Source organism: Apodemus sylvaticus, chromosome 6, assembly GCF_947179515.1.
Source record: "Apodemus sylvaticus chromosome 6, mApoSyl1.1, whole genome shotgun sequence".
Lineage (NCBI taxonomy): Eukaryota > Metazoa > Chordata > Mammalia > Rodentia > Muridae > Apodemus > Apodemus sylvaticus.
The window spans coordinates 131367823-131503912 of record NC_067477.1 but is presented as its reverse complement, the minus strand read 5'-3'; the positions used below and the strand labels follow the sequence as shown (position 1 = coordinate 131503912).

Below are 136090 nucleotides of genomic sequence, written 5' to 3'. Positions count from 1 at the left end.
TGAGCATTTCCATCTCAGAAAAGATGGGACCCAAGGGGTTTTCCAGTCCCACACCCTCCTTCCAGCTTCCCTCTCCTGCCTGGAGTCAAGGCTAGACCAAGTTCATTCTCCATCCACAGGAACATTCACGAGTAAAAAATTCTCAGAATGAACTAATAGTCACCTGACTGTTGAGCCTCGGTGAGCTTAGTTCAACTTCCCCAGCTGAGCTGTTTTGCACAGAAAACATTCTGCAGAACATCCTGTGGCTTAATTTGATTCCTGTTTTCCCGCCCAGTGTGGTAGGGACCTCCCTGGTGCCTAAACTATGGCTATGATTGTTTTTTCCTGTTGTGTTTCCTGGCCTCTGGTATATATATATTGCTGTTCCCTCAGTAAAAGCTTTGGCATTCTCCTTACAGAATGACCCGAGTCTGTGCCTTCTGTCAATCCCCCAGGCCTACGCCCAACACTCGGTACCGTGGCAGCGAGGGCGCTGTCACCTGACCCTCTGGAAATCCCCAGGAAGAGTCCAAATGTGTGTCATGCTTGCTAGCCAGTAGATTTAAAGGTCAATATGCTTAGCCAATAAGTTAAAAGTGTAACCTTGCTGATGTAACTTGTGCCCCTAAAAAGATAAAAACTGCTTGTCATAGCCAGTCGTGGTTGCCTTCTCGTCACTCGCCTCGAGGGACTGATTGAGGGTTGACCCTGACCGTGCCCATAAAATAAACCTCTTGCTTTTGCATCGATCTGCATCTCAGTGTCTCACTCGGGGGCATCTTGAAGTAAGTACCATTGACTGAGGGTCGGGGTCTTACAACCCAACAGTAAAACAAAATCTGGGGAGCATCACAAGAAGACATACATGGAAGTTACCCAGAGACAAAATGTCCTTGGCTTGGTGACCCCAAAAATTATTGAGCATTCAATAAGTAAATGCAAGTCAACCCCCTCCAGTGGAGTGACAGTCACACAGCAGATAGAGCCAGCTTCAGCCGAAGGACTTGTTCCAGTTAAAAGTGTCCCAGTCCGGGTGTTCAGAGATTACCCGAAGACAAAAAGGGTGTGTCTGGGTGTGTGGCCTCCAGAAAGTATTAGGCTGTACCTGCATGCACAGCAGAGTTGCTAGGCGGTAGCGGTAACCTGGCAAGTGCTGGTGCAAATTTTATCTGTATCATTTGTATTTCTCAAACCTTTGCCCAGCCTGGACAGCCTCCCAGGGGCTCATAAACACTGAATTTGGCTTCTGCTGGTTTTTCTCCATAGAGACCCATGCCCTCTATTCTTAACACATTGCTTTCAGGTGACTCAGACAGCCCTCACCCCACCGTCTGCCTTTCTTGTTTCTCATGCTCTCCTGATTGTTTTCATACTTCATGAACCTGATACACAGACTACACCATTCTAATTCGAACCTAATGTTACACCTCCCAGTCAGTTATACCTTGTAAGGACTATGGCCCACCATGGAGCTCAGCAAAGCCACTGAAGTCCTATACCAGTGCCCAAGTCCCTGCTGAATCCACTTATTTTGGGGGCACGTGAGTATGTGTGTGCGTGTGTGAGTGTGCATGTGTGTGTGTCAAGTGTGCACGTGCCTGTGGAGGCCAGGTGTCATTTGCTCAGGCATTACCCCCTCTTTTTTAAAGCTAGTCTATCACAGCCCCCGCACCTGCTGGATAGGCTGGTTGGCCAGAGAGCCACAGAACCCCACCTGTCGCTACCTCCCCAGTGCTAGAGTTATAAGCACATGCCCTCACGCCTGGTTTTCTGGCCATTAAACTCGAGCCTTTTTCAGTGTTTCACTTTTCAGTGTATTACTGATCGAGCTATGCCTGCAGTCAAAAGCCCAGCTCTGTCTTGACTCCTGTGAACACAGCACTTTTTTGGTCCAAAGATCTTGGCATCAAAACCACCTCTCTCATGTACAGTTCTAGTAATTCTAGTTCTTATGTGTCTTCTAGGGCATGAAATTCATGGGGCCCTATGCCAAGTGTGCCTAATGACCTACATGAGCCAGTCTGTCTGCGACTGAATTCCCTTGCATTTCCTTACATCAAACTGCCAACATATCCCCAGGGAGGGGCCTCAAGTTCTTCCCTTCTGGCCACTGTTGGCTGTTCATAAATCACAAGGAGGGGGCAGAGCATTATGAGTACCCTGTTTCTGAATGATGGAACATTAATGAATGTCCCGACCCGCGGGACCTAGTTACTCGGGGAGCCGAGGGGAACCCAAGCCTGAAAGAGAAATGGGCGGGAAAAGGGAGCAAGGCCAAGCAAAAGGGGGGGTCTTATCAAAGCCTCTTTAATGAAAAGCAAAACGTCTGGTTTTGAACACTCTGTAAGAGGAAGTAGGGAGGGGCTGGGGGAATGCTAAAAACAGGGAGGAAAGGTCATCCGGGCCGGATGCTGGCTGTGGCATCCAGCAGCTTTTCTGGAATGCTGGTTCTGCCTAGACAACCCCAGGTGTTCGGCCAGGATAAGAACCAGTTGATCAGCCTCGTGTGAAGAAGGGGGTGGTTCAGCTATGAACTGCAAGGTCAGTGAACTCTCAAGGTGAGAGCTGTTGAGGGTCTGGTTTCCCAGAGTTTGGTCTCCAACAAATGAATATGTTTAATTAAGTGGGTTCAAGAGGCTGTGTTGGTTACAGCTACCTTCTGAACCAAGTGACCACCATCTTGGGGTGTTCAGCTGCTTCCACTTACAAAAGTAGAATTCCAGCTGGGCTTGTTGCCTGTTTACATCTGTGGAAAGGTTGGGAAGGTCGCAAGACTATGACCTGAGTACCCAGCTGCTCCCTACACCTGGTGTATGCAAAACTGCTGTAATTGCTCACAGCCTAGGGGAAGAACTAGAAAATTTAGGTCCAGGAAGGTTGGGGAGACGTCCCATCTGTGTAGCCATGGGAGAGCTCTCATCCCTCCTAACTAAAGGCTTTCCAAACGCAGCATTTTTGAGAAAGGAGTAGCCACAACTCAAAAGCCCTTACCTATGCTCTGTAAGGAAGCCCAATAAACTCATTGGGAAGAGGAGGAGATATTAGCTCTCTCTCCCGTTGGGAAGGAATTTTAGCAACAGGGCAAGAGCCCTGTCATGTCTAGAAGACAGCATTGAGCAGCACCCGTGTTCCTAGTTGGTGAGAATTTTTGTTTTACAATCCAGTTAAAAAGTGTAATAATGTGTAATGTTCATAGGCCCACTGTCTTTGTCAGGGTTTCTATTCCTGCACAAACATCATGACCAAGAAGCAAGTTGAGGAGGAAAGGGTTTATTGAGCTTACACTTCCACATTGCAGTTCATCACTAAAGGAAGTCAGGACTGGAACTCAAGCAGGTCAGGAAGCAGGAGCTGATGCAGAGGCCATGGAGGGATGTTTCTTACTGGCTTGCTTCCCCTGACTTGTTCAGCCTGCTCTCTTATAGAACCCAAGAGCACCAGCCCAAAGGTGGAAACACCCACAAGGGGCCCTCCCCACTTGATCACTAATTGAGAAAATGCCCCACAGCTGGATCTCATGGAGGCACTTCCCCAACTGAAGCTCCTTTCTCTGTGATAACTCCAACCTGTGTCAAGTTGACACACAAAACTAGCCAGTACACCCACTAAGTCTCCTTTAATTTAAACCTGCTCTCTAGTGTCCTTCCTGACAACTACCCAAGAGCCCAGGGAAGTTGTTTGTGGAACCCCTGTCCACTTGAATTTGTTTGCGGAGAATGGTCTCTCTTCATAAATGATGCATTTCTTATTTATTAGGTGGTTCTTGTTATAGTTTTGGTGATTCAAAGCTGACACTTCCTTAAAATGTTATTGGATAGATTTCTTCTGTCCCCAAAAGATAACTTTTTCCCTTTGTGATTATAAGTTGTCTGTGGGGTATTTGAGATGGTACAACCCTCAAGCAACCAGGTTGTTAGTGCTCACTAGTGAATTTTGACTGAATTGTTATTAAAACAATTGTAAAAAGTGGATTTTTTTTCTGAGCCAGGAGAGATGGCTTAGTGTTAAAAATGCGTACTGCTTTCAGGAGGACTCAGGTTTGGTTCCTAAGCCCTGTAGGAATGATCGAGTGTGCATTGTGTGGAAGCTTCACCTGTCAGCAAAGCCTGAGCGCAGGAAGTAGACGTGGAGTTCCGGGAGAGAGAGGGGAACTCTGGGAGATAGATAGTCAGAGGTGGGAGATTTGCCCTGATTCTGAGGAAGCTGTGTGGAAGACAATGTTTACGTGGGTTATATAAGTCACAAGCTAGTTGGGGAATGAGTCAAAGCTATGGTTTAGGTGTTTATTCATAAATAGCCCCCAAGGAACTTGATCTGGGGTGGAAAAACCCACAGTTAACAATGCCCCATGTGGCAACTCATAAATAATCTTAATTCCGCTTCCAAGGGATCTCATTCCCTCTTCTGACTTCCACAGACATCAGGCAAACCATTCATACACATAAAATACAAATAAATCACCTTTTAAGAAGTGTTTTTTCTTCTGAGAGACAGTTCAGTAATTGTTTACTACTCATGCAGAGGACCAACGTTGATTCCCAGCATCCAATCAGGTGCCTCACGAAGCACCTATAATTTCAGTTCCAGTTGATCAGACACCCTCTTCTGGCCTCTGCAGGCACTGTGCTCACGTGCACACACACACACAGGCATACTTAAAAACAATTAAACAGAGTTCCTATGCTCTTGGTCCTGCTACACTGTTGACAATGTACATCCTCTGTGACAGTGAACATGTAGAGATTTTATTGTGATTTTCTTTTTCATCTAAGAGCCATCTGTTCGTTATTCATTCTGATACTCAGTTGTAGCCCAGTTTGGCACTCTTCCCACTGGCCAACAGAGGATGGTCTCCATGCTGACCTTGTGTTTTCTCCACCCTTATTTCTTTGACTTCCCGCTAGGTGTTTGCTGTGCACATGTGTGAATACATTTGCCTTGTCTCTTTAGTTTTTGCCTTAGTGCTACTGTACCTTTCATGTCTGACTTCAAGAGTGGTCTCGACTGTACCCAGTTTTATGAATGTGTCGAAGTTTTCTTTACTCTCCTCATTGTGTATTGGTTATTTTTTCATTTCATTTATTTATTTACATATTTATTTAAACTAATTAGGGTCATCTGGAAAGAAAGACCTTCCCTCAATTGAAAAAAAAAATGCCTTCATCAGACTGGCCTGTGGGACATTTGCTTGATTAATGATTGATGTGAGAGGGTCCCGCCTACTGTGGGTGGTGCCATCCCTTAGCCGGTGGTCCAGATTGGGCACAAGCAGACTAAACAATCCAGGAGGAGCAAGGCAGTAAGTAGTGTTGTTCCTCTACAGCGTCTGTATCAGCTCCTGCCCTGGCTTCCCTTGATAATGGACTCCTACCAGTTAGATGTAATAAACCACTGTCCCCTGAGTTGCTTTTGGTCATGAGAGAGAAGTAATGAAAAGTGCAGGCAGTAGGTCTTTGCTTTAGCCCTGTGATACCTCTCTGCCTCATGTCTGCTACCCTGTTGAACACACATCAGTGGCATGATTTCTGGAAGCAAGGTCTCAGGTGGAGAGATGGGCTGGTGCCAGTGGATGCTTACCAATCCTGAGATGTAGTAAAATGTCTTTGTGGTGTAAATCGCCCTCTTATTGTTGTTATCGACACTGACTATCTTAAATGTTTTGAATTCATTTTCTCATGGAGAGGTACGTTGTGTTTCTACTTTTATGAACTATTTTCATGCTTTGTCTACTCGGCTCTGGAGCACTTTCTGATGTCGCTGGACGTGTCACTGGCTCCTTGGGCTAACTTCTTCATGGACAATCTCTAGTGTCACCTGTGTCAGTAAATCCATCATACCCAACCCCAGGGAGGCTGGGCCTCCCAAGGGCTGCATTCAGGGTGAGGCAGCTGTCCCTTGTGGTGTGGCTTGGCTGTGCAGCCGGGTGATGCTCTGTCTGCAGGGCGAGCTCTCTTTCTCATCTCACACATGTGCAAATGGCCGTCTAGCTGGCAGGACCCTGCTCTAAATCCCGGTCTAGGACACCTGATTGGCCTGTTGGGGTCTTTCACGGAGCGTTCAGCAGTCTGAGGCTATGCAGGACAATGCAGGGTCGTTACCCAGGCCTTCTTGCTCAGAGTCATTCTACAGGGTTTAGCTTCTTGCCAGGGGTCTCTCATCGCTGTCGGGTGAGCTGCCCCGAAACAGAGGCTTGGACCTTCAGTCTCTCTACTTTCCCCAGGTCATGTGGTTAAGCTAGATGCTAACCAACTCTTCAATGTAGCCTTCACCTTTCAAATGGCATCTTTCCCACTTCAGTTCTGGGATGTATTAAGACCCCATGGGTGTCCGAGCAAGGGTACCCTTAAAAGATAGCAAGTTTTAAAATTAAACTTTTAGGTGAACATACTGAGTGCTGGGTTTCATTATGGCACTGGCTTAGGGTTTCCGTTGCTGTGAAGAGACACCATGACCAAGGCAACTCTAATAAAGGAAAACATTTCATTGGGACTGGCTTACTGTTCAGATTTGTTTGTTGTTTTTTCATCCATTATCATCATGGTGGGAAGCTTGGTGACATGCAGGCGTACACGGTGCTGGAGGAGTCCTACAATTGGATGACACGCAGCAGGAAGTGTTTGCATGCTTATGTTGTGTGTATGTGCACTATATACAAGCCCGGTGCAGGAAGAGGCCAGAAGAGGGAGTTGGATGCCCTAGAACTGGAGTGGCAGATGGTTGGGGGCCTCCATGTGGGTGCGGGAAACTGAGTCTTGCTCCGATGAAGAGCAGCCAGTCTCATCCCCTTCCATTACATATCCTGCATCCCATCACGGATCCCTCATTACCCTATTTCTTCCCTCCCTTAAGCTCTCTCATGCCTTCTCATGATTCCATCTGGTTTTCATAACCTACAAATACATACATACATACACACACACACACACATATAAACACCCACATATACATAACCTACACACATATAAATATCCACATGTATAGAGAATACATACATATGAATATCTACATACACATAACCTACAAATACACACATGTAAAAACCCACATGTATAGAATTTTACATTTGTCTCCTGGTTCATTTTGCTTGGCACAGGAAGGCAATAATTTTGAGTCCTCAGCTTCTGTTACCCTTCCTACAGTTGAGCTGCTTGGGAACCTGGCTTACGGGCTTCCTGCTGCTGTTCTATTCAGCCGACCACAGTGTAGTCCTTTCTTCCTTGGTGCACTTCCCACCAGGCTCACTGGTCTATTCTTGTTCCTCTTCTGCTTCCCTGACTAGCAAATGCTTGAGCCTCAGAAGTGAGCCAGATGGCAGCCTCAGATAAGCAATCCCAGAGACTGAAGGAAGGAAGCGTCCTTAAAAATCATTTCTGGGCCTGTTTTCAGCTGCGGGCTTCTGGGAACACATGGGCAGAACCCATCCTGTATGGGGTCCTGTATGGCAGTGCTCCTTTGGTGGTGTGTGAGGCCTTGCTCACAGAAGGCTACAGTCTCGGGGGGAACCTAGCAGATGGGAGGAAGCCTTGGGCTTGCTTCTGGGAACTCAGGTTGCATTAGACTCCTCTGTGTTAGGAAGGAACTGGGTGGAATGCAGTCTCCTCTGCCACTGGCTGATGTTATCCTGGCCTGTGTGTGGCTCAGAAGGTGGTGTTGCCTCCGGCTGTGTTCTGCTTGTTCTGTTCTGAAGACTATTACAGGATTTCCAAGGGAACTGTTGCAAAATACTAATGGGCCACAAGGGCGATGCGGGGCGTCTAGGAGCAGCATTCCCCAGATAACAGCTTTTCCCTCGTGTTCTCAACAGCCCACCCAGAACACCATGCCTTCCCTTGCCCCGACCTTCTGTGGTCACTGATATTTGTCATGATCCTGGGCCAAAGGACAGGCCTTCCACGCAGCCCAACATGTACTTGCCAGACTGGAATCTCTGGTCACCGCACACGTCACCCTCTGATGGAATGCAGCTGAAGCTGTTGCAGGTCATGGGAAATGGTGGCCTTGCTTCCCATCAGTGGGGAAAAAACTATGAAAATGCAGAGCTCAGCTAGCCAGGCTCTGAGATGAAGAGAGGGAGGGCGGAGATGGGGGTGGTGGGGGTGGAGGAGGGCAGAAGAAATAAGGAGAGAAAGAAAGGAGGGAAAGAGGGGGGATACGGACTGAGTTGGGGGAGGCAGTAGATGTTGAATGAGAGGGAGTGTGGGGACTGTGGGTCCAGGGGCCACAAACCTGATGGCATAGGTTAGCTCAGCTCTCTTTGGGATGGTACAAGTGATGGTTACAGAAGGGTTTTGTCCCTGGAGGCTGAAGCCAAGCCTACCTTAGTGGTTCAAAACTCCTCCTTCCCTTCCCCTCCCCCACACAGGCCACCAAACCCTCCAGGTTACACAGCAGATTAATTTGAAAATTAAGTTGCAGCTGAATGAGTTGATGTTGATTTCAAAGTTCACTGGTGTTTAATTAGAACCATCTTGAGACTAAACCAGCTCCAAGGAAATTATTCTGACCGAATAATTAAAAGAGAATAAAGGTTAGATTTGTGTTTCTGGTTAAGTCTGTGTTGTATTCAACACTTCCAAAGCAGGAATCTCATTAACCTTTCATGAACCAACACTAAATCCTCTCAATGGCTTGTCATTCTAATTAAGGCGGCACCATACAGAGGCGCCTTTGTGTATACTTGGTGGCTGTGTCATATCTTCCTTGAAGTAGTCCTTGGGAAACAGTTGTCTAACTTTGTACACGCCCAGCTGCCTGCAGCTGCCATCCTTGGGGCTTGCTCATGGTCACTCGGGGAGAACTGGGCCTCAGACTGAGGCCACAGGGGTGAGAGGAGAGGCTAAGATGAAGTTAAGGGGGAGCTGAGGTGGCCTCTGCAAGCTTAGTGGTATTCCAGGAAGCCCTGTGAGGACTCTCAGCTGGAGAGTATGCTGTGCTTTTTGAGGTAGGCCCTGCTCACTTTGAGCCTTTATGAGTGCTATTCCTGAGTGCTGGCGACCTTGTTTGCAGTTGGTGGGTGGGGTGGGTGTAGTGTCCGTGGCAGAAGATGGGAGCTTCAGGGTACCTGCTGCCAAACTACTGGTTACCTACTACGCATAGTTTATTTCTGTCTCTTTCCCGGTGATTATAGATCCGATGAGTTATAACTTATGCCAATGTCTATGCCAACACAGGGATCCTCAAGGTGAACTCCAGGCCCCCAGAACTCACGGGGCCCATGCAACATTGGCCCTTCTTGGCTGCTGAGATCCCAAGTCCTGGTACCAGTGGCTTAGGAAGGCAGCTATATAGTAGGCCTTTAAAATGAATTATTGTGTGTGTATGTGGGTGGCACACAGGGTGAAGAACAAATGACAACTTGTCGGAGTGTTCTGCCCTCCCCCAGAACCCCCTCTTCTGGTGCTTTAGGTCCAGAGGAAGCTCAGTGTGGTCTGAATGCGTAGCTGGTGACCAGACTGGAACAGGCAGCCTGACTCCATCGGAGAATTCAGTCCTGCCTCTGTCTCCACGCTCAGAAGCTTGAAGGCACAACAGTGCTCGCTACCAGCTGACCCGGATGTTGGGTTGTGAAGCCTTGGCCTGACTTTTCTCGTTGATTCTCTGGCTGCCTGGGATGGCTCTCATTCTCCACAAACCTCTGCTTCTTCATGGGCCCCCATCTGTCCTTTTCTGTAGGTCTTCTGTAAGCAATTCTGGGCTTACCTGGAGATAGGTACCCCAACTCTTTGCTGAGGAACCTGTTCCATCTCTGTGTCCTTCAAGGCACACACTACACTGCCATCGTTGATTCTGTTGTGGGGTACTGGAGAAAAAAATGGGGACTCTTTCTCTGCCTCCAGAGCTCATGGAGTGATGATCCAGCCTGGTGCGACCCCCAGCTCTCCAGAGATAGGTGGAGACAAGGCCCCAGAATGGAAGGTGTCACTGTTTAAATTGTATATGTCCGAGGGAAGAGTGTGCGCCAACTCAGGAGAGCATCAGTACTTTGGGCAAGCAGTGAAGGAGAGATCTGCACCAGAGAGCACGAGTGAGGCCTGTTCTTGGGGGGAGCTCCTGTTCTGGCTGGCAGTCAGCAAATGTGTGCTTGGAGACAGTCACCAATTCCAGTGCTGAGCCAACGGTACTAGGGGTAGAAGGCAGACAAAAGGCCTGAGGTGACGGGGCTGGTACTGAGGTGAGGCCTGGGGATCACTGGAGCACTAGAGGCCACCCTGCTCATCTGACCTCCCTTGTGAATCTGTGGCAGTGAAGAGCAGTTGCTGAGATCCTCAGGGAGAAGGTGTATCCATAAAGTCTCTCTTGTTTTGTATCTGGCCTCCTCAGTGTCTCCTTAGACAGATCTCAGTGTTTAACTTTGTTAATGTTTAATGAAAAAAAGGAATCGGCTACTATGGTTTAATAAAGGAAACTCTTCTATCTTAACGTGTTTCCCAGGGAAATGACTTCAGTTTTGTTGACTGTGAATGGCAGCTTCATTATTGGAGCCAGCTGTGGCCTCTCCCGGAGTTCCTAACAACATGTCCTGTTGCTTGTCCAGGACAGACACTGCTGTGCTCCCACGGGGACAGGTTTTCATGTAGCATGAATCAGATGGCTAATGCCTTTCACTGATGCCCACAGAGGCCTGGCCTTGCCTGAGCAGGTGGAGGCGAGCCCCAAACTCTCTTCATTGCTCCTTTCTCGTGGGGCCAGAGGCTGAGGCCGCACCTTCACCTACCACAGGCAACACTTCAAGTCATTACTGCAGTTAAAACTGGATCTTTTTCACTAGGGCCAGAAGGCATGGAGAGCTAGTGATTTCTAGACAGCAATGTCACTAGATGAGATGACATTATGGTGGGACTGGTTAGGTTTTTCTGTTAGGTTTCCTCATCCACCCCTGGCAGAGGGCTGATCTACTAGCTGGGGGTGGAGGATTCTGGGATTGTGTCTCTTCCCACCAAGGGGATTCTACGCTCTGTGTAGAATTAAGTCATCTTCTAAATGGAAAATGTCAGGGCCCAGCAAACATTTTGCTAATGATTCTGGTGATGAAATACATACACAGGGGCAGCAAACAGCAGGCCACATGACAATAGATTTTTTTTTCCCCTGCAAAGCAGTCATGTGGGAGCAAGCTGTCGGTCTCTTCCACAGTACAGCAGCCTCATGAGGCTGCTCCTCCTTCATCCCTTCATTTGATTAGTTCTGAAAAAAAGAAGATGGCTCAGCCCAGGCACTTAGGAAAGCAGGGCCAGGGGTGGCTTTAGGAGAGGGTTCCAGGAACAGGAAGCAGACAGTGCCTCTTGGAGCAAAACAGGTGTGGGGAAGAGAAAGGATGTCCCACCTCAGCAGTGGCCTCGCACAGCGAGGGCTAGCGCGCCCCCCCCCCCCCGCCACATTTGCTGCAGGAAGCGGGAACTGCTACAGACTGGGCAGATTTGAAATGTTCCAGAAACTTCTAACTTCTTGAGTACTACGATGATATCACCAGTGGGAGGAAGGCTCCATCCATGCCTGACCTCACGTGACAGGCTATACTCAGGGTGCAGACATTTTCTTTTTTCGAGACAGGGTTTCTCTGCACAGCCCTGGCTATCCTAGAATTCACTCTGTAGACCAGGCTGGCCTCTAACTTAGAAACCTGCCTGCCTCTTCCTCCCAAGTGCTGGGATTAAAGGCATTAGTTACTACTGCCCAGCAGGATGCAGAAATTGAGTGTGTAAAATTACTTTACAGCTGTGTATATGGGTGCATATTGATTGTTTAGTCTTGAATCTCATCCAATGATATTTCATTATGTATATGAATGTGTATGCAAACAAAACCCAAGAGAACCTGAACCTTTAAATACTCTGGCTCCAAGAATTTTGGATGAGAACTTGTATCACTGGAATGGACCAGATAAAGTTTGAGGGTTTGGGTTGCCACCAGTGACCAGTGTCATACCTCAAAAGTTCATCCCTAGATCCCTTTGTGATGCCACTGCAGCAAGAAATTCTCTCAGACACCTGTAATGGCAAAGCCAGGCAGGAAAGCAATAGATGCTAACCAGTTTCACTAAGTCATCTGACCCAGGGTAGGGTACTTCAGTGCGCGGGGTCAGAGACACGGAAAGGCTTTGGAAGCCAGTGCAGTTCAGTCACTTGGCAGAAAAGTTTGCCAGGCATGAGAAGGCCTATAGTTGGTGGCACATGCCTGTGAGCTCAGCATCTACTGAGCAGGTGGGGACACAAGGTTCCTTCATGTTGTTTTCAGCTATAGAACAAGCTTGAAGTCAACCTGTCTACACAAGATAGTCACTAGGGTTTTGTGGTAAAATGGTCCCACTAATGTGTTGCAGGATATTTGGTCACACTGTGAACTCCAAGATGATGTTATTTACCGAAAGAAAAACCAAACTTACCAACCAACCAACCCCCCAAAAAAAAAACCAAAAAAAAAAAAAAACAAAAAACCCTTGTTCTTGTTGTGGTGTGGCTCAGCCCTTGGCACACACCTTTAATCCCAAACAATGAAGGTAAAGTTAATTTGTACAAGGAAGCACCCATTTTTAAAAGTTATGTCTAATTGTCAGAAAAGTGACAAATCAGAGAAAGATTTGACAGAATAGGATTTGCCCAAAGTTGGAATGAGGCCAAGCAGAGCAGTTCAGTCAGAGGCCCAGAGAGAAGCCGGATAGAATCAGTGAGCTTGGAGAGTTTGAGACTGAACATCTGATTTGAACCAGCCAGCCAGAGGTCAGAAAGAACTGAAAAAGGGTGAGCATATTCAGTAAGTAGTAGTAAGCCTCAGAGGCTGATGACATTCTAGGCCTAGATAAAGGTTGTATGGAGGCTAGAAGCTTCCAGGACTAGGCCTAGGTTAGCAGACGGAGGCAGTGAGCCTCAGAGGAGACAATTACTGTGAGTGAATAAAACTTTTACACTAATGATACATGTTATCTTCAAAAAATACAAAAGGGAGAATTTATTATGTTTTATATTTTAGATTCATTTTGAAATGATAGATTCAAGCTTAAGACTTGGATTCCCGTGACTTCTTTGCTCATTTCTTCCAGTGGCGGAAAAACTTTATATAACTGTACATTAACAGGAAATTGATAAGTCACAATAGCCCACAGATGTTACACAGTTTATTGTTAACAGTTCTGTCTTTAATGTCATGTAATCTACATTCAGGTTCAAGCAGCCACCCTGGTGCCACTTTTTTTTTTGATGTATGTATGTATATATGTATGTATGTATGTATGTATACATATACACACACATAAATACATTATATATATATATAATTTTTTTTTTGGCAGGGTTGTTCTGGAACTCACTCTGTAGACCAGGTTGGCCTTGAACTCAAAGGCCTGCCTGCCTCTGCCTTCCAAGTGCTGGGATTAAAGGCGTGTGCCACCATCACCTGACTGGTCCCACTCTCTTGTAATCCCAGTGTAAAGCCCAACTAACTCCGTTTTTGAAGAAAACCCATTTTGTGTAAGACCAGGGGCTAAACTCCAATTCCAGGAAGAAAATCACAAAGTCCACTTGAGCAAATATCCTAACAGCAGGGTCAAAGTACATATAGATAAGATCCTGTAGAGAATAGATAACTTAAGCATCCTGTTTGTCAGGTGGTTCTGCCCCTATGCTCAGTTTCTACAGATTATGCCAGAAATACAGTTTTTTAAATATTAACTTGCTGACCCATATAGGATTTCCCCAAGCTTGTTACCAATAAATACCTGCACTCCTAGACTCAGGGCTCTGACTCTGACCTGCTTAGACAGAGATGGTGAAAGACCTTGCTCGTGAGAGCGTAATAAAGACCCTTATGTGTCATTGGCTCCTTGGTGGTCTTTGGGGTGGGTCCCTGTGACCTGGGCATAATGCCAGTTCTCCTTCACTGCCTGTGGCCATCACTAGTCTGCTCTCTCCTTTTTAGGTCACTTCGTGATGCTATTGAGCCTGAAGCCGTCTCCAGCTGGCTAACCTCTCTAGTGTCTCTTAGGAGCGACCTCCCGTCAGCCTAGTGTAATCTGGAGGTGGGAGCAAAGCAGCTGGCAGCATGGACAGAGCCTTCAAATTGTGGTCACTGGTCATCTAAGTTACTGGGCTCTTTTGTTCCTTGTCTATCGAATGGTAACACTGGGACTTGGGACTGTTGCAAGGGCTGATGAAGAATTCATGATGCACTCTGTGGCCAGCCATGGCCATTGAAGTGTCTATGGCACCTCCAAGATGGGACTGTTGTTTGGGGGCAATCCTGGACACAGACTTTTAACATGTCTGTGGGGAATGCATCCTCTTGGGCAGGGAGACTGAAGGAGGCGCCCTTCTTGGCTTCTCTCATTTTCTTAGCTTGACCCTGTTAGAGCCTTCTTCTTCCTGTGTAGGCTCTCTGATGTCTCGGGCCTGTAAGCACGCAGTCGAGCCTGGGCTGGTTACCTTGCCTGGATTTTTCAGCTAAGGCTCCACGCACAGGAGCCGACGGCTGAGGAGGGCATGGCACACTCGGCCTGCAGCAGATCTTCCTCCACAGCCTTCCCTCACTCATGTGCTGGTGTATGCCTGTGATCCAAGCACCCAGGAGGCCGAGACAATGTGTCAGCCTCCTGTGACACTGTCCAAAAGCTAAACAAAACACATACATATCTCATTCAAAACTACCCCTCGCCATAAAAACCCCATACGTGACACTGCTCTTAAGCAGGGGCAGCTTCTGTAAACTATGCTGCCACAGCAACCTCAATGCCCTGAACACAAGGTTGCCCTACCGTTTGTCTACATTTTTAAAACATAATTATTTCACTTATCCAATTTTGATTCTTTAGGCATTTTGTCCAGCTGAAATGTCCCCCCCCTTTCCTTTTCTGAGGCAGGGTTTCACTAATGTAGCCCCTGCTGGCCTTGACCTTACAGGGAGTGACTGGGATGGCCTCTGCTTCCCCAGCCCTGGGACTAAAGGTGTCTGTCACCACGTCTGATCCTTTCATGGCTGAGTCTGTGTGAACGGTTGTGAATGTTAGTCATCAGTGCTGAGTAAGATAACCATGAGGTCCCTCCCCCCCTTATTTCCATGATTATAAATGTTGTAGTCAATTTGTATGGAAGGCTGTGTATTGCTGAGCTACAAGGGAGACAACAGGCATGCCAGCCTGTTGAGTACAAGGCCTTCAAAAACCAACAACAGGAGGTAGCCAGGTGAGGTAGGTAAGTAGGATCACCAGGACCAGCCAGTGTTAGACATGAGCAACATCACAGAGGAGACAAGGGGAAGCTGCACTGTTCCCTGCTGACTAGGGGGCATATTTCAGAAGCAATTTCCTCTGCTGGCATGAGGTTTCCTGCTACTAGGAGTTTGTCTATAGCAGCAGTCAACTGGTGTCTCCTTCTTATATCTGGATAGTCATTGAAAGTACCAGAATAAACCAACTTAGGACACATGCAAAAACAAAAGAACCGTATATGGGGTATGCCTAATAATCTTCCAGGCTGAGGCAGGAGGATTGCTACAAGTTTAAGGCCAGCCTAAAATGCCCAACAAGATTGTCCGACAACAAAGACACAGGAAACACTTTGATTATCTTATTTTTTATCTTCAAAATTTTCTGCCATGACATCGGAATGCATGATAGAAATGGCTCATCTTCACATGGAACACTTGGGTTCATTGTCATTCACAAGTTTTCTAAAAACAAAACAAAACAAAACAAAAAACAAAAACAATTTCATAATCCCACATCCTTCCAACCATCATCACAGACTGACTGACATGAAACAGTAGTTGCCAGCACTCGAGGCTGGAACGCTCTCTGCACATTAGTAGTGTCTTTGGAAACTACCACCCAAGAGTATCATGATTATAAATCTCACTGTACATGGCAACCCCAAAGGTGACAGATGTCCCTAAATAAAGTCCCTGCTTGTGGAGAGCTGCGTCCTCCAGGCACTGAGAGAAGCACATTCTCTTCTCGAATTGCTTGTTCATTTCCTAGTATCCATTTTGCAAGGACTTGATTTCATCTCCACTGCTAGCTGGTGGACAGAGACGCCTGAAGCTGTGCTCTCTGACAGCTGGGTAAAGACTGCACTGAAGAAGTCAGGTGGCTTGAAATCTCCTCTTTGGAAGAGAGCTATTTGAGGTGAGTTTTTTTTGTTTTTGTTTTACTTAATTAAAAAAAAAGTTGTAAACAAAAGGAGAGAGATACAATGGACATACACCTAGACACAGACTTTCACTGAAAAGGTGGATGTGTACATCTCATTCAGATACGCTGCTCTCTCTTGTTCCTCCACACACCCTCTGCATAGCATGTGAATCGTGTCGAGTGTCCTTGGCGTTCATGGGAGCATTCACGGTTCCAAGCGATGATGACATACCTGATATGTTACTCCTGAGAAGGTACTGGAAGGGAATGACAGTTCTGATGCACTCTGGAATGGCACAATCACGTAAACGCTTGCACACTTAAGACTTCCGAACTTAGGAAAAGTTACATAATCCAACAACAAAAAAGTATGAAAACAATATAGCAAGTTAAAAAAAAATATGGTTTTGTAATCAAAGTATAAACAAACATAGGAAATGCACACTTGTCAGTAATTTAAGTAGGAAACACATACTTAGGAAAAATAGTTATCTGACAAAACTTAGAAAAGCCCAACTTGCTCAGGTACACTAACACTGCCCAAATCAAGGCCAGCGACACAAGGGCTGCAGGGCTCCCAGGAGGAGGAGACGCCCACAGACAGCACGACTGCAAAGGGTGCCGCCTGGAGGCAGCACTGTGACTATCACACTTCTATAAAAAAGGCTTATCTCTTGGTGTAATTTGTATAAAAATTACAACTAGACCAATGAATTTCAAGCACCAATTTGACTATTTAACAACGGTGTGAGGGGACAGATAGCGCTGAAGGCTAGCGACAGTTAGCAGGTCACCATTACAATTCATCTGTTAAAGGCATGCGGTTGTTTTTCCTTCCATTCCCTTGAATGCCAAACATTAGAGAATGTTTAGGCCAGTGAAAGACTCCTTGGAGAATCGACTCTCTCAGAATCATGGTTTACTAGACATTAAAAGCTCTTCAATGCCGGGCAGTGGTGGCACACGCCTGTAATCTCTGCACTCTGGGAGGCAGAGGCAGGCGGATTTCTGAGTTTGAGGCCAGACTGGTCTACAGTGTGAGTTCCAGGACAGCCAGGGCTACACAGAGAAACCCTGTCTCGAAAAACCAAATCAAAAAAACCAAAAAAGCTCTTCAACAAACCAAGGCTTGCTTCTGGGATAAAGCAATTTGTACACAAGCCACTGAGGACGGCTCCTCGTTATAACTTAGAAGGCAGCACCTAGCGAGCAGCCTACTCCCAAGCACGTCTGGACATCTCGGGTGCTGTAAGAAAATGCAGGATCACATGGAAAGGCAGCACTGTCGCACTAGGCAATACTTAAATTCTCCTTAGTTAAAAAGTTCCCGTTAGACATCGGAGTGGTCTCACAATAAGAGCACTTTTTCCTGCTTGCTTTTTTTTTGCATCAGGAAAAAATGGCAGCCTGAGCCAGCAGCCGAGCGAGCGATTGAGTGAGCGATGGTGCCTGCAAGGCCTCCAGCTGTTACGAGGAAATCTCGGTCAGATAACAGGTTTCTTCCAATGGGTACAGCTGCAGTTTTGTTTCCAGTGTCTGCACCCCACACATGGATTTCTTAGATACACTCCCCTGCTAGTCTCCTGCTGCTTTTAAGTTTGGTTAAGTTGTGAACATCTACCAAACAGTCTCCTGGTTTGCTCTAGCTCACTGACGGCACACCGGACTGCCATCGGTCTGGTCTCATGGGAAACAAACCTCCACCCACAGTGATGGCTGTCACTGCCCGTCCTGTTACCCGGCCCGGGCTTTAGCACAGGGGTGCCGTGCCTTGCTCTTCCTCAGGCAGCTCAGCTGCCCCCTGCTTCTCACCTAATTCACTAGCAGGCTCTTCACCAATCACCACACCAAGGTCTTCGCTGCCCCACTCACTCTGCTCCTCGCTGGGCTCTGCCATCTGCTCCAGGCTGTTGTCCACAAGCGTGGGGGAGCTGCTCATTCTGCTATCTTCTTCAACTGTCCCAGGTAACGGTTGGGAAGGAGGCAGCGGGGGAGGGTTAGACGGCCTGGCATTTTCAGTGGAAGAGGCAGAGGTTTTGGTTAAGCCGGTGTCTGTTATGACCTCATTTTGAGGCAAAGGTAACTTTTCCACTAGCTTCCACTGAATGATGCTCATATCCTTCCCGCCAGTTGAAATTAGGTGACTGTCATTATGAGTAAAACTGACGTTGGTCACATGGCTGCTGTGGGCACTGTACTTGTGACTGGGAGCCTATAAAATAAATCAAATGGGAAAATTAAACTCATTTTTACATGCCTGTTTACAGCAATAGAAATGACCAGGGAGATTAAGTCAGATTATGAAAACAGGTTCAATTACATCAATGCTATAAGACATCGATGCTGAAGAATTAAACAGGGAAGATTTTCCTTTTATTATTCCTTTAAAAGGAATGAGAGTGTGGTAGTGTAATGGCTCTCAGTACCTGTGAGTTAAAGGCAGAAGGAATGCTGTGAATTCAAGGCCCAAAGACCCTGACTCAGAAAGAAAACAAGACACTAAGAATCACCCATTCTCTAGTGTAACAAAGGGGAAACTGGACAAGACTGCGCAGCACATCAGCAAGAAACCTGAGAGCCACAGATACCCCAAGCAGAAGGTATGGCAACAGCAGACTTTGCGGAGCTGAGCTGACCTTTGCTTTGGAGCAGGGATACTGAAACAGATGAACTTTACAGAAATCATCGGCTACGGCGATCACTCTTCTATTGTGGGATCGAACCAGTGCATTGATGTCTGTTCCATCGGATCCTTCCGGCCAGACCCCTGGAGAAACATGAGTAGATAGCATTGGCCTGAAAACATAACTGATGTTGTTACACACACCCAAACACTTCAAGCCAAGAAGCAGAGCCAATCCTAGTCAGCAAGAAGCAGCAGGTGGTGCCGAGAAGCTAGCCTCACCTGACCTGCTGACACAATGAGCTCCTTAGGAAAAGTTACCAGTTACTTGTAGAGAAGAAAGCAGAGCCACCCTGTCACCAAAGGGGACTGAATGCTTCCTTTTTCAGGGAGGTGGGTGCCTTCAGAAAAAATGTTCTCATGGAAGTGCCCAGGCCAAACATTGGTTTAGTGAGCTTTATCCCACAGAACTGTGTTCAAAGAGAAGACATACTAAATACGCCACCAAATTACTCTGAGGCGGGGTCATCATGGTCTAAGTGGACAAGCTTCTTTTAGGCCAGACAGAAACTGTGGAAATTTAGAGCTGAGGTAATGACTTCCAATGGCTGAATGCTACTCAAGAGAACTTCCATTTTTTGTGTGTATGAGTGTTTGCTTACATGTGGATAAGCACAGCACATGTGTGCCTGGAGATCACACAAGAGGGTATCTGATCCCGGAACAGAATAACCACTGTGAGCCATAGTGCTTTTAACTCAGTAGTCTACCTTTCTAGCCCTGGGAACAAATTCATTTTGGGGGGAAGGTGATATGTTTGTGTGTGTATTACACACATGTGAGTGTGCAGGGACAGGGACATGAGAAGTCAGAGGAAGAGGCTGGGAGTCTTCCTGTGTTGCTGTGCTGGGGAGGGTTGCTAAGCACTGACTGCTGCTCCAGAGGCACTGGGCTTGGCCCTATTCTTGCATGGGGGCTCCCCATCTTGACTCCAGCTTCAGAGGATTCAATCAATATCTTCTGGTCCCCTCAGACACGCACATGGCACATTTACATACATGCAAGGAAAATATTCTTTATACAAAAAATAAATCTTAAAAGGGGGAAAGAGGGCAGAGTCAGTCTTTCCTGGAACTGGAAGGCTCACTGTTTTTGCTAGAACGGCTTCCCACCAAGCTCTCCGGAGGTGCCTGCATTGGCCCCACGAGGCTGGGGTTATAGGCATGTTCAGGACCGTACCCAGCTTTCTGTGTGTGCACTGGAAACTCAGACTCAGGTCTTCACGCTTGCACATAAAGTGTTTGTACCCGCAAAGCATCTGCTCAGCTTCAGGGTCCTGGGGGCTGACAATAACATTTAGGAACTCCTCTCTACCTCTCCAGTGATGGGATTACAGTTCATACTACTATCTATATCTGGTTTTTACATATTAGCTGGAAGTCTGAACTTGGGTCTTTATACTTACATTGCAAGTACTTTGCCAAATAAGCCATCTCCTCAGCCCTATAATCCCAACTTTTATCTTTAAATAATAATCTGCTAAAATCACCTTAATATTTTAAAAAAATAGCACTAGGACAACTGAATACCCATAAGCAAGCAAGCAAGCAAACAAACAAAAAACCAAGCCAAACCAAAACTTCAGGCACACTAGATATGACAGTTGTGAGCCACCATGTGGTTGCTAGGATTTGAACTCAGGTCCTCTGAAAGAGCAGCCAGTGCTCTAACCGCTGAGCTATCTCTCCAGCTCTCCAGGTAATTGATTTATGTATTTAATTTTATTTATTTATGTGCACCCGAGTTTTGCCTGTGTGTGTCAGATGCCCTGGAACTGGAGTTGTAGACAACTGTGGGCCGCCGTGTGGGTACTGGGAATCAAACCTGGGTTCTCTGGAAAAGCAGCCAGCAGCCAGAGCTCTTAACCACTGAGCCATCTCTCCAGCTGCCAGACCATTCTTAAACATCATGGCACTGAGCGCAGCCACTGTGAGCAGACCGACCACAGCTGTATGTGTCCATTTAGATCAACTATCCAGATAGGGAACTGACAGAGAGAGCAGGTATGTCCTGGCTGCTGGGCTGGGGTAGAGCAGTGGGTCTCAACCTTCCCCATGCTGTGGCTCTCCCTAATGGCAGGGTGACCGCCAACCGTAAAACTATTTCATTGATACTTTATAGCTAATTTTGCTACTGTTATGAATCGTAATGTAAACATCTAATATTGTATTTATGAAAGGGTTGTTGATGTTCAAGGGTTGACACATAGGTTGAGAACACTGGAATAGAGGGCGTCCCCTTCACTCAGGTTCCTTGGAGGTGAGGAAAATGCTGCAAGATCAAAGCATGACAAGCCCATGAATGTGTTTGGGAAAACCACTGGTTTGTGCGCTTTAGGTTAACTGTTCAATATATGATGAGATCTCAATCACTGCTATTTTTTTTAGAATGTCTTTACTAATTTGAAAGCTTCAAACCCACTTTTGGGAAATACCGGAACGTATTTTACCCCTTTGTGTCAACTCCCTTCTGTTGAGATTGAAAGTTTAGGGCTCTGCAGAAACTAATCTCATACTGGTTCAGTCAGTGTCTTAGGGTTTACTGCTGTGAACTGACACCATGACCAAGACAACTCTTACAAGGACATTTCACTAGGGCTGCTTACAGGTTCAGAGGTTCAGTCTGTTATCATGGTGGGAAGCATGGCAGTGTCCAGGCAGGCATGGTGCTAGAGGAACTGAGAGTTCTACATCTTCATCTGAAGGTGCTACAGAAGACTGACTTCCAGGCAGCTAAGAGGAGAGGGTCTATAAGCCCACCCCCACAGTGACACACTTCCTCCAATAAGGCCACACCTCCTAATAGTGCTACTCTCTGGGACAAGCATACTATCGCAGTCAGTACATTTAATTTCTCTGAATCTGAAAATAAGGGTCTTACTATAGTCTTGCCTGGCCTCAAACTCTCAGGGATAAACCTACCTATCTGCCTTCTAAATGCTGAGGTTAAAGGAGTGTGCCATCATGCTTGGCTTAATAGCTTTCTTTTATCAATTTACCCAGTAAACATGATGAATTAAGCGCGCTCTCTCTCTCTCTCTCTCATATCACACACACACACACACACACACACACACACACACACACACACACACACACACACACAGCTGCAATGTTCTTACCAAAGACTTGGAAGCCTAACACACAGGTATATGTTGTCCAATCGATGTCCTTACAATCTGATCGGTTCCTGATTAGTTTGCAGCCATTTTCAATGTCCCCTTTAGAAATTTAGAAACAGGAAGTATAATAATAGTGCTGTGTACAAATGTATTTGAAAGTGCATCTTGATTCAAACTAGTCACGTTGTATTTATAATCCATACAATGAAAGACATTTAAGGTTCATTTAAAAAGGAAAAGAACGTGTTTAGCAGGACCTCTCAGAATTACAAAGTGTTTCCCATAGAAGTTTTAATCTTTTCTATGGAAGCATAAAGGTCACCTCTAATGTCTGCCCTGCCTCCAAGAAAAGTTGTTAGATGAAACCATGTAGAGCTGTATCAGGTTCACAGAAAGATCTCTCATGGCAACATCTGCTCAGTTCTACACCATTAAATTAATGCATTGCTTTCTTGGAGAAGAGGTTTGCACTCGAGACTCATTACTTAGCCCAGAGTAACAGATGCTGTAAATTAGAGGCCAGCATGCCCTCCTCAGAGTTTGTATTTCATGTAGCCTGTGTAGCAGTGCCTGACAAACACATCTGAGTCCATATATGACTGTTCATACTTACAGTACAGTATCTCGTAGTCACCCGAGTTAGACATTATATGCTTATTGTCTGGGGACCAGTCAAGGTGTGTGATGTAGCTAGAATGCCCCTAAAAAAAGATTAATAAAGAAAGCATTTAGAGTTCTGAATGACAATTTCATACTTTTCTAACAGTGCTTAGTACTCATGTGGCAGGAATTCTAAGGAATGAGAGCATCATAGCCCCAGGGACCAAAGGGCACATAGCTGGTTCTTTAGTTCTTTTTACCCTGTCCTGTTAGAAGCTGGGGATGCAGTAGACACAGGTGTGGGAAGAGAACCAGTGACAGAAGAATTCGGCAGGAGTGTGGTGTTCAAAAGGCTGCATCCAACAGGAACATTATCAAATTCCTGGACCTGGGTGAAACCCGCTGGCGTCTACATCTACACATCAGAAACACGTCCCCACCACCTCTGCAAGGGAATCCCAAGGAAGACTCTTAAGCTTCCATCTCAGATGATGCTGTGCATTCCCAGGCCTGCCGTTAATTCATTCATCCCACATCCCCATTAGAGTGATGCTGGTCTTGAGAAAGATGCGGCTATCACAGAAGTCTCCCTGGGCTGTAGGTGCTCCCTATAAATAGTCAGAATCAAACTCTCCTAGGAAAATTCCGGTCTCCAGAGAATGTTCTGGGTAGGGGCCAGTGACCCAACATTGCATTCCTCCAGAACAGCTGGACCCAAGCTAATCAATTGACTCTTCAAAACTTTCCTTAAATAGGAAAATGTTAATATTTTGCTGCTTGGCTTTTAGTAACACTGGAAATTAAAACAACAAAAACTACTAAATACTTAACTGTTAGCTTTACACGTAAGCATTTGATGAATCCTGATAATCAGGTAAGTCACAGAGATCTTCTGGTTTGTCAAAGCTGACAGACACGAGCGCACTTGTTTCATCTAGCCAAATTTTGTACTTTTGGAATTAAAAGCTTCCTGAGTACAGTGTTTTAAGTTAATGAGTTCAATGTGTCTCAGACAGGTTTTAATTATCCATAAGCTTCTAAACTATTCTACTCTCCTCCCGAAGGCTGTTAAATGTGTCCTAAACTCCTGGACCCACAGCTTTCAGAGCATTGCATATACATATGCTTATGTCTATATGAATTGGATTGTGGAAATTTGGCAATTATGAAGCTTTCTGGATAACAGCCTGTAGGTATGCTGGCAAACAGGCTGGGGAACAAATCCCCTGCAGTGGAGGACATTAGCAACAAGAGCAGTGTTAAAGCCAGAATGCTGTCCTGAGTGAGCATGAGGGCGCGCTCACATATCATTTATACACAAGTCTCAGGTCTAGCTCTGCTGTCTAGGGTTTAAGCAGATTAATCATGGCAATGCACACTCCTCTAAGTATTTGTCCTGACATAGATGGTCTCTGTATGTTATCTGCACCTTAGTGAAAAGTCTCTGATGCCCTACTTAGAAGAGAATGAAAAGCACCAAATGTCTACATAACATTTAATTCCTGTGATAGTGGACACAGTTCGTGCAGGCCAGTCAATGCATATTGCTTTCAAAGACTTATTTGGGGGTAAGGTTTGAGTCTTGGAAAACAGAATGATTATTTCCCTGATAGCAATGTCAACAATAAGCACAGAGATACAATGCAATTATTGGGAAGGGACGGTCTGTAATGTCTCACACACCCAGATGCAATCATAGTGTCCTCTCCTGACTTACAGGCTCAGGGACAGAATGGGCTAAGCATCCACATTCTAAGCCTGGAACCTGAATGCTGACAAGATTTAAAGTCCTTGGATTTTAGAGCATTTTATATTTTGGATTTGATGGTCAACTGGGTAATATTTATGCAGATATCCCTAAATCTAAAACCCTTCTGAGACAAAGCCCTTCATGTAAGATATTCAACCTGAGTACATGCAGAATAGGAAATAGTGCCATACTTCTCCTCAAAGGACAAGCATAATGGCCCAGAGGTGCTTTAGCACCTTGAAAATTTTAAAACAGTATTCAAAGCTAACACTGCTATTACTGCTATTTGGTAACCAGATGGTACAACCACATTTTAATCACAAGTAAATATGAAGAAGATAGCACCCAGAGAACAGCCATGAACACTCAGGTGTGGCATTGCATGGAATACTGACTCCCAACTGAGTAGCCATCTCTAGTTGAGTCATCCTATAGAACTTTCTATATTAATGAAAATGTTCTGTATTTTGGTGGTCCATGGTCGCCTGTAGTTTCTAAGTAGCCAATTGGTAGCTAGTATTCCCAGAACATTGATCTGCATTTAACATTATGAGCAGAAAGTTGTGGCCAATAAGTACCATATTGGATTATCATAAGGGTAAGAACTGTTGATCCATTTTTTAGTATTTGAGAAGTCCCTCTTACTCCTTAGTGCACTTAGTAAGATGTAGTTGTGTTTTTAGACTCTAGTTTGTCTATTCCCAAACAACTGTGATAATTCTGTAGCACATGGGCAGTTTCAGATGAACATCAGATCTTTTCTTAAGCCCATAAACATGATGATGAATGTTTATAGCCACATCACATCTAGAGAAGAGTTTGTAAGGACCAGGCTCTGCCCTGTCTGCTGCTGTATAGACACAGACCATATCCACCCAGGCTCAGCCTGTCTCCTGGGATTTCACTTGGCTTCTTGGGCTTGTTCTGTTTATTCTCAACACAAGGTTTTGTTCCAGTAGTAGGAATTAAAGATAGGGTCTCCCAAACTTTTCACTTCTTGACGAATATTCTTACTACGGTACTAAGGTTGGGCTTCAATTAAGCATCCTCCTGCATCAGCCTCTAAAGTAGCTGGGATGACAGGCATGTGCCACCATGCCTGTACTGGCTAGTTTTGTGTGTCAACTTGACACAGGCTGGAGTTATTACAGAGAAAGGAGCTTCAGTTGGGGAAGTGCCTCCATGAGATCTAGCTGTGGGGCATTTTCTCAATTAGTGATCAAGTGGTGAGGGCCCCTTGTGGGTGGTTCCACCTTTGGGCTGGTGTTCTTGGGTTTTATAAGAGAGCAGGCTGAGCAAGCCAGGGGAAGCAAGCCAGTAAGAAACATCTCTTCATGGCCTCTGCATCAGCTCCTGCTTCCTGACCTGCTTGAGTTCCAGTCCTGACTTCCTTTAGTGAATTTAGTGCAATGTGGCAGTGTAAGCTCAATAAACCCTTTCCTCCCCAACTTGCTTCTTGGTCATGATGTTTGTGCAGGAATAGAAACCCTGACTAAGACAATGCCTCATTGATAATTTTGTTACTATCCCCTCCAACTCTATTTAAAAAACAGTTCTCGCCTCATCCCCCAAAAGAGGCAGGTGGTGGTGGTGGTGCACACCTTTAATTTCAGCACTTGGGAGGCAGAGGCAGGCAGATCTGAGTTTGAGATCAGCATGTCTACACAGTAGAGTTCTAGGACAGATAGGACTGTACAGAAAAACCCCATCTTGAAAAATCAAAGCTCCCAAACAAACAGATAACAGTTGCTTTTCTAGTTTAATCAAATCTAGTCGACTGAAGTACACTGGCAGAGTCCTATTCCATAGCACTTGGTCAGGAACCCAGATAAAACTCCACCCCCCAACCCCCCCAATTACTACTTGGCTCTGGGGGACAGGAGAACTGACTCAGTGAGTCAGTGAGAGGGGTCTCTTTGTTTCTTCTTTTCCCCTTTCTGCTTAGAAATGAGGTAATGGCTGGAGTTTCTTGGGCCACATAAAATGACGCTGGGCACTGAGATGCAGTGGAAGGAAAGGAGACTATTTTTGTGTGAGTGAGATGCCGGGTCAAACACAGGGCCTGCTCCACTCTGCCACTAAGGCAAACACTCTGCCACTAAGCTCTTATTTCCAGTCCCTGATGATCTCCTTTAGATGAGTCTATTGTTGTGGTTTTGGTCTAATGTTTGTTATTATGCTAATTGGGTCCCCAAAATTGGAGAATCCACATTTAAGATGCTGAGGGTTCCTGTCCCCAGGTGGCTTTGTTTTGGTTTTTTCTTTTTTCTTTTTCTTTTTGGTTTTTCAAGACAGAGTTTCTCTGTGTAGCCCTGGCTGTCCTGGAACTCAGTCAGTAGACCAGGCTGGCCTCGGAACTCAGAAATCCTGCCTCTGCCTCCCAAGTGCTGGTATTAAAGGTGTGAACCACCACTGCCTGGCCCCCAGGTGATTTTAATTGGTAAATAAAGTTGCTGGTGGCCAATGGTTGGGCAGGGAGACAGAGGGGGGGACTTTAGGATTGTCAGGCAGGGGAGATAGAGAGAGGCTGGGGGATTGAGAACAGCCACTCCAGGAAATGAGAAAGACCAGGCCTTGGAAGTACATGACAGAGAAGTCAATATGTAAGAGCCCCTCAGTGGCCCCCAACTGGGTCTGGGACAACAAGATGGAATACATATTTTAGTAAGTAATAACCCGTGAGTATAGGTGTCAGCTACATGGAGGTTTGGGAGTGGTCCAGCCATTGAGCTGTTTTTTTTTTTTTTTTTGGTTTCTTGAGACAGGGTTTCTCTGTATAGCCCTGGCTATCCTCGAACTCAGCCACTGAGATGTTTAAGGTATAGTAAAATAGAAGTGTGTGTGTGTGTGTGTCCTCGAGCCTGGCTTACATTCAAGAACTCAGAACATTGGGGCAGGACAATTTGAGCAGGATTAATTGACTACTGCAACAGATGGTTCTGGGCCAGAAGGCTGAAGACAGATGCTCCAACATTTTGAGAAAAAGGGACTGTCCAGGAAGTCAGCTGTCTCTACAAATAGTTTAAGTTTTGGAAGCTATGTTTGTGTCTTTCCTATATATTCAGGTAATACTTATATATTCAATCTTGGATATCTCAGACAGGGTTAAAGACTAGTTATAGTCTCATAATCAAACTTAAGTTGTTTAGCACTAAGGGAGATGATCTAGATTTGAAAGGATGGTTTTCAGATGGTAATATAAGTTAAAATCAAAACAATTCAGATATAAAATTGTAAACTCTTTAAGTTAGGATAGATATTAGAGTGATGAATGTACCTAAAATTGCCAAAATTGATTGCTTGGACATTATTAGTGTATATTATACCTTATAGTATACATAACTGTTATTACTATGTTCAAGAGAAAGGCCTTTTAATAGATGAAAAGGAGGGACAGTGGATTTGGTCTAATACTTGTATTATGTTAACTGGGTTCCCAAAATTGCACAAGAATCTGCATGTAAGATGTTGAAGATCCCTGCCCCAGTTGTTTTTAAATTGGTAAATAAAATCGCCAGCAGCCAATGAATGCCAGGGCACGGAGACAGGTGGGACTTCAGGATTTATAGGACTTTAAGACTTCCAGTCATTTTCCTGATTGTATGCAAGGGGTTTAGTAAAGAAACCACTGCATAGCATGCTTAAGGAACAGAGGAAGGAGGACTGTGAACCACTATGTTGGGAAAGGAGAAAGACCAGGCCTGAGGGGTGCGGAAGAGAGAGCACAGCAACCATGCACGAGCCGGGGAAGAGCAGCCCCTCCCCCCATTGGTCTAGGACAGCAAAGATGGAATGTAGACTTTAGTAAATAATAACTCAGGAGTATTGGAGGGGAGATGCTAACCACGTGGAAGTTTGGGAGTGGCCCAGCCCATTGAGCTCTTTAAGGCATAGTAATATATATAAAAGCGTGTGAGTGTGTGTGTCTCACACCCGTCCTGCGGGTGATTTGAGCAGGACAGATTGGTTACAGCAACAGTCTATATCACTAATTTTGTTTGATTTTTCAAGATAGGGTTTCTCTGTGTAGCTCATTCTATAGACCAGGTTTGCCTCAAACTCAGAGATCTGCCTATCCCTGCCTTCCAAGTGCTTGAACTAAAGGCATGTACCACCACGTCTGGCAATATCACAATTTTAAAGCTAGTAGAGTACTTTGTATAATCTACTATAGTAATACCAAAGTATTATAACTCTATTGAAATCTGAGCTGGTTTTATGGTTTATTTTCCTTGAGATTTCTAGGAAGTGTAGATGACTCAGGACACAAAATTCAAGAAAAACATTTAATGGTCCACAAAATAAACAATTAAAAATAATTGTAAAGTATTGTTTGTGGAAAGAGAAAAGGTAGGTGTCTTGTTGAATGGTGCCCAGTGTAACTATCTATCACTCATGTTTTGTTTCTGGAAGGACAATGTGGAGGGACTCTTAAAGCAGCCTGCTGCTTGTACTAGAGAGCCCAGATCTGCATCCTTGTGTTGCCCCATCTTCTGAAATAACATTTGCACACACAGTAACACCACAGAGAGAAGATGGCAACTGCTCAGAATGGTTCTACTCTTACTACAGGGCATTTCCTCAAGCTCTAGTCTGTATCTTTCTTCTGCTACACTGTTCACTTAAAAGTTGACCAGTATCAATGTTAGGCTCAGGCAGTACAACAACCAGTTCATATACCCAGAGCTCAAGGTGGCTACAGAAAGATCTCTAACAGCTGTGGCTCTTGTCTGCCAGAAGGTGTCACTTCCCTTACCTGGCCTGGCCCAGCCTGGCCTCCAGACTCCCTCAGTTCCTGCTCTATACCCCCTGGCTGTTCACCCACGAGTCCCTCTCTTGCTCTCTTGCTTCCCTAGCTCTGGCCATATTCAGTCTGCTCCCCTCACAATAAAAACCTTTCCCTTAACCATACTATGGAGTGGTGTTTTTTATTTATTTTTTTATTTTACTAAACCCTTGGCATACAAACAGGAAAATGACAGGAAGTAGGGGCCAGCACCTGCATTTGAATTATGAGCTCTACTTGTACCATTTTAAGAAAGACCTCAGTTCTAGCAGTTCTATGAAGTAGGAACTACTAAAATCCAATTTGATGAAAATAAGATTCAGAGAAGTTAACCAATTTGCCTGAAGTCACAAGTTAGTAGGTGCCAGAGCCAGCCTTGTCCAGTTTGTCCTCATTAATAGCAGACAACAGACAAAAGCCACAGTAGCCTCTGAGCGGGTGGTAGAGCTGGAAAGCTCAGGGACAGAAGCAAGCGCAGCCTGCAGACAGCTGAGCCAGAGCAACGCCCTCTGTCACAGCCCTAAAGGCACTGTGCGGGCACACAGGTCCTGAGACATCATGCGATTAATCAACTGTCATTTCCCAACATTTTCAAGGTCTTTCTGTTCATCAGCTGTTAAAGGGCCACTGTTTCCCTGCTGGGTAAGATGCATGGTAATACAACACATGGTATAATAAAACACACAGTGACAATCTGAGGATTGTAAGGATTGCACAGTCTGTCCGTGATGACAAATGAAGGAAAATTTAAGTTCTAGATCTGCCATGATCTCAAGACAACTGCAAAAGGAGGACTGAGTTAATAAGTAAGTACCCCACACCGCAGTCAACTATAAAGCCAGATTCCCATTCCATCCCTGTAAGGTGATGCACATCCACAATCCTAGCATGCCAGAGGCTGAGGCCAGCCTGGGCACATAATAAGATCCTGTCTCAAAACAAAACAAAACAAAACAAAATATACAACACAAACAAACAAAATCTAGGTTCTGTAAGGTTAAACCATATTTCCCATGCCCCAGCTCGAGCCTGTTTATTTAAAGTGAGGCAGCGAGGATGCTCAGTGGTTGTGAAGCTGCTGGCTGTGAACCTGCGCTCCAGCACTGGAGGCCAGCAGCTGTCCTCTCACCTCCAATGTGCACTACGCATATGCACTCTCACACACAAATCCTCTACGTAATAAGCAAACAACTTACAGCCTACTACGGTCAATTAAAAAAAATGGTGAAACATTGTTTTTCTTTTTTTATTTGTATGTGTGCGTGCATATGTTCCATGAGTGTACGTGTACACAGACCCAGATGACAACCTCACATTTCTTCACTAGTCTGGAACTCATCAAAAGCAGCAGTCCATCGGCAGTGCATCCCAGTAATCTGCCAGTCTCTGCATCCCCAGTGCAGGCATTACAGTCCAACCCCACCAAGCCCAGCTTCTTATTTTTAAACAAAGGTCCTCAAGCTGGCAAGGCAAGCATTTTTCCAGTTGAGTTGAAATATCTTTTTTAAATCTTTTTTTATATACTACAGGCATTACATTGATAAACTAATTAAAAGTAAACAAATTTGTAATTTGTTTTCAAAAGAAACAAAATATTTTTTTTAAGTTCTGCAAGTAACTCAGATTTCTTGTAGACTAATTTATAAATGGGCTTTAGAGTACGGTACAAAATATAAAGAGCAGCAATAAACAAATCTGTCTTCTCAAACGCTAAGTCTTTGCTTATAGAAGTTCAACATTCTTGCTTTCTTTTCTGATACAATCTCATTACGTAGACCTGCCTGGTCTCAAACTTGTGACCAACGTTCTTGCCTCTGCCCCCAGAATGCTAAAAGCACAGGTCTGTGCTGCCAGGCTTAGCCAAAATGAAAACTCCTAATGTGAATATCCAAAATGCTATAAAATCTAGAACTTTTTAAGCTTGTGGTGGGTCCAGACCCAAGTGTACTGAACACACTGTACAAAATTACCTCTGTGCTGTAAGTATAAGAAACAAATGAATCAGTGTTTTTACTTCCATCTTGGCCCCAAGATCTCTTATAATGAATATACAAATATTCAAAAAGCTAGAAACCTGAAATCTGAAACACTTTTAGTCCTGAGCATTTTGAGTAAAGAATATCCAATCTGTGTAAAGTAAGTAAAATAATTTTCAGCCCCACAGTACGTGTATTTAGAATAACTAATTCTTTTATTTATGCACCTGAGTGAATTGTTTTATCAAGACTATCAAAGGATTTGTGTCACCATGCCAATTCATCACATCATTTGCTAATTCTAATTTCCTAACACATGTGCTAAGTTACTTCATTTTGCACATTTACTGAGTATTTATATGCCAAACACCAGCCTCAGTTCTTTTCGCACATTCGCTTGCCTGCCTGCTTTCCTTCCTCTCAGGTGTGAAATATGTATATGTCGGCCAGAGGAGGACAGCTAGTGTCTGCCTTGTCCCTTGAAAAGGGTCTGTCCTATAAGCTGGAGCTAGGCTGTAAGCCAGTGAATCCCAGTGATCTTCCAGTCTACTCCACAGCGCTGGGTTACAGGCATGCATGTCCATGCCCAGCTGTTTATGGGATGCTGGTAATTCAAACTCAGTCTTCATGCTCGCACATAAACACTCTTACTTACTGAGCCATGTCCTCAGCCCTGCATTAGCTTCTTTTAACCCTGTGAAGTAGAAACTGCTATTACCCTTACTTTACAGGTGAGAAGACTGAAACAGAAGGTTAGAGTAACCTGTTCAAGGCCACACTCACGGACAAGTGAATAAGTAAAGCTCAGGTGAGGAGTCTGATGCAGTCTGTCTGGCACCACAAGGCTCTATTACCTACTCTTCATATCCCATGTGGGAGTGAACCTAGGGCATCGGATACGCTTGCAAGTACCCTCCCCCTGAGCTGCAGCTGCTCTTTCAGCTACACTTCTTGCTGGTGGTGTGCTTGTTTTGTTTTCTTTTTCTTCTTGGCTCTTGTCTGTTGAGTGCCCCAGCTGGCCTGGAACTTGGAATGATCCTTGTACCTCCGTCTTGAGTGCTAGGATTACAGATCTGTGCTACCATGTCTGGCAACTGTACCTCTTGAGGACAAAGGAACACGTCTTCTAGATAGTCTTGGTACCTAGGCTATTTCTTTAGTTTAAGCAGAGTTCCTATCTCACAGTAAGCATGCAGATTATAGAATTTAATATATTCATCTTATAAAGATGACCTATTACCTTCAGAATATGGAAATACATTTCTGCTGTCTTAAATGCAGACTGGTCTACATAGTAAGCTCAAGGACAGCCAAGGGCTACACAGAGAAACCTATGTCGAATGTTAAAGAAACTCTTAATACTAGAGGGAGACAAATGCTGAACTCAAATGTAAGGTAACTGTGTTTTCCAGTTAGGTAATCACAAGTTTATTTTTAAAAAAGATTGATTTACTTATGTGTGTGTGTGTGCCCAGAGAGGTCAGAAGCAATAGATTCCCTGGACCTGGAGTTACAAGTGGTTGAAAACAGCTCAATGTCAGACTGGCAATGACAATCAGGGCCCTGAAGGAGCAGCACTCGTTACCGCTGAGCTATCTCTCCAGGTCTCCCACTCCTCTTCACTGAGACAGGGTCTCAGGTAGCTCACGGTGGTCTCAAACTTATTACATAGCTGGGGATGACCTTGAATACCAATTCTTCTGCTCCCATATGCCAAGACATGGGATCACAGGTGTATGCCACCTGTGTGTATACCTGGCTTAAGATGTACCAGGGACTGAGGCAAGGGACTCACGTGTCCCAGTACATTCTCAGTTTTCACAGAAATAGAGTTTAAAGCAGCTAGTAGGAGAGCAACAGCTATGTCAATGTAAACATTTAATTCTCCTCATAACAGAATGTAGTCTCTCAATCACTGAGTCACTTAGGTCATTCTTCTTTGCTACTTACAGTGCACTTTCCATATCTGCTGTATTTTCTTCCATTTTCTGAGACGGCGTAGAGGTAAATAAAGTTGTCATGAGATCCCACAGCCAAAAGAGTACCATCTAGAATTAAACAGGAAAAAGTGCTAGTTGAAATATATGTACTACTACTACCTTATTGGTTCTATATTAAATTTATTAAATCACATCAATATAACTATTTGGCATTTTATGAACAAACCTGATCACTTAGCATCTCCTAAAATCAAATGGTAACCTAGTCCAATGTAGCCCTCCTTCTTGGAGATATGTCTAGTCTTAACCCCTTGTTTTCAGCTAAAAGCTGATTTTAGAGAAATTTCCCTTTGTGTATTGGAAGTGCACAATGTTTATGTAGTACAGTAAGCAGGTACCACTCCATACTTGGGCAAGCACATCTGATCTCACAATTACAGAGTAGGCTCCCTTGTTGATTGTACCTGCAACTATGCTAAGCACGTAACAAATGGTTAAAGTCCTCCAGTCTTTTGATTTTTAAATGCTATTATTTTGTAGGGGTTGTTATGCCAGAATTAAAAACAAATTAAATCAAATGAAACAGAAAATATTGCTGTTTCAAAATGACTCAGGGCAGGCAAGAAGGGAAAGGTACAGGCTGTGGAATCTGCTGGCTGGCACTCTATCCTAGGGACCATGTGGGAGGAGGACAGAACCCCCTAACTATGTGTCCTCTGACACATGTGCTCACACAATACATGTTTAAAAAACACAAATTAAATGGACTCAAACTTTTGTATCTTGGTATACATACATTTTCCCCCCTCATTCAAAACAATATTCTGTGCTTCTTTCTTTTTAAATAATGAAGAAACAATCATGTTTTTACTTTTAGTCTTAATTCAAAAGCATTTAAGCACACTTACAGAGCTCAGTGATTATGTGTTTGCCTGCTATGTGCACAGACGTCTGGTTTCAACCAGTAGCATTACACAGACAAAACCAACCCACAGCAAATGCTCAACTACAACGAAGTCCAGGTGCTCCTGCATGCCTATAATTCCAGTTCTTCCAAGGGTGAGGAAGAAGAATTATAAATTTCAGGCCAGTCTGGGAAAGACTATGCCTCAAAAAAGCCAAACTAATACTAGAAAAGAATGATATACATCAAACCATATACTTCACAAAAACAAAGGTAGCTGAGGTATTATGGAAATTTAACACTTTGGATAAAGTATACAAATAATTACTCAATGTTGAATGAAGTTATATAAAATTGTTACAATGAATTACTAAGTATTTTATTTAATAACTAACAATTATGATTATGTAACTCAAAACAATGCTAACTAGAGTATAAACTAGGATTGTGAGTTTGGATGCTAATATGTACTCCGGCTGTTTCTTTCACACTGTTTGGGGAAGTCAAAGACTGAACTGAAGGAGAATGTGGTAGGCAAGTGTTCTACCACAGAACGTTCTCCACTGCTTGTATCCTTAAATATAAAGAGAAGTTTGCTCGTTAGATGGAACACGTAGTTTAACAGGTACGAATCCTCCTGTATGCAGTGTGATCTGACTGCTTTCTACTGTTCTGAACGGCAGCTGCAGCTGTCACAGTCACTCGCTGCAGCTTGATTTTGCAGATTTCGTAGCTGCTGCAGTGGAACTTACCCTGACACCCAGGGACACTCCACCCTTGACAACTCTTGAGCACACATGTTTCAGTGCACATGAAGTGGGGTAGCCTGCTCACCTACTGAGTAGCGCATCACAGAGAGCTGCTCGTTCCCATCCGTGTGGATCGACACCAGATCTCTTGTTTCTGCATCCAGAACAAACCACCTGTTCAGGAAAGAAAGGAAAAAGAAAACAAACCGCCTTCAGATATTTACACTTACAGGAAACAGTAGGTGCCTTTTTCTACATTTTTAATTTTAAAAACATCAATATTAACCTTACGATAATGCTTCTACTTAATGCTAAATTTATTTATCAAAAAATGCTGCTAGACAGACATGGGTCTAGTTTTCATTTCTACTTAGGAATTCAAAGATTGTCACCTGTACCTCTGCTACGTATTGTTTACAGACAGAAAGGTAAGCAGACACTAGAGCTGACCCCGCACACACGACAAGGACCACCTAACCAGTAACCGCAAGCATGGTCAGGGTGCTCACAGCACAGCTCACAGGGAAATAAAGGACAGCAGCCCCGTGGGAGCCTTCCTCTGAGGGAAGGAAGGAAGGAAGGACAGCTGCAGTGGGGAGGTGGGCATGAATGAATGTTGGTAACTGTGAGAGGCTGGCACACTGAAGCCACATGGCCCATGCTCACTGAACACAGGCTGGTGCAGCTGACAGTGCCCACAGGGCGCAGAATTGTCTGCGTCTTGTCACCAATCCTCAGCCACCACCAAACCACTGTTCTTCACAGAGGGAACAAGATGGCACCCCAACCAACACTACAGAGCTCAGTGAACATCAGGCTTCAAGCAGTTTGTTTTTAAGATTTATTTATTTTATGTATATGAGTGATCTGCATGTATACCTGCACGCCAGAAGAGGACATCAGATCACATTACAGACAGTTGTGAGCCACCATGTGGTTGCTGGGCATTACATTTAGGATTTTTGGAAAAGCAGCCGGTGTTAATGCTGAGCCACCTATCTAGCTCCAAAGGTTCAAGTTTTTAATACAATTATGAAATCTTTATTATATTCTTAAATACATTTTTTTGTTTGTTTTTTTTCAAGACAGGGTTTCTCTGTGTAGCCCTGGCTGTCCTAGAACTCACTCCATAGACCAGGCTGGCCTTGAACTCTGAAATCTGCCTACCTCTGCCTCCCAAGTGCTGGGATTAAAGGCGTGCGCCACCACTGCCTGGCAGAAACTTTATTATATTCTTAAACATTTCAAATTATTAATTTCAAAATTGGCAACCCCTAATATTAAGACTGCTTCCAAGCCACTTTAATTTCCTAGGAAAGCTAGATACAACTTTTTTTCCCTATATACAACTTCTTTCTCTTCAGAAGCAACCTTAGCGAGCAACAAAGCCCAGGTCATGTTCTCATGTGTGGAAACCACACTGGTTATAGATAGCCGCTACTAAAGAATGAAAGACAAAAACTATTGTGCTTTTCTGTTTCTTTAAATGCACAGCAGATTAATTGTTCTATTTTTGTAGCAGAATTTGTCAGGTGTGACATGGTTGTGAACACAGCTACATGACATAAGTTTCGGCCATGGGAACACTGTCAACCTCAATAATGCATCTCGGGCTTTCTACTATATAGACGGCATTGCTCTTTCTTGTCTGCTTTGCCTCTGTCTTCTATACCATATTTGTCCTCAAATATAACTTTGGTAAAAATGTCTGAGAAAGGGACTGAGGGCATTACTAGAGAGGAAATGGCTCTGACGTCACTAGGAACAAAGTGCTCTGGACCAGGCCATTCAAGCACCCAACTCAGGCACATCAGGACAAGGGCTTCTGGAGGTGGAGGCCGACGGCCCTAATTGTTCCCTGGGAAATGTTAGCCAACTCATGATGATTAGGTTGTACCAGGAAATATTTGAGGCAGGAAATGTTTTTGAGAAACTTGAAGCTTTAGTACTTAATTGAAAATCCCAAGGAAAAGGAACACTGGGCCTGAGTTACTAAGAACAGGGACGTCCATGGAAAATACAAGGGACAAGATGGAGGAAGAAATGGGTCTACTGGATCAGTGAGCAATGGGGAGAGGACCCGAGAAGGGGGAGCTCCAATAACAGACAGTGGAGCTAGAGATATTACGGGGGAAACTGCAAGGTATAGGTATGATGCAAAAGACTGAGGGTGGGTAGAAGAGTTTGGGCCCTTTGAGGGGGCCATCGGATTGGGGAACTACTTTTCTGGGGAGACTGGAGCACACTGACTTGAACCCCTGGCATCGCCTGCCTGAGGAAATGAGGGTACAAGCTCTAGAGACAGAATTCGGGCTCGTGAAGGACCTGGGAAGGTGCAAGATTTAAAATAGCATATGAGAAAGAGTTGAAAAGCATTGTAGACATAGATATTTGGATGAGCTTAATAAGATTTTGCAAATTTAAGACAAGTTAAAAATATTAACATTACCTTGACCTATTTAGCAACTTTCTAAGAAACGAGAGGGGGTGGGAACGCTGAAAGCTGTCTCTGAGCACGGCTTCTGAACAGCAATGAGCGCCTGTCAGCTCCCACCCGCTTCCTTACCTGACTCTGATTTCCTGCTGATCCAATCTTCCCATTCTCAAGAACTAGAAACAACAGATGAGGCTGGTCCTCAGTGGTATTTATTTTTTAATTTTAATTTTTCCAATTTGCCTGAGTGTGGGATTCATATGCTGATGCACTGTGTGTCACTGAGACAGGATCTCTCTCACTGGACCCAGGGACTTGTGGGCTCTGTTATTCTTGCTAGCCAGTTTTGTTCCACTTCTAGTGCTGGGCTTATAGGCTGGTCGCCATGCCTGCCTAACTCCAGTCATGACCTTACGTATCAAAAGCACCACCTTCTGAGCCCCTTCCCCAGCCTGGCAAATGATTTTTAATAGGAAGTCAATGAAGTTGCTAAAAGTATATGGTTTTCCTACAGATGTGCTGCAACACTGGGAGCTCCCGCCCTTGTCACTGCATGATTGTATTCACAGAAGTTGCAACTGTGGCCAGGATCTCAGGTCTTACTGAAAGTTCTAGACAAGGAAATTTTCTACAAAACTTGTGCTTTCGCACTGTATTTATGACAACTCACTCTGGCGTGTATACAGTAGCCCAAAGCTTCTATTTGGAAGGAATGTACCATCACTATGACGCGCTATGTGGCTTAAAGGATCTAGTGGACTTTGGATGTAACAGCCACCAGGGATGGGAACTCTTCAGTTATAGGTTAAGTTGACTTGTAAGCCTAGTCCCAAACAAGAGATACACCATCCTTTATGATGACGACGTTCGTGTGTGGAGGTAGTAGAGATGAGGGTGATCACATCTCATGTAGCTTTGAACTTGCTATTATATAGCCAAGGCTGATGCTGAAGCCCTGATCCTCCTTCATCCCACAAATGCTAGGATCACAGCCATGTACCATCATGCCTGTTATGACTTTAAGTTTTTTTAATGACCATACACACATTTTAGAGCTAGAATTAATCTGAAGTCTCTATATAAATGCATCTCTTTTCCTTTAGAAAAATATGCATCCATGATAGCATCTTTTGGATAAAGTGTTTATGGATCTTGCGTTTTAAAATGAACCTCTAGATACAAAAATAGGAATGTTGGGGCAAGAGAGACAGTCCCATGGTGAAGAGTTTATGTTATTTTTCTAGAAGATCCAAGTTGATTCCTAGAGCCAATGCTGGGTAGTTAGGACAGGCTCAAAAGCTACCTAGAGGAGAAAGACACCAGGGAGAGAAGCAGAGGACTCAGGCTCAGCACTATCAAACTCCTCCAGGAAAAGGCTCTGCATGCACCCCTAGCACCACTAGTGCACACTGGACTCTGTGGCCATCACCAACATACTCACTACTTGGCCACACGATGCAGAGTCTATACATGGACAGACACACGGCTTGAGACCTATCCAGTTACCTCTATGGCCCTGCACCATTTGGACATGTTTTATAGCAAACTAGTTCCTAAGCCTAAATGTGACTTAAAATTGAAGTGAGTAATCTGAATGGCAAAAGTAGTAGCTTTTCAGTTCCATACAGTAAAGTAGGTGTTTACAGACCAAAGGAAAAATAAAAACAAATGGAGTATCCATGGCTCCGAGGCAGGGAAGCAGGTGTGGAGTTTGTGAGAGCTCTAACGGACCTCACAGCCACACAGATGTTAGAAAATAGTTTCAGTGTTTTTCAACCGCATCACTTTATTTTTTTTTTACGTTTATTTAATGTGTGTATGTGTAGGTGCACGTGTCATGGCTGCATGTGGAACTGAGCTGTCAGGGTTGGTGGAAAGCACCTCACGTGCCAAGCATTCTCCTAGCTCACCCACCAGAGCAACTAAAGACAAGAACACAAAGGAGCGCCCTGTGTGTCTGACGCCTGTATTCAAATAGTATGGCTTGAGGATGGTCAAACCCTCTAGCCTTAGGCTTCATTTAGAGCTCAGGAAAGGGTGACTGGCCAAGCACACACTAGAGTAGTAAGTGTGCTCGAGATGACATGATTTTCCCAATGACTAAAATATCCTGCCATTTCAGGTCACTCTGCTCACTTACAGACCCTACCTGCCTGAATGTGTTCCGATGGCCACCACAGTACCGCTGGGATGAAAGTCTGCACAGTGTCCTGGTTCCTAGAAGAGAAAAGGACAACCATTGGGGTATAGGATAAAGGCTCCTAGGTTTAAGGGAATTCTGAAAACAAACAAACAAACAAACAAACAAAACTTTCAAAATTACTTGTTTCAAATAAGAAATTCCGGTCAGCTTTACTGTAAACCAATGAGAAAGGCTACCTGGACAGAATGGGCAAAGGAACTGACTGGCGAGGGGCAAGAAGCGATGGATCCCACTTGTGGCCAGAGACCCGAACAATTCAGGTAACACCAAATATGGTAAGACATTCACAAAGAACTCAGACATTTCTTTCAGGGTAGGAAGAAGTAGTATCTCTGGGCTGTGGTGGCGCACGCCTATAATCCCAGCACTCTGGAAGGTAGAGGCAGGCAGATTTCTGAGTTTGAGGCCAGCCTGGTCTACAGAATGAGCTCCAGGACAGCCAGGGTTACACAGAGAAACCCTGTCTCGAAAAAGCCAAATCCAAAAAAAAAAAAAAAAAAAAGGTAGTATCTGTACAGTAGTGAGAAAATTCAAGGTTACCCACAAAGACGATGGTACAGTCTGATACAGCATTTACTGAATCTAACTGTAACACCACAAAAGCTGAAGTATTTCATAATTAATGTTCCACAAATATACAAAATCTTTATAAGTCTACAACTGAAACTGAGAGGAAAGCATCCGACTATCTTGGTTCTTAATGTGGATTCACACTGGAACGGAGAGCAGACATTTCCCTCTTGCGCTCAGCCCTTTACCTAACTATAAGCACACATCTAGATCAGTGCTTCATTGAGTGCCGGTGGGAGGAGTCTGCCCGGGGAAGCCTTGCACTCACATCCACAAGCCTGGTCCACTCCAGCCTGTGTGCCACTGAGTTCCACATGCACACCTGCCTGTCCTGAGCACACGTCAGGAGCAAGTCTTTGAAGGGATGTGTTGCGAGGCCCCAGAGTTCATCTGTATGACCCTGGAAACAAAAAACCTCCTGTGAGAATCAAAGCACATTGTCAAGAAATAATGTAGAAATCGTTGGCATCACACAGCTTACCTGTACTTCTATTTGGAAGCCATCATTAAATGTTCCCCGTAAAATAAAGTTTCGTGAAGTGCCTACTAAGAACTGTTCTGCCTTTCCCTCTGCAACTGCTCTAATTGTGCCATACTGATCAGGAACCTGGAACAAAGGAATGTGTGAAGTTACCATACACAGTGACATGCAATAATTAGTGCCTGAATTGTGCTATCCTCACAGCTGTCTGCAGTTAGAGGGTAATAAAGACAGACTCTAAACCTGAAACGTGGTGGTCTCATCAGATTGTAATTTAATGTTCAATTACATTTTATTACACAGAAGTTATAATGTATTATTATCAACATTCTTTGCCACATTTATCCTAGTTATCTTTGTAGAACAGGGTCTCCCACATGCTATTCAAGCTTATCAGTAATCTAACTTGCAACCCACTTCAGTAAAATTTAAATTTGTATTCTGTATGATCCTGAGAATTATAGAAGTGTGGGGGAGGAAGGAAGTTCTACCTGAGCTCATAAAGAATATGGTCTGGGTTTTGTTTCATGTTCTTTTGGGCAAGTTACTTAGCTTAAGACAATTCATTTATCTATGACATGGGGACAATACATTCATTCTTGATTGTTACAGTGACCAAAAGATAAGAAATTACAGTAAAAAAAAAAACAGCTGACTTTTTAATCTGTAGACTCTGCATTCAAATACAAAATCATCCATGGACTGAAAATACTGGGGTAAAAACCCCTCTGTGAGTATGAGCATGTACAGACCTCCTTGCCCGTCATTAATTAGTTCCTCTACAGTTCAGTAAAACACTTCCATAGCAGTCACACTGTATCAGGTATAGTAAGCAATATAAAGACAATTTAAAGCTTAAGAAATACTTAACTACATTGGATAAGGGACTTCAGAACCTACAGATTCTAGCATCTACAAGAAGACTGGTGACCTCTCCCATATAGATACAAAGGGATGACCGAATTTTAAAGTATTATAAAAGTCATTCACAGGTCTCCTTGTGAGACCCATTTCATTCATACACAATGTAATAAAAGCTCAATGTCCTTTACACTGACAACAGATCCCACAGAATGACTCTGAAATAGTACATTTCTTCCTCACAAAGGGTTGGTTCTAAAATGCCTCTTGTTATAAATATCTGCCTAGCCTGCATCAGACCCTGAGTTCAATTTCTTACATTGCACAATAAAGCCCTCAAACTCCACATATTTTGTTTAGAGCAGAGTCTCTGTGCTTTCCTATGGGGAGGAACCAGAAAAGTTATTTCAAAATGGGACAAAATGTATGAATAGAGTTTTACTTTTTAAAGGTCTCATTTCCAACCTTACCTCAATTTCTCTTTCAAGGTTCAGATCATGATCCCACAAAATGATTTTTCTGTCTTTCCCGCCGCCAGTTAATAGCATCCCATTTCTCATCTGACAAAGTGTAAACACACTGCCATCGTGAGCTTTGATTTGTCTGTTGATCTGATATACTCCTAATATGGTAAGAGAAAAATGAAAACACTAGAAATAGCATGTTTTATTAGACTTTAGTATCTTTCTGGAAAACAGCTTTAGCAGAACTACCAGGTGAATACTCAGAAAGTTCACATTTTCCTAATCAAAAACCTAGTCTCGGCAAGTTACAGAAAACATGGCAGACACAGAGACTTAAGACTGAATATAATCCCTTACATTTATGTCAGTATTTATGCACTCTAAAACTATTTTCTTAAACTGTAAGTTGCTGAACAGCAATTCCTGTCTAGACAACAGGGGATATAAAGTGTATCTCAGCAGCACCTTCAATGTCATCTCTTGGGACAGTTCTATGCAGTATGAGAGTGGGGTCACTAGTCTGCACAGCAAGAACAGAATTATGAGGGTCATCTCCACAAGCCAGTCATCGGGAAAGCTGTAGCCGGGGTCCAAGTCTCCCACCTCAGCGTCCCTGACCTTTGCAAAGCCTCTGAAAGCTCAGTGCATGATACTAATAAACATTAAATTCTTCTTTCTAGCCTGCTGAGAGACAGAAGAAATTACATCATCCAAACTGAGTCCATGTGCGCTAGCAGTCAAGGAAGGCTAACGAGGCAGAAGGCCAGCTAGCCTTTGAGAGATAATGCTTTACAGAATTAGTTACCAGGTTCACAATGGACGCCAGAGCCTTGTTAAACATGTCTAAAGTCAACAAAAGTCTTAGCTCTTGTGGAAAAACTGAAAGAAAAAAGTTTTAAAAACCATTCTTTTTCTAAAATTGTATAGCAATTGTGACTGGATAAGCAGAACATGGCTGTGCCTCGATAACTGAACATTATGTCAAGGAGAAGGGAAGGGATGTCTATCAGGATGGACCTTAGAAACGTGCCAAGTTAAACATGCCCGTTTTCGTCAGGCACAGGAGAGCACACCTATAACCCTAGGAGGACGGTATGGGCTGTGCAGTGAGTTCTAGACCAGCCTGGGCTATGTAGTGAAAAGTGTTAGAAACATGTCAGAAAACCTTGTCAAACATGTATGACCTTCCCAGAATGATAGATGTCAGAAAAGAGAAAGCAAAATGAAAGAACTGTTTCATCAGGATAAAAACCTCCACAGTGTGAGTGACTCAGTTCCACTCACTGCCTTTCAAGCTGGAATGTGTCACAAAGCCCAAATAGTAACTAAGTTAAAAAATAAAAATTCTGTGTTGCACATTTAAGCATATTCCAAGTTTCTTTTACAGACTATAAATAAAACATTACAGTTGAAAAATCTTTCTCTTATAAACCTATAATTCTGTCAGCCTAATTTAGGTTAAACATTTGAAATACTTTCTGTGAAAAATTACTATCTTTGAGTTTAAAAACTTTGTCTAGGTTTACTTATATGGCCAAGTCTACTCAAGTTTAATAGCAAGTTCCTCCATTCATCTCATCACTAATAGAAAGTCTCCACAAAAAGCAGGTTACCTTGCCTGTCAAGTGAAGACATCTACAAGGCCCTGTCTACTCAAACACAGGCCCAAGTGTTGGGAGATGGATGCTAGCACTAGATCATGGTCTTACCACCTAGGTAAAGGGCCCATGCAGGTGATGTGGTGAGCAGGTCAAATGGCTGGACTTCTGAGTTCTAGAAAGGAGTCTGACAAAGATTTAGGAGTGATAAACATTTTAAAAACATCTTCTCTGTGTGTACCTGCTTTGTGCCTTGCCAATGTGTGGAAAAATGCCAAGGCCTACCAGTAGGGTGGGGAAGGGGGGCTGCAGGTAGGAAGGGAAAGGAGGGGACAGAACTAAGGTTTGCTCATTTTCTCCTTCCTAAAGGCATGACCAGATACGGGAGAATACCAGGCCAGGAGAGTGAAACCTTATATATTTTAAATTAGGATGTATCTCTAAGTGTGTTCTCCTCATATTAACCTTCTGGAGGGAAGAGTGCTATATGATCACATGTAGATTATATATGCATAGTGAATAATTTCCTTAGAAAGGCTCTTTCTGGAGCGCTCCTGTTACTCTAGTGTAACTCTCTCCTGGTCGGGAAGGGTGGGAAGCAACAGCACACGCGAGAATCATGCAGTGTTCAATAAGCCGATACCTTTAGGGCCTTTCCCAGGTGGGGGATCCACCGTGGTTTTGCTCCAGATAAGCATGACTCCACCTGAGTCTCCAGTGAGAACATCTCCATTCCCCAAGAATGCCAAACATTGAACGAATTTTGGTTTTTCATATTTCTACAATAAAACGAGAATTTTTAGTTTTCTCTTTGGCGTGGTGATTTTATGCTTACCCTCCAATAAAAGTTTTTACACACACACACACACACACACACACACACACACACACACACACACACACACACATCTAATGATGTTACAGTATTTTGATCCTTACCCCAAAAATTCCCTGTTTTCTTGTTAGTGAATTGCCACTCCAGGTCCAGAAAAAAATATGAGATTTACCACATGTTATTATTGTATTTGCATCTGTTGGATGGAATTCTACAGCCAAAACAACTTCGTTTGTTGTCTATGGGGGGAAAAAAAGTAATGGTTTTAAAAGGATGTATATTCTTATTATAACTAAAATCCAATTAGAGTTCCTTATAAAGTCAGGGAAAATAGTTTAGGAAATTTGCCTTTTCTCCGAAGACTTATTTTCCTAAAAAAAATTTTAAGAGAATTGTAAGATTAAGATTACAGGCGTGCTCCACCATGCCAGGCTTTCAGTTAGTCTTTAAAGGAAAGTTTCACCCGTAAGAATATGTTTCATTGGTGGTGGCGCACGCCTGTAATCCCAGCACTCTGGGAGGCAGAGGCAGGCAGATTTCTTAGTTCAAGGCTAGCTTGGTCTACAGAGTGAGTTCAGGACAGCCAGGGCTATACAGAGAAACCCTGTCTCGGGGGTGGGGTAGGGTGGGTGGGGGGAAGACTGACTGAAAATCCCAATTACTGAAATAGTAGCAGCTAGGCAGAGTGCTCAGTTTAATTAGGGACTGCACTCAGTGTTTTCTGAAATACGAACTGTTCCATGCCAGCTCTTATGGTTTATCTAACTGTACTGTTACTGTCACAGGATATGATAAATTAAAAAAAAAACCTGATAAATATGAACTGTGCACTTACTCTTATAACCTGGATAGGCATATATTATAAATCCAAATATCTATCAAACAATGAACTTTAAAATACAATATCCAAAGTTTATTTGATTTACCTTTATTTCTGCTACTTTTGATTTTTTCTGCCAGTCCCATACAGTGAGCATATGTTCATTGGAGTCATCAATTACACATAAATGAGTACCTGAATCCTAAATAAGTAAATTTGAAGAAAAAAGATGCCATTATTAAAACTAATAGTGAGAAAGTTGTTAAACTCCTTCTTTGAGACACAACTGATTGTAGAATTTATAAATGCTGTGCTGTTTTAGTAATACAGAAACACGTTAGCTTTCTTCCTATGTCCAGCTCTGCTCTGGAGCAGACTCCTGCCAGCCAGCGAGTCCCTGGCTGTCACCTAGCAACAGCCCCCCACCTCTCCTAGTCCTTTCGCTGTCTTATGCTTCCTTCTTGCTGCTAGAAAATACTTAAGGCATTTCTCCTTGCAGGAGTTGCACAGGAATATATGTAATTCCATGTACTTCAGTCTGATGAACTTTGAACAGTTTGATGAAATTTGCTAAAATTAAATGATACTTTAAGTTCACTGACTACAGCTTTTGTAACATACTTGGTTTATATTAACATGAATAAACGAGATAGATGAAAATAAATATTTTTCTGAAACCACCTTCATTCCCACGGATTATGTAAGTTTAAGAGAGGGAACTATGGATAATGTCAAACGATCTATTTCTAGTAGCATCAGTGGACCCTGTCTCAGACATCTTTGGAACCAAGTGACGCTCTAGTAAAGCTGGGGGCAGTACTTGCCTCTCTCTACCTCTCTCAACTGAAATGGTCATCAGAACTAAGGGCAGCTGCAGAGTGCGGACAACAGAAGCCAGCCTGAGGACTCAGCACCGCACAGCCCCAGGCCCCTGCCCCTGCCACCATGTTCTGCCATGGCCCCTCCCCTTCTCTTGGCTTGTCAGGCCCTTGTCATTCGGTGCCTGCAAACTAGCAAAGCTGTTAAACAAACCTAGATTTTGCGCTTCAGAAATATCTCTTTTTTTCATGATCTACAAAACTCTTATAAGTCAGAATATAGCAACTGACAGGTAAGAACTGAAGAGATAATAGGAACAGCTAAACATATTTTTGAAGTGTAAAATGAAATCCACTTGAAAATTTAATACGGATTTCTTACATACTTCTTAAATATAATCACAAATCTAAGAAAAAGTAGTCTTGCCAGGCAGTGGTGGTGCACGCCTATAATCCCAGCACTTGGGAGGCAGAGGCAGAGGCAGGCAGATTTCTGAGTTTGAGGCCAGCCTGGTCTACAGAGTGAGTTCCAGGACAGCTAGGGCTACAGAGAGAAACTCTGTCTTGAAAAACAAAAACAAAAACAAAAAAAGAAAAGAAAAAGAAAAACTAGTCTTTTCGATGAGCAACATCTTACTTTCCTCTCATATAAACCCAAAAAGCTGAAAGGGCATTGCTACACACAATTTTTAAAAAAGATTTTTTATTTTGTTTTTTGCCTGCGTGTATGTGTGTGCACCACATGAATGTCTGGTACTTGCTGAGGCCAAAAGAGGGCGTCAGATCTGCTGGAACTGGAGTTAGATGGTTGTGAGCCATCGTGTGGATCTTGGGAACTGAACCCAGATCCTCTGTAAGAGTAACAAGTGACCTCAACCATGAAGCTAGTTCTTCAGATCACTATGCACCATCATCGGTTCAGAACTAAAAGAGTTCATCATCTTCAGGAAATACAAAGATCTGATTAGTACCTTTCTCTTGTGGAACATCAGAAAAGATTATTTTATAGAAGTGAAATGTCATGACTGAATTCCCTAGTAAGATGAACATCTCCTATGAGACAAACTGAAATTAAGTCATGTCTTACTGCTTATTTCAATTTCCTCCACTATGCTGGCAATGTGTGGCGCTTTGAGTATGGCCCCCCCAGACTCTGAGTTGAATGCCTAGTTATCAGGGAGTGGCACTATTTGAAAGGATTAGGAGGTGTGGCCTTACTGGAGGGAGTGTCACTGGGGGCAGGTTTGAGGTTTTAGAAGCCCATGGCAAGTCCAAGTTTTTCTCAGCTGCCTGTGGAAGCAGAGGTAGAAACTCTCAGATACCATGTCTGCATGCCTCCATGTCATCATGATAATGGATTAAACCTCTGAAACTGTAAGCATGCCCTAATTACACGTCTTCTTATATAAGTTGTTGTGGTCATGGTGTCTCTCTAACAACTCCATGACAGCAACAGAACATTGACTAAGAGAGACAAATTAAATATACCTAAATGTAATATTATTTTGATCCTAAATCATATCCTAAATCCTAAATCAAATTTAATACTTTAATCAAATTACAATACTAGTTATTTAACAATTGCTATCTTGAAAATAACTTGCATCTCATTTTTGGATGGATAAACAATCCCATACATTTACAAAACAAACTCAGGCTTAGATTGCTTACTTTAAAAAAAGTAATTGCGACTTACTGCTTTTGAAAAATCCAGGCATCCGACACCACGCTCAAAAGTCCCAAGTCCAATCACATGCAGTGTGGTAAGACTTACTGAATCCCACACCCTGACGTGGGGTTGTAGAGGCTGCAAAACACAAGACAAGTCTAGCACACCCAGGTGAGCGCAGACAGGTACAGAACCACCTCACAGCATGGGGTCTGTAACCACTGCCAACAGCTACAGGCCCTATTTATTGTTGGCTTGTTTTTTTTTTTTTTTTTTTTTTGGAGACAGAGTCTCACTATTATGTAGCTCTATCTATCCTGGAACTTACTATGTAGACCAGGCTGGCCTCAAATTCATAGATATTTACCTGCTTATGTCTCCTGAATGCTGGAACCAAAAGTGTGCACCACCATGCCCAGTCAAATTTCCCACTTTAGCAAGATAAAAACTAAAAAATTCAGACATGCCTCCAAAGAATATACTTTTTAAAATATTTACTATTATTTTATATGAATGCTCTGTCTTCGCACACACCAGAAGAGGGAATCAGATCCCATTATGGATGGTTGTGACATGTAGGTATGCTGGGAATTGAACTCAGGACCCCTGGAAGAGCAGTCAACTGAATAGGTATTATTTTCCCCTCATTCTATGAAAATAAGGACATGTGATCATACAACAAATAATTTGCATATTTAATGTTTCACACATGATTAAATATATGCCATATACAAAATCATTTAACCCTCATAATCTGTGCTCTTTGGAGATAAGTAAACCAAGATATAGAGACTGTAACCAGCTTTTACAGGCACTAAAAGGTAGATTTAGAACCCTAACTGTAATGTGCTCTTATTAGCCACCTTAATTAGCTAGTGTAATAGCTAATATTTTGCTATTTTTGAGACAGGATCATAAAATTTTATCCAGGCTGATCTGATAGTCCTCCTGCCTGAGGCACCAAGAAGCAGGTATTCAGGTATGGGTGACCATCCATCCCCGATACTTCACTTTTATAGTATACTATCTTTATTCTTAACATAATGTACTTTTTAAAAAATGAATGATCTGCTTAGTAAGTTCTATGGAAAAAACCCTTAAAAGAATATGGAGCTAGGAGGGATCTTCAAAGCCTTTTAAAGTAAAATTCACCTGCAGCTTTTCTTTGTAGAAACTGAACCCAAAGAATGCACAGGTGCTTGTCATCATCAATACTCACTGTTGACCTCAGTCATGAGATGTCTCATAAAACAATTTAGTGAAACCACACAGTAACTGAAACTCTAAGTGTATCTAAGTGGCATCCTACTACGTAAACTCTGAGCCTCCCGCCCCCGCTAATTCTAGAGCGCCTGTCCTCTAACTTCAGGGAGAGAAAAGGAGCTGGCTAAAGGCAGGTGGTCCTCTGACAGGAGGGCAGACACACGAGCTGGCTGCTTACCCTTCCATCCTTGTCCACTCCGGCTATCTGTCCAGTTGCGATCCTGATCTTGTCAGGATGTATAGCAAGGCTAAAAAGTAGTATTTATCATAACTTTAAACACAGAAACATGTGAAACAGCATAAAGGCACCTTTGTATCAACATTTTTTAATCAAATAATTTTCAGTCTTAAAACCACACCTAACCTATTTATTTTTTATTAGTAAATTAAGCAAGCTTCTAATTTTCTTTCTTATTAATGTTAATAAATTAATGAAATACTGAATTCATAGAAAAAAAATCATAATTTAGTAGAGTAAGAATGGAAACCAATTTCATTTGTTCAAATTATCTTTTTAGTCCATGTACTTAGGAAAACATCTTTACATGATGTTATGAAGTACAGTATGGTCCAGTGTAATTTTCATCTATTCAAATTTGAGTATACTTCATCCTACACAATCTTATACATCTGCTAACTTAACAATTCTTTAGTATTTCAGGCATTTCTACTTTGCTACAAACAAAAAGCAGCAGTAAACATCTTCCAAACATCTTACTGTACAAAAAAAAAAAAAGCAGCAGTAAACATCTTACTGACCTATAACTATTTCTTAATGTTAAGCTTTTGTAAATCTAACCCAGGGCACCAAATTCTAAAAATTAACAAAAAGCAGCAGTAAACATCTTCCAAACATCTTACTGTACAAAAAACAAAAAGCAGCAGTAAACATCTTACTGACCTATAACTATTTCTTAATGTTAAGCTTTTGTAAATCTAACCCAGGGCACCAAATTCTAAATGAAACAGAAAATACTGTACCAACTGCACTCTTACCATGGTGCACACATCCCGGACCACAACCCCGTGTGTGCATTCCTGTGCAGGTGTGCACGTCTACCCGTGGAGGCTAGGCGACAATGCTGGGTGTCTTTCCTTATCACTCGCCACCTCACTTAATATTTGCAATTACAATTCTCATCATTTATTTATTTGTGTGCAAGCCCATGAATATGTGTGGTAAGTGCACGCCAGCCTGTGGAGGTCAGAGAACAACCTGTGGGAGTTGGTTTTCTCCTCCCCTGTAGGTTCTAGGGATTGAGCCCAGCTTGTCAGTTTGGCTCCATTGTTGGGCCATCCTATAATAAAGGAGTCAGCTCAAATGGAAAGACTTTTTGTTCTTGCTATATACTAAATTTGTCACAAGATAAAAATGTTTCAAATTTCTATAAATTTTCCATGAAGAATTGTATCTTCTGAAATGTTTCAACAATCTGGCATAAATAATATATGGTTTTCATTTCTAAAGAGGCTAGTGTTTACCAATACTTCTCTTATACTGTCCTAAATAATTTATATCCTGAATCAAGATTTAAACAAAACAAAACAAAACAAAACACCAAAAACATCTAAGGGTCAGAGGGATGGCTTGGTAGTTAAGAGCACTGTGGCCGCTTACAACAGTCTCTAGTTCTGAGGGATTTAACACCCTTACACATGCATGCATACAGTCAAAACACCAATGCACATAAAATAAAAATAATTCATCACTAAGAAAACCCTCTAACACATTGACATTTTTGCTGTAATTAACACTACTTTCTTTTCAAACAAAAATTTTAAATTCTAATTTCTGTACTAGGTGATACAAACATCTCTTTCCTACCTGCACCAACTGGAAGAACTTCTCTAACTTTCCCTTAACCTTGGCTTCTGACACTGTTTAAAGGTAACTGTGATAACTTTTCACAGGAAACTGCAAGACTTTACACATGTGGAAGCCAAAACAATATTTTGCACGACTTTCTTTGCTCACAGGAATGAGAACACACTTGCCTGTCTACCACGTGCAGGCTGCAGGGCTCCCAAATTCCTGTGCCTGCTCTTCCCTTCATTTCTACAGCAGGGCGTCGCCAGGCTGACCTCCACACTCTGACCTCCACACACACTATAACTGGCACCCAGCTGAGACAGACATGCTTCTCTTACCCTTGTAACTTTACATGGATTCTGTATATATAATATTGCAAATATAAATGTATTTCACCTTTTCTGAAGGCTAGTACTATGTATCATCTATGTACTATCCTAGCATTTATATATAAGAGAAATTCTTATTTGTCAGAACAGTATAAAGAAGCTAAGCTTTTAAATGCAAGAAAACAATGGATTCTAGTAACATATGACTGAATTATCTAAAGAGTAGTAACACTGACTAAACCCCAAGCCTAAGCATCTAAAGTGAGCTCTAGCTCTGCTCTTACAGTCTGAGGCCACACTGGATACTTAAGAGTCCCATTTAGGTTTTGATTTCTCTCCTTCTAAAAGGAAACATAAAACTCATCACATAGAATAAACCCTTAACAAATACTAAGTAAATGTACGAAAAACTACTTCCAGAAATCCATAGCATCCAGTCTGCTTTACATGGGTCCCATACAACAGACTGGGTGGAAAGGGATGAAGACCAGAAGCAACAGGGTAGATTAACTGAGAGGTGGAGGTGGCATTCTATGGCTATTGATACCACACCACTTTGAAGAATGTTCATGACTTTTTACTTTAAATATATAGTGCACAGAATACCCATAACATTATTACTTATAGTCTTAGCTTCCAATGGGGAATGTTCAGGGCGATGAGGCCAGGCAAGCACAGAGCTGGCATTGTGTTGATACTCACCACTTCACACAGTCTGTATGACCCAGGTAGTGCCGCTGAGTCCTCTCCTCATAATTAAACAGGACCACCACTGAAGCGATGAAATAAACGATCTCTCCCGTGGGAAGCAAGTACACATTGGCTCGACAGTCCTTTCCTCGATAACCATATCTTGAATGAAAAGTCAAGGCTTTAAAGCAAACATTCAAGGTGTTTTAGAGGCCATCGAGGCATAAAGGAGAGAAAACTGGACTAGAGCCAGGACACTCACATTTCCCTCTCCTGCCCAGACCTAAGTCTTATACTGTAACCTGTCTTAATGTCCATATTCCTTGGACAAACATACTCTTGAGTTCCTAGCATGTACCAAGCACAGTGCTAAACACAGGGCTCTGAACAAATCAGAAGTGAGCCTGTGTGGCAGTGTGCTTGGAGGAAGTGTACAAGAAGACATGACTTACAAAGCACCAAGTGGGACCTAAGAAGGCTCATCCAGGAAATACCAAGTACACTGGGCCTAAAATGAGAAATGAGGGATAGCTACGCTCTGTTTGCTGTACAGAACAGCAATAAAAACCTGTGCTAGATTCCAGGACTGCTCAACTTCTCCAGGCTAACTTAATTTTGTTCAATGTAAGGAATTTAAAGATTGTGGGGGAGAAAAGTACAGAACAGAGAATAAGGTCACACAGCTAGTCTGCATTTTCACTGAGTTTTTAGCATCCCACATGAGACTTTCCAGGTGGAATCAGGAAAGCTCAGTAGTAAACTACTGTGTGTATCTGAGCCTGGCAGAGAAGTAGTAAATTTCAGAATTACAATCATCCTTGACAAGTTGAGCTCTTAAGATGATTTGAAGTAAGTGGTGGTACACATGGGAAGCTAAGGCAGGAAGACTCTTGTGAAATGCGGCCACCCTAGGCTACATAGTGAGTACAAGGCTGCATAGGGAGACGTGGCGAGACCCCATGTCTCAATACAAAACAACCAACCAAAAAAAAAGAGAAAATTCACCATTTCTGATACATCATTTCATACGTTATAAATTGTCAAGTCCGTATAAATTCTTACAGTAGCTCTGAGGCTGGTTTAGTTAACCCTTTCTAAAACAATGTTAAGGCTCACAGGGCAAGTACAGAGCCACCCTCGGCCGGCCACTGTCCTTCCAGTTCCAGTCTGGAACCATCCCTGGGCATTGCTGCTGCTGACTGGACCTTACGGGAGCTGCTGTCCTGTCTGTACTACTTCTGATGATTTTAAATTGCTATTAGCAAAATATCCAACACATTTTAGAGAGCCCGTCTCCTTTTTAATTTCTCAAGTGCTTCTTAAGTTTGTTATGGTTTATTCCTGGTTTAAGGACAAGTTGATTCATTAGATAGGCAAATTTTTATTAAACTAGGACAAAGCAAATAGGTATGTTTCATATCTGTGAAGGATACGCCCACTCCAGTTTGAGCTTCTCAGGAGGCAGTTCTGTTCTGATGTCATCATAGTTGTCAACATCCGAAGGAATGAACATTGTAATTGGCCGACCTCGCATAAACATTTTAATATATTCTCCTTCTGTTGAAACATAAGACAAAGATTAAACCACATATATTTCCTATATAATTGTAGGAAAGTAGATTACTGATACAATGAAAACATGACAAGAGTTGCTGTTAAAGTTTTCCAATGCATGTTTTTTTTTTTTAACATATTATGGAGCATTTGTAGGAAACAAAGTGACACTATTAATATCTGGTCCAAAAGAATGGAAGCAAAAATCAAAACAAACAACAAAGCTGTGACCATTTGTTTAGTTGGGAAATAACTGTGTTCATCCAAATTTAATTTACTTGTCTACGTATTTCTACAAGAAGCTAAAAAAGCTCAGGTAAAATATGCAAACCTTCATGACTAAGGATTCTTAACTTGCAAGGGAGAGAAAAATTAGACAGACAACAATCATGTCTATCACACTACTTAATCACCCTAAACAACAAGACCTTGTAAATTAAAGAACTTCTGCATAAGAAAGCAATTGACAAAGTAAAAACAAATTATGGAACAGGAGACATATCTGCAAATCATGTATATAATAAGGTGGCTAATCTCTAAACATATAATGAATGCCAGTTCAATAGTAAAACAAACCAAGACAACCTTACCCCTTACTTAAATGTATTTTTAAATGGGTAAGTACTTTGAAAATGCTTAAAAAAAAAAAAAAAAAAAAAAAGGACAGGGCAGGGCGGGCAGGAGAGATGCACTGAAGGCTACTCTTCCAGAGGTACTGAGTTCAATTCCCAGCAACCAAATGTCGGCTCACAACCATCTGCAATGGGATCTGATGCCCTTTTCTGGTGTGTCTGAAGAGAAGACAGCTACCATGTACATACACATAAAATAATCTTTAAAAAATAAAAAGACATAAAAATAGTCAACAAACAATTTGAAAAAACATGCAACATTAATAGTAACTCAAGGAAATATGAAAACCACACTGCATATCATTTCAGACCTGTTAGAATGATTAACAAAAACAAACAAAGCAGCTGGGCGTGGTGGCGCACGCCTGTGATCCCAGCACTTGGGAGGCAGAAGCAGGTGGATTTTGGAGTTCAAGGCCAGCCTGGTCTACAGAGTAAGTTCCAGGACAGCCAGGGCTACACAGAGAAACCCTGTCTTGAAAATACCAAATCCAAAAAACAAAACCAAAAAAAACCCCCCAAAACAAAAACAAAACCAAACCAAACCCCAAACAAACAATGCAAAGACCAAAGATGGAAAAGAGGGCAACTATATATGCTGCAATGGAAATGCAGGGCTGAGGCTCTTCAGAGAAATACAATCACTGTGTCATCTGGCAATCCTACTACTGGATACTTTCCAAAAGAAAGTAAGCCAAGACCATGGACAGATATCATCGTTAACTCTCACGCTCACAGCACCAGCTACTGCTTGATCCATAACAACAGTCACACCCATGAATGGGAGGCATGATAGAAAACTAGGGGTTACAGGAAATGAGTAACACAGCTTCAGCCATGAAAGTGGAATGAAAGCTTAAGTCTACCACACAACATCACACTAGCCAATATTAACTAAACTGCAAGATTTTAGACAGCAGATCTCATGTCAGGTGTTCATACCAAAACTCAAAAACCACCATCTTGGACCACATGAGAAAAAGACTCACACACTTCTTCAAGTTAAGGTGGCAAGAAGCAAGAGGAGGCAAGCGCTATGCAGGGACATTTCTCACCTCACAACTGTGCCTTCAATCAGCCTCCTATAAACAACCAAATTCAACTATAACACAAACTGTTTGTTTGTTTTTGAGACAGGGTTTCTCTGGGTAGCCCTGGCTGTCCTGAAACTCAGAAATCTGCCTACCTCTGCCTCCCAAGTACTGGGATTAAAGGCGTGTGACACCACCGCTGGGCTACAACAGGTGTTCTTAACCACCAAGCCATCTCTCCAGCTCTGACCAATACTATGAAAATAAAGATATTTTAAAATTCAACAAACCAGGCTGGGTGGCATATACCTTTAATCCCAACACTCAGGAGGAAAAGGCAGCTTGGTCTACAGAGAATTTCAGGCCAACCGGTTTAGACCTTGTCTTTAAAAAACACAAAGAAGAGAAAAAGTTCAACAAAATAGTGCTATGTATAAGACATTTTTTAATGTGTGTGTGTGTATGTGTAGCCTCTAAGCAGTGGTGAATGACTTTAAACCCAGCAGTCTAATAATCTAAGTTTATAAATCTAAATCTTTGGGTTTAAAAAAAAAGTCCTAGTTACAGTGCCTACCAAATATGATGCACTTAACACCAATTAGGATAAAACCTGGGTTTGAAAATTTGACTAGTATTAAAATGCTATATTTTCACCTGCTTTGTTCTATTAGGAAAATTTCCTAAAGTCTTAGTGTGTGTGTGTGTGTGTGTGTGTGTGGTGGGGGAGATATACACATAATGATAACACAAAAGACGTGGTCCTGGTCCTACCAATTTAGGAACTTACCTGAGAGTTACAGATACATAGATAAGGAAACTTGGATGTTAATTAAAGAAAAAAATAAACCAACTTACAATTAATCCCTTTTGACTGCAAGCCACCCCTGATTTGCTTTACTCTTTTTTTTTTTATAACTGTCATAAAATTACTTGAAAGCATCATACACAGGTTACTTACGTATTTTGGATTTTTACTGCCCCCCAAAGGCTTTCTTTTTGAAAGGTTTGACATTTTTCTAAAGTCTTAGTGTGTGTCTGTAGGTGTGTTAGGGGAGATATATACACATAATGATAACACAAAAGCACTTAGAAACAGTGCTTGGAGTAATAGCGCCACAGTGAGCTTCTGCTGCACGAAGGAGGGACCGAGGAGGGATGCAGCTGCAAAGCCTGCATCTCTCCAGCTCTGTTTTCCTAATTAACTAGGGCAGGAAAAGGAACACAAGGTTCTGGGGGACTACAGAAACCTGGGTGCACATGAAACTCTGATTCAGCAGGACTAACAAACAGGCTCTAACTTTCATGCTTTGTGTTTTGCTTTGGGGTTTTGTGAAATTAGGTTTCATCTTACAGAAGGCTGTTCTTGAACTCTAGTCATATTCCCGCCTCGGCCTCTCCACTGCTGGGATTACAGGTGTGAGCCCCCACACCTGGCTCTGGCCTTGTCACTGCTGGGATTACAGGAGCGAGCCCCCCCCCCCCAACCTGGCTCTCATGTCTTATTTCTTAAAAAAATAAAATAAAAAAACCATTTGGATAAAATCCAACAAAATGTGAAGATATGATAAATTTGGGTCAAATTATAGTATTTACATACATTTTTAGAAAGAAAAAAATATTTCACAACCTTTAAACATTTAAATGTGTTACTAAAGGGGGAAAATTAGTATTTTTGGTAAAGCTATTCCTTGGTGCGCCAATGGGTGAGTAGCTTAGAGAAACAGCAGCTAAATTTCCGTGTAACTTTAGACACTGTAGAATTGTCGTGTTTTAAATCTGCTGTGATACAGGGAACTATGCTCCTACGCCTCATGCTGCATTATTCACTTGCCCTTGATCTGAGTGAGGCATCTGGTGAGGAAGAATAAACACGTATGTTACAAATGTAATGGTGAACAAATACAACACTGTGGTCAGTGATCTACCTGTTCTGTCTTACCATGCTAAAGTCCCGCATTTCACTCATTTTCTTTGGACTGCTTAAATGTTACTGTATCAGAAATGCCTTCCCTACCACATACATAACAGCAACCTGTCCTTACTCTTTCCAAACATGTATCATCTCATAACACAGGAATTGGTTATATTCTGTCTATATCACATATGTGTAGCATACTGTTTGTTACTAAATTCCACATGGTTCAGACATAGTAATTATGTGCTTAGTACAGTGTCTGGCAAGGAAAGGAAATACTCAAATTTTTGTTAAACAAACAACTAAGTATATAAAAATAGCTGATAAAGGAACAATTCATAAGCTTTTTAGATCTATAAGAGTCATTAGAATCTCAAGATTATTTATGGCTTAATTTTTCTTTTCCCCATTCAATAACTGTTTATATTGGTTATTTAAAGTTTATTTGAGGGGTAATGAGAAGGCTCAGCAGATAAAGGTGTTTGTTGTACAAGCATGAAGAACAGGGTGCCCATCACTAGCACCATGCCAATCAGGGCAAGCGTGGTGACCTGCCGGGAATCCCATAGCTCAGATGGCAGACAGGTGATCCCTGGAGCAAGTTAGCCACCTACACCAGCTGTACTGGCCAGCTCTTAGTCCTAATAACAGCTCATGCACTGGAGGAAGACCTCGGCAGTCAAACTTCTGGTATCCATATGGCATGCAGAACATACATGCGTGCCCACAGGCATGTGAACAAACATGAAAAAAAGAAATGTTTGAGAGCGACCATTTAGCTAAATACAATTCCTGTAGGCTTTTGAGTAACATTGGCTTCTCAACCGGTCCTTTCTTCAACTACACAGATCTCTTCCCAGTCAAGGCGTTAGTCACTGAAGTTGGCAATATGATCAGACAATTAACAAGTAAGTGTGTGCTAACTTCAACCATCACTGGTAGGAGAGCGAGTGCTCTGACTACCAGGTGGATCAGGAAAGTAGATGTTAAATGCTCTCACTGTGAATGTAACTGCAGTGATGCATTTATTCATTCCACAATGTGCATACACTTCAAGTAATCTGCACAATACATATGTACACATCATTTTAAAAGTTAATGAAAAAAGAACACAGATTTGAAACATTTAAGTCAGAAAAATGGTAGTTATTCAGTTTTAAGAAACAGCTAATGATGTGAGACATTCAGTTACTGCTCCAGAAATGAGGACATGGGACACTTATATTTTTGATATTAATGCATATACAGGGTCGTTCAAGCAGACAACACTTGATGTCACGGGCAAAGCCCTAAGTTTGGTTCACAACATCTCATAAAACAAAAGCCAGGCATGATGGCACACACCTTCAATCTCAGCACTTAGGAAACAGAAGTAGCAAGGCAGAGCTATGAAGGTGGGACCAGCCTGGTCTACAGAGCAAATTCCAGGCCATGGTGAGACCTTACCTCGAAAACAGACTCAATCAATAACTATTGTAAGGATAAGCTTATCTATCAGCTGCACTCGTTTCATCTCTGTCAGACATCGTTTTCTCTAGCAGGTAATCTTAGAAAGCTGCTTATTGTATAAACTGATACCATGGCTGCCCCATGGTATGCTTAAGGGAAAGGTTTTCCCTGTACATATGAGAGAAAGAATAGCCAGGGGCATCGCAGGAGAGAGAGAGGAGGAGAGGGAGAGGGAGAGGGAGAAGGAGAAGGAGAGGGAGAGGGAGAGGGAAGAGGGTGGAGGGAAGAGAGAGGGAGGGGGGAGAGAAGAGAGAAGGGGAGGGAGAGGGAGGGGGAGAGGGAAATAGAAAGGGAGGGAGGAGGAGGGAGAGAGAAAGGGAGGGAGGGGGAGGGAGAGGGGGGGAGAGGGAGATAGAGAGGGAGGGAGGGGGAGAGGGAGAGAGATAGAGAGGGAGGGAGGGAAAAAGAGGGAGGGAGGGGGAGACGGAGGGAGGGAGGGAGGGAGGGAGGGAGGGAGGGAGGGAGGGAGGGAGGGAAGGAGGAAGACTGGACACCGCCAGCAGACTGGACATGGCCCAGGCGGTCTGTGACAGGGGAGCCTAGCAGGGGACAGAAGGCAGAGAGAGCACGGTGAGAGGTGAGAGAGGCAGGAACAGAGAGTGAGAGAGGGCACAGTGAAGATTCAAGGGTTGTGAGGACAATGAGTAATGGGGAGGAGATCTAGGATGCTAGCTAGCACGGACATTGTCACCAATGTGTCCTCTGATATTCCGACAGGCACCACAGCCAGCTAGATGTCCCTTCTGCTGGAACTAAGGGAAATGAGCCCCGCTGGCAGGTGGGAACTAGCTTCCCAAGTTCCCGAGGAAGGCTGGCTTTCCTCTAACCACCAGCAATCCCCCCGTACGCCGTCCAGGTTGAGCTCATTGGACTGTCTTTTGGAGTTTGAGGAAGTGGGAGTTTCCTTTGGACCTCACACAGTCTCCCAGTGAGTTTAAAACATGTTCTTCAGGGTTAGAAATGAAGCTCAATGCATGCAGGGCTGTAGTCTACATTAGAGAATGTGCAGTGTTTGTCTAGCATGCGAGGCCTCGGGTTTAATTCTCAGTACCACAGTAGCACACAACAAACCATAGCCACAGCTAGTTTTTAGTAAGTTACAAACTGAAGCACTGTACCAAAACCTAGCCGCTACATCTAATAACAAACGTCCTGCAGGACACTTAACTCTACCTGCGAGGCACTTTACCTCTGCTGTGACAGTAACAAAATCTAGAGCCAGCAAGGAGCAAGGTGGTGCTGAGCGCCCAGCCAGCAGGCGCCCCTCGCCCCTGCTCCCATGCCTGACCTCAGTGCCTCTCCTGCCACCCGCTCCCACCAGGACGCCTGCGCCCATGTCTGGCTATGGTTCAGAGCAGAGCTCGCAGCTTCCCAAGCTTTCCTTCTCTTACTCTGCTATGCTTGAAGGCAGAAGACTTTGGACAGATTTTTCTGCTATTGTTTACCTACACGTATCAAATGTAAATAGATTTCTTCCCATGTCAAAGCAGATGGGTTAGAACCAGTAATGCTTGTCATCAGTCAAAATAAAATAAACAGCAATTTTAAAAGAATGTCCAAAACTGAATTTAGCATTAATAAATAAAATATTAGAAAATATGTTATAATATGCCATGCAAATGAAAACCAAACTTTAAAAATGTATTTAGATCTTACAGCAAACACAGACAATGTTTTCTTTTTATTTTATACATTTGATTACAGGGCTTTTAAACACACACACACACACACACACACAGCAAATTAGCACACAAAAACAAAGACTCGGGGAAGTGAAATGATAAGCTCCCGTCAGTCTCTAGACGCCAGACAGCATGAGTCTAGCGATCCACTGTACACCGTATGTGGGCTAACACGTCCAGGGGAATTACTCCAGCTCTGTCACACACATTTGTGCCTCTCTCTCCGTGGTGGTCTTTTGGGAGAGGGCACACATCAGCTCTCCAGAGCTGGTCTCCACGACGCTCGCTGCCTATTGCCCACACTCCACACCTGGTCAACAAGTTAGAATCTATCAGCTTCTTTTTCCAAAACTGTGGGACGGAACTATGACTGAACAAGAGTGCTGATGGGGTGGGTGGGGTAGAAGGGAAGACTCAAAGGGTAAGAGCACCCACGCATCTCAAGTTCCTGAGTCCAAATCCTAACACCTACATGGCAACTCACAACTGTCTGATGCCATCTTCTGGTGTGTAGACATACATGTAGACAAAGTACTCAGACAAAATACATACATAAATAAATCTTATTTATAATAAAATATATTTATTTTTAATAAATTTATAAATTAAAATTCTTGACAGGTGCACTCTAGTGACTATTCTCCATAAAGAATAATCTAAAGGACAAAGAAATTTACTCAAATTGTATAATTAATGCTCAGTGCAGTCAACATTTGATGACACCAATTCCCATCCTTGAGTTAATTGTTTTTTAAAGTAAATGAGACAGGGTTTCTTTGTATAATAGAGCCCTGGTTATCTCAGACTCGCTCTGTGGACCAGCCTGACCTCGAACTCAGAGATCCACTTGTCCCTTAAATCTCAAATGATGGGATTAAAGGTGCACACCACCACGCCTGCCTTAAAATCCTTAAAACAATGCTCAACGGCTTTTCTCCTTTCTCTGCTTCGTCCCAAGCACCTGGCTGCTGCTCCTCCACACTGCTCCCGTGCACACAATGGCTTTATTTCATTGGCATGCCTGAATGACTTAAGACTGTGCCAATACAAACCACTCTTACAGACTAATGTTAAGTCCTGCTTCCAGACACACTGCAGACAGACAGCCCTTTCTCAATTACCCTATGAGGACGCTGTTAGATTTGAGTGCTTCTTGAGAACACTTACTAACAGCTCATCTCTGGCACAGGCTTCTTAGTTTTAAGGACTTTTGTATGTGGTGTTCCACCCTCAGGAGTTAGGTGATGGAAGCTTGGCTGTGGTTAGTATGCTTAGGTCAGAACACTATTCAAGGACACTGTCATTAGGCCTAGGGCATGAGGCTACCAAATGAAGAGTTTAGACAAGAGACTCTTCACACTCACTGCTCTTCCTATGATCAGCGCCTCTATTTAACAAAGTTCAGCTAGAGTCAAAACGTATTTGTAAATAAATTCAGCATTTTCCTTGCGTATGTCAGCATTATGTAATCTACACTACTGCACTACAAAAAGTTCAGATCTAACTAAATATCATCACATTTCAACTTATTTATAATTGGTATAACAATTTATGACCTAAAGATTATAGCCAATAAGTATATTTTTCTTACTAGAATGAAAGAAAGTAAAAATCCACAGAAATTAAGTTAAATTGCTAACAAAAAATTTAAGCACATTTTAGCTAATTAATAGTCCAGATAACAAAGATAGTTATGACAAAAGAGATGAGCTGCAAAATCATAAACAGAAAAGGCAAGGTTTTGTTTAAAAGAGCATGCTTCAATTAAATTTTCAAGTAATCTGAGAATGTAAAACTGATATATAAAACTTTACTTTGCAATTAAATATACATATACAGAGTTATTCTATTTTGGTCAGAACAAGGAGACAACAAGTAGCCAGAAACAACAATTAATAAAAGGGAAAAATTTAAGAGGAAATGCTTTGCTTGCCTCATTATATTATATGACTCTTTTCAGCAAGAAATAAATGATTATTTGCAACCAAGTTGGCAAGACAGGAAACTGAGTTAAAACTTATCAATCTTTTAAATGGCTTTTCTAAGTATAGTTTTTGGAAGAAATACATTTTTTAATTTCTTATGCTGTTATATTTATTTTTACTATTTACCTTAATTGTTCAGCTCTCACAGATAATAGGTTATCTTTTTTAAAGCAGTTAACTTACTAGTTCAAATTACCACAGTATTTCCTTTCTTAAGAGGAAAGTCAGAGTCGAAATTCCAAAAAGCCAAATAAGAGATGAGACAAGGCCAGCTCAGGACGGCCCACGGAGCTTATCCTTACCTTGGCTGTTTTTTTCCCGGGTTGACATTTTTGCTGGTTGAGACAAAAATGACATATCTTACAATAATAACCGAGCATTTTCTTAAATGACTATAGTAATATGTCTCTTTGATTACTATGAATTAATAAATTATACTGAATAAAATTAAGTCATATTCTTATGAGTCAACGATAGTTAAACTGATGTTTAAAAACAAAGCAAGTATTTTTAAAAAGAAATCTTAATTTACCTTGATTGACGATGACATCTTTATGTCTAAAAAAGAATACAAAGAACATTTATTTTCTATGGCTCATCATTAGAATCACCTGAAAGAATTTAAAATTTTTGATGCCTAGACAATAGCTTAGATAAATGTCCAGAAGTAAAATTCAGGAAACAGTAATTTTTTTTTTTTGGTTTCTCAATAGTCTCAAGTACTAATATAGTAAAACAGTAAATATCACATAAGATCATCAAAACACTGAAAGCACATACAAAAAGACTATAAATCTTATGAAACTCAGAAACTGAAGAAAAATTAATAGAAGACAAAGCTTTTCTATGAAGACTTAAAAAGATACATTAACAAGAAAAAAACCAAACAAATCAACTGAAATAGATTAAAAATTCAAATCAGGGGGCTAGAGAGATAGCTCAGCAGTTAAGAGGACTTACTGTTCTTCCAGAAGCCATGAGTTCAATTCCCAACACCCACATGGTGGCTCACAACCAGCTGTAATGGGCATCCAATGCCCTCTTCTGGTGTATCTGAAGATAGCTACTCATATAAATAAAAAGTAATATAAATAAACCAAAAAAAAAAAAAAATCAAATCAGGCATGTTATTACAACAGGCATGTTGTTACACACAATTATGTAGAGACACAATTATTGATTTTCAAAGATGATAACGTATAGCAACTTACTTGTCTGTATTTTTTATGACCTTTGATATTAGTTTTGATGTTGAAACAGTTTTCAGTAATTTATTACGACTATCATCTGAATTTTCCCATGAGTTATGTGACTTTTCAGCTGTTGATGGACGTTTTATGCTAGAAAAAAACACATTAGTTTCTTAGAGAAACATTCTGAGAAGCAATAACATATAATGACATATAGTTTCAAAAGAAAATGACGAAGTGGTTAACATTGTCTTAAAGCGAATCGAGGGCAAGAGGGTTAGCTGAGAGGATCTGGCTGCATGAGCAGAGGTCAGCAAGGCAGTCAGCAAGTCTGCACTAGGAAAACAGCATCAGAAAAAGAAATCTCTACAATCTGCTGCTAACAGAGGAAAATGCTTAAATCTGTATGTAACAGTTCTCATAGTTTTAAAAATATGAATTATAAACCATAAAATGATTATGTTTATGTAGTTAATTTATACATGGCACGCATTTCTAAATACTGTGATGCTAAAACTAAAACTCTTGCTTACAGTGTTAAAGACTTTTTATCTAGGATCAGAAATAAACACTATGCGATACAATAAAGTTACTGACAGTATCAATGAGGAATCTCTGGGTTTATAACTGGAATGCTATGGTTTCTAAATGACCTTCTGCCTGCACTTGCTAACCACCGTGAAGCTCATGCAGGCTTTGATACTCTGCAGTAGTGCATCCAAAGGGCAATTTAGAAGGGCAAGCACATTTCCAGGAGACCGTAAGCTGGAAAGGAGACTCTGGGACAAAGAAGACAGTCAGTCAATCAGAACCTTAAAAGAGATCATGAACCTTCCCCCGCACACAATAACATTAATAAGCTACATTCAAGAAACTCCACAGGAGACCAGGCAGAAGAGCCACAAACCCTTAGACAGAAAAAGAATGTGCATGAGGCGCAGAGGCAAAGCATTCTGTAAATGGTAAACATGCATTAGTTAAGTGAAGGACACTCTTTCAAATCTCCATCATAGATTTGAATCAAAACATATAGCAAAAGAAAATATATGGCAAGTCTTTTAGGAGTGCCTGTCATTTACTGAAATTCTAACAAGTTCTGGAGATGGTTTAATAGTTTCTCTAAATTCCTCAGCAGAACTATGATAATAAAATACCCAAGGAATGCTAAAGCTTGAGTCTGTGTTTCTAAATATGCCAATTTAATTAAACTGGTATCAGTGTTGATACAAGGTAGCCCCAGCAGTGAGCCCCAGCATGCAGGTCTATACCCCAATTTAGGCTCCTACACGTTTGTTACAATGTTCTTCCCTTCTCTCCCTCTCAAACACTGATTATAGTGGAAACAGAGAAAAGCTCTCAAACAAGCCTGTAGCACAGAAAAGAGCAGGTGAAATGATTTCATTTCCACACTCAAGCAAGAACTTATCCTCCCCAAACCCAAAGCTGAACTGAGATGCAGCCACAAGAGCTGTATGTTTAAACAAGGGGCCTTGCACGTTAAGGTTGTAATGATGCCAAAATGTGGTGAGAATAATTAATATGGCAATTTCTACCCATGGCTATAAATTTATACTACATAAAAACTTTAAAATATTCTAAAATTTTATTATAAAATATTGTTTAGGTTATTTATACTTATTTTCCTTTTACCAAATTGTTTACAACTTAGTTTCTTTGCCAATTGTAACTGAAAAGTTATGGTTTTAAACCTTTATTCCCAGATGTTCTAAACCACAGATTATAGCAATGAAGAAGTTTTCTCTTAGAATCCATGGATAGTCAACTCTTCCCAAATCACAGACTCCAGGTATCTTTACAACCATCCCTAGCCCTGCGCTTGGGGACAGTTAAAACCTTTTGGTGGGAGCAGAGCTCTTGCTCTCTGGAGCTTGTCTGTTTATTTGGAGAGGCTGTGAAGAGGGCTGGGGAGAAGGTGACGCTCGCATTTGTGGGCTCTGATCATTAGAGTGAGATTCCTCTTTTTTTTCTCTCTGTCCTTGTGGCTTTTCTTTCTTTTTTTCTGTACCACTGGAAAATAAAGTATAACATGGAACAACACATTTTTAAACAAACTTGAAAATCAAAATAATAAAGTGAGTATAATTCAAGACCCTAAATCATGTAATTAATATAATTTATTATTTTTATTCAATAAGAAAAGGTCTTCAATAAAGAATTAATTTTTAAAAATCTAAGATAATAATACATCCTATAAAGACTGCCCTTTTGGACAGAAGTGACCTCTAATGAATTTTGTAATTTTGGCAGGGAATATAGAAGCTCTATTAACTGACTTCAACATATCCAAATCAGAGCATTAGTGGAGTTTTGCATTACTTGTATAAACAAACTGGCTGGTGACACACTAACGCAGACTGGTCTTGGGTCCCTCTGCCCCTGTCAGTTGAGGGTTGTCTCTTGAGAAGGGGAGGGTGGGCATCAATCAATTCAGGGCCTCATATATGTTAGCTAAGCACTCTCTAGATGAGTTATACCCTGAGTCCCCATCAAAAGCTTTAATTGTACTAAAAATGGATGCTTTATTTTAAATCTGTTAGTGCTACATTATTTTAATTATAAAAGGTAAGTATAAAAATATTATACATACATAAAAAAAGAAAACTGTAATTTTTTAAAGAAGCAAGTTTTATGCTTTAGAATAACTATTTTAAAAAGTTAGTAAAAGGCTGTGAGGGGCTGGAGAGATGGCTCAGCTGTTAAGAGTGCCTGCTGTTCTTCCACAGGACCAGAGTTCAGTTCTGAGCATCTACATCAGGTGGCTCTATCAAACCACCACTCTAGCTCTAGTGGAATTCAATGACCCTACTGGGCATACTAACCATATATACACATAAATGAAAAATAGGTTAAAAACTATTTTTAAAACTAAATTTGTAATAAATAAATTAAATAAATAAATTTAAAAACTAAAAACTAAATAATAAATAAAACTAAATTTTTAAAAAAATGGTTATTAAATGAAGGTGAACCAATTGTTATAGTCATTCTAATAAATGGTTTTGCCAGAGTTTTACACTTATTACTCTGCCTTTAAACTAAGAATTATGAGCCTATAGGCATATTTTTCTGTAAGAGTCAACAAATTTGACCAGAGATGCATCCATTGAAAAGAAGGCTTGTCCTGATAAATGACTAAATACTAATACATTTCAGGCTAAAATGCCTAATGTATCTATGTGTAAGTTTTATTACCTTGTACTTGGACCTTTAATTGATTTCATGATTTCATTTCAGTTGTACAGCTGCCAACTGTGCTTCCGGTTTCCCTAGCACCCGGGAAGCATAGGGTAGGCAGATCTCTGTGAGTTTGAGGCCAACCTGGACTACAAAGCAAGTTCCAGGACAGCTGTTGTACTAAACAAAACAAAACCATGTTTCGAAAAACCAAAAATAAAAACAAAACACGCATGTCATACAGTCTCAGCTGCTTCGTGAGCTACTGGGCAGTCATGTACAGGACAGACTCAAGACTTGCGTTTCAATATTAAACGGCAGATAACTACACTCTATAGTTCTTATGCAAAGAACATTTAAATTTTATAAGAAGGTATGTTCAAGAATGTCACAAATATATACATAAAAGCGTGTGAATACACACACACACACACACACACACAGACAGTAACTCCACTATCACATTGTAAAAATTAAAAATGTAGTGACATCATTTTGACTTTAATGAATCTGATTCATTTTTGATATCATTGCACTGGCCATTGATTTTTATGTTGTTTTTAAGAAGTGTGTGCTAAGAAACACATTCTCACCGGCAAAATATCAGATTAAGCCTTAAAATTAAAAAACTGGGCCTGGAGATGCCAACTGGGTGGTGTTCCGCTGTGCTCAGTGCTGTCTGGGCCTGGATGTGCAGCTCCGTGTAAGGGCAGAGCGAGTATGCCAGCAGTCACTGTGGCCAGCACCGGAGGTGGGTCCCAAGGGTGGCGTGCTGGTCATCCAATCCAGGCAACATTGCAAACTACGGGTTCAATAAGAAGCCCTGCCCCCAAAACTAAGGTAAGGCATAATAAACATCCAACATCAACCTATGACCTCCAAATATGCAGATACGTATATGTACACATGTACATACGCATCCACACACCACACAAAAAGGTGGGAGGAAAGGAAGGTCTGAATTAGATGTTACTTCTTTTGTAACATCAGTCTCCAAACTATCCTTTATGCTTAAAAGAGATTTTTCTTTTGGCTCCTTAAAAGCAAAATCTAGTGGCCCCGCACAGTGAAGGAACAATCCCGGGTGGTCCTAGATCATTCTGTAACTGTGCTGATCGAAACAAGAAAACAGCACAGTAGCTATTTAAGAAAACCAGCTAAAGGTAACTTACTGAATTTTTTTTTTAAGGTGTTTATTAAAATTACACACTAAGGGCTGGCAAGATGGCTCAGCAGCTAAGAGCCCTCGCTATTCTTGCCCATAACCTGGGTTCCATTCCCAGCACCCACATGGCAGCTCACAATCACCTGTACCTCCAGTTCCAGGGGGTTTCAAAATCCTTTTCTAGTGGGTACTGCATGATGTACTCACCCAAAGGAAAACATAAGGATGAAATAAAAATTAAATGACCTTGGAAAAAATAGTATTAAAAATTTCTACTAGAAATGTTTTATTACAATATTTTCTCCTGAAAAATAAACCAGAGACAGTTTAGCATTTTTTGAAAGGAAATAACAATCCTATGTCTGTAATGACATAAGGTTCTGGGGAGAGTTTATAAAGCCCTGAAGACCTGTTTATCTATCTCCTCAGCATCCGTGCAGCCCTCTGCTGGTTTTCACTTCTGTAACTGCACAGTATGGACCACTCAGTTACTGGCAGTTGGTTACTGACGTTGTCATTTTCCATCAGCATCCATCATCTACTTTTTAAACTGTTTTCCCCTCACGCATTATCAAACAACGACAAAACACCCTGCTTTGTGCAGCTGATTGCCTATAACCTTTCCAAACTCTGTGTACCAACAACTACAAACAAACAAAAAAAGGTGGGCAAATGGTATTTAGGCACTATCATCAGAACAGTACTGAATTCATTGATGAGCACATGGAATTCAAGTCTGTAATACACTGGAACATTTGTAATGCAACATCCTCCTGCCCCGTCCCAAACTTGCAGACAAATGCACACCACTATAGAATGCTTTAACGTAAGCCTCAGTTTTCTGATTTCTGTTAATGAGAAAGTTGAAATAGCGTTTAACTGTATCAATAAATTCTTGCTGGAAAACAAAAACAAACATTAACAACAAAATTCCAGGAAATGAAAATCAATCAATCTCTCTCTCTCTCTCTCTCTCTCTCTCTCTCTTTCTCTCTCTCTCCAGTAAGAAGCAAAAGCTTCCTGAATAAAAATCGATTTTTTTATTAATATAAGTAAGCACAGTATCCTCAGGCTGGGTGTCTCACTCACAATTAAAGAATTCAAGACATGTGCGCTTGCCTCCCTCCCACACAGCTCTGCTTGGAATTCTCCTGAGTTCCTAGAGCATCACGCACAGTTGCGCATGCTCAGTGCCCCCTCCCCATGACCATCAGGTACCTTTTAGCAGCCGAAGAAAGAGTTTCTTTTCTTGCTATTGATATAGAGCTGGTGTGGTTCTGTTTTCTGTTTATACTACTTCCATTGGTTATACAGGACATAGAAATAGCTTCTCGAAGGCTTGGTTGGCCTAAAATAGTTGAAAAAGAAAATGTAACAAATTTCAAAATATTCCTTAAGGAGCAGTGTTTTAAAATTAAGTTTGTAGTATTTAGAAATAGTGAGTAGCTGGCCCCACCCACAGCATTCATCACACAGCACTCCTGTCTTCAGACTTAACCCCATGCACACAGACGACACCCACACAGACGGGCTGCTGGGCCGCTGGGCCCACTCCCTCAGCTCAACAGCTGCTTTAACATGGCAGCTCTGAAGCTCATAACCCACACACAGACTTTAAATTCTTAATATTTTACACGTCAAAATTAAGTGTGCTATTCTATGTAAATGACTTTTATATAAAATAACGTTTACAGTAAGAGGCTTGGAATAAATGTCTGGTGGGTAGGCAGCTGTGGTCAGGTTAAATAGGTGTATTTCCTAGAAGTCAGGTTTATTTAAAGACTGGGAATAGAATACAGTTATGGCCTCAAGTTTTCTCAGACTTAAGCAAAATTGAACTGTTCAACTAAGACAATCTCATGTTGGTTTTTCTTTACAAACAATATAAAATTAAAGTTTTCCATGTATGGACTAACTAAATCATTTAGCATTCCAGAGTGTTTCAAACCTGGTGGTTTAACTGCATTTTTGACAGGTTTTGGGACTAACTTGTACCATAGCTACCTAAGGAGCATCCTGAATACAGTGGCCCAGATCCTACCACAGATGGTAAGGCGGGCAAGAGGAAAGGAGCAGAAGCAGCTGCATTTATTTTTCAAAACTGCTAGGGAAGGAAGGTCCTTAATTAGGGCACTCCCCCCCTCAAATTACAGTGACTTTTGCTATAAAATACAGTATTAATATGCCACACAGATGATTTCTTATATTGTTAACTTTTAAAATTACCATGGTGAAATACTTTTAGCAACTTAAAAATGTTCAAATTAGTAGCATCTACCATATCTGCAATGCTGTGATGGGCAAAATTTTAAACAATGCAAAGGTAAAAATGGTCTAAGGAAGGAAGAAAAACTGTTACTCAAATACTCTTCCATTTTCTTTTCCTTGTCACACTGCTGTCAAGCTTTCTCAGTCTAATGACGTCATTCTTTAGAAGGGCTGCAATACCCCCTCCCTACCAGATTCTGTCTTCTCAATTTGCAATGATTTTGACATAGTTTCCCTTTCCTCTCGTCTCAAAGCAAGATAAAGCATTAGTCCCTTTAATTTCTAGCCACTACTTTTCAAAAGTAGAAACAACAAAGAAGGCGCGGGGTTCATGCATAGGAGCAGCTCCTGTTGCCTGGTCTGAGACAACAGACCCTGAAGTCTCAGAGGTGTTGTCTGGGTGAGGAATTCCTTCATCTTCTCAAACAAGTTTAGTTTAGTGCTCCCATTAAAGAAATGCACACCTTACAACCCAACTAAACATAATTTACCTATTATCAGCCTGTGACAACCCTTGTCATCTCCCATGTCATATGGTACACAAACTAAATAATATGTCCATGTGTTTACAACATAACGTTTTGTATCTTTATCAAGTTTGCTTAGTTTGAAAAAAGCCAACTCTTACCTTTAGATGAATATGTTTTTTACTTCTAACACATTCTGTACTAATAGCTTGTCTTTTATAAAACCACTGAGATGTACTCTCAGATTCTTTTCTCTTGGTCAGCCCCTCCCTACGAGCTCCTCATGGGTTCCCAGGTACCAGCTATGGCATAATTTGTCCTCCCAGTTACTACTGCCCAAGTGTTCTCTGGACTTTCCTCTGTGCTCTCAAGTACAGGCAATTTTCTTTTGGCAAGAATTCTGCTGTAACTGTGCATATATTATGAGCACATGCCATCAAAAGGAAAGAATTCTCTGATATAAGAAACTTAAAGGAGCCTACTGTAATCACAAGAACTCAGACAAGCAAATACGTTTGTGTCCTCAACTTTTCAAAACACAGACTGTCTTCACAATGCACGAATTACCTTTACTTGGCACGGACTTTTTCACTGAGGCTACATGATCTTCAGAGATTGCAAGACGCCTCAGAACATCAGCCAATGCTGCCTTTAGCACAGTAATTTCATCTTCTTGCTGTTGAACTCGTGACTCAAGAGCTGAGAGGCGATCTTGCACATCAGAGGTACTTGCAGCAGAAATACTATCATCTAAGAAAAGAAAATATTGACTATTTTAAAACCAGACTGCGCAAGAAAGAATTCCCTTCTGGTGAGAAAATTATATCAAGCTATTTTTATAAAACAAACAAACAAACAAACAAACCTTATGCCTTGTTTATAACAGCAACTTTTATAAAGTTCTTTAAAGGATACAGACAATGAAAACTGGGGGCCTTGGCACATCTGTTACATGAAAAAGTAGGTATGCAAAAATCTGAGGTGGTTTAACAATAATCATAGGTGGTAAAAATAATCATTCTCTCATCTTATAATCTTTATGTATTTTTAAACATTTTTACTAACATATTAATTATACATAATGGGTTTCATTCTGACCTTTTCATACAGGTACAGAATGTATTTTAACCTCCTAATACTGTGTGTGTGTGTGTGTGTGTGTGTGTGTGTGTGTGTGTGTAAAACTGAGTTTCCTTTAAGATAAGTCACAGAAGGGTTTTTATAGGACCACTGGCACTATAATATTTCATTTATATATGTATGTGTGTAATTTACACACATGTATGCACACATGCACACACGCACACACAAAGACATGCATGTTTTTTTGGCATATGTTGTATAAACATCTGTGTGGGTGCAGGTAGGCTCATGTATGCCTACACATGTATAAGCCAGAGATTAACGTCAAATATCTTCCACTATCACCTTAATTTTATGTTTTGTTTCTCAACCGAAACTAGAGATTGGCTGGCTTGGTATCCCCTCAGCTTCTGCCTCTAGCACTGGACTTATGAGCTGTGTGAGATGGCTTTTTTAGTCTGTATAGAAACAACTAATAGCGTTTTCATATGGTTCAGTTTATATTGAACACTATAGAAAAGGTCATTAGAGACCAGGCCAGATAAACACCTTCTAGATTTTCCAGAGACAGAGGTATGCAGCATGCTTTCTCTCTTGGTTCATCAACACTCTAAGAATTTTCTTAGGCTACTCAGTAATAAAGCAACTGGGACTCTTGATTACTCTGAGTCCCAGTTTTGAATCTTAAGGCTTAGACTACCAATACTAGGAACAAGTCTTACATTTCTGCAAATTAATTATGTGGACTAATAAATCCAGTTTTTGTAAGCCACTGCTTGTAAGTCAAGCATTCTAATTAAGTCAGTAAACTATATGGCTATCACCTTCTAAACTTCTCTCAAATTATGAGGGATAAAGTATAATTTTAAGTCATCTGCACACAGACTGATGCCTATGGGAAGGCAGTGGAGTCAACACAGCAGCACTGTCTGGGGCTTCATTCCAAGCAGGCATTGGTACTTTCATATTGCAAGTCGCTTCTTTTATCTACCCCCCTCTTTTTCTTTTAATGGCTAAGGTTTTTACTTTGTGAGTGTTGGATAGTATGTAATTGTATGTAAAAATGAAATGTAATTCTGCCTGTCGAGATCTTATCAACCTGGCAAGTCCTATAAGAAGCATAAGGGCAGTTTTTCAAAGGCACAATAAGCACAGAGTTAGCAATTAACAATATCCCATGTTGGCACTGTATTTTTCATATTTACTACTTCATTGCTTTCCCATGCTGTCTACATTTTATATCGGAGGAAAAACCTCAGGATATTAAATAGCTTGACCAAGGTCACCAAACTACTCTTGATATCTGAGACTTAAAACATAAGCCCAACTCCCAAATTAAATGCCCTTTATTTCACACACCATTCTAATAATAATCACATGAAGAGCAAATAAATAGATCCTTTTACAAAGCTAGAAGCGCGCGTGCACACCACACACACACACACACACACAGTTAGAAAAAGCAGAAATAGAAACATTTTGCTTTTCTTTATGACTTTGCGTATTGCCTGATGTTCAACTTAAGATAAGCTCCCCTTTGACACCGTGACTCAAAATTATAAAGACATATACAATAAAGTACAATAAAGCTAAACCTGCAATCATAGACTACTCCTAATCTTGGAAAAGAGACTATCTTAGAGTCAGCCATCGCAAGCACTTTGTAGACAAGCAACCAAGACTGAGAAGTTCAGTGCTTGTTCGGGTTATGCAGGAAGAGACCCAGCTCCTTCCTCTGATGTGACTTCATGACCAGTGCTTGCTCTCTCTGCAGTTTGAAAACTTTCTTTTCCCAGTGTAACACAATCTCATTCACAATAAACTTTTTAGGAATACATCTGTTTGACAAATTTATTTTTGAGTTCTTTTACACTCCTTTAGTTTTCTTTCCTTAATACCGTGGTAGTCCTTTGTTTAGTATTTTCTTCTTTCAAAATAGTTTCTAGGCTTGAGGGTTATAAAATAAAATGAAAATTAAATTCTTAGGAATTCTTAAACTAGTGGAAAAAAGAAAAAAAAGGTAGATAGGGAGATCTGCAAATGTTTTATCTGTCAGCAGTCTGCTTCCTGATGCATGTGAGTCTCGTTAATTAGGATGTGGAACCAGTCTATATAATCAGCGGATACCTGATGCTAGCTAGCTCTGTTCATTTTGCTTCTATTATAATTGATTACAGGTTTGTTTCCTAAACTTGAAGAAACATATCATCTTTGCAGAAATACACTGTATTCTAAATATTCTCAAGTTGCCAAGGCACCACTGTAGTAAAATGAGATATGGTTATATTGATTAGTACCTTCAGAATTTTAATATTTTACATAAATCTTTTGAAAATGGAACACTGTAATTTCTTATTTTCCTACTGGTGGGGTCATAACTATAATTTATGATAAGACCCTCCATTTAGAATAATAAATGAAAGAAGACGTGACCAGAATGTATAGTGTACATATAAAGAACTAAATTTAATAATTTAAAAGCCTAACTACTATGCTAAAAGCTGTGATTAAAAAGGTGCCTCTGAAGATGTATATATATGAATATACGAACATAAAATACATACTCCTACCTAATTCAATTCTAATATTTCCTTTGGGGGCAGTGCACAGTTTTATTATGTAGAAAAGACTGGCCTCAAACTCAGAGAAATTCTGCTGTTTCTGCCTCCCGGTCCTTGGGATTAAGGTGTGCATCACCACACCCAGCCTGAATGTTTCTTTTTAGTGTTTCTGTATACCATTTTACGGAAGTAACAATGCTTACCTGTATCGATAACTTCCAATTTACTAATCTATATTATGGGATATTAGGAAAACAAGCCTTTGCATTATTTAAATAAAAAGAAAAGTCTCTGGAATGAGAGCAACTTTTAAAAACTGTGAACATGCTCACAGATTTGCTGATGTATATATACAAACTGCAAATGTGTACACAAGTATGTACACACAATGTAAAGAAGGACAAACTTTTAAAGCTAGGACTTATCGCCTTTTCAAGTTTTTAAATTTTTACTTTATTTATGTATACGGGTGTTTTGTCTGCATGCATGTCTGTGTACCCACCACGTGTGCCTGATGCTCTTGAAGGACAGAAAAGGACAAACAGATGATGTAAGCTACCATGTAGGTGCTGGGAACTGAACTCAGGTCCTCCAGAAAAGCAGCCAGTGCTCTTAACCACTGAGTCATCTCTCCAGCTCCCTGTTGTTTCTTAAGTTTTTGTTTTAATTTTTTTTTAATGTTTTTTATTTTTCTAGACAGGGTTTCTCTGTGTAGCAGTGGCTGAGCTGGAACTATCTTTGTAGAGCAGGCTGGCCTTGAACTCGCAGAGATCCCCCAGCCTCTGCCTCCAGAGTGCTGGCACTAAAGGCACAAATCACTACTGCTTGGCTAAAGATATATGTATTTATGTATTTTATGTACATGAGTATTTGGTCTGCAAGTACATCTGCAAAACAAAGGGTGGCATCAGACAGTTGTGAGCTGCCATGCAGGTGCTAGGAATTGAACTCAGGACCTTTGGAAGAGCATTAAATGCTCTTGACTACCATCTATCCAGCCCTGCATCTTTACTTTTAATGATGAAACAATTACTTCAAATCTCTCATGTGTAGTATTAGTAGGTGAACTGGAAAGAGAAATCAAACTCTGAAGTATTACCCATAAGGGAATAAGTTCCCACAACTTCTCTAATTGCACACCTATTACTGCAGGGAACCCAAATCCTAGAACTGCAGGTAAAACAAAGCACTCTCTCTCTCTGGTCAAAGCCTGGGAAGAACGGGCGCTGCAGGCCGGAGCTCATCGCTCCACCCAGGCAGTTCTGGAACACATGCACAGCAGCAGGCAGCAGCGCTGGGGTAGGAAGGGTTTGCCTGCCTTCTTTTCCTTCCACCAGTGCTTTACTTGGTGTGGGAGGCAGCAAAAGCAAAGGACTCAGCTTCCCTAGCAAGAAAGCAGAGAGGGGGTCTTCAGAACCAAGAGTACCAAGACAGCAGAGGATGTTTGTAAGCCTGCATGAGAGATCCTCCAAGCTGCACAGGCACAAGTCAACTACAATCAACAAGGCAAAGGCTTTCCAAAGTGAAAGGACATATGCAGATCAAAGCCCAGTGCCCAGGCTGTGCCATGCATATACGCATAGATAAGGGAGCAAATAAATTAAGCACTTGAAACATTCTTTCCCTTCTATCTCTTTTCTTGTTCTGAATACTTGAAACTATCTTTTTGGGAATGTGTGTCTAGAGCAGAGACTAGGAAACTGCTCTGTCCCACAAAGGGAAAACATTTTTTTTTTTTTTAAATAAGTCAACAATGGGAGTCTCAGCAAAAAGTAGAAAAATGTAAATGGAAATTTTAGAAATGAAAACAGATTTTTAGTATCACAGAAGTAGAAGAAAGAGAATGACAACTATAAAGAAGAGAGTAAACTTATCAGTAGACATCACTTAATCTCAACACGGAAAAAGTACAACATCGGGCCTAGTATTTGTGCCCCTCTATCTCGGCTGATGAAGAGTCCAGGGAGCAGAGGTGGATCTAAATAGTGGCTAGACTTCCCAAACTGCTACGTTAAAACTTACAAATTCATTTAAATTGGGTGTACTGAAACCCTGCAATCACATGCAAAAATATGTAAGTAAAGCAGTCTACAATACAAAGGCAAAGGTATAAAAATGTCAGTTACATAAAATATATTTACATACTCTAAGTAGGAAGAAGCTATAAAGAAGATACAGAAAAGAACAACTACTCACACCAGTAAAGGCTGGCACTTAACTCCACTAGACTTCAGACCGAGTATGCACACTAGACAGGGCAATCTACAAACAGGCAGGTATAGCACACAAGACCACTAAAGAACAGCATCCCAGATTAACAACTCCTATAAATCAGTTTTAAAGACCCTACAGAAAAACTAGCAAAAAGCCTGAACACAGAAAAAGAAATATTATAAATGTTCAAAGGAAAAAAAAAAATAGGATGAGGCACATCAATCTTGGCAAGGAAAATTGCAACAATACAAAATACTATTTTATGCATATCTGTGTAGCGTGGGAGAATTTTTTCTCCTCTATAGAAGAGGGTGACGATGGGACTACTTTTGCAAATTAAATTCCAAAAAGATAGAAATAAAGTTGTATTCCCAAAGAGCCCTGAGGTTTTACAGCATACAAACAAGATAATCTGAAATCTTAGTTGTTAATAATATGATCTATTATATGTCAATCTATTTTTTTAAAAAGCCCATCTATAAAAAGATATACAATATAAATTGCCAGACTGACTTCAAATTTAGAGACCTACCAGTCTCTACCTCCTTAAGAGCTGAGATTAAAGGTGTGTGCCATCACTCCTGGCTACAACGCCAGACAGAACACTGTCTGCAGATTACACAGGAACACTAGAAATGTCCAGAGTAAGAACTAGGAGAAACCATTACAACGGCACATCCTAACAACTGTTCTAGCCCAAATGACAGTCAGTAGGAGCTAATCAAGTAAGTCACTTTATTGTAGCATGTCATACAGATCATAAAAAGGACAGTGCACATTTATAATCACAAACATATGCTGAATATAGAATGAACATACTGTAGAAGAACACCTGTAGTTCAGCATCAATGCTGCAGTGTCTGTGCAGAGCTGTTTCAATTGGTAAACACACAGAAATGCTGGAACAAGTCTCTGAGAAATAGGATTTCAGAGAATTTTCAGATACATTTTCTATAAAAAAAATTGTAAGCAAAGTAATTTTTGTTTGTAGTTTTAGGAGATGGTTTCTCTCTATGTGACCTTGACTCTCCTGGAACTCTATAGATAAGGCTAGCCTCAAACTCTCAAAGATCCACCTGCCTCTGTTGCCTAAAATGCTGGGATTAAAGGAATATGCATGTGCTACCTACCCTCCTCCCCCCCCCCCCCCCAAATCTGTAGAGGGCACTTCTGAGGTCCTCCTGCTCACAGATAAGGACTAGAGAAACCAGGAATGTTAAGCATGCAGGCTTGTCTCTTCTAAGGGGATATATATGCCTGTTTTCCACCCAGAAGGCTGGAAATGGATGATCTTAACAGCCTGGCGATCTGTGCTGGCTGTAGGCCAGGCACACCTGCACCCCCCAGATTAGTATGTTTATCCCAGGCTCTCCCTCCCTAGACCTTTACCTTAGTAGGGAATGTCACCTGATTGCCTGCTGACCTCTATGCAATCTCCAGAGACCACCTCACCAGATCCCAGGCCCTTACAGAACCCACCTTCACTGTAGAAGTCAAATGTACTTCACAAAAGAGTTTTGCACCTTGAGTTTTATTATGAACATGGATGGGCGTTGAGATCATTGTTACCAGGAAACTTTTCCCCCAAAATGTACTGTGCTGCAGTGAAGTGTGTCTAAGACAAACTGTTGAGTGTCAAGGCTCTGGAAGTTTAAACTAGCACCGGCCACTGAGGAGCGTGCTGAACAAGGTCTCCTTGTAGAGGACCCTGCCTCTGCTGGCATGAGGCTTGGAGGGACCCTGCCAATCTTAAATAAGAGAGCAAAGTAAACTATGCTGAAACATAAATCTATTTAGTAATATACCTACATTTTCCGTTCAAGTTTGCTTATTTTACAGACTTTGTTGTTCAATTAAGTGAAAATCCTTCTGTAAAAGTATAAATATGATATTCAAAAGCATTCAAAAAACATTCAAAAAGGTATGGAATCATTACAAAGTACTCAAAGGCCTTCAAATACTACCTCTTAAAGACACAACAAAATCTACAACTAATCTGACAGTTAGTAGATGCACAGGGGAAAAAAAGAGAGAGAGATGAAGAAATTTGGTTTTTTTTTCTACTTGCTGAGCCACTTCTTCAGCCCTCAGCAACTTACCTTTATTGTTTGACTATTAACCGGACTTGGTTGTCATTAAACAAGGCTGCATAAAGTCAGAAATGATGTAAGTCCATGCCAATTTGTATTCTGCAATAGCTAAGATTAATTCTAGGAAAAAACTGTAAGGAAAGCATATACATGACACTGCCTGCTCTTCCAGAGGTCCCGAGGTCAATTCCCAGCAACCACGTGGTGGCTCACAACCATCTGTACCAGGACCTGATGCCCTCTTCTGGTGTGTCTGAAGATAGTTACAGTGCACTCAAATACATAAAATAAATTTAAAACCAAAACAGTAACAACAAACCAAAGGAAAAAAGTCTGTGTGAAAACACAAATGAACAAATAGACATACTCAGGCAGGAATTAATGTTTCCTACTAATTTGAATATCCTACACTTCCAGAAGACTTTTAACTAAATAATATTTTAAAACTCAGGTATTTTAAGTTTGTAGTAAACAGTAATATTCATTGCCTCTGTTTAACAATACAGTGATAATGAAAGCAAGACTCCTTTCTGACTTAGAAAGTAAAATAATACTTTGTGGTGATTTAAATAAGGATGCCTCCCCCCACCCCCAGGCTCATATCTTTGAATGCTTAGTTATCAGGGGGTGAGACTATTTAGAAGGTGTGGCCCTGTTGGAGGATCAGGTGCTCTTTTTCCATCAGCTCCTTTTCCATCACCTGACTGCATGCTACCACACCCCCACCACGAGCAATGGACTAAACCTTTGAAACTGTATGGAAGCCCCACATTCAAGGCTTTCTGTCAGAAGAGTTGTTTGGCCAAGGTTCACAACAATAGAACACTAAGACACACTTATTCTCTACTTTAAAAAAGTAAGACTGCCTTTCCCTTGTAAGCTATTGTCACTAAAAAGTCATCTCCGGCATGGTGAATAAGGAAGCCAGGAGTGGGCCTATCTCTCCTTTCTTAGGCTGCCGGGAAGATGGTGGACACTCATCAGACAGACTGAGCATGCTTACCAAAAGCAGCCTACAGTCTTTCAAAACAAGAAGTGTGTTTGGCTGGGAGAAACCGGGAAGAAAAAACTCCCTTGGTACTACAAAAACATCAGTCTAGGCTTCAGCACGCCCAAAGAGGCCACTGAGGGTACCTACATAGACAAGAAATGCCCCTTCACTGGTAATGTCTCCATCTGAGGTTGGATCCTGTCTGGCGTTGTGACGAAGATGTGATGTAGAGGACCATTGTCATCTGCCCAGACTACCTCCATTACAAAATACAATCGCTTTGAGAAGTGTTGTAATAACATGTCTGTACACCTGTTCCCCCCTGTTTCAGGGATGTACAGATCGGCAACATTGTCACTGTTGGAGAGTGTAGGCCCCTGAACAAGACTGTTGGCACCAAGAAGCAGTTTCAGAAGTTCTAAGGAGACTCTGGCCAATGCCCTAGAACAAATAAAGCTATTTTCCAACTTACAAAAAAAAAAAAGTCATCTAGCATATAACACAAAAAAATGTGTTTAAGAAAATGAGAGATGGGGCTGGAGAGATGGCTCAGTGGGTAAGAGCACCGACTGCTCTTCCAAAGGTTATGAGTTCAAATCCCAGCACCCACATGGTGGCTCACAACCATCCTTAAAGAGATCTGATGCCCTCTTCTGGTGTGTCTGAAGACAGCTACAGTGTACTTACATATAATAAATAAATCTTTAAAAAAAAAAAAGAAAAGAAAAAAGAAAATGAGAGATGACTCAGAAGTTAAGGGCATTGTTACTCTTCCAGAGGTCCTGAGTTCAATTCCCAGCAACCATGTGGTGGCTTGCAACCATCTACAATGGGATCTGATGCCCTCTCTTCTGGCACATAGGTATACTTGCAGATAGAGCATATATACATAAAACAAATAAAAATCTTAAAAAAAAAAAGAACATGAAAAAGGTCATTTTACTGCTGTAATCCAAGGATGATGCCTAGTTTCAAAAACTATAAAATATTCTATTATTAATCCAATACAAAATTTAAAACGTGCAGATAATTCCTGTTTCTGAGGGGTTTTGCTTGGACTTGACTGAAGGATGTAGTATATAATCTGATTATTTAGGAGGCACTATTTTAAATTAATGTCCACTAAAAGCTGGTGCTTTAATCTTTTCTCAAGAATAATATATTACATAATTAACTATGTTTCTCAGGAGAAGAAAACTGTGTAGCACAAAAGCCACTCTGCCCTCTCCACACATTTGTTATATAAAGAGAGCAGTTTTAAGTACCTAGAGTACTTAGGTAAATACTTATGCCATTATTTTCGGGTACACTTAGGAGTGCAGGGAAGAACAGGATCTTGATTAGTTCCCATCTCCAGCCTCTTTTGTTCAAGCAAGTCAAGCTGACAGACAGGACTCATCTACATACAGGAAGCACACTGAAGCCACCCAGCAGGCTGTTTTCCGCTCTTAGCACTTCTGCCTGTTTCCTGCTGCCTTTCCGGACACTGTAAGCAAATGCCAGCTCAAAATCTCAGCCATACTTGACATTCTGAGGAAATCCTCTCTGTCCAGATGGCCTGCACAAGGCACATCTATGCTGGCAGACAGAACATGCTTAAGACAGCCAGCCGCCCCTGTCCCTTTGCTCTCTGAATCTATGCTGGCACAGACAGAACAGACGTAAGACAGCCGCTCCTGTCGCTTTGAGTGTCGAGCTACACTTTTTCTACTCATTTATAATGTGACACAAAGAAGCTGAAGGAGAGCAAGCAAACAGGAAGCAGACAACCCTGGGCTGCGTCCGTTCGTCCGTCCGTCCGTCTGTCGGGCAGCAGAGCCCACTAAGGTACACCCGCCTTCACCACAACAATATGGCTGTCCTGAGGCGTTTGTGCTTCACTGCTGGTCAACCACCTCTTCAAATACAAACCCAAGCTTTTCTCCTTCTGAAACTGCAACACAATAAATACCATTTCTATAAATACCACGTTAGAAGCTTGAAAGCATTTTTTCTTGTAGGAAATAAAAATAAACACTGTGCAGAGTGGCAAGTCATACTTCCTTTTTCCTTTTGCTTTTGTTTAAAAGGAAACCCACTTGAAGCATAAAGAATGATCACTTTTCATTAATTTTAAAACCTAAATATTTAGATTATATGGTTAACCATTTTACTAATAAACATAATAAGTCAGTTTCAAAATTATTTAAAAATGTTAAAAGCTATAGCAGCATCAATTAATCTATAAGATGAAACAATTCACGACTGGTTGCATACTCTCATTTTAAACCATTAATGCTTACAAGGAATGTAAAGTTATAAATATTTTCAGTCTGTCTCACACCATATAAAGTGACAATGAATATAATGTATTTTTTTTTTACACGTGAGAGGCTTTTATTACAGAGGCACCTCTGAAGTGGGGCAGGGATGGTGAGGAGTAGAAGTGAGGAAGAGAGCTAGCTATAATTTTTTTGTGTATGTAAGCACTTCTAAAGTTAACTAAAGAACAAACTCACAAAAGTGCTAAAGATACCAGAGGATTTTCTCCGATGTTACTTTAAAACTTTGTATTTACCAAAAAAAAAAAAATCTATACCAACCCAAAATAAATACAAGCACTATGACTGCTGTAAACACATTCGCATACCAAGAAAATAGTTAATAGATGAATCATAACCCAAACTGAACATGCAGAGCTGGGAACACAGGGACTACACAGGATGAATAAATCGGGAAGCTGATAGAAGCGGACCGTGGAAAACAACCCACATTTATTTCCAACAACCTTTGTGGGAAAGTGGGAGCCTTTAAAAGAGTGTTCTACAATAAGACTTCAGAAAGCAATTGTTCTTTTTAACAACTGGTGCAGATGGAACAACAGGTAAGCAGAGGAGAGACTAACAGGACTTAAGTGAATCATCACAGACTAGGAAGCCTTCCAATTCTTGATAATGATTCACGAGAAGCAGCTGTAATGTTAACTTCAATCTCCCAGTTTCAGCCTGCTTCTATATAGTTCTTTAAACTACATGATGACAGCCTCGTGAGATTAGGGATGCCACATTTTGTTAAGAAGTGCTTTCTACCTAGGATTAGCAAAAACACTTCTTTCTCTTCTGCAGAATGGCACAACCAATCTTGTTCTCCACATCAATTTGAGTAGATAAGAGTACTAATAATTTACTTATAGATTATATTAGATAGGCAGTTCTTTTTTCTCAAATAAATCTGAGCTGGGGCCAGAATAGACTCCTACTCTTAGCTTAGTTTCTATGTTTGAGAACTATCTACTTTGTTATTATAGTTGGACATTCCTCCTGAAAGACCTATTCAAACTCTTTAAAGAAATTGTTCAAGATGCCAAAGAAGGAGAAAAGGTCCAGTGTCAGAGTACTTGCAGAGCACGAATGTGGCTTTCAACTGATTGTGGATCAAAAGAAGAGAGAGGTGGGCAGTTGAGAGAGAAGGGAAGGGAGGGAGAGAAGAGAAACAGGGGAAAGGAGGGAGAGCTGGGAACAGTGGGAAGGAAGAGAGAACACGAGAAGAGGAAGAGGGGAATAGAGGAGAGGGAGGAAGAGAGGGAAGAAAAGAGGAGAGAAGGAAGAAGGGGACAAGGTACTGAAAGGAACTGTGACAATTTAATGGTCATAGTCTCTGGGGACATGAACCTCCGGGTGAGGGCACTTCTAAGCTGGGCTGGCATAGGAAGACCCTCCCTGAGTGTAGGTAGTGCTACATTTCACGGGGGTGGGGGTGGGGGTGGGGGGTGCTCAGGACTAAATAAAAAGGAGCAAGTGGACTTGAGATTCAACACTTCCCTCTGCTTCCTGGCTGTAGATGCAATGTGACCAGCTACTTAAAGCTACTGTCATCATATCATGCCTTGCCCACCATGACAGACCAGACCTTCACATCAGGAACCCAGAAAACCCTTATTTTCATAAGCTGCTTTTGTACAAGAACCTAAAACATTTTAATCCCCAGCAATCTACTCACTAGAAATTAGAAATAAAAAGTATAGTATTCATATACACCAATGAAGAGAGAGAAGGGAGCAGTCTCTTTCTCCCTGTACAACAGTCATGGCTGACACTCCTGACAGTCAGCTAAGGATAACACATTGACTTAATTTAATGTGAAAGAGGACCTTCATACTAAGGATTCAAAGGCCCAAGGAAAATTAGGCTTTAATGAAGAATGTACCGCATCACTATGCTCTTAGATAAAAAGGGTATGAGCTGAATGCAGCAAAGCCATCCTTCCGATCCTTCTTGGTCTACAACATTCCTTCCTTCCAGGTGTGTGACAGGATCCCTTCTGGAGTAAGAATCTTATTATCTACTATTAAGTAAGATTGGTGGGAATTTCTCAATGGCCAGATCTTATACAGAAAGGTGTGAAGAAAGTTATAGGTAATTATAAGCATTATGGGCTGTTTTGGAGAAGTGGGGTTAATCCTAGTTTTTCCTTTTAGGGGGGGAAGAAAGGATTTTTTCTCAGCTCACAAATTATGGTCCATTATTAAGGGAAACCAAGGCAAGAACGCCAGCAGAGTGCATGGAGGAGCCCTGCTAACGCTGCCCCTGGCTTGCTCAGCTAACTTTCCTATACAGCCACACCCACCTGCCTAGGGATATTGCTACCCACAGTAGGCTGGGCCCTCCATCATCTCTTAGCAATCAAGAAAGTGACAGATATACCAACCAATCTGACAGGGCAATTCCCTCTCAAGTCTGTTAAGTCGATAACTGAAGCTTAACTATGACAAAGATTTGATTTCCATGATGCACCTTGAAGAAGAGAAAATCTTACTTCTTGAACTCATATTCTTATATGAGGGGCAAGAAAAGATGATAGGAGAAAGTTAGAGAGATGTTGGTTGTGAAGCCCCTCAAAGTCCTCTATGACAAAATACTTCAGGATATTATTTTTTGAGCCTCAACGCCACCCATGCTCACGTGGACACATGCACAGCACACGCACACGCACACGCACACACACTTTCAGTATGTTCAGTCTGAGCTGTTTCTTTTGTTTTTCAAGGCAGAGCTTCTCTCTGTGTAGTCCTGGCTGTCCAGAAACTTGCTTTGTAGACCAGGCTGGCCTCAAACTCATAGAGATCCACCTACCAGTCTCTGGAGTACTGGGGTTACAGATTTGTGCCACCACACCAGCTCAGTCTGAAGTGGTTTCGATACAGAAATGAAACCCACCCACCTTTATCTGTGCTTCCATTATGTTTCCTATATTCGTAGGTAAAAGTCTCTTTGTGGGCCTCTGCTGCATGCCCTTTCCTAAGAGCATAAATCACTATTCGGGCCTTCTCTAAGCCTGTGAAGAGGCTTTTCTCCATCTGAATCACCCTATCACCAGCCTTTCCTCACCTGGTACATGTTATATAACCATTTACTCAGCCAACCAGGTAAAAACATGGAAAGTCTCCTCTACTGTTTATTCTTTTATCTACCCAGTGATTGCATTCATAACACACACACACACACAATATATATATACACATATATATATGTAAATATACACACAAACATGCTTCTTCAGTTGTTATTCTCTAAACAATGAAATATAATACCTATTTATGTACCACTTACATTGTAGTAACATAATTAAACTAGAGATTAAAACACCATCTTATTTAAGAATCTAAAGATTTTTATCTTTAAGAGTTCACATAGGGTCTGGAGAGATGGCTCATCAGTTAAGAGCACTGACTGCTCTTCCAAAGGTCCTGAGTTCAAATCCCAGCAACCACATGGTGGCTCACAACCATCAGTAATGGGATCGGATGCCCTCTTCTGGTGTCTGAAGAGAACAATGGCTTACTCATATACATAAATAAATCTTTGGGAAAAAAACCCAACATAGCAAAGGGCCTGTGTGACAGCCGGGAGAGCCAGGTCCCATCCTGGAACCCACCTGAAGGTGGGAGGGGAGAAGGAACCCACACAAGCCTTCCTGAGATTTCAGGATGCTGGAAAGAATAAACAAAACAGGGACCTTCCACTACTCCCTCAGGACCTAAATACACCTTTCTTTGGTTTCTTTCTCTGTATATTCCCCTTTGCTCTCATAAGTCGTTATCAAGACACATGGTCCTTCTCCCAGCCTGCCCTTCCTTCTTCAATCTCTGCCTAGATGCTAAAAATGAAGTAAGAATTTTCACTGCTATTAGCTAGGGATTTAGCCAAGAGGCTAGATTTAAAACAAACAAACAAACAAACAAACAAAGACAAAAACCACACAGAACTTTAGACTTATTTTATTATATCTTTTCTTTTCTTTTTTTAATGACAGGATCTCACTGTGTAGCCCTAGTTGATCTGTTACTTGAAATGAAGACCAGGCTGGCCTCAAACTCAAGAGATCCACCTGCTTCTGCCTCCCAAAGTTGAGATTAAAGTTATATTACTATACCCAGCTGTTTAATTTTATATATTTTTTATGAAAATTGAAGTGTTTTATTTCTCAGCTTTAAAAAAAAAAAGTTCAGTGATATGACAGGGAAAGGGAAAAGGAAAGTAACTCCTGTAGAAGAGGTGAGAGGGTGGGGATGAGGAAAAGAAGAAGGGAAGAATAATTAGCACTTAAATATGTTTGAAAAGGCCCTATAGGAACTACTATTTGCCAGGCTTGAGGAGGTAGGGTCAGGTGGATCTACATGCGTTTGAGGCCAAAGTGGTCTACAGAGATAGGTTCAAGGACAGTCAAGTCTACACAGAAAAACCCTGTCTCAAAAACAAACAAAAACAAAAAACAAAAAAACAAAACTATTCATAATATTTGTGTGTGTGTGTGTGTGTGTGAGAGAGACAGAGAGAGAGAGAGAGAGAGAGAGAGAGAGAGAGAGAGAGCATGCACCTGTTTGTTTGCTGAGAGTTGTTCTACATAGATGATAGATAATGCTCTGAGGAAGCTGTAGGTTGCCAAATGACATTTCTAGTGCAGGTGTGAGGTCCCTTCGAATGATTGGCAAAGGGCATCCTGGACACCACAAAATAATACAAGCTATCATCACTGCTCTCGGTTGCCATCAGAACTTGATGGTAAGAACTTATTGCTGAAGACACCACATCCTTTGATCACAAGACACATGAAAACCAAGTTGGTACTGACAAGCAAGTACACGGCTGAGCAGCTTTTCACAGTAGAGCACAGTGCTGTGCAGGCTGCCAGTGGACAAAGTCACCAAGTCTCACCCAGCTTCAAAGGCTGGGACTGACAGTAAAGACCAGAGTGTAACACCAGAGTGTAACATGTAAGCATGGGTACAATGTCGGCTCAAATGTTCTGCAGGGTCTTTGGTAAGAGCAGATAACCAACCATTCTCTGACTGGATTTAAGGCCAGCTCCATAGGAGGAGTACCGTAAACCTAGTTGAGAATCACCCTGGTTGAGGAGCACCCTGGCTTTAGGGGTAAATCGACTACTATCATTGCTTCACAAACATGGGGAGGATTCTTACAATCTCTTGGCCGAGGCTGTCCACCTTTTTAAAATGAAGTATTTATTTTTACCTCATGTGTATGGTGTTTTGCCCGTATCTAAGTGTGTACCATGTGCCTGTAGTCCCTGCAAAAGCCAGAAGAGGGTATGAGATCTACTGGAACTGAAGTTACAGACAGTTGTGAGCCACCATGTGGGTGCTGGGAATTGAACCTGGGTCCTCTAGAAGAGCAACTTGCATGTTTAACTGCTGAGCCATTTTCCCAGGTCTGGGTAGTCCATCTTTAAAATGAGGCTGAGAGCTTCTAACACACACAATTGTGGGAACCACGTGAGACAGTCACTGAGAAGCATGTAGCACACGCCCATAACCCCAGCACTCCAGCTGAAGGCAGGAGAGAAAGACTAAGGCCAGTCTGAGGCATTTCACAAAAGCAAATCAAGACCAAAATACAAGCTTGTAAAAAATGACAAACAGTACATAAATATTCACCATTCCATAATAAAAAGCCTGCTAAGCCTATATCTACACTGTCTTAAATGATGTGATAGTTCTACAGTCAAATGATTTATTAAAACCGGGTTTTAGAAGCATCAGACAGAAACACTGCATATTTTACAGACTGCCTGTTATCTAAATTCCACTTCATAATCAGAAATTGTAAAATGAATTAAGTTGGGATTTATAGGAAAGACAAAGCAACACAAAGCTATATGCTATTTAGATGACCATCATTTTTAACAATTAACTAATCATACACTAGGCATTGTTAGGGTTTAGATAAGATGTTTTCAACCCTAGAAGATGACATCAATTGGGAGAGAGATGTAAAACAAAATACAATAAAGTGCAGAATGAATGTGACCCTGATAAATTTGCCAACCAACCACAACTTGTGTCAACAAAACATCTGTTTTATCCCTAAGACAGGTACCCTTAAAAGGCAAAAGAATCACAGAACATCTCACACACAGCTGTCTTCTTAGACAAGTGTGTTAGGGCTGTTCTTTGTGGGGCAGAACAGTAGAATCGCCTGAAGAGGTTCACAGTACTGTTCAATACAGGTAAGATACTCTAGTTCTTTCAACCACCACCACCACCACCACCACCAAACACACACAGGGGCTGAGGAGACAGCTCAGTTGGCCGGATGCTTGCTGTGTGAGAATAAAGACCTTATTTTGGTCTTATCCCCACACCCATGTGAAAGAGCTGGGCATGGGAGTAATGACATCTACAACACCAGTGCTGGGAAGGGAGAGAGGCGGGAGGAGCTCTGGGACTTTCTGGGCAGTCAATATACTAAATGACCAAGCCCGAGGTTCAATGAGAGACCCTGTCTAAACTTAAGTAGAGAGGTGGTGAGATTGCTCAATGGTCAAGAGCACTGGCTGTGCATGCAGAGGACCAAGAGTCAATTCCTAGCATCCATGTGGTAGCTCACAACTGTCTTTTTAACTTCACTCTCAGAGGATATGACCCCCTTTTCTGGTCTCCATGTACAAAGCACACAAGTGGTACATAGGCATACATGAAGGCAAAATCCATACACATCAAAGAAAAATAAAGGTTAAAATAACAAAATGTTTTAAGAAGGTGGGAGAGAATGACAGAAGCCGCTAAAATCAACCTCTGCCTTATGCACACGCAAGATCATGGGCCCATGTGTACACACACACACACACCATCACACACCATGCATGTAGCACATACTTATATGAACATAAAACTGACAGGAAAAGACTAGACTATTTAATCACTTTAGCACAGTCTCAAGAAAACCTTGGTTTCTTTTAAATAGATTCCTTTTCTTGAATTCCACAGAAAAATTTTGGCAAGCTGCTAAAAGAATCAAAAAATATTTTTTTAAAGAACTAAATATTAATGATCACATACTTCCTTACCCTCTCATTTAAATATTATTTTAAATTTATTGACAAGTTTGTGTATTAGCATGTAACATGACATTTTGATATGCATACACATTTTTAAAAAGGCTAAATCAAGGTATGTGTATCATCACTTCACAAACATTCTTTGATAAAGACACTTAAATATAGTCTCAGAGCTGGTAAAATGGCTCAGCAGATAAGGGTGTTTGTCATACAAACCAGGCAACCTGATTTCGATCCCCAGAATGCACATTAAGGTGAAAGGAGAAAATCAATTTCAGTTGCACACACACAATTTTTGGGGGAAAACAAAACTAGAAACATTCCCAGTAATTTTGCAAATAAACAACACTTTATTACTAGTTGTACAAACCATGATATAAGTAAAGTACAATAAATCTTCCTTGGAATTATTTCTTTTTAGCTGAAATGGTGGCCTTTAACCTGTATCTCCTCAGTCTCTACCACCAAAGCCCTATTTGCGAGCCACTCCTCTTGTATGAGTTCAGTGATTTTTAGGTTCCATATGAACTAGGATCATATAAAACTGCCTTTATGTGTCTGGCTTCTTTCTCTCTAGGCTCATCTGTGTTGCTGAAAAATGGCAATGCTTTACAGTTCTTTTTAAATTCTAGTCATCTGTTGGGATACACTTAAACTGATCCTATATCTTGTCTTCTGTGACTGGTGCAAAAACAAACATACAAGTGTAGCAATCTTTGACATACCGAATTTCATATCTTTTAAATATGTACCTAGAGGGACTGTTAGACTACATGGTAATACTATTTTAAAACTTTTAAGGAATGAATGTCTATACTTTTGTCCATAATAGCTTTAAAAGCTATTGTTTTTGTTTTGTTTTTAATATGTATGCTTTAAATATATGATGGTCACCCATCACAGGTCAAGAATTATATACATACATATACATATATACACACACATATAATAAAGAAGTAGAACTTACGAATAGACAGAAGATTCAGTAGACAAATTTTACTTTAATTTTGGTACAACTATTAGACAAAGCAAACAAAATTGGCAAGCTGTTTCCAACCCACCCACAAATATGTCTCAAAATGGTACTACTGCCACAGGAGATGCAATACACTGCCGCACAACACAGTTAACACATAGCTATACAGTTATAGCTCATTTGCTAATTGTAGCATTGTTCTTTAAAAAACAAAATTTTAGACTTCTGCATACTATTTATACATCCTATATTAGGTGGCTAATTTGCCTATCCCCATGTTAAACCTTAGGCTACAAGATATTACACATGAAGGAAATAGGTAAATATTGCCTATAAAACTACAAAAAGGTAACGGCCCAATTAAAAAAACAAGGAAAAGACATAAGCTAGCTAACTTGTTTACAGGAGGGGAGCATGGGTCAGCTCACTGTTAACTAGGCACATAAAATTAAACCAAGATTATAATGAAGCACACATAAAAGACCCACCAACACCCAACACTGCTCAGGTTCACTGTACCTGCACTTCCCTATCTCCTGAGGGGAAGTGCATATTTAAAAACCACTGCAGAGAAGAATCCAGCAAGATTTACTTAATTTCATGTTATGTTTATTCTATAATCCAGCAATCCTACTCATAGAAACAGACAAAGGATTTTAACACTCATTCTCTAAACCAGATAAGCAAACTCTAATAAACTCAGGAGAGTTTATTATAAACTCTTATAGACTGGTATATAGTAACTATAGAAACTGGCTGGCAATTACTCAGTAGCAGACACATGCAAAAGTCCTATTAAATCCTGACCATTTTCTCTAGGGAGAAGGTTGGTTAAAATATGTGATAATAGATCTTGTATATTCTAAATATATCCCCAGCAATATAGTTCAAATCAGCTGCTATTCGGGCTGCAGAGAGAGCTCAGTAGTTGAGTATATGCTGCATTTTTGTGTAGGACTCAGGTTCAATTCCCAAAACCCACGTGGTGGATCACAACCACTTGCAACTTTAGTTCCAAGGGAATGCAATGCCCTCTTCCGGCCTCCACAGACCACTGCATTTGTAAGCTTGACACATGCATCAAGACACACAAGCGCACACACAATTTTTAAAAATTAAAGTTAATTGCTCACTAGGACAAGTAAAATATGCATGCACAACATGACCAAACATAAGCTAGAACAGGTTAACAGTTCCTAGGGAGCATCTTTTTCGTGGTAGGAACCCCTGTTTAGGTATATATCATGTCAACAGCTTCAATCCAGCACAGCAAAGCCTAAGGACAAATGCTGAGCGGTTCAAGCATCTAGTTACTAAATGAAACAGTCACTATCTGTTTCTACCATGGCTAGGCAGTAAGAAATGTGCTTAGTTCATAATGTGAAGAACAGAGGTTAGAAGAATTTTCTGTTAAACTAAAGGGCAATTGAAGAAAGCATAAACCCTGATCAAGGAGAACTGCTTGCTTGCTTTTCTTTCTTTCTTTTCTTCCTTCCTTTTTTTTTTTAAAGTTCTTTTAATAAAACAAAACACCAGGAGATGGCTCAGAGGCCAAGGGTGCTTGCTAAACAATCAGAGGACCAGAGTTGAAATCTCAGCACCTGTATGGGATCAGGATGCTCCAAAACACCTATAAGTCAATTCAAGGAATTACAAACCTCCTGGCTTCCACTAGAACCAGAGCACATACTTACAAAGACACTCATTCTCTAAACAAATAAGAGATAATAGATAAGCAAACTCTAATAAACGCACAGACACCCCCTGCTCCGCAACACACACATACGTAGATAACTGCCCTAACAAGTCTAACAGAAGCCTGTCTCAAATTAGGAAACGATGCTCATAAGACTATATTCCTAAGATTATTAAATGCAGTGTATGAACAATCTTCTTAAATTGCAGTGGAAAGGCCTGGTGCTGTTTGTATTTTGATGCTAATTTCGCTCTCCTGGGAGGGGCTGCGGGCAGGGAGTGAGTCAAATACTCAGGTGACTTCTTGTGAACCAATCCCCTAATGAATAAAGGAGCCAACCACTGGGTGAGTAGGGGGACTTCTGGATTGGATGGAGGAAGAGAGAAAGCAAGAGAGTTAGGTCTTTTTGGATGGGGACAGTGAGTTATTGTTGTTTCTGAACTAAGTTTGTGTTGCACTTTCCTTCACGCTACAGCTTGTCTGGGTTCAAGAGAGAAAGGTACAGTGGCCAAGAGTGGGTTTGCCTGAGGTGCTCCACAAAGGAGCTGAAAAGCAGGGCACAAGTGTGGGAACATGCCGGTTCTTTTTTAATATTTCCTGCAACATTCAATTGTTTTTTATATTTACTCAGTATGTGTTTTGTGTGTGTGCATGCGCACATTTGCACCACACCACATATGTGGAAAACAGAGGTCGGAGAACAAGCTGAAGGAGTTGGTTCTCTCCTTCCACTAAGTGGGTTTCAGGATCAAACTCAGCCATCAGGGGGCTGGAGAGACTGCTCAGCAGTTAAGAGCACTCACTGACTGCTCTTCCAGAGGTCCTGAGTTCAAATCCCAGCAACCACATGATGGCTCACAACCATCTGTAATTCGATCAGATGCCCTCTTCTGGTATGTCTGAAGACAGCTACAGTGTACTTAAAATAAATAAATAAATAAATAAATAAATAAATAAATAGATAGATAAATAAATAAATAAATAAATAAATAAGTCTTTAAAAAAAAAACCCAACAACAACAAAAAACAGTCATTGGGCTTGGCAGCAAGAGCCTTTACTTTCTGAGCCATCCTGTCATTCCTGGATAATACTGTATAATTAGATATTATGTTTAGACCAGAAGAAAAAAATTAGAAACTACCACATATTCAAGTGTTCGGGTTTGCTTTCTACTACTGTGATAAACATCACGTTCAAAACCAACATGGGGATGAAGGGGATTATTCCATTTTATAGTTTACAGTCTCCTTATGAATGAAGTCAGAGCAGGAATCTCCTGGCAGAGGACATGGAGGAACCATGAATACTGGCTTGCGTGTTACTGCTTGCTCAACTACCTCTTCAGACAACCAAGAGGACCACCAGTCCAGGACTGGCGTTGCCCATCGTGGGCTGGGCCTTCTCACATCAATCATTAAGAGATTTCCCCACAGACTTCCTATAGGTCAATCTGATTAAGGTCACTCCTTAACTGAGGTTCCTTCTTTCCGAAATGACTTTAGCTGACAAGCAGGTGCTAATGAGTGGCGACTCTTCTACTCAACAAGGAGTGGGTGCCGCAATAAATGGGAGTGAGTCCCACAGGAAATAAAACAAACCTACATCGACACCAAATTTGCTGAAACTCGAAAGTAAACTGAAACTCATGGTAATTCTCCTGCTCCAGCCTCCCAAAGGATGCAATTACAGGTGTGTCTCTACATTCAGCCTCAAATCTTTACAATACTTTTCAACTTCATTACCTTCACCTCATACTTAGAATGTGTTATTTCCTCCTCTCTGAGAGGAAAAAACAGAATGCAAACAAAGAATATAGAAAATAAAAATATATAATTAAATTAAAAAAAAAAGAAAGGAAAAAATAGCAGAAGTCAGGTAAAAGTCCCCACCATGTTTTACAACTCACTGAAACAAGAGTTTACTGGTTAAATGCTGACCCCCTCTCCAGCTCTTTCGTGTATCCCAACTGCCCACAATACCAGTAACATTAACAACGTTCATCAACTGAGAATAAAACTTTTTCTACTCTCTTATTTGCTATGACAGAGTTTCACATTCACTGAGGAACAAAGTTGGCCTTTATTCCTGTTAACTACTTTGTTTTGATTGTTTGTTTGTTTGTTTTTGGTTTTTTTGGATTTGGTTTTTTTTTCCGAGACAGGGTTTCTCTGTGTAGCCCTGGCTATCCTGGAACTCACTCTGTAGACCAGGCTGGCCTCGAACTCAGAAATCCACCTGCCTCTGCCTCCCAGAGTGCTGGGATTACAGGCGTGCACACCACTGTCCATCAACTACTTTGTTTCTCTGCCACTTCAACAGTCTAAAAGTCTGCAAGACTTATTGATAGTCCTAGAGGCTAGACAATTAATGTTGGCCTGTTGAGATTATTTTGGGGTGTCGTTTGGTATGATCACCTTTGGAGACCAGTAATACTATAGTATCCAGAATACCTTATAAGCAAGCTTGTTTGAAAACTTCAACTCTGGTTTCCTGAAATATTTTCTCCAGGAGTAAATTTTCACTGAAGAAGACCTTGAACCACACAGTGCCACAGGGGACACCTGTATATGTGTGCTGGCTGGGTAGTTCCAAAAGCCCAGACTGCCAGGCATTCTGGCCAATGTGAAAGATAATAAAGCAATCACCAGGACTCTAGATGAGCGTCTGCCAATGAGCCTCCCCTGCCCAAACTCCTGTCCCACAAGTGATATGAGGTTTAACATCAACAGTGCTTTAAATCCGTGAGTCTAAAGTGTAATTTTCTTTCAACCAGATTTGGTCAATGAGGTTGTATAACACAGTAAGTGTTAAACCTTAATTTCCAGGTTTGTACAGTGGCATTCTCAAGCAACTGCTTTAAAAATATATAGATAAGCCAGGTGGTGGTGGCGCACGCCTGTGATCCCAGCACTCTGGGAAGCAGAGGCAGGCAAATTTCTGAGTTCGAGGCCAGCCTGGTCTACAGAGTGAGTTCCAGGACAGCCAGGGCTATACAGAGAAACCCTGTCTCGAAAAAACCAAATCCAAAAAAAAAAACCAAAACAAAAACCAAACAACCAAACAAAACAGATAAACTTTTCATTTCTGTATATGTATATTGTGTGTGTGTGTGTGTGTGTGTGTGTGCGTGTGTGTAGCCACATGTGTACATGTGCACATGGAAGCCAGGGGTTGACACTGGGTGTCTTGTTCAATTGCTTTCCACCTTATTTTTGAGATAGGGTCTCTGACTGAGCCTGTATTCCATTAAGTAATTTGACAAGCCCCGGGGCTTGTCCTGTCTCCACCCTGTCAGTGCTGGGATTACTGGCTCATAGATTCTGGGGATCAAACTCAGGAACCCCAGGCCCTCAGACACAGTTTTATACTTTTGGAACAGTACACTGCTGTCCCTAAGACAAATACTAAAAAATGTTATTAAGATGAAGAAATAATGGGGACTGAACCCCAATCAAAGAGCATACACAGGCTGGACCTAACCACCACCACCACCCCACGCATGTAGCTCCCTGCATAAATGGAGTGGGGGCTATGCCTAAAGCTGTTGCCTATCTAGAATAGGCTCCCCTAACTGGGCTGCTCTGTCTGGCCTCAGTGGGAGAGGATGCACCTAGTCCTGTAGAGACTTGATGCACCAGGGGAGGGTAATGGGGGCGAGGGGGAGGCAGCAGTCAGGGTGATAGATAGATAGATAGACAGACAGACAGACAGACAGATAGATAAAGAAATACACAAAATAATAACCTGCCACCTGACAGACAGATAGACAGATAGATAGATAGATAGATAGATAGATAGATAGATAGATAGATAGATAGATAAAGAAATACACAAAATAATAACCTGCCACCTGACTGGGGCACTGAATAAAATATACTATTAACTGCTTTTTAAAAAATTACTTATGTGATATTACACTATTTTAGAGGGTGCGTATATAGAGAAATTTCATTGTATATGTTTATAAAAAATTGCTCGTGTCTGAAAATTACTACACAAATTAACACCAGAGAGAAGGTATTATCCATCCAATTAAAAAGTGGTTTTAATGCCAGGTAGTGGCAACACATGCCTTTAATCCCAGCATGTGAGAAGGAAAGACAGGGGGGTCTCTGAGTATGAGAACAGCCTTATCTACAGCTGTTTTAGGCTGTTTACGGAGTTTTAGAAAGCCAGGGCTACATAGAGAAAACCTGTCTTGAAAAACAAACAACAAAACCCAAAAAAGGATAGTATTATAAAATGCAACCAGGAATCATGCTGTTGCATGTTTCTACTATTCTTAAACTATATTGAAAACCAAAACATGTAGTAAACAAGTATTTAATGTTGTATGCATGATCCTATTTCCTTCACAAATGTGTAAATATTAAACAGAATCATATGAAACTGCCAGCATGTGTGCCACTGGTTTCAATCTTGGGAATAACAGATATTTAACTCTGCCAGGCCGTGGTGGCGCATGCCTGTAATCCCAGCACTCTGGGAGGCAGAGGCAGGCGGATTTCTGAGTTTGAGGCCAGCCTGGTCTACAGAGTGAGTTCCAGGACAGCCAACCCTGTCTCAAAAAACCAAAATCCAAAAAAAAAACAACACAAAACAAAGAATAAAATTTTAAATATTATTATTTATCAAATCAGTATTTATTATAAACCAAAGACACATCACTTATATAGTATACTTGCTAAAAGCTGCACATCTTAAATCTAGCTGTGATGAAATACCAAACAATCTCAAATTCATCCTACAAAAAAAAAATGGCTGATAACTTTTAAGTGTTGGTGAATGGGGTGGGGGAGTACTCAAAGGAACAATTTTGTTTCAAAATAAATAAGAGAAGAACCCCAAAGGCTAATTTTTAAGTGCAATGTTTAATCTTAGACTGGGCAAGGAAAAAAATTACTGTATGATGTATGTATATGCATGCACAAGTATATAAATTACAACTTGCTGCATCCCATTTTTTGTTGTTTGTTTATTTAGTTTCAGGGCTGACCATTTTGTATTATATTATATTGTATGTACCAACAATAATAAAAAGAGACTATTAATCTGAGAGTTAGGGGTACAAGAGTTGAAGAAAGGGTACCACTGAGGGGCTGGAGGGAGGAAAGTGATGTAATTTTTATTTTAATAAAAATATATTAAGGGAAAGGGGAAGAGGGTGGATGTGGGATGGGAGGTTGTGGAGGGGTAACTAGGTAGTGGGTATCAGCTGAGACATAAACGAACTGATTGGAAATACATACCTACAAATGTGTGTGTACACACACATACACACAAATATATAATATATGGGGGGGGCTGGAGAGATGGTTCAGCTGTTAAAAATAGAGGACTCATGTTCAATTCTCAGCTAAAATTACATAGTGGCTCACAATCATCTGGAACTCCAATTCCAAGTGATCTGGTATCTCTTTCTGGCCTCCGTGGACACCGGGAATGTGTGTGGTGCACAGACATGTATGCAGGCAAACTGCCTATACACATAAAATAAAATAAAACAACACAATACAAATAAAATACACATAAAATAAAATAAAACAACACAAATAAAATACACATAAAATAAAAAAATTAATGTATTAGAAAATAAAATAAGGTCAGTCCCTGCAGAACCGCCAGCAGCTCGGTGTCTGTGGCGGGCTCGACGAGGTGGCCGGGTGCTCTTCGGGGTTCTGGGGCGGCATCTCCATGGGTCTGGCCAGTGGAGCTACTGTGCTGTGTGTGTCTCCACCGCTCCAAGGAGACAGCAGCATTCAGAGGTCTTGGTTAAGTTGGCCTTGTGAGGAGCGAGTGGGCTATAATCTAATTCCATCTCCAGGTTTTCTGTAGGCACATGGAGAAGCATGAGCGAGCCAATTTCCTAAGGACGAGTTTGACTGCCATATCCTCCATGAAGGCTTCACTGCCAAGGGCATTCTGGACCAAAACAAAGTCAATGAAGTCTTTTCCTCTGACGATAAGGATGCTTTCTATGTTGCGGACCTCAGAGACATTCTAAAGAAGCACCCCAGGTGGCTCAAAGCTCTTCCCTTTTCCGTGGTCAAGCCTAACAACAACAGTATAGCCATAGGGAGCACCCTAAGGGGCATCAAAAGGATAAGGAAATTCCAAAGTGGTAGATTAACTAACTAACTCAATGAATAATAAAGATTAAATACACAATCTGCTAACACTGGCTGGAAAAGAGGGCTATGGCTAAATTACAGAGCTCTCTGCCTGACTACTACCTCCCCGGATCCCAGAAACAAACCAACTTCATACTATAGCCATTAGCCAATTGATAAATGATTCTGAAAGTGTACTATACAAATCAGCTCTCTAGCTACAGTCTGACTAATCCATTCCGACAATTCCTTAGAAAGCCCTCCTATTATGCTAACGAAGATCTACTGGTTGCTCCATCTGAGCCCCCCTGATTCAGCCCACCCTGTGTATCATTGAAAATCAGTGCTAGGTTAGGCAAGCAGAAAGCTGGGGTAGCACCAACTGTGTGCATAGTCCCTACAAAAGATCACTCTACACCTCTAATTGTAATTATCAAACTGAAACTGGCTTACTTTTAGTTCTATTTATTCCATACCAAATACAAAAGTTTAAACTCTCACTGATGAACTCCAAGTACATAAGGACAGACTGATTTTATTACTGATTTGTCAACACTAACATTTTCATTAAATATTTTAATTCAAGTCATATATCAATGATCACATCTGGAAGTGGTTTCTCCTTGCTCATAAGCCAAACTGTAACTAAATTCATTCTACAAGGTCAAATTTATGAATGTCAAAACGTAATTTAAGAAGCCAATTTTGTAAATTTAGGATGGATCATCATCTGAAAGCCCTTCATTTAATTTTCAACGTCTCTTTCACTTAGCTGAAGAACCAAATTACCTCAGCACCCAATAAACAAAAAGAAAACTGACAATTGAAGTTCATCTGACCACCAGGCATGGTGGGGTACCTACAATCCCACAGTAACTGGAGGCTGGAGAAAGAGGAGCTGAACTTTGAGGCTGGCAGGAGCTGCACAGTGAAAGTGTGTCTCCCTGCTCTTAGAGAAGGGTCAGCGTTGAGTTATGACACTCCCTTAGGGTGGTTCATAACCACTTATAACTTCAGCTCCATGGAGCTGACATTCTTCTGGTCTCTGTGGGTACCCAGTACCCAGTATAGATCAAACTGACAACTTCTTTCAAATAATGAGATGAATATTTATTATTTCTAGAAATATGTGTTCTGGGTCTGGTAGTGCCCACCTGTAATCCCAGCACTAGAAATTATGGCAGGAACACTGAGTTAAAGATCAGCTTAAGCTATATGTCTCTCCTTGTATATACATATGAACACACAGACACAACCTAAAACATGTTAAGTTGTAAGAAGAGGTATAAAATCAAAGTCCTATAATCTTAGGATTTTATACATTTCTGGTGAAAATAACATTTACCTACATTAGTTTCTAATTTGCAACTGCAGCAAATAAAACTAGTTTATTCTTTAAAACTATTACAAGAATTTTCCATGTTTATTACCTAACAGAGAACAATTACAGATGGTTTTGAAACACCATATGGATACTGGGAATTGAACCCAGGGCCTCTGGAAGAGCAGATGGTGCTCTGAACTCTCTCTCTAGCCTGTTTAGATTATTTAGTTTAGTCTTACAAAAATAGCAAAAATATACTCTAGCTGGTCCTTTACCCAAAAAGTTGACCCACTCATGATGTATAGATTAAATTAAATTCATTGGCAGTAAGATCAAAACAACCTGGTTTCAAAAATGTCTGATATAAAGTTTTTGGTTATACAGCTAGTCTAAAGTCATCAAGTAGTTATAAAAATAATTTCTAGTTTAAAAAATTTTGTTTATAAAGAGATAAACATATGCAAAGTGCTTAGCACTCTATCTGTATACAGGATTAAGTAGCCCTAATGTTAGGTGGTTTTACACTTTTCTTATTACAAGTACTAATCAAATCAAACCATCTAACACTTCTGTCACCTTATCCATTCCTTTGTTTGTATTAACACTTAAGAGCTTTTTGTTGGATACTTAGAAATGCACTATTGGCACTGTGTGGTCACCACAGCTCAATCCTCTCTCCTTTGACAGCATCTGTCCTCTCTCCCTACTTCCCCACTCCTCCAACACCCTTTTGCCATTCTCATCCTCTATACTGTCGGACTCAGACTGTCTCTGGCTCCACATGTAAGGTCACCCAGGTCTCTGAGCCTGGCTTAATCCGTTTAGTCTAACCAACTCTACAGCTAGCCATGTTATCCCAGACTACAGAACTTCCCCTCCTTTAAAGTCAAATGGCACTTTATTATATATACACATGCTATAGTTTAAAATCCATCTATTAATAGGCACCTCACTGATTTCTATGCTTCAACTACTGTGACTAAAGCTTTAGCGATTTCAATTCTTTTGAACATATATACCACAGGAGTGTGATATCACACATGCAACTTGTATCTCCATTTTTTCTAAAGGTTTCAGTCTTAGGTTCAACTTCATAGACTGAATACTGGTGAGATGGTGGTGGGTGAAGGTGCGTACTTTATCCTCTGACCTCCACACGTGCTGCACACATGCAAATACACACAATTAATAAATATAAAAAGTGTACTGCACTGCCAGGCTGCTGCTCTAGGCAACACCAGAGGCCGTTTCCTTTACCAGGATCATACCCAGGAGAGCAGAGGAGGCAGTCCACAGTGCTGAGAAGCCACAGCAGAAATCCTGAGTAAACTATGCTTGTCGTTTTCCTGTCTTCCCTCTTGGAAACTTTAGTTCTTTATGTACTATTTTTTTCCCACCAAAGATTCAATGAAAGACATGCCAATGTTATCATATGAGTGTCTGTAAAACAAGCCAAAAAAAAAAAGATTTAAAACATTCCTTCAGATATGAATTCAGAATTGTTATGAAATTTAGAGCCAAACGGCTAAACTTGAGGATTACTGTCTCTAGAAAGAAAGTTTATGAGTCTGCAATAGTACCAAACTTTCTGAAATTCTCTCTTCAACTACAGCAGGAGGGAATGAGAGGAGAGGGAGATTACTTTTGTTCACAATCACCAATGAATAAGAATGTTGTATTTGTTGAATAAATTAAGCATTCCCCAAATTACAAATCAGCATTCAAAGTCAGACATGCAGTACCCATAGCTTCTCAGTCACCTGGACTGCAAAGGTTACAAATTATAATCCTTGAGCCTTCCCCGATCTACACACAGACAGCTCTACTCTAAATTCCAGCAACCTAATTTACTTAGAGGTTGTTATACAGACTAACACCCTGCTCCAATGAGTCTTTTGAGGCTTGCACAAATGGATTCATGTGATACCACCAGAAAACCAACTGCATCCTTCCATGCTCCTTCACACAACCACCATCTGTCTGGTAAATAACAGAACAAGGGCTTCTGTAATGCAGGATTCTCAACCTTCCTACTTGTCCTCTCTCCTGATAGGATGGCCACTTTTCAAGTCTTCACTATGAATGCCCTTGGCAATGTTCTTTTACAAATAAACTTCTTGACAGAACCATATTTCAGAGCAAAGAGGATGTTCTAAGAGATATCATTTCCACTCTTGCTGAGTAAAAATGGCAGCTGCTCACTGGCTACCTTTCACACAGTAGATCCATCTTCCTACTGTGGTACACGTGGCTACTCCAGAGTGTCCTGTTACATTTTCCTCCTTGTAATTAGATCCTAACTGATTTAATCATTCATCATTATCCACAACCCCATTTCCTACTGTCCAAATTACAGACAAGATTTAATGCTAGACTGACTACCTAACTGGCTTTCTAGCACCGCCAGTCTGAGCAGCTTCCGAGTTCTGTGATCATCTAACTGTTCTTCTACTTGGAGAAGACACCTCGATACAATTTGTTCCACTCACTACTCTCCTGAATAATTTGCCTCTCTGACCACTTATTTTACTAACCACAACAGCTTCTCATCTGAAGTTTTTAGCTTTGTCTTGGAAAACAAATTGCTTTCATGTTTTCAATTCCCCCTCCCCCCCCCCCATCCTCATCACACTTTTACTTTTTAAAAACTGTTGGGTCCAGGAACCTTCAACCCACCCACACCCCATAAAAGACAGGCCTGTTTCCCTTTCTAGCTCTAGTTTTGCCCCAGGGTCTCTGTTACATTGCAGAAGTCAGATCTGAATTCTCTTGCCACTGCCTGCCAGACTGCTAAGTGGAATGCATTCAGAGTAGGCGTGGCTAATTAAACTTTCTCATAGAAAATCGTCAGTGGTCTAGACTTGTTGACTGCAATGGACTCTCCACCTGTCCTTTGGATTCACCAATTCTATTATCAAAGTCTGGACTTCAGAAAGAGAAGGAGGAATCTGCTTTATGTCATGTCCATTGCTTGTTAGAGCCTAGTTAGAGGAAGCTGAAACAGCTAACACTGCACACTTTAAATATTCACTATGAATGTTAACAGGTAATGATCATCAATACAAAATTACAGTGAATTAAGTACACATTAAGCATTAGACACTCTTTCTATGTCCTTTAGAAACTTAGGTTCTGAGACTAAGTCTCATAGACTGGGCTAGTCTTGAACTTGCTATGTAATAGAAAATTATCTTGAAACCTCTGATCTTCTTGCCTCACCCTCCTGGGAAATACAGTTGTGCAGCAGCACCCTGTCCAGTTAATGCGGTGCTGGGGACTCTAACCCAGGGCCTCAAGATGCTAGTAGGCAAGCACTCCCCCAATTAAGTCCCAAGGTAAAGCCGGGCGTGGTGGTGCACGCCTGTAATCCCAGCACTTGGGAGGCAGAGGCAGGCGGATTTCTGAGTTTGAGGCCAGCCTGGTATACAGAGTGAGTTCCAGGACAGCCAGGGCTACACAGAGAAACCCTGTCTCGAAAAACCAAAAAAAGTCCCAAGGTAAGTGTTTTCATGTAGATTCATTAGAATTCAGACATTCATAAATACTAAGGATCAGAGACATATTTGTCCAATCTTCCAAAGCAGTAAATTCTAGAAACAAGGAACAACTCTCAGATCTGATTCAAAAACTGTTAGCTAACTGTAATATTCACCTCAACTCCATGAAAATAAAATACATTAAGTTTAAGCATGCTATGGTAGTACAACCAAATTTAAACAGCTATCAAAGATAAACTTTCATCTGCTAAGAAGTAAATGATGTAACATTTGGTTAATGAAGTACTGGGTTTTACAGAGAAAACGGTTATTGAAAAATGATTAACCTTAATAACACCTGGTACAATAAAGACTGGAGAAATACAATATCCAATAACCTGATGCCCTCTTTCCGTCCAGGCTTCCTGTAGTAAATATGTTATGTTGCAATAAAGCTCCTTGAAAAATGAGTCATCTGGAACCAAACATAATCAACAAGATAATGATTAACCAAAAAACTGGCACAAATCCTAAGAGAGTAATAAAATTAAAATTCAGCCCTTTGAGAGATTGCTCATGTTTAAATGCTACTATCTCAAAAATGCAAGACAACTGGGTTTATGTAATATGTTTACATGTTTATATAATAGTTCTGGCATAAGTATTCCAAACATAAGAACTATGTTTGAAAAATATTGTCTTGAATTTTATTCTTAGTCATGTTACCACAAAATTTAACAATGAAAGGACTTTGTTTTCAGCTCTATAGTTCTGATTCTAGAGAGGCTGGAGAGAGGCTCAGAGGTTCGGAGCACTGGTTCTGCTTGCCCCAGGATCTAGACTGCGCTCTTAGCACCCCATGGTGGAGTACAATCATCCTAACCCAGTCCATGCATCTCACTCCTCTTGGCCTTCTCAGGCACCAGACACACACACAAATGCACTTATACACATGCATACTTATACACTTATACAAATCAAATAAAATACATCTTAAAAGTTTACTAAAATTAATGCATTTGTCATATTTTCAGCATGGTATAATAACTCAGCATTCTACCTTTAAGCACCATGAGTATTCCATATCTCTTAAATACATAAAGGAGTATAATATCCTTTAAAATATAACACATCGTCTTTCACACAATACATTAGTGATTACTATGCAAGGCATATGTGTCTTGTCAATAGCACAGCAGAGTGATCATAAACCTCTTCAGAGCAGAAAGCAACACATTATTCCAAGCCCACAAAACTAGTTCTATATATCTGTCATCAAAAGCACACTTTCCATAACCAGTGATCTAGCTAATCATATAACTACCTGGGACAGACTAGGGTCGAAGATTTAGCTCACAGTGCCTGTCTAGCACGTGCAAATTCAGAGGAATAGACAGAGGGAGGAAAGGAGGATAATTTCATAACAGACTTTAAATTTTAATAGGAAATAAAGCAATCTTTAATAAGTTTAATAAGGATGTTGGTAAGGAAAAAACAAACAACTTTAACTTTTATCATACACCAAATAAAAACAATGTGAAGTAAATCACAGATCCAATGAACATATGCTACTAGCCCTAACAATTAAATAATAACTTTTACTTCATCAACCAGGCACCCTTGTAATCCTAGCTCTTCAAGGACTGAGGCAGGAGGAGTGCATGTTTCAGAACAACCTGGGTTCCACATCAAGATAGTATCTCGAAAGAATAGAAAAGTTTTTTAAATTAGATTTCATCAAAATTAAAAGTCCCTACTCAATCAAAAGTTATCAGTGAGAAATAATCAGGAAAGTCCCAACGACAGGAAAACAGGCACAGCACACAGCATACCAAAGGATTTGTATGTAGCCTCAAGCACTTATGTTCAGTAAGTCAATAATATCAATCCAATGAAAAGAAATGTCAAGTAGAAGATAAGAAATGTACTTTAAAAATTTTTTATTACATTTAGTTATTTGGCTTGTGTGCCTCAATATGTCACCCCAACACCCCCAAACACACACACACACACACAGACAAGGGTGGAGATCAGAGGACCCTGGTAGGATTAAGTTCCCTCCTTGCCCCCATGTTGCATCAGCCGTCAGCAGGTGCCATCTCACTAGCCCAAGAAAGCCTAGCTAGCTAGCCAGCTAGTTAGTTATTCGTTCATTTATTCATGTATTTATAGTTTTCTAAGACAGGTTTCTCTATGTAATGATTTACTTTGTGGCTAAGATGGCCTTGAAATCACACAGACCTGCCTGCCTCTACCTACTAAGTGTTGGGATTAAAGGTGTAACCACCTCACCCAACTCGAAAGCAATTACTAAAACTACAAATGTCATTTGCCTAATTTAAAAGGGACTTACTTGATCTACTTTACCAAATATTACAACATAAATTCCAGTTTTAAGCAAACCAGTAACATCATAAATGAAAAGTTTAACATGACCATTTTTGTATATATTCATGTGTGTAAAAATAATTCTAAATATAATTTGAAAAAAACAAAACATCACATTAAAAATGTTAAAACAGAAGTTCTACATCTGACAATAAATACCAATACAATTAATAAGAAAGCATATAATGATTCAACAAATAACCAAAGTAAAAACATTATTTAAAATATACACAATGTCAAAAATTTTAAAAATGTGATAATTTAAAGTAATTTAAATTATATTATTGCATCAGTCCTAAGAAAATTACAATAGCAGTTTCTTTCCTAAGAAATTTTTCTTGACAGTCTACACAATTACACAGCAAATATAATTATGATTTCTCTTTCTATTCTCTAAAACCTATTACTAACTGTCCTTTATTAGAATACATTTATTTTTATTTTATATAATGTATAACTTAGGATATAGGGTAATAGGTTTCATTATGACATTTCATATACATGCCAATATATTTTGTTTCTGATTCATCTCCTTCCTGAAATACTCTCCCCTGCCTCTCCTACACCTTCTTGGTATCACCAATAATCCCCACCTTCTATTTGAATAGAATTAACTGTACACGTTACACATTTATTATAAACCACACTGTGCTTTACACAAGTAACTGTTTGACTAAATGGAGTCAGCCCACCTAACATGTCCCCACAGCCACCAAGTACTGCAGGGCACCTCAGACTCTCCATGGACACTCTGCATCAGCACCTCTCCTCCAGGTTTAGCAAAAGCCCTGATGCACCAAGCGTATCAGAGTTTGTAGATATGGACTGGGAAAAGGCTGAAAATAACAGAATCAATTATTTTCATTTCTGTCAGCCTTTCTGGGTTTCTTGGTTCAAGTAGAAGCCAGTTATTTTTATTTCAGTTTTTAAAAAAGCTTTTAATTTTGTTTGTTTTATCTTTTTGAGACAAATCTGGAGCCCAGGTTGGTCTTGAACTGGCATGTAGCCAAGAATAACCCTGAACTTATAATTGCCTTGTTTCTATTGCTCAAGTTTGATATTACACATGTGTAACATCGTGTCTAACGTCTTGCAATTCTGCAATTCCTTTTTTAACCCTGTGTGTGTGTGTGTGTGTGTGTGTGTGTGTGTGTGTGTGTGTGTGTGTGATGTACCTGCAGAGGCCAGAAGCTGACTGTTTCTTCTGTTGCTCTCCATGTCTGAGAGTCTGCCAGTTCCCAGACCACCATAGCTGGCATTACAGACATCACTACCAGGACCTGCTTCCTGCGTGGACGCTTGGGATCCAAACCCAGGCCCTCTGTGTGTTCTGAGGACTGTATTCAGTAACCCCAGCCTCTGTCTCCAATTCTAAAAATAGGTTAGATTTGGGGGGCTTTGTTTATTTGATTGATTTTGGCTTTCGTTCACAATTTTTGCTCATCTTTCCTGAAATTCAAAATATAAAATGATTTGGCTTGTTACAGTTTGGCACTGAAATGCTCCCCAAGGCTCATGTATTTCAACAGTTGGTCTGAGCTATTTGGGGAGGTTATGAAAGGGTTCAGTAGGACCGGGCAGGAAGTAAGTGAATGGTCTTAGGTCTGGGGTACACACTTAACTCCTCCTTCCTCTCATGTCCCCCTCTCCTTCCTGCCATGCCACATAGCAAATGCTTCAGTCCACGATCTGCTGCCACGATGCTCTGCCCTAGCACACAGGGGCTCTGCCCTAGCACACAGGGCCACAGGGCCCTGGACTGAATTCTAAAACTGTGAGCTTTCAAAACAAACCTTCCTTCTTTAGGCTGCTCCATCAATGAAAAGCTCACTAATAAATGGCTGTAAACACAAATTTTAATCAACCTTAATGTATCATGTGATGTTTGTAATCAAGAAAAATGAACTAACTTCTCCTGCAGCTCTGAACTGTCTTGTGGTTCAAGGAATAGAGTCCAGGGCTCATTCATGATAGGCAAAAACTATGACTATACTACACTCCCAGACCATCTATCTATATTTTAACTAGAGAAAACTTAGTGGTTGAAATAGCATTAAAACACTTCATTCTCCAAAATTCAACTTTTTAAAAGTATTAAGTAAATGGGGGGAAAGGGGACTGGAGAGACTGCTCAGTGGTTAAGAGCACTGACTGCTCTTCCAGAGGTTTTTGAGTTCAATTCCCAGCAACCACATGGTGGCTCGCAACCATCTGTAATGGGATCGATGTTCTTTTCTGGTCTGTCTGAAGACAGCTACAGTGTATTCATACAAATAAATAAATCTTGAAGGAGGGGAGGAGGAGGAAGTAGTAGTTGTAGCAGTAAATGGGGCGCAGCAGAAGCTCCTAGGTTTTATAGGCTTCATCACACTGACTCAAACCAGCATCTTAAACCTAATCTTGTAATTTATATTAATCATGCTTGGTGGAACTACTAAAATGTTAGTGAATTAAAGGGATTGTGTTTTTGAAAGAAATTTTAAAAATCAATCTATAGAATATGAGTTAATGTTAAAATCATTAAGATAATATTTTCTCTTGGTCTAAATTTTATATTTTTCTCCAAATTATTTTTCAAATTTGTAAGGTTTCGAAAACATTACTGAGCTGAATGGTGGTGGTGCACACCTTTAGTCCTAGCACTTGAAAGGCAGAGGCAGGCAGATCTCTGAGTATGAGGCCAGCCTGGACTATAGAGTAAGTTTCAGCACAGCCAAGGCTACACAGAGAAACCCTGTCATGAAAAAAACAAATAGACAAATAAACAGACCACAAAACCAAACCAAACAAAAAACAAAAAAAACACCCATATAACTGAAACCTACAAAACAGCTCTAATATAAGATAGAACTGGCATTGCGTAAGGATAAACACAGATGTCAAGGGAATAGACTACAAATTCAAAAGTAGCTACACATATGTGGGCTACTGGCAAAATAAAAGTGCCAGGGGGTGGGCACACTTAATCTTTTCAACAAATGGTACTGGATCAAAGGTGTATTTATTGGCAAATAAATGAACCTTGACCCTTAGTTCATATATATATATATATATATATATATATATAAATTTACTACGCAGGGCAGTGGTGGCGCATGCCTGTAATCCCAGTACTCTGGAAGGCAGAGGTAGGCGGATTTCTAAGTTTGAGGTCAGTCTGGTCTACAGAGAGTTTCAGGACAGCCAAGGCTAGACAGAGAAACCCTGTCTCAAAGAAAAAACAAATCCAAAAAAACCCAAAAACCAAAACCAAACAAACAAAAAAAATTTACTACAAACGAATTGCAGCCTTAAAAAGTAAGAGCTAAAACATTATCCTTTCTAGGGGAAAAAGGGAAGAGCTGGAGGGTAACTCAGTGGGTACAATCCCTGCTGTGAAGGCAGAGCCTGGGCCAGGTGGTACTCTGCAGAGGACCTGTGTTCAGTCCCCAGCCGCCAGAGGTGGTGCCTACAAAGGGAATCAAATGCTTCTGGCCTCCTAGGGTAACCACACTCAAGTGTACATGCCCACCTATAGACACAATACATATAACTACAAACAAACAAACAAGAGCAGCAGATAGTAAAGCTCACAGGACAAAAAGGAGAGAGCTGCTGAAGCTTTATAGCTTTATTCATAACAGTCCCAAACTGATAACAACAAACAAAAGACAGGAGTGTGTGTGCAAGCATACACAAAGTAAGCATGAAAAGTAACATTGCTGTTACTATTGTGTGCATTCGTATCCTTTTACATAGGTTCCAGGGTTGAATTCATATCCTTTTACATAGGTTCCAGGTACCAGGCTTACAGGCTTTTACCTGCTATGCCTTCTTGCCAGTCCTGACCTTAAGTGTCTGAGAGCCAGAGTACTCTGCAGTGCTGCGTTTCTTACGAAAACCAAATATAAGAAAGCAATGCCCGAGTTGGGCAGGTGGATTTCTGAGTTCGAGGCCAGCCTGGTCTACAGAGTGAGTTCCAGGACAGCCAGGGCTACACAGAGAAACCTTGTCTCATAAAAACAAAAAAACAAAAACAAAAACAATAGCAAGCAAGCAAGCAATGCCCAAGGTGCTCTGAAACAAAGAAAATAAGGACTCACTGTGAAGAAAGCACCTTATTGAGAACAAAAATACCAAATTCCCAAAGGAGCAGAATATATCCAATTTTAAGTGAATCAAATAAAACCTGACAGAAATATACAATTGTCTTTTGCAGGTTTACACAAAATGTTATAATGAGAAGGAGAGCAGCTTAAAATGCAGATAAAAAGAAAACACTGTAAAGATACTGTCACAAGTACTGGGCCTGATGCTGTCACTCCCGTCTTTGGGAAGCAGAAGGCAGGAGTAGCCTAAGTTCAAGGGCAGCCTGGGCCCAAAAGAAGTCTCAAATAAAACTTTAAGAATGTCTCTTCTCAGGTCTGGAGATGGCTCAACAGTTAAGAACACTGTCTGTTCTTCCAGAGGACCCAGATTCAATTCCTAGCACCCACAAAGCAGTTCATAACTGTCTATTACTCCAGTTCCAGGAGATCAGATACCCACACAGATACACATACAGGCAAAACACCAATGTACATAAAAATAAAACCATTTTCAAAATTATAAGGTGTCACTTGTCTCCTCTGGTATTTTTCAAACTTGTTACACTTAAGGCATCATAACTGTTTCCTACAGGAAAAAAAAAAATCACAACAGCCAGTACATCCTTAGCATTACTTTGGGGATATAAAGTATTTGAAAATTGGAAGAACAAAAAATATGAAAAACAAGGCAGTGTGTATAATGTGTAGTTCTTGCTACCCCACTTTATGCTCTGGGTGGACTGTGCTACCAGTCCCACCCAGGTTCCCTCAGATATGCAGATGAAATACACAATATGCAGATGAAAGACACACACACACACACACACACACACACACACGCATTAGTTTATTTTTCAACCCGCTGTACTGGCTCAGTTGCTGGGTGCTTCTAATTTCCTGTGGCCCTTCCCCATACTCAGCACCTAAATCTGCCCTCCACTTGAGTTGCTCAGCAACCCAAGACTGCCCTCCACTTATCTGTGTTTCTAATCTCTAGCCTGGGGAGAGAAACAGCCTATGACCACTCTGCCTGAAATCTCTCATGGCTGGTCACCTTTTCTCCCTCCGAAGCATGACAAAAACTCCTTTTTTCTTCCTGCATCAAGATCTTAGCCTGCCTGCAGGGGACATGGAAGTCCCACCTCTTTCCTTCTGTCCAGAAATTGGCTCCTGGCATCTTTATTGATCAATCAAGAACCAATTGAAGAACAGGACTTTAGTATCAGAACCATACCCTACAAACATAATTCTACCAAAGTTAGTAACTCTGGAAACAGACTTGAAAGATATCAAAATATATGGAATTCTTGATAAAGAACTCAAAAGAAGGAACTCAAAGGAATTAAACAAGAGGCTATAGCAGCTTGTTTGAATGCTACTAATGAGAAATTAAATAAACAGAGGTTCTGAAAACAACCAAAAAGGCTCAGTATGTCATGTAAGTAGAAAACACGACTAGTGCGGCTGACAAAGACAAAGCAGATGGAGAATGGGGTCTACACCAGCAGGAACCCTGCAGGGTCTACAGCCTCACAGGCCTCACTTGCCCACTCTCCCAACAGAGAAATCCCAGGATGCCACCAGAGCTGTAAGCAAATGATCATGTCTTGCTTCTTCTTACAAGGTCGCCACTGTGTGCTCAAAACTGCTGGAAGCAACATGAGATGCTCCCAACTTCCTCCCCAAGGAGACCTCTCTTCTCATTCTCTCCTTTCTGCCAACTGAGTGGGTCTTCATTTGAGCTTCAAAACCACTTATTACAAGTAAATGGCAGAGGCTAGAGAAGACTGAAAACTAACTCAAGACAGAGGGTAGACACAACTAGAAAATAATAAAGACAGTACAGGTGCTGGAGATCAATTAGAGGAGATCAAACCCTCGAATTGCAACTTACTATTAATAGTTCTGTATGTTAGTACAAGTCATGTGATTTTTCCTGAACAGGGAGTAAAAGTGCCAGCCTGCTGGGATTGGGATCACTATAAGTAAACTCTCCCAAGGAGGAGGAGGAGGGGGGGAGGGGAGGAGGGGGAGGAGGAAGAGGAAGAGGAGAAGGGGGGAGGAAGAGGAAGAGGAGGAGGGGTGAAGGAGGGGGAGGAGGAGGAGGAAGAAGGAGGGAGGGAGGGAGGGAGGGAGGGAGGGAGGGAGGGAAGGAGAGAGGGAGGGACCACCTCAGTAGAGCTGAGCATGACAGGGCAGGCTTCAGAGCCTACCCAACCTGCATTACACGGGGAGACCGATCTCAAACAACAAGACATGTCAGGAGAAAGACCACCAAGATAGCCACAAAAAGAAGAGGCTCAAAATGTGAAGACAATGTTGATGAATTAACATATTCCTGCAGTAATAAAGAAAAAGAAATAAGGGCATGCATAGGGCTATGACTTAGTGATAAAAGCACTAGCCAAAACAGGGTGTTGGATCTCCTAGCACTAGGGATGCAGAGCTCACAGATGGTGAGCTTTGGATGTTGGGAATCCTACTCTGGAAAGGCAATGCTCTTAATCAATGAGCCATAACTACAATAAAAAAGGAAAGTTTAAAAAAAAAAAAAAGACTGAGATATAGCTCAGTAGCGCTTAGATAGCATACATGAAGCCCTGGGTTCAATCCCCAGTACTGGGGAAGGAAGATGTAACACTGCACTGTGTGTGTGTGTGTGGGGGGGGGATTCCTGCTCCTGCGCTCGCTCTCTCTCTCTCTCTCTCTCTCTCTCTCTCTCTCTCTCTCTCTCTCACACACACACACACACACACACACACACACACACACTCACTCACTCACTCACTGTTATGTTGAAACAATCTTATAATTCAAACGCTACTGGACATAAAGTATAATACATTGGCAGTGATTTTAACACAATGTTACTGTCCCTGAAGATGCTGTGGGGTGAAGAGGGAGATGAGCTGGGAGATGAGCTGAAAAGCACTAAACTACTCTGTAGATCACAGATTTAATAGGTATCTACAGAGCATTCCGTCAAACAGCAACAGAAGAATATACACTCTCTTTATCAAATTGTGGTGTTTGACAATGTCCCCTTAGGCTCGGGTATTTGAATACTTGGTCCACAACTGGTGACACTGTTGGGTAGGTTTAGGAGGTGTGGCCCTCCTTAAGGAAGTATGTCACTAGAAGCAGGCTTTGAGGTTTGTAAGCCACACACCAGTACCCGTTCACTTTTTCTGCTTTCTGCTTGAATTTAAAGATGTGGGACTCTTTAGGTATGCCAGCCACTTGTCTGACTGTTGCCACCCTTCCCTATAACACTGATCCCTTTTTATCCCTCCAGAACCATTAGCCCAAATAAACCCTTCTATAAGAGGTGTTGGTCACAGCAACAAAAAGAAACAAATGCACATGTATTATGGCATGAAACAAGTTGGGTTGGGGGGAGCTATTCTATCTCCCCCATTGTAATAGAATAAAACTGGAATCGAATAACAGAAATAACTATGAAAATGGGAGACTGAACAGAATAGTTTTAAATGAACAGTGAGTCACTGAAGAAAAACGGGGGAAATTTTTTAAATTATGGATTCAAATTATAGAAACAATACAAATGAATCTATGGGATACCAAAAATGCAATCTAAAGTGGGAGTTTGTAACTCTGAGTACCCAAGAGGGACGAAGGAGATATCCAATAATGCATCCCCAGGTCTTAAAAAGCAAGAACTAAATCCCAAATCAGCAGAAGAAAATAAAGATCAAAGCAGTAATGACTCAGAGACCAAAAAATAACAAATAACAAAAATAACAAAGAAACAGTTGAGTCTTTGAGAAGATAAGCAAGAGCTGCAAACCCTTAGCCAAAGTAAAGTACAAGAGGGAAGGAACACAATTAGAGGAGAGGATGGGGTCATTACAACACATACAACCTGAAATCCAGATAGCATTAGAGAATACTGTTTAAATTGTATTACAATAAAGAGAAGAAACAGGAAGTCTCCAGATACATATGGCTATGGAAATTACCTAGATCCAACCAGAGGAGCAGCAGTGAGACTGACGCATTGAGCTAAAGTTTCCCAACAAGGGAAAGCTTGGGCTGAGACACTGCTGAACTCTTCTCAACTACTAAAGGCAAGAGAATAAAGAGGGTAGCAGAAGGGAGCCACCCTTGCTGGCAGACCACAGTCCTGAGACAACTACAGCCTCTGAGAACTGAAACAAAGCCAGCAATGGAGCAGGACAAAGAACAACACACAAAACCTAGTAGCTTGTCTTTATACTAACCAGGAGCTCATCAAGAAAGAAGTCACAAAAAGAATCCCATTCACAGAAACTTAGAAGATATATATTTATTCCAAGAAGTCGTCTAACCCAGGTGGAAGACCAGTAAAATAAAAACTACCTAGTGCAGGGAAAGAAAGTGAAGATAATGCTAGAAGACAGAAGGGTACTCCCTGGTAACACTGAAAATGGCCATATTACTAAAACTGGTATGGATTCTATGCAATACCATCAAAATGCTAACAACCTTCCTCACAGAGAGTAAGCAAGAAAGATTTTATTTGGAAACACGACAGACTCAAACAGCCAACACAGAGTGCTCACTCAGTCATGCAGAGCACCCAGTCCTACGGAGTACTGTTGGTCTACTCTCACATGTGGCATCTTAAAAGCAAAACGAAATACTCTGAAAGTGGAGAAGGAATTAATGAAGAAAGGAAAGGGGCTGGTGAAAGAAGAAGCCAGAGACTACACTTACTAGATCTGAAAAAATATATGTACATATGGGGACAATACAGAAAAAAATCATTATTCTGTAGAATTCATGAGTTAATAAACAATTACCCACAAATAAAAACAAACCTCAGTAAAGGTGGTCCTTGCTAATCTCTCTCTTGCTTCCATCTACTGAAATATGAAGTTATTAGTACTTCCTTAACACCTTAGCACAAGAATAGCACCTACTATATCTTTTTTAATTCAAGGCAGTGATGGCTCACACCTTTGATCCCAGCACTTGGGAGGCAGAGGCAGGCGGATTTCTGAGTTAGAGGCCAGCCTGGTCTATAGAGTGGACTCCAGGACAGCCAGGGCTATACTCATAAACAAACAAACAAACAAGCAATTTTTTTAAAAAAAAATTATTATTTAAGACATCTTTCTATATAGCCTTGCCTGCCTCAAATTTGCCACGTAGACCAGACTAGCGATGATCTCATAGAGATCTACCTGACTGCTGGGATTAAATGTGTGTACCATCATGCCCAGCTTGTAAATTTATTTTAAAGAAGTGGGTTAGAAACCTATGAAGAGTACAAAGATTTCAAGCCTTTCCATTTCTGTCCTTACTATTTCACTTTACAAATGTTACATGAAAGCAATTATAGCTGGGCGTTGTGGTGCACGCCTGCAATCCCAGCACTTGGGAGGCAGAGGCAGATGAATTTCTGAGTTTGAGGTCAGCCTGGTCTACAAAGTGAGTTCCAGGACAGCCAGAGCTACACAGAGAAACCCTGTCTCAAAAAAACAAAAAGAAAGGAAGGAAGGAAGGAAGGAAGGAAGGAAGGAAGGAAGGAAGGAAAGAAGGACAGAGAAAAAAGAAAGAAACTATAAGCAACCCCTAAATAGGTGAGTATGCCTCTGTTCCAAAATTAAATGTTATCTATGTTAAATCTGAATTTCACATATTTTTTATGATTTCTACTTTCAGCCACTTAAAAATGTAGAAACCAGCTGGGCGTGGTGGCGCACACCTGTAAGCCCAGCACTTGGGAAGCAGAGGCAGGTGGATTTCTGAGTTCGAGGCCAGCCTGGTCTACAGAGTGAATTCCAGGACAGCCAGGACTACACAGAGAAACCCTGTCTCAAAAAATGAAAAAAAAAAAAAATGTAGAAACCATTCTTGACACTAAACAAAAGGACTGGGAATGTAGCTTGCTGGTAGGGTACCTGTCTAGCAAACACCAAGTCTTGGGTTCCATCTAGCACAACACACACACACACACACACACACACACACACACACACACACACAGCCTTGGTGCAGGTATGGCTTGCACCAAGTACAATTTGTCAACTCCCACTATATCACAGGTTTATCATTTCACACAAAGAAGAAAATAAAAGCTAATAAAAATTAAAAGTTTAAGACAATTCTGTTGATTCACTCATGTATTCCATAGTTTTCCCCATTGGTGGAAAAAAAGCTCTCAATGTGAGCAGTTACTAGTCAAGGTGCAGAATGTTGGGTGCAAGAAAAATTCAATTAACCAAGGCATAGTGGCACATGCCTGAACCCAGCACTTGCAGGATAAAGCAAAAGGATTCACCACACAAGGCCAGCATAGGCTACATACCAGTGAGATGGTTCAGTGGGTAAAAGTTAAAGGTGCTTGCTGCCAAGCCTGATGATGACCTGAGTTCAAACCCAAACCCAACAAAATGGAAAGAGAACAACTCCCACAAGCTGTCCCCAGACTTCCACATATGTGCCAAGGCAGTTGTATGGCCATAGACAGACAGACAGACAGACTCTCTCTCTCTCTCTCTCTCTCTCTCTCTCTCTCTCTCTCTCTCTCTCTCTCTCTCTCTCACACACACACACACACACACACACACACACACACACACACACACACTAAAAGTAATAAAAATAAATGGGATCTAAAGATTTGGCTCAGTGATTAAGAGTGTTTTTGCAGCGGACTTGAATTCATTTCTAGTACTCATGTTAGGCAGTTCATCTCTACCTGTAACTCCAGCTCCAGGGGATAAATCTGACTACCTCCTTCTGGCCTCCTCAGGCACCTGAATGCACCTATGCATACTTCCACACAGACACGCATACATACAAATAATTTAAAATAAACTTATCTTCAATAAATAAATGGAGTGAAAATAAACAATCCTACCAAACTCAAGACACATTTCCATCCTTAAGGAACGCACTACCTAATGAAGATCAAGTTATATAAACCCAAGTAACTAAATGACAGTCAGCTGACACATGCTGAACAATCTAAGGTGCAGACTGGTTTCTGTAATACCAAATGTATATAGACCCATCAGAGACGAAAATCCCCTAAAGGATGAAGCAAGGAAAGGAAGGGGTGGTACTTAACACTAGTTCTTGATGAACAGGGGTTAGCAAGACAAACGGAAACTATAAATGACTGATGGAGCAGAAACACGATGCCAAGGGAAGAAGGGGCTAACGAACAGCAGTAAGAGTGAGCACTGCATGAGTGCGAGAAACCAGAACACCCTATGAGCGCAGTATGAGAAGGAACGGGACAAGAAAGAGCAGCAGTCAGGAAGGTGGCTAAAGGGCAAGCTTGGCCAGAGTGCAGGCCACTCTGAAGACCTATCTAAGAGTTTATATCCTAACAACACTGTGGTAAACGAGCTCTTAAACTGGGAGCAACAATACTCATGACACAGTAAGAAAGGAAAAGCTAATGTGGGTTTAGTGAAAACATTAAGAGGGTCAAATTCAGAGTAGACACTACAACACTGCCCGGAGTGGGTCAGAACCAGAAAGCCATGGAAACGCATGGACTGAAAATGTATGGACTGCTTTCAGTCTACTGAAACAATTCCATTCAGTTGCTAAAATAAATATTACACCTTTGAAAGTCTCACCCAAAAACAAACAAACAAACAAACAACAACAAGTAACTTCATTATATGGATGAACTATTAAACAAGTCTCATTGGCACAGTTGACAGCCAAAACTGCTCTCAGTACCACAGTAGGTGTTAAAATCCGGAAAGAAAGAGTCAGAAGGTGGAAACTGTGACCTCATCCTGGTCACACAACCCACTGTTTGCCTCTATCATCACCACCACCCACAAACAGCTATTTCAAGATCTGGGCAGCATCACAGGAATTCTGAGTAATTGGATAGGGGTCTTGAATCCAGATTGATTAACAATCTACAATAATCCACCTGAAAACAAGAATTGTTATCAAAACGAAAAGGAAATACATGTTCAAATACATAACGGTAGTTTAGCAAACTCGGACAGCAAGGCTTTAAAAGCACAGAAACCCTCTAACACCAGACACTGGCAAGCTCTAGCTCCAGCACACCTATCAGTGTGCCACCACCTCGCCCCAGCTGGGCTTGAGTGAGTGCCTGTGCTCCAGCGATCACCATTAGCTGGTACTACAGAAATGTCAGAGCTTTGCACGTCCCAGGTGACTTTTCAGTAAGCTCATCTGCCATGATCAAACTCTTAACATCTAAGAAACCATTTATGGATACATTATAATTGATAATGTAGCCACCAACATATATATGCCACTTTCCATTTAACAGTAAATTTAATAAAAATGGAATCTAATTCCCTCTAGTGTAAGCTTCATGAGAACAAGGGTTTGTTTTGCTCACAGATATAGTCCCAGGAATAAAATACTGCCTGAAATGAAGCATTTGTGTAATAGTTATTAAATTATTAGATAAGTAACTGTTTTTATTAGATTTCTCATACTAGGACTATAGTTAATATTAATTACCAAAAAGCTAGCAACAAATATTACATGTTGAGCACTCCTTACCCAAAATGCTTGGGACTGGAAGGGTTTCTGATTGATGTGGCAGTTTTGAGGGTGGGGATGGATTTTTGTCTTGTTTTCAGACTTTGGAGTATTTCATAGACTAGGCTGAGCACCCATAATCTAATATTCCAGTGTTCCTACATCTGCAGAGTTTGTGTACTGTTTGACCTTCTGGTTTTGGAACACTTGGCTTCTTCTCAGATGCTTCATTTCTACAACGATCAGCATCCACAGAGGCAGGTGCTAACGTGGGTATAGCTTTATGCAAGCTATTGAATTGTTAATAAGGTTTTAAGCTTTAATGTATGTTTTTAGGCTCAAATTAAGATGTTTTGAGCTCTTTAGAAAGTTATTACAGCTAACAATAAAGTTCCTAAACTCCATGGACTCCTTATGAGCCCCTGGTCTGAGCTCCTACCTTAACTTAACCTCCTCAGTGCGGGGATAAAAGGCGCTCAAACACTGTATCTTGCAACAATAACTGCTTAAAGCAAATATGCCACATGAATCTTAAGACTCATAATCAAAACCAAAGAAGCAAGTATCTGATAAAGTTATCACTGATACAGGTAACAGAGGTGACAGAGCCCCAGAACTCAGTAACAACTGAGAATGACAGCAGACAGGCACAGCTGACAACAGCCACACTACACTTAAAACTGCAACTAAGTGTAAGCTGCTCTGTCTGTCCTTTTCTCAGGTGTTCATGGCAGAGTGGGAGCAGGCGTGGTAAGTAAACACTCCTCTGTGCTCTATCTCGGGAAGACACTACGCCCTGACCCGCTTTCCTGCTAAGACAAAGATCTGAAATGGAGGGAAATGCCTGACAACAGGGGCCTAAGGTAAAGCTTCAGGTTCCCAAAGCTTTCTATCCCTCACCAAAATGATCCCCGCCATTCTGTTTTAAAGCCTACATTATAAACCCATAAGGACTTTGTTTATGGCTGGAAGAGTGCTGAGCACATACCAAGCATTCAATAAATATTTCCTGACTAAATATTGCCTGCATCCTCCACAGAATTACACCCTTATGAGAACAGGGGTTCCCAGCAGCTCACTCACTGGTTCTCTCTACACTTGGTGAGGATATGAGCTACAGACAATCAGAAAGCCCTCTTTACCACAGAGCATATGTAGCATTTGGGATCACAGTATTATGCAGCCTGCATAAGACTCAAACTCCATAATCTTACCCCTACTGCATTAATGAGCCAAGGAAAGGCGTTTTAAAGAAAGCAAGTTTCAATATAATCATTAAACCCCACTCACGGTCATGATCAATATTTTAAAGTAAATATTACCTTTCTAATAATCTGTTCTAAATGCTGCTCCCTAGTATCTGATCTCAACTCACATTATTAGATTCTGAAGTGGGAAGTCATCATTGTCTGCACACAAACAGATCTATACCAATCATAATTGAAGACTGAAAAATTAAGCTGCCAATGGACGCCAAGAAGTATGAACAGCAGTCACAGCTATGCCCCTCCTAAACTGCAAACAGGATGTTCTTCAAAGTGATTTTTTTTCAAGCCGACCTCCCACTCACTCATCAATAGAAGTCAGTTGTGATACTTTTCTGGAACAAATGACTCAATGAAAAACACAGAAATATTTAATCATTTGCTTTCACATATCACTCAGAAAACCAGTACAGAATAGCTACTTCAAAATCAACATGCAAAAATAAATATTAGAGACAAAAATACTTGAAAGTAATATTGAATATCTCTGTCTTTTAAAACAGGAAGTCATCTTAACTTTAGGAAGTCAGAAAAAGCACGTATTTCCAGCTGTTTCTCAACTGTGAGTTGCCACCCCAATAGCCTACATATCAGATATTTACAATTTATAATTGTAGCAAAATGGCAGTTATTACTTATCAATGAAAAGTTCTAATGCTGTAACTCTTTAATATAGTCCCTCATGTTGTGGTGACCCCAACCATAAAATTATTTCATCGAAACTTTATAACTGTATCTGAATCTTAAATGCAGAATATCAGATATGCAGCTCCTGAGAATGAGTCACTTGACCCCCTAAAGAGAAGCAACGCACAGGTTGAGAACCACTGCTCTAGAGAAAAGGAATGTACTCTTACAGAGTATGTAACAGAATAATCTGACCTTTGATATACCAACAGTTCACTCAAAGATTCAACTGATAATCTTCAAAGGAAATACAGAGCCAGTGTGACAGCTCAGCAGGTAAAGAGCCTGCCTTGCAAGCAACCCGACCTGAGTCGATCCCTAGATCCCAAAGTGAAACCTAAGAACCAGTTCCTGGAAGTTCCTTCTAACCTCCACTTTGATCCACATATACAAAATGGAATTTGTGCATTCACACTCTCCTACATACTCAAAATTGCAACACACACAAAATAAATTTAAAGAAAAAGTATACAGTGTAAACCAGTCTGTAAATTTTTACTGCATACACATAAATACACATATTAACAAATCTATGAACTTAAAAGCTCACATATTTTACTAAGGACCTTACCCATACTATTCTTTACAGCATCTGATTTCCTGTTATTGATTTGCTGGACATACAGTTTAAAGTCATACACTGTCAATTTTGAGGTTCAAAACAATCTTTACATGCATCAGACAGGCTTTGCTACCTGTTTCCCAGATTTAAAAAAAGGAAGAAGCAGCTCGTGAGATGGTTCAGTGGATAAAGATGACCAGCTGGGTTCCATTCCCAGTACCCACATGGTAGAAAAGAGAAGACTCCTGCCAAATGTACATAAGTACATACACACACACACACACACACACACACACACCCCAAGAAAGAGAGAGAGAGAGAGAGAGAGAGAGAGAGAGAGAGAGAAAGAGAGAGAGAGAGAGAGAGAGAATAAATAATATTTATTTAAAAAATTCTTTAAGTCTAAATAAAACTGTATTTAAAAAAGAACATCCAACTTACTGGAGAAATAGCTGATTTCAGAAGTAGACTGGGCATATAAAAGAGATGCTGGGAACTGTATTTGGTGCTTTTCTGTTACTATGATAAAATACCAAAGAACCTTACAGAAGAAAGGGTGCGGTTCTAGAGGGGATGCGAGGGATGCAGCAGGGCTGAGGGGGCAGGGCAGAAGGAAGCAGGAAGCTGAGAGCTTACATTCTTAAATGCAAGCTGGAAGCTGGAAGCAGGAAGCAGGAAGCTGGAAATGTCATGAGGCGTTTAACTCTCAAAGTCCAACTCCAGGGACCCCTCCTCCAGCAAGGTCGTACTTCCTAAATCTTCCCAAACAGTGCTGCCAACTGGGGACCAAATAAATGTTCAAGTATTTGACCCTCTTGGGGACATTCACAGTCACACCACTGCAGAACATTCTATCACATCCAAAAGCTAGGAAAGCCATTATGGACAAAATTCAGGAGGCAGTTTGAAGATGTTTCCACAATTTGTTCATTTGTTTGTTTTGTTTTGTTTTGTTTGGATTTGGTTTTTTCAAGACAGGGTTTCTCTGTATAGCCCTGGCTGTCCTGGAACAAACCCTGTACACCAGGCTGGCCTCGAACTCTGAAATCCGCCTGCCTCTGCCTCCCAGAGTGCTGGGATTACAGGCATGCGCCCCCACTGCCTGACTGTTTGTTTTCTTTAAAAAGAAAAGAAAATGTATGTAGTAGATTAAAATAGGACAAATGCACAGAAACCTGTGAGTTTTACCTTAAAACTACAAAGAGACATGTTACAAACCACCAAAAGATATATCAACACTTGTGTGTTGAAGTCTATAGAAAAGACAACTTCTTTAACAAACTAAGGAGGGAAAAAGTATATACAATAAAGAGAGCTAGCAATGAAATGTAATGTGTGGATCTCAAATATAAACCACTGTAAAATGGTATTAAAGAGAACTGCAGCCAGAAGTGGTGGAGCAGGCCTATAATCCGAGCATCTGAGGACATCCTTGAGTTTGAGTCTAGCCTGTTCCATCCAGACCAGTCAGGAAAGGAACCTGTCTCAACAAAACAAAACAAACTCAAAATACTGACCTGTATGTATCTAAAGAAATTACCATTAAATTTCAGGTCTGATAACAGTATTTAAGACGTGTAAACTCAAATAAGATTTTCAAATAAAAAGAGCAGGACAGAACACTAGCATTAAATTAACAAGCAATAGGACCATGAGTAATAATTTAACCATCTTAATATATTTATTGTGTGAAGGCCACAAGACCCACAAACAGTTCCAGAGGGACCCACTGCATTACCACATGCCTACCACTGATAACAACTACCTCAATCATCAAAATAAGTTAAATTACGTTTCATACATACAACTGAAATGACAAAATGTCCAAACAGTGGAATACAGTACACTTTAAGGGTCTATTGATACTTGCTAAGGAAAGACAGACACATTTCCTTTAATGAGGAAAAATGACTGATTGTCTGCTTACATGTATTTTCTTTGCCCAATCTCCCTCACATATTAGGTAACCACAGCTAGTTCAAAGATAAGTGTTCACTGTTTAAATATAGAAATGAGATAGTAAGAACTACACATCCGGAATGCCTTCCCACTGACAGCAAATACTTTCAAACTTAATTTATATTCATGATCTAAAGTATCACGTAGTTATTAAAATATACATCATATTGACTTCAAACTAACACAGAAATGCACGCCCCCCCCCACACACACACACACGAGTTGTTAATGGGGGGGAGGGGGGTCCCTGAGGTACCCTAAAATAACATTGCCAACTGCCATTGCTGGTCTCCCCCTAGAACTAGATAGCAAACTCCAACTACTGAAGACCCCACACATCTTAGCTGCAGGACAGAAAGAGAACATGGTGACTAGGCTGGAAGCCACATCAGTGCTGGCTGGCCTTCACAGTGCTAGGCCTTGACACAAGCTGCTGGGGGAGAACTGTCACCAACAGTCTTACTTATCTGGGGACCTTGTGTGCCTCAGTACCACTGCCAGGCAGGATGGGCCCACTGGGGCAACAGTATCAAGTCTATGGGGACAACTTCTTTCTTACTGGGCTTGGTGCTACACCACAGGAGGGAATTCATGTATATTTGGTCTCATGGCTGGGAAGGTCATAGGCCCTAGGAGAAGCTGCTGATCTTGTTTTCCTAAACAACCATGATGTGCCCATCAAATTGCCTCCTAAATCACTATGTTTATGCCCACAGATCACTTTAGTCAGAACAGTTTTTTGCAGTCATCAGCAGACTGAGGTTTTATAAATGACTGCTGAATATCCAGCTGTGAACAGGACATCTACCTTCTCTAAGGCACAAGGAGCACTGGGCAAAGGGGCAGAAAGAATGGCAGAGATGGACAAAGCCGGGGGAGGGATGTGGCATGCAGACTCCAAGGCGTGGCATGGCTGTCTAACTCTTGAACTTGCACAAGTTTGGGCCCATGGACACCCTCTGAGGGTTTATATGCAGCTCATGGTTGGCAGGGGAGAGACATTTTCTTCAGTTGTGTAGCCACTAGTAAAGTGTCTAAGCTCCTATAAAGTCTCCTGAATTCATTAGGCAACCCCCCCCCCACACACACACACAAATATAAAAATAGTAGGGAGACTACTAGGAGAGAAGAAGTGGAAGAGTGGGGGAGATCTGTGAATGTGATAAAAATATACTGTACAATGTAAGAAATATCATAACAAAACCCATTATTATGTGTTATTTAACACAGGTTAGTAAAAAAAACATTTAAAAATACCCAGAAGTGGTGATGCACACCTGTAATTCCAGTACTTGGGAGGATCATGAATTCAAGATCAGCCTGAGTACGTGAGTCCCTTTCTCAAAACAAACCTTGCCTGTGCTATAGTCACCAGGAAATAGTAAAGGAGGCACGGAAAGAAGACACTCAGGCAAGAGCAGCCCAGCAGAGGGGTACCAAAGGCCTGTGCCAGGTGTCAACATCCAACCAAATGAAAAAGGCCCCTGCCCTCTCACACTGGAGCCCAAAGGAGATGAAGATGTCTATACAAAGGAATTAAACAGGGAGCTGGTGAGAAAATAGAAGGCAGAAGATTGCTTAAGCAAACTGAAGACCAGATTCCTCACAATTTGAAAAATTAGTTACAAATATGTTGAGAAAACTAAAATGAACCCTATCCAGTTATAAAAACCCATACCAGGTGTAAATTCACCTTCCCTCCACAAGCACACTCTTTATCTCTGACTACTGTGCGATAATGACAGCTATTCATACAGCTAGAACAAAGCTGGCCTTTAAATACTGTTCTCCTCAAAGATGAGTACGCCTCCTTGAAGTGATGGCCACGCCAAGCCTGAGGCAGGAAGCACACAAGGCAGACTGACCACTAAGACAGTCCCAATACTGCTGGGTGGGCTACGGGCATGCTAAAGAGCATTGTCCTTGGGTCATGGAGGGTGCCGGTCATCAGCTCAGAAACCTGCCTGGTGCCTGCAGTGGTCAGCGTGCCAGGGTCCCTGGAACTGCAGTTACAGACAATTGTAAGCTGTCATGTGGGTGCTGGGACTCAATTCCAAGTCCTCTGCAAGAGGTAACAGTGTTCTTAATGGCTAAGCAGTCTCTCCAGTCCAATTTCTCAATTTTCAAACACCCCAAGAACTGAACAAGACATAGAATGTCTGCTAAGTCAGAACCGCAGCAGCCTCTGCCCAGAGGCATAGTTCTCAAAGTGAATCCTAGGGATACAGAGAAGCCACATGACACACACACACAGATGGTATTCTCACAGGCAGTTTTATCTCAGGGGTTTGCCCTGCAATTTCTGAGAGACAGCTAGTTCCATGTTTTTTAATGGAACACCACCCACATACTATTACCAAATTCACTCACAGCTAAAACTTTCTGACTGTGTATCTGCGTATGTTTGTTTTTTTACATATGTACATATATGTGTATATACTCACCTATAAAACATGAAAATTTTAGCCAGGTGATGGTGGCACATGCCTTTAATCCCAGCACTCTGGGAGGCAGAGGCAGGCGGATTTCTGAGTTCCAGGCCAGCCTGGTCTACAAAGTGAGTTCCAGGATAGCCAGGGCTACACAGAGAAACCCTGTTTCAAAAAACAAACAAACAAACAAACAAACAACAATAATAATAATTTTAAGTGAACCATTTAAAAGTTAGACACAGTAGTTAAAAGTTGAACACAGTAGGTGTAGTAGTGCACTCTGAGGCTGAGACAGGACTATGGCAATGTGGGCTATACAGTGAGTCTCAGCTCCACCTAAGATACACGGGGAGCCCTGCCACAAACAAGAGCAAGTTACAGACACCATGGTCCTTTCTCCCTACCAACACTAGTGTCTATTTCCTAAGAATAAAACTATCTCCATGCACAACTTTAGGATAGTTATCAATGTTAGTAAGTCAAACACTGATATAATAATATGTTAATCTCTTCTACCACATAAACTCCAGTGTTGAATCAATAATATTCTTTATTGTATTTTTCTCTCAAAAACATAGTCCAATGTTTCTTTAGTCTCCTTTAATACAGACCATTTCCAAAAACTCTAAAGTGAGTGTCTGTGTATGTGTGTGTGTGCACATACACATACACTTTCAGTTGTTTCTAATTACACTCAGACTTCTCATTCACGGTGGAGGCAAAAACTTTAAAGGCACACAATGTCTACTGGCATTGTTTGTTCTGATTGTGCATGCATGGTGCCATCTGACTGTGCAGTTACTGTTTTCCCCCTTGCAACTACTGAGCACACAATAGGGAGAACATGCAGACAGACATCCTGTCTTTTCACCACAGTCTGTTCTAGTTTGTGAGCTATTGATTCCTGTCTTATTTGGACTCACTGATTCTTACTATGGTCTCAAAATAATCACATGAATTATTCACGGGGAAAAACATAACATTTTAAATTAAACAGGCTTCAACTTTTAAGTACAAGCCCCATATGCTTTAGGTATTAAGTACAAATTAACCACTATTTAGTTCTAATAGTTCTATTTAGAACTATTTAATTAGTAAATCAAGGCTGACAATTCCATTTAAAAAGCTAAATAGGAGCTGAAGAAACGGTTCAAGGGTTGAGAACATACTATTCCTGCAGGGGACCCCAGTTTAGTTCCCAGCACCCATATAAGCAGGCTTCAACTGCCTGCACCTCTAGCTGGTCACCTGGGGCTGGCTTCTGGCATCTCAGGCACCTGCATGCACATACCCAACCCCACCTGCATACACATAACTGAAAAATTAAAATATTTTTTAAAGCTAAAATGATAGTAAATCTAAATCCTCTTACAAGTCATAGTATTAGACAAAGTAAATTATCATATCCTATCTACCAATTTTATAAAATCATATTATATTGCACCAAATTTGTCTTCCTTCACTCCATCCAGAAGTTTTTTTTTTTTTTAAGGTGTATTTATTTATATGTAAGTACACTGTAGCTGTCTTCAGACACACCAGAAGAGGGCATCCAATCTCATTACAGAAGGTTGGGAGCTACCATGTGGTTGCTGGGGTTTGAACTCAGGACCTTCAGAAGAGCAGTCAGTGCTCTTAACCACTGAGCTAACTCTCCAACACTCCTGCCCTGCTAGTTCCAGTCCTACTTGCTGTAGCTGTCTTCAGACACCCCAGAAGAGAGCATCAGAGCATCTCATTACAGAAGGTTTGGAGCCACCATGTGGTTGCTGGGATTTGAACTCAGGACCTTCGGGAAGAGCAGTTAGTGCTCTTAACCGCTGAGACATCTCTCCAGTCCCATCCAGAAGTTTCAAAACAATAGCATACTACTCATTGTAGCTTCTAATGTTCATTCATTTTCATATGTCAGCATTCCTATTTCCTCCCTTACAGATAAAGCTTAACCACCAAAAATTTACCTCACAAAATGTTTTACCCAAAGAAGTCAAACACACAAAACTGAAATTTAAAGTTCCACTCATTATGTAGAGCACTAGCATTTTATAGTCTCTCCTCCCTTTGTCTTTTTAAATGTTGGTCTTGACCATTAATAAACTGATCTCAGAATCAATAGGTCATATACATGTCTTGCACTTCAAAGCATTACCCCAGAACCTGGGCCAGAATTCTTTATCAGACATAATCAAATTTAATATAATCCACATATAGAATTGTATGATTACAGTGGTAGAAAAGAAAACCAAGGAACAAGAAAAGATAACCAACACTGAATGCCTTTAATCCAAGCACTAACAAGGCAGAGGGATTTCTGGGTTTGAGGCCCACCTGTTCTACAACATGAGTTTCAGGAATACACAGAGAAGCCCTGTACTGAAAAAACATACAAACAAGCACACAGAAGAGGAAGAGGAAGAGACAGCTACAGAGATGGCTGAGGATGCAGCTCAGTGGTAGGCCATCTGCCTACTATGCATGCGACCCTAGGTCCAATCCTCCAGGACTAAGAAGAAAAGTAATTGACAAAAACAAAGAAGCTGGATCTAAAGGCACACACCTATAATCCCAGCATCTAGGAGGTAGAAGTGAGTACATTAGGAGCTCAAGGCCAGCCTCAGTTTTATTGCAAGTTTGAGGCTAGCCTGGGCTACATGAGATCCTGTCTCTTTTTTTAAAGGGGGGATGAGGAGAGTGAAATAATAAGTAATGATTCAAACTGTATGTTTGAGGTTAGCCTGGGCTACATGAGACCCTGTCTCTTTTTTAAAAGGGGGGGCTGAAGGGGTAAGATAAGAAGTAATGGTACGTGCTAGAGAGATGGCTCAGCAGTTAAGAGCACTGAGTGAGTGCTCTTCTTGAGGCACTGAGTTTGATTCCCAACAACCACATGGTGGCTTACAACCATCTGTAATGGGATCCAATGCCCTCTTCTGGTGTGTCTGAAGACAGCTACAGTGTACTAATAACATCAAATAAATATATCTTTAAGAAAAAGAAGTAATGATACAACTTCTATGTCTTCAAAGACATTTTTAATTTGGCAGGGGCAGAGAATGGCAAGGAATCAAACATCCTGTGACTGCAAGTCTGGGTGATAAAGTATTTCATGTAAAAACACACATTTATATAATTTCTAACTTCAATGTAGCATTTGTAAAATGGCCAGTGACTTAGCATCCGGGTCTATGATTTCAAAAACCACTGCAGAGCCTTAATTGCTATTCAATGTAAAATGCAAATAGTGTTTTCCTTATCTAAACACTTATCAACCAAGGGCAAAGTCTGAATTTCAAGTGTTTAACTTTACAAAACTGCATTTTATAAGAAACACGTGGGGTGCTTTAACAGTACAAGTCTACAAAAACTGATTAAGAGGCTTCAAAAGTCAACCATTTTGAAAGGAAAGGGGGTAACAATTTAGACCTTAAGACTGCCATACAGATTTTTAAAGGATAAAGGTTCTTTGTAAAGGTGTTATCCGAATCTAAAGTGCCCAGAACTGTAGAAAGAGAGGTACCATGACATACAGACGTGAAGACCCTCACTGTCCTGGGAATCTGCCACACAGAGACAGGCGGTATGAGCTACTTCAACTGTTATGGTCCATCTACTTAAATATCAAAATGTTTTCAAACTCCCTATGAATAAATAGTGAGGTTTTATAAAACATAGATATGGGTTCTCATTAAGACAGTTTTCCTATATCTAATTCAGATATAGAAAATAAAAATTAAAACAGATAAAGACCTAGTCATATAATCCCTGGAATTTGGACTGCAAATAAATTCTTTCATAACTTCAAAAGGCCAGACTTTATAGATAGAAATCTAGCAAGGTCCAGATGTTCGCTCTCAGCAATCACTCGCTTTGATACACAGCACAGCGTTCTAAGTGGTGCTGCCTTCCTTTGCCTCTATCCCTGGTATTTTCCTACACTTAATAAACATTTCTAGATGCCTATTTAAAGTCAGCACTTAGCTCCTAAAGGACAAAAGCATGTGCTTTTCTTGTCCTTTCTTTAAGGGTAAAAAGCATAGAGCTGGTAGTCTACCTATGACATTACCCACACACATTTAGTGATATTCTAGCACACTCACGCTGTAGATCTTGTACCTACATCTGAGTTACTATTCACACCATGTTACATGTAATTATCTTCTTGCATGTGCTGGTGTGTGGGGTATGTTTGCACGCTCAAGTATATATGAGTGCAAGTGTGTAGGTGGGTGCATATGGAGGCCTGAGGCTGACATCAGGCGTCTCTCTCCATCACTTGCCACTGAACCAAGAACTCGGTAGTATGGATGGTAGAATTACAGGCTCACTGCCACACCCATACATTTAGATGGGTGCTGGAGAGCTGAACTCCTATCCATGGAGCAATTATCTACTGAACCATCACCCAAGGCCCACTGAAGGCTATCTTGAGCCCTTCAAGACAACCAATAAGAAATTAAATTGTTACATGATTACATGAAAGAAAGAAAAAACAGCTTACTGAATATTTAAAGGATGCTTGAAACTAGATTAGTATTGAAAATCAGGCAGGCATGGTGGCATGTGCCAGTAGTCCCAGTTACTGGAGAAGAAGTTCAGACAAAAGGGTGGCTTGAGTCCAAGAGTTCAAAATCACCCAAGACAAGATAGCATGAGTTTACCTTACAAATATATTTTAAAAACTTTAAAAGGGCCGGGCAGTGGTGGCGCACATCTTTAGTCCCAGCACTTGGGAGGCAGAGGCAGGTGGATTTCTGAGTTCGAAGCCAGCCTGGTCTTCCAGGACAGCCTGGGCTACACAGAGAAGCCCTGTCTCAAAACAACAAAACAAACAAACAAACAAAAGAAAAACAAAACAAAAAAAACTTTAAAAGGGCTTGGTGTAGTGGAACGCTCCTATAATTCCAAAACTCTGGAGGTAAAGACAGGGGATCAACAGTTCAAGGCCAACCTCAGCAATGAAGGGAGTTCAAGATCAGCCTGGGCTATGTTAGAACCTGTTCAGAAATATAAAAAATGAAGTTCTGCATTTGCTTGCTTTGAAAGAGAGCAGTTGGTAGAGTGCTTGCCTACCATTTACAAAGGCATGGGTTCAGCCCTCAGTACTCCACAAACCAAGGAGCACCTATAAACATTATAGTGACACATGCTCAGTTAGGTTAGGTAGACACAGACCACCCAGCCCAGGATGCATGAGAAAATGTTATTTCTTACACATAATAACCTTCATGTATTATACTTTGAATTTTATATTATAAACTGGTATGATTAAGTTTATACTTTCTTTAAAATGCAAATGTTCATGTTTAAGCTAACCCCAAGATAAATATATTGAAACTCTTATTACAAAAAAAAGATCTTATCCCAGGGTGTGTAATCTAGCACTTGGGATGCTGACATCTCAACAGCTACAAATTCAAGGCAGTCTGGACTACATAGTTAAGACCCTGTCTCAAGGGTGGGGTTTTAAACCAACAACCATTACCACCAAACAACCCAACACAAAACAACAAAAACTGACTTAAAACCTGAAACAAGAATAAGATGCTAAGACTAAGCATAAAATGTATCCAACCTCTGCCTTAAAAGTCAGTAAGATCATAGAGAAAGGCTTTATTTATTAGTAGTTTCCTGTTTTTGCAAACACATCTGAAGTTTAAGATACATACTGTGAGACATGTTGTATGCATACCCATACTGAGTTGTGGTGACAACACACCAAAATATAGTGGGGTAACTTTGAAAACCTATGTCCCAAGAGCAGCCTTTCAAATGACCCTAATGTAGATCCTGAAAGATACTAGGAGATACTATGTAACTAGGAGAAACTGCATAGTACAAGCAAGGGGAGTCACAGTCTATCTGGAATTCTCAAAGCTGCAGAGTAAAAGGATCCTTTTCTTGCTTTTATGTAAAACAAGGGTAATATAAGAAATGTGTAACTTCAACATGGCATCAAAATGGCCAATCATCTAACATTCCTATCTCTGGTCCCAAAACCCCTGTATAGGTGTCTTATAAAATGCAAGTTTTTCTTATCTAATCACTCTGACCACAGGCCTAGTTTGGGTTTGGATTTCCTTAAATAATCAGCTTTTACAGAATCATTCTGCTGATAAAAGCACTGAATTTTTTTGCTTATGAAAATGTAGTCTTCTCACAATTCTCCAAGAACCTCTCTAGTATGTGAAAGGAGATATAAGCATCCACTTCCTTGAGAAAAAAACGCTTTCAATATGTTACCCCAGAAGAATTTCACATTTTGAATTTTTTAGTTGAAAAAAAGAAGTCTTTACACATAAGTGCTTTCTTTTACACTAATGGCTCTCTTGATGATAAAATAAAGATCAATGTAACTCTAAGCTCCAGGCTAATGAACTGCAGGGAACAGAAACAAGCAATTTGGCAAGAACTGAGCAAAGCTCTGCTTAAAGGCTACTAGTAAAATATACCAGCTCCCCTCCCCCACTCCCACCCTTTAAGGTTTCAATTAAGATGGGGCCTAGTCTTACTCATAGAAAGCGACAGAAAGAGAAAGCATACAACTCCTGCTACAAAGTCTCTTCATCGAAGGCAACTCCAGAAAGGAGACAAAAACCATCCTGTTCCTTTAGCTGACACAGGCTGCTCAACACCAAATCTTAAGAAGGGCAAACTTTCATCACATACCACTCAAAAGATGGTGATTCAACATTGAGATCACAATAGGTGGTGTGAAATTTAAAGTCCAACATTATGCATCTATAACATAACATAAAAATGAGATTTGTTTTCCTGATTGCAACTCTTTCTGTTGACTCTGGATTAGTTAAGGGATAAACTTGTTTAACAAGGCATATACACTTTCAAAATTAAGTGCTTCAATTGGTGAAAAAGACACTTTCAAAACATAAGGGCTTCTTCTGCAAGCCCTCCAGAATTCCTCAGAACTTACAAGCACAAGAATAAAGATCCCATTACATACAGAGATTATCACAGCCCCCCAAAGATACCCCATCTGCGTGTTAGCTGCCACGCAAGCCAGTGTTCCAGCCAATATGAAATGGGGAATGAACCCAGTCACAAATCCAAAAAGAACAAATGAAGAGTTAATGCCTTGCTAAAAGGAGCCCCAAGAAGGAAGTAACTTCACTATGTAAGGAATTACAAGACATCAAAGGTTAGATAATGGACAACAGGTGTCTTTGGAGAGAAAAGAGCCACAATTCATTGCTCCTATTTTGGGATTTCCATTCTCAAAGCAGTATAACAATGAGTTTTTTTTTCCCTCAAGAAAGTCAAGATCAAAACTGTACCTTTACTATTTAACACCTGTAAGAGCCTGATGCTCTTCTATTTACTTTTTAACTTTAAAAAAAAAAATCCATCTAATCCCCAACCTTGTGTGGCTTAGTGCCAGATGGTTTGCTAATCAGTGAACACTAACTAGAGATTTATTATCAAGAAATGGGAGTCGGGTGGTGTTGGTGGTGGTGGCGGCGGCGGCGGCGGCGGCGGCGGCGGCGGCGGCGGCGGCGCACGCCTGTAATCCCAGCACTTGGGAGGCCGAGGCAGGCGGATTTCTGAGTTCGAGGCCAGCCTGGTCTACAGAGTTAGTTCCAGGATAGCCAGGGCTACACAGAGAAACCCTGCCTTGAAAAAAAAAACAAAACAAAACAAACAAACAAAAGAAATGGGAAAGAAAAGCATCTGACTACACACTACTACCACATAAAATAGTCAAATATACAAATCCAGTCACAGGTTTCACATAACCATAGTATCAGCCAACGCAGAATGGTTTCTCTCATCATAACCCTGAAAGCTCTCTCTCTACAGTAACTGGGTTCCAATGGCCTCAAAGAATAGCAATTCCAGACACAGGTATTCATTACCCTGGAGTTCTCCTGTTCCTCGGGCCAGTCACAAAATTTAGCACCTGTACTCTGATTAAATGGACCACTGAAAAGACACTTCAGCCAACAGAATAACCTATCCCTTTCTCTCCATTCCACAAAGACAGCATATTCCAAAAATGGAGAGTCCTTTCTTTTCCGACTGAGGCCCCCTCTTACGGGTTCATTGGGCAGGATTACTTCTCTCCAGAATGCATGGAGAACATACTTCTGCTTTCACTCTTAAAGAGGGTCCCTCAGCACAGACGCACCTCTTCCTTTCCTGTATTGAGTAAAAGATGTGCTCTCCACCACTGCAAAACCTTCAGGGAACTGGAGGGAAGTTGTCAGTTAGCGAGGGCTACTTAACACATCTCCAAATATAAAGCCTGAGGGGGGTGACTACAATCCAGAAATGGGGCTGGAGATTCCTACTCTCTGCGGAAAGGCTGTCTCTGAGAGTCTGTATTTGATGAAGGGGTGCCCCGACTTTAATGGGGGGGTGGGGGATCGGAGGAAGGTGCTAAGTGCACCCGGAGGGACGTAGCAGTGGCTGGAGGGTCGTTGAGGGGAAGGAGGGCCCCGCACTGAAGGGGGCTCTGGAAAGAAAGGAGGGTCTGGAGGCGAGGGCTGCATGGGGGAGGGGCCGCCCGTCCCGGAGGCGGCGGCGGCGGGGCTGCAGCCTCGCCGGGACCATGTGCCGGGAGCGGCGGCCACCCGCAGGGGCAGCCAGGGAGCAGGGCCCGCGGCTCGCGCGCAGGAAGCCGGGTCCCGGGTTACGCACGAGGGGCGCGAGCCCGCGGCCGGACTCACCGAGGCTGCCGGCGAAACCGTCCATCTTGCGGGGAACGCGCCGGGCTCGGGGCTCAGCGGGGCGGGCGCTTCATTCAGCACACCGACCGAGCGGCGGCCGCGGAACCTGACGCGCTTGTTCTCAGCGTCGCTCGGCGCGGCTCCTGACTCCCGCCTCCGCCGTCCGCCGGTCAGCGCGTCAGCCCGAGGGTCAGTCGGTCAATCACGTTGAGAGCCGCGCCGCCCGCCGCCTGCCCGGCCTCTCTCTCCCAAGCCTCGGCAGTGAGCGCCGCGCCCCGCCCCCGCGCCCGCGCGCAGCCACGGCTCCGCCCCCGCGCACGCCGTCACGCTTCCGATCCCGCCCCCACGTGATGAAACGGGGCGGGGCTTCTCGCAACACGCCCCTCCATCCACTCGGCCTCCTCATCCGCAGAGAACGCTTGAGAGTGGAGAGGCTATTGGCTGCTCTATTGGCCGGGTTCGCGGCCAGTGTTCTCCAGCCCGGAACTGGGTCTGAGTGAATGGGGCTCGTGGGTATCCCGCTGCTAGGACGCTGGCAGTGCACGGTGGGATTCTTTCCCTCTAAGAACCCCGCAGAGTACAGTTCTAGAGTTCTTTTGAAGGGAGATGATAATCCGAGAAGAACGGTAAGGAAGCAAACAAGTGAGAGGAAGGATTCCCCTTCCCGGAGTTCTCCTCTCCTCTAGTCAGGTGAGGTAGAGACAAGACTTTTTGACCAGCTTGAGGCCAGGTCTGCCACAACTGCAGCTTCTGGGACAGAGCACAAGCAAGCAATGTTAATGCTGGATGAAAAGAGTTCATCTTACCCAGTTCTTATGAGGAAAGACACGGGGTCTTGAGTACCTAGTCTGCCCAAGGTCATGGAACCTGGTGGAGGTGCACCTAAAAGACTGGCTTGTCTTACTCTCCTTTTGTTATTCCTTCAGGGTGCAAAGCCACCAGATAGCTTTTCAGGAAACTATTAGCACAGACTATTAGTTTCTAAATAAACCTTAGTTCTAGGATCAAACTATGAAGTCACTCATTTAGGCCTTGTTTTCATTTATTTGCAAATTCAAGTGCTAGACTTGCAACCAAAATGCACCTCATCTTCTTCAATCCTCTAATCGTATCTTCTTTCCTTACAAAGACATTTTGTAATGTCTGGAGAGATGGTTCAGCGGTTAAGAGTGCTCTTCCAGAGGTCCTGAGTTCAATTCCCAGCCACCACATGGTGGCTCACAGCCATCTGTAATGGGATCTAATGCCCTCTTCTGGTGTGTCTGAGGACAGCTAAAGTATAATCGTATAAATAAAATAAAATCTTTAAAAAAACAAAAATAAAAAACAAAGACATTTGAATAGTTTGGGTTCCTTCTAGGTCGATGTGCAGATTAGAGTATCAAAAAAACTGTAAGGTGTCTAAGATTAAATTGGATATACCTTTTAAAACAGCTGGGTTAGGAAAAAATAAGAATGTCTGTTAATAGAGTTGTAGGTTACAAGGGACGAACTGAAGTAAGGAGAGAAGAAATGGGAGACAGCAACTGTCATGATGGAAAAAATTTACAGAATAAAATAGTTGAAAAAAATTGTTAAACATCCTTGAAGGATTCCTCTCCCCTTTGATGCCTCTTCAAACATTTAACCTGGGAGTGTACCTCAGTGACAGATTGTGCTTAATAAATATGAGGCACTGCTCCCAGCTGTGGAAACAGCAAACAAACAAAATCTGACTTAAAAACTTAAGTAAACATCACAGCAAACCTAAGAGGTCAGGGTTGTAAATAGGACACAGATGACAGTCAGAAAGTGCTCTCCAGCGCAAGTATGGAAAGGGTGCTGATGCACACTTATAATCCCAGGTCTGGGAAGCAGAGACAAGATGAACCCCAGGGCCTCCAGAGAACCCCACTGAGAGGTCCTATCTCATAAAGAAAGCTCTTGAGGAGCTGTGTACCCGAGGCTGATGTCTGGCACACACATGTACAGGCACAACAAATGAAAACCTGACATTGGCGTTTTAAAAATGTTTAATTAAAAGGAGAGAAAAATTATTCAGGTTTTCTTCTAGCTGATGAACCAGTTTTGTTTTGTTTTTTGTTTGTTTGTTTGTTTGTTTTTTCGAGACAGGGTTTCTCTGTGTAGCTCCAACTGTCCTGAAACTCAGTCTCTAGACCAGGCTGGCTTCGAACTCAGAAATCTGCCTGCCTCTGCTTCCCAAGTGCTGGGATTATAGGCGTGCGCCACCATGCCTGGCTGGTGAACCAATTTGTAAGTTTTCAATAATTGAAGTAGAACTTGATTTCACGCTTATAGTAAAGATATATATATATATATGCATTATTGCTAGAGGCATTCTGGTTGATTTAATTTCATGGGATTCACATTTTAAAAAGAAAAACACAATGTATCATATGTTTAAAATTCTATAGCACTGCATTACTGAGCATGTTCCTGACAGGAGACAAATGTCTATTTTGGCTTGACATCAGTGAAAGCCAAATTCTCCACTTACAAGGTACTTATCTGTACCTTCCCCTTCTGGCTTTGTGTGTTGCAATCCCTGCTCCTCCCACACTCCTCACTTACTGACTGCCAGGGCCAGCCGTATGTCCATACTACGGGGTTCTAACCTCTAGCCCTGAAACTCTGTGACAGGATGCCAGGTGAGTCAGTGCACTGGGCCACCAGAACACTCCCGGAATCTATTGCTAAACAAAAGTAGCTGGCCATGATTCAATGCAAATGGCCGAGGTCTGTGTGGAATAGATTGCTAATCCAATGTATCCCCATCTCTTTGGGAAGCTAGTTGCCCAGATATCCAGCTATTCAATAGTCCCTGTTGGAGTGGAGTATGTGACTAAGGGAAGGGAGCCTGGGACAGAGAGGCACCTTCCTATACTCTCAGTGCAGACTCCTGCCGCAGGGCATGCTGGGCTCTCCTGTAAGCTCTGCACCCTGGAGGTTGAGTCAGGAAAAATCAGAAGGTCAAGGTCATCTTCACACATAGCAAGTCAGTCTAATGCTAACCTGGACAAAAAGAAACCCTCTAATCAATCCTATCTTCAAACCCAAGACAAACAGGAAAATTAGAGGCAAGGGATGAAGAAATCTGAAACTCAAGCATTGTGAATTTCATGATAAATCTGCCTGTGTTAGTTATTTTTACCTAAGTAATCCAGATTTATTCTAACCATTGAAACCAACCAAAGGAGTTTTATTAAAAAAAAAAATAATAATAAAGAAAAGAAGAAAAGAAAAAATCTGAGACAGAAAAAATGAAATAAAAACTCAGAACAATTACAAATAAAGGCTGAGGAGATGGATAGGGTAGTCTCAATGGATGGAGTAGTCTCAATAGGTAGGATAGTTTCATGTGGTGCAGTGGACCATGCCAGGAAACTTGGTAAGATTGAGCAGGATGAAAGCCCCGGAACCTTGTATCAGAAGACGGTAGGAGCTTCAGTTGCTTCCAAAATAGGAACGTGATCCTATGGCCCCTGTCACGTGACCACACTCCCTACATAGGAATGTGATCCACCTTGGCCTGAACTGGAACTTACTCTGTAGACCAGGCTGGTCTCAAACTCACAGAGATTCACCTGCCTCTGCCTCCAAAGAACTGAGATTAAAGGTGTATGCTACCACAACCAGCTGAACAAAG

The 136090-nt window shown here is 41.4% G+C and overlaps 1 protein-coding gene across 2 annotated transcripts; it reads right to left on the bottom strand.

The window, feature by feature from the left end:
• Nucleotides 1-15522: 15522 nt before the first annotated feature.
• Nucleotides 15523-132722, bottom strand: Eml4 (EMAP like 4). Of its 2 annotated transcripts, XM_052186475.1 has the most exons (24): nucleotides 132445-132722; nucleotides 70614-70796; nucleotides 68530-68659; nucleotides 64806-64979; nucleotides 62973-63101; nucleotides 62294-62319; nucleotides 62064-62096; nucleotides 52887-53010; nucleotides 51466-51615; nucleotides 48803-48872; nucleotides 47389-47499; nucleotides 44981-45076; nucleotides 44159-44293; nucleotides 43863-43998; nucleotides 41628-41779; nucleotides 40297-40422; nucleotides 40084-40215; nucleotides 39192-39259; nucleotides 34694-34782; nucleotides 32966-33063; nucleotides 22517-22604; nucleotides 21904-22002; nucleotides 18736-18866; nucleotides 15523-18311 (listed from the first exon to the last, which is right to left on the bottom strand). In XM_052186475.1, exons 1-24 carry the CDS (start codon nucleotides 132467-132469, stop codon nucleotides 17850-17852), a joined length of 2967 nt encoding a protein of 988 aa, XP_052042435.1. In that variant the 5' UTR covers nucleotides 132470-132722; the 3' UTR covers nucleotides 15523-17849. The 2 variants fall into 2 exon arrangements, with proteins under 2 accessions (XP_052042435.1, XP_052042436.1); XM_052186476.1 differs by lacking the exon at nucleotides 62064-62096.
• Between the last annotated feature and the right edge of the window lie 3368 nt (nucleotides 132723-136090).

Coding starts and splice junctions, on each gene's coding strand:
- Eml4 (XM_052186475.1), bottom strand. CDS start 132,469: ATGGACGGTTTCGCCGGCAGCCTCG. Junction 62,320..62,972: donor GTCATAAAAAATACAGACAA/GTAAGTTGCTAT, acceptor ATTCTTTTTTAG/ACATAAAGATGTCATCGTCA. Junction 43,999..44,158: donor GAAAACAGGGAATTTTTGGG/GTAAGGATCAAA, acceptor GTTTTATTGTAG/AAATATGAAAAACCAAAATT.